This window comes from Ammodytes marinus (assembly GCF_949987685.1).
Source record: "Ammodytes marinus genome assembly, chromosome: 20".
Taxonomy (NCBI): Eukaryota; Metazoa; Chordata; class Actinopteri; order Uranoscopiformes; family Ammodytidae; genus Ammodytes; species Ammodytes marinus.
Window position 1 is genome coordinate 15,168,618 of NC_137224.1, and position 143,667 is coordinate 15,312,284.

Here is a 143,667-nt window from a genome sequence, read left to right on the forward strand (position 1 = left end):
AGAGGTTATTGGTTATTGGCACACTTGATGATTGAAGTATAGTTTACCAAATCATGTCTGTTTTGGAATACTTAATTAAATTAAATTGGCAGATTTTTGCAAATTGTAGGAAACTGACATAAAATGACAAAGTAGAAGTGGTATGCAAGGCAACAGAGGTGTGTGAACTGCTGCACTGGAGTCACACTAATAAAAAACAGTAAGAGTTGCAGACAAACGACAAATTACACAACAGCATAAGAAATATGATGATACAATATCTGTCATCACTTTCAAAACCATCATGTTTCTATATCTTTTTCGCCGCAGCTTTGGGAAGCACTCCCATGACGAGCTGTCCATTCTGGTGCCGCTGACCCAGTGCTGCAGGTAAGACTTCTTTACTGGTGGGTTTTGTAGGTGGTTTTCTTGATCCCAGGGCAAAATGTAAGCAGTATTTCCACATGTGATAAATGATCAGTATTGGCGACCATATGTTGTGCATGTGGGAATAACTTGACTGGGCTACACTGACTCTTTTCCCCCTGGCTGCTCTCTGTCTGAAGGGTGAGGAAGTTGACCCACTTGCGTCTGCAGCTGCTGGCTAAGGAGGAATACAAGCTGTCTGTGATGATGGCTGAGTCCCTGGTGAGGGACCGCCTCAGCCCCATCCTCATCCAGCCACACCTGGACGCCATGGACCGACGACTGCGCCTGGTCAGTGCTAAAAACTAATTTCCATACAGGTTTCTTCATTTGGGCCCCTGCCCTTTCTTATATATGAAGGTTCTAAGGCAGTGGTGTCAAACATACGGCCCGCGGGCCGGATGCGGCCCGCGAGATGATTTAATCCGGCCCGCGACTTGTAGAGCACACATTCATGAGCATTTCAAAAAAAAAAGTAAGTCTCTAGCCCATTCCTTTGAGGAGATATGAATTTTTAAAGAAATAACCAAAATGCTCACTCCAGCCGCTAGGGGGCAGCCTAAATAAAAAAAAAGCACATTTTAGCAACGTGGGAAATGGTAAATGGCAATCTTGCTTCACCGCTATTAATGTTTCCTCCAGTGCTTTATGGCAAAGTAAAAACCAAAAAAATAAAAAATAAATAAAACAATTTTTATTTTTAGTGCTGAACAATTAATGTACTAGCAAGCGCGATGTGTCCGCGGCTCTGCATGTGCGAAACGAGCAGGAGCATGCTAGTGTAGGCCTACAAGATTTATTTCCTAATTTTCCATGCTGCTTTATTTTTGTTTTAAATTGGGAAAAACGAATTCCAAAACAACCAATAACCTCTGTATTTAAAAATAAATCAAAACAGTAGAAGTTGCACTTTTATTAAATTTTATTTTGTACTGTCTGCATGTTTGCACAAAATGTGTCCCTGTACATATAGTAAACAAAATTGGACAACTGTAACGTCAGTGCCTGTTGTATTTGTGTATTCAAATAAACAGTTGTTTATTTCATTAGTGCGTATTGGCATCTTTGAGCAAAATACCCCCAAATTTTTGCTGCGGCGCTGCGCGCCGCACCTCCTATTCCCATGGCCAGCAGCAACCTTTACTAAGACATTTCCTGGGGGTACAGAGATCCGTTGTGATCCCTGATAATGTAGGTTACAAATGTAGACTGAGTGATAAAGCATATTACTGAAAAACAAAGCTAGAGATTTGGAGTTGATGTAGGTTATTTTGCCATTATTTTACTGGTCCGGCCCACTTGAGATCAGAGAGGCTGTATGTGGCCCTCGAACCAAAATGAGTTTGACACCCCTGTTCTAAGGAGTAGTTCAACATGATGGGATTATGTTAAATAACTGACATGCCAAGACTTTGACGAGAAGTTCAATAATCCTATGTGTGTCTGTCAAATTTTAAGTAACAGCAAGGAGATGGTTAGCTTAGCTTAGCATAAAGACTTGAAACACAGAGAGACAGCTAGGCTGTGTTCGAAAAGCCCTACTAACATCCTACTCATACGAATTTTGACATGTTGAGTATGTAGGAGGGAGGACGTTAGTTGGCCGTTTTGAATACAGCCCTAGTCTTCTGTGTGAAGGTAACAAAAGGAGTATGCCAGCCCCACTGAAAGTGATATTTTTGTTGTACAGATTAAAAAATCTAAATATAACATGAGTTTTGGATGTGCTGGTGGGCATATTTTCTTAGCCAAAATGTTTCCCTTTTTTCAAAGCTAAATGGCTGCTGGCTGTACCTTAATATTTAGCATACGAATATAAGAGCGACATCGGGCTTCTCATGAACTCTCAGAAAAAAAAAGTGAATTACTCAATGCAGTTCCTGAACTATTTTGTTTAAAAATGTGTTGTGTCTCTTTAAAAAGCTATCAACCACTTTGGCCTTATTTGACCTCCCCTACAACGACCTAACTCTTTTTTCTCGTCTTGTGGTATCTCCTTTATCAACATAGGTGCTGAACGTGCTGTCAGATTGCATTGAAAAGGAGGGCTACGGTTACGTGGTGGAGGACGACATCCAGGGTCACCATGGCACAGAGCACGGCCACAGCAGCGGCCCCAGACACAGGTAGCTGTCTGTGGGCGCTGGCAGCTGGACAGGACCGGGTCTATGGAGACAGGGGAAGGATGGACTGAGCAGATCCACATCCTCTCTCTCTTAAAAAACTGAACTGGGGTCCTGTAAACCCAGATGTGCGCCATGTGTGCTGAACCTTTTTTCTCCGAGGGGCTTGATGTAATTTTTTTGCTGAGCTCACAGGTAAAAACCCCTAACCTGCCTAAGATGTGTTGAGTCGGATGGGCCTGGATGGAAAAAAAAGTGCAATGACTTTAGCCCAGTTCTGATGCTCGTGACATGGGGTGATGTAAGGAGACTTCTGGGTGGATCTGGGGCCGGGGTTCGCCAGACTAAACTGAACCCCCTCCCACCCACCACCTCACATCCCCCAGACTGCTTTAAAACATCGACCCTGACTCAGCACTACCGAACCATGAAAGTCTCACAAAGGAGACGCCTTTCTCTCTTTTCTTGTTCAGGACCCTGTTTTTGAATTCTGAGAATTCTAAGGGACTTGTGAAAAAACCTCCTGGGACCGACCCCACCTACCCCCCCTCCCGTCTCTGGTCAAAATGCTGAATTATGTGTTTCTATGTATAGTTGGTACTGCAAGTGTCTCAGTGTGAGCGTTCACTCGCGGTGGTGGAGGGGACGGAGGCTGACTTCCTGTTGTCTTAATGATCAAAATGATGTTTTATTGATTTGCTGAAAAATAGTTTTATTGCATTGTGTCTTTTTTCTCTTTCTGCTGAGCTAGTTCAGCTTCCGTCATTGGTATTGGAGATATTTGACTGGAGTGCAGGTTTACTCCTGGATTTGTCCATGATTTTCATTTTTATTTTTGCCCATCATATACCTGTACTTGAGAGAGTATTTATTAAAGTTCATATTTATTGTTTGAAATGCAATCCTAAAAAGTAACACACAACTTGTTTATGTTCAAATGAAGTGTTGGAATTTACACCGTGGGTGGTGCACCCCCTCGTTTGTCCAGAAGAGGGCAAACTGAGCATGTGCAAAAAGCAGCTGCCAGCATCTGTGCCTCTCGGTTAAGTAAAAACCCATGTTTCACCCCCCTTCTTAGCATCAGGCTCGCTTTAAAAATCGGTTTATCTTAAGTGAGCAAGTCTCCGCCTGTGTTCACAACATTTAATCTGACTACTGTTTTCATTCGTTTCAGTGCAACAGCTATGAGGTTAGATTTTATGTTACCAAAAGCCAAATGTGACACTAATAGTTTTATATTATTGTTTTATTTGTAATATATTTGATGTCCAGATGTTACTGTTGTGGAGAGATTATTTTTCAGGATGTATATTTCATTCCTTACCAACAGCTGATAGCGTAACTGTCGGTGTCAACGATTCAGTCGCTGGCTGAAAGTTAATATATACAGTAGGAAAATCTAGTGCCTGTGCAATGATAGAAATACTTGAATGTTTGGTTTCATAGCGGGAAAGGTCTCGAGCCCTCGCGGGTACGAGCTATAGATAAGACATGGAGGTCTACGTGTGTGTGTGTGTGTGTGTGTGTGTGTGTGTGTGTGTGTGTGTGTGTGTGTGTGTGTGTGTGTGTGTGTGTGTGTGTGTGTGTGTGTGTGTGTGTGTGAGCTGACGCCGTCTGTTCTATAAGGGTTTTATTACACAGTCTTAATTTTCCATAGTCCTGTGTCAGGTCAGTTCAGTGTGTATGGACGTATGGGTGCATCCATGGGGAACTTTTTTTTTTCTTTCGATGATGTGTTCTTAAAGTGAAAATGCTTTTTTTTTCATTTTTATCTTCAACTCATTGTTTCTGTGGGATTTTTTTTCCTTTTCTTTGCATCATGGTAAAAGTGCAATAAAACAAAATAAGCAGAATATAAGAAATATCGTGTGCTTTCATTACAAGTAACAGCCTGGGAAAAGATAATAAACATAATGAAAAAACTTATAACAAATAATTCATGATTGTTTAACCTCTATGAGTCCTGAGTCGGTGCTGTCTAGTCCATTTGGAAGGAGCTAGAAAAATTATAATTTCCAAAGGATTTACATGTTTTTGCAGATATAAAAGTGTGGCTTTGAGGCACTAAAACCTAAACAGTTTCCATAACTACAAGCTTACGAGACTATAAAAAGTTCCCTTGATGTTTTCACTGGCTGAGTCGTGATTCCTGTGGCTTGTAAAATGACTTTGACGTGTGTAATGGGTGGCGTACCCCTTTAATGGACCTTTAAATTTATTTGACTGTTTGACCCTAATAGCTCCTTCACTCATTAAATATTTCCTTTGATACAGTAAACACCTTGACGACCATTTAGGCCTACAATCAAAATATTTTGCAAAGAATAATAGCACCAATAATAATAAAATTGATAACTCGATTGATTTAGATTCCTCAAAACAATCAGTCAATATGAAGTTAAACCTTAATAGTTAAAGGAGAAGTAAGTGATATGGTCCTATTAGCTAACTTCCTGTCATAGGCCTTTCACACCGCCGCAAAATCGGCGCTAGTTCTGGGCTTGTTCGGAGTTAGAGCCAGTGTTTTGGTTTCACACCGCCAGAGAGCCTGCTCCGGGCCGTAAAAACCGGGGGAACTCATACCCCAGGATTGAGCAGGGTTTGATAAGAACTGCTTGCGCGAACGGTTGGGGGAGGGATTATCCTGACCAACCAGAGCAACTCAAACCTCATGCCCGCCATATTTAAAAACACCGCTACTACGAGACGTAAACATAACATAATTACCGAACGTAGCGATCAAATTGACCGGCGAGAATACGCTGTATGGGTCCTGTTTGCTTAAGAAAGCAAAGCGAGAGCCAACAAGCTAAAAATAAGACGTATTCGCCGCTGTTGTTGTGCTTAAAGCTAGCGGTAGCTTTAGCGTTAGCCACAAGAGCAGCGGCGTCGGGTGACGTACACACACGTTTACAGTGACGTCATGACGTTGCTCTCTTGCCGGCTCCATGGCTGTCTCCGGTCGATGTGAAACCAACCGGTTCATAACTGGGATAAGGCTGTAACCAGTTTTGAACTGACCCCAACACCAGCCTGGAACTGACTCTTGGTTCATTTTGGTGTGAAAGGCCTAACAGTGACTACAGTTAGCAGTCCCTTCTCGGTCCCATCGTCACCACCACATGAACTCGCAGCTGTCTTCGTCAGAAATAGGCCTTTCACACCAAAATGAACCAAGAGTCAGTTCCAGGCTGGTGTTGGGGTCAGTTCAAAACTGGTTACAGCCTTATCCCAGTTATGAACCGGTTGGTTTCACATCGACCGGAGACAGCCATGGAGCCGGCAAGAGAGCAACGTCATGACGTCACTGTAAACGTGTGTGTACGTCACCCGACGCCGCTGCTCTTGTGGCTAACGCTAAAGCTACCGCTAGCTTTAAGCACAACAACAGCGGCGAACACGTCTTATTTTTACACTTGTTGGCTCTCGCTTTGCTTTCTTAAGCAAACAGGACCCATACAGCGTATTCTCGCCGGTCAATTTGATCGCTACATTCGGTAATTATGTTATGTTTACGTCTCGTAGTAGCGGTGTTTTTAAATATGGCGGGCATGAGGTTTGAGTTGCTCTGGTTGGTCAGGATAATCCCTCCCCCAACCGTTCGCGCAAGCAGTTCTTATCAAACCCTGCTCAATCCTGGGGTATGAGTTCCCCCGGTTTTTACGGCCCGGAGCAGGCTCTCTGGCGGTGTGAAACCAAAACACTGGCTCTAACTCCGAACAAGCCCAGAACTAGCTCCGATTTTGCGGCGGTGTGAAAGGCCTAATAGTGCCGCAATGGAGAGCAGCAAGTCATCGTTCACGGGCACAGAGACCCGCCTCTTTATAGTGCTCTGTCTCCTTATTGGATAAAAACCCGTGGGGATACTCAAAATTTTAACTGGCAATTTCTGTATGAATATAAAGTGATTTGACACGACTATTATCAAAAAAATATCGTTTACTTCTCCTTTAACAATCGTAAAAACAAAATACACAAAACAAAAGCTTACATAGATAATGCAGAATCCTGATATTCTAGCAGTGCAATAGTTTGTATTACTTTGAACTTTGAAGTGAAATAATCTCATGCCTTGTGTGTGTGTGTGTGTGTGTGTGTGTGTGTGTGTGTGTGTGTGTGTGTGTGTGTGTGTGTGTGTGTGTGTGTGTGTGTGTGCGCGCGCGTGTTAAGTACATAGCATGGGGCTCTGAATTGTGCAGCTCAGTTTGGCATAAAGGCTGGAAACAGGTGGGAACAACTATAGCCCGGCTCCGCATGCCTACTATCACTTATACTCATGGAAAAAGAAATGCCTTTCCCTAAATGTTAAACTTTTTAATGATAGAAATGTAAGTCATGGCTTGCCAAAGAGAGAATGCTGAAACTCAGATCGGTAAGTGTATCATGTTCACAAAGGTTGGGAACGGACATAAAGCTTGAACGAGTTGCGTAAAAACTTGATTGGATGCACTCGAAAGTTAGACGAGAGCAGACTTGGCCAGTTTTGAAGTTTTGAAACAACCTCTGTTGCTGCACAACTACAGCTATTAGCTCCAATCAAGATAAACACAAAATGGACCCACGTAGAAGTCAGAATGTGTTGGTGTTGCGCTACAAAACGAACACCCAGGTGAACACACGGGCATGTTCTGAAAGGTCTTATCTGTATAGCACTGGGTGTCATTTGACAGTGAATGGTGGCAGTGAGGAGGATGGCTGCATAGTACAATGCAAAGGAAGAAAAAAAAAACGTCCCTCAGCCCCGGCTCTCTGTGCATACGCATGTTTACAGTTTCCCAGTGCACTGTTGTGTTTTGATAACCTTTCCTCACAGAACAGCCCCCGGAAAAGCTACTTGGTTGGTTTACATAAATGCATGTAGGCCACACACACACACACACACACACACACACACACACACAGGCAGGCAGACGGAGCTATGAATGGAGGAAGCAGAGTCTGAGACAACCATCAGAGGGACAGAGAGTGACCAGAGGAGAACTGAGGGCTGTAATCTCTGCGGCCGGCTGCAGACAGGACGCCAGAGGAGGCTTCGTCATGGGAGTGAACCACGAGGGGCTTATCTGATCTCAGTTCAAACCAACCTGATACGGTGACCTCCTACTCTCCTCTCTCTCTCTCTCTCTCTCTCTCTCTCTCTCTCTCTCTCTCTCTCTCTTTGTCTCTCTCTCTCTCTGTCTCTCTCTCTCTCTCTCTCTCTCTCTCTCTCTCTCTCTCTGTCTGTCTGTCTGTCTGTCTGTCTCTCTCTCTCTCTCCGTTTACAGCTCTGCGTGAATCAATCTGTTCCTCTTGTCTGGAGTGTTCAGGCCCAGAGAAAAACTCCAGACAGATGAATCAGTTCGGATGGGAAAGCTACTTGTTGAGCAAAGTCATTCATGTTGCTTTGTGGTGTAGTGTATAAAGATAAGAACGGGGTACATTAACCCAGTGACATAATGGAGGTGGACTTAACTTAACTAAGAAATCCTCCAATAATAGTAAAGTCCTGTAAAATGATCAAAATGTACTAAAAGTATCAATACAATGCAAAACAATGCCCACTTTGAGTGTTACCATTATATATTATATTAGATACTAGTCTATCAATGTGTTATCGAATAGTCTGTAATTGAATAATTGTATTTACTTTGGGGTAGTTTCACTTAAAAAATACGTCATATTTCTATAGCTCAACATAGATTGTGTATGGTACTGTGAAATAAGAACACTGAAGTCAACGGAAAAGTTCCTCAAATATGTACTGTGGTACAGTACCTGAGTAATGTACTTAGTTAATCATAACTTTAGTAGGTAACACTTTACAATAAGGGTACATTAATTTACTGTTAGTTAATGCTTAGTAAATGCTTAATTAACATTAACCCATCATTAACTAACTGTTGATAAATGCTTAGGCAATGCTTGATAAACATTAAAGGTGCTGTAAGCGGAATGGTTCTTTTAGCTAACGTCCTGTCAGTTACTGCAGTTAGCAGTCCCCTCGCTCGTCCCTACGTCACCACATTAATGCATTAATGCTTGCGGTCTTCAAGCAGCGAGTTATCTAGCATCATCTCAGATCCATAAGTGTGATAAAACATGATAAAACCCATCAAAACAGACATTGGGAAGGATTTTTACCTGCTCCGCCATTGTAGGCGCATAAACATTCACCCATCTGTTGCTCTGGCGTGCACCGGCAGTGAGACCATGAGTGAGACGGGTGTCGGTTTGTAGCGTTCTCTCTTGTGATTGGATAAAAATTTCGGGATCCTCCAATAAGTTTATTTGCCTATTACATGCAGAGCAGCTGACTGAGAGATCGGCTTTATGAAACGCGCACATTATGTAAGTGATCACTGTATGAATAAAGAGCGATTTAACACTTATATTAACATAAATAAACCGCTTACTTCACCTTTAACTAAGTATTAACTAACTGTTAATGCTAAGTTAATGCTTAACCAAGGATTAGTTAACTAAGCATAGTTAATGACTAACCACACATTAACTAACCATTAATAACTAAGCACTAACAGTAAGTTCATTCTTAAATAGTATTAACTAACCGTTAATAGCATTAACTAAGGATTAATTAACAGTTCATTAATGTACCCTTATTGTTAAGTGGTAACCTTTACTAGTATTTAAACATGAGGGAACGATTGTTTGTTTCTATAGAAATGTGTCTATTAAACCCCTGTATAGCTCAGCTGATACCAAAAAGTCCATCAAGCAAAAGAAATACTGGAAAATGAGAAAAACAAACTTTCTTTTGATTTTAAGTTCTAATAGGAAGTCCCTCTCAAAGGGTCCTTTTGACCAGAAATCAAAACCATCTCTTTTCTCTTTACTTATGTATTATATATTATATGTATAATTGTTGGGAGCTTGTACTGCAAGAAAAAAAATCCATGCAAACGGACAATAAAGTATTATCTTATCTTATCCTATCTTATATATTTTATTAGGATACTTTCAAAATATATTATAATTATCTTTTTATTTTTGAAGAGATATGATGAAGATGATGCATGCTAGGAGCGATGCTACTGTACACTATGTACAGTAGCATCGCTCCTAGCACTACACTATGTACAGTAGCACCCCCCCCTCCCCCCAGCTTGTTTGTAATTGTAAAACGTTAACTCCCCTTCAGGTTTTGAAAAGCGCTGAATCACAGAAAACAATACAGAGCGCATGACCTCTTTTTGCCCTGATGGTTCCACCTGCACTTTCATGATTTATTTTACCTGTATTTCAAAACTTAAATTTTGTGTGGAAAGAGAAGACCAGAATCATTAGGACTGATAGGTAAAAGGCTACTCGTTTGCTTCAAGATGCACCACAGCCGTTTCCCTTCCAAAGTCTGGTCCTGCACCCAAAATTGAGTCCAGCAGTGACCTTTTATCCGCTTCATTAGTCCATCAGAAATAAAGAGAGAATTGCTCTAATGTCCCTGTTATATCTCCTATAGGCCTGTAGTCCAGCAGGGCCACACACAGAGGCCTGGCAGACCCCAGGCTGTTTTCCCGGCCTCTGTCGCCTCACAGGAGACCTCCAATTGCCCCTTTAAGAGCCCTTCAAAATACACATCCCCCTGTTTTATAGACACGGAAACAATTTATGGCCATTATAGAGCATTATAGATAGCATCTACAAAACTTCCCGTTGTTGACTAAAACGTCTGCCCCGAGTGGACACACACACACACACACACACACACACACACACACACACACACACACACACACCAAATAGTTAAAGGGAGAAAAAGAAAACAAAGATGCAAAGGATCTTGTTTGTTAGTTTGGGGTTAGCTGTTTTAAGTACAGTTAGAGAGATTAGGCTATAAAAAGAAGAAAAATAAAACATAAAGGCGGCCCACAGGTTTGGCGGACCACCCAGAATGCAGTGGGGGAGAGGGGCCATTTGTCCAGAGCCCTCGCTCCGGGCTCAGACCGCCTGGACTGGACTGGCTTCAGTCTAGTCCAAGTTAAAGGGAATTTTGCATAAGTACTGACGACAGCTATACTGTCTATATATATAAAAAATAATATATAAGGCTTTTCGGGGCTTACTGTAAGATGGAGCCTCAAGTGATGTCACGTCGGCATCTTTGGCTTCTCTCAAGATTACAGAACATCTTTGGGTGTGAGAATGGAAGAATGCATGGTCAAGAAAAAAGACTAAAGTCTCCGGTTCTGATGCGTTATGATTTTGATTTTTTTTTTTAAAACCGTCCTCTTTGAAAGAGTTTGTCTAATCCTTCCAGGGATTTGGAAAGTGACCAAAGATAGCCTCCTTTTTTTTGTACTCAGCAAAGGTCAGCAGACCCCACAGCCCAGGGTTGTTGTACGCTGTTGAAAACACAAATATAGAAGGCAACAAATTATCTTACCAGCTGAAGCCTGCTGCCAGGGCTCTGCACTTAAGCGTTTCCTGTTTGCAAGATTCTTTTACATTTGTACTCAACAGTTCAGGGGGAAAAACATCCTTCACTCTGTTTAATTTATCTCACAGCTGCAAACGTGATTTTAACTCTACAGCAAAAAAAAGCTTGTATAGAACAACTTGAAAATATCAGAAACGACACAGCTATAGCATCTGCAAAATTGTAAGAAATATTCTAGGCAATAATTGAACACTTTTTCTGAATTATTACTTATTTCATATACTTATTGTTTTCACAGGAGATGCAGGATTCCCAAATGTAATTTTAAATGCATTATAGAATAGTATCGTCTGCACAAAAATAGACTCATTTAAAAGAGGACATGCAGCAGGCCAATCCTCCTTTTCAATTGGCCCTGAGTCGGATCCCCTAAGATGTGTGCAGCATATACAGAATAGTATGAAATCTAGATTTGAGGTTCGAATGTGAAATTCCTGTGGACGAGATCAGGCAGAGGCCAAAACAGGAGTTCAAAGAGCTCAGAGTGAAGGTGGTCCTGAGTGAGTGTCGAAACCAGCAGCCGCTCCTGGAGAGCAGCTGGGACGAAAAGGAGGGAGGGTGTGTGTGTGTATGTGTGTGTGTGTGTGTGTGTGTGTGTGTGTGTGTGTGTGTGTGTGTGTGTGTGTGTGTGTGTGTGTGTGTGTGTGTGTGTGTGTGTGTGTGTGTGTGTGTGTGTGGTGGGGGTCCGTCATCAGCCCATGCAGCTCAGAGTGAGTGTCAGCTGGCTGAGCAGAGCATGGTGGTGGTGGGGCAGAGCAGCAGTAGTACAGACAGGCGGCAGCAGGGTGTTGCTGCTGGGCTGAGGCCAGGAGAGTCAAGAGGAACCAACAGGCAAAACGCATTGGATATATCACACGTCCTCCTCACCACTCCACCTCAAGGTGTAGAGATGTTCGATAACGCTCACTACCCCTTCAACTGCTTCAACTACGATGGAGACGGATACCCTTCCTCCAGCACGGACGAGGAGAAGAAAATGTGTAGACCCGCGTACAGGTATGGCAGATTTTTTTTTAAATAAATCTTTTTTCTTTAATCAAACCTTAAAAAAAGTTTTTTTCTACTGTATAGGCCTACGTCACTCTAGTGCGTCTTATAGGCCAGCACAATTAGGTTTTATTATATATTCTACCTTGCTAATTTTACCTTTAAAGTCTATTACTTAATTGTAGATTTAATTCACAGTATGTTACATTGTGTAAAGCAAAAAAATAAATGTCATGACATCTTGTAGTTTTTACCAGTGTACACAAAATATGCACTCAGTAAAATAGCTTTAAAAATATAAAACTCAGGAAAAGTGAACCTCGCTTTTTCGCTTTCATTAGATGAATAGTGTAGTTGACTATTTTATATAGGCAGTTGCATCATTTCCCTTCAGTATAGATCACTTTCCAATAATAATACCCAGTTGTTTTCTTCTTTTATATAGTGATAAATATGCATATTTCATGATGATTCAACAGATTTTTTTCACAGTTATAAATTAAAATAAAATGTTGATTTCTTCCCTGTGAAAACATGCCACTAAAGTTAGTTAAAAGCAATCTAAACCTTTTATCCCATCCCTTAGTTAACCATAATCTATTATTTGCTTCTTTTTAACAGCTTAAAGAAATACTAAAATTTTGTCTTTGTACTTCAATTCAATTGAATTTAATCACTTTTATCTCAACTCGAGAGACACTAGGATGCTTTCATTTACAGTGATGACAAGCAAGAGGTAACACAGAATAAACACAACGTTGATCACGTTTCCTAATTTGATCATTTCTCTGGGAATCTCAGAGACTTTGGCTGTACAACGATAGATACAATATAACAGATTTTCATATGCTCTGTATCTGTGATTGGTGGAGCTACTTGTCCATATACTGTATATTTTTTTATTATTGATGTATTTATAACAGTACGTACGATCGGACTTTCATTTAGTCATGTCTTCGTCTTTCTTGGCAAAAAAAAATAATAATAATTAATGCAACATATTCATTCTGATATGTTTACTGCTGTTATAACAATGCATCATAGTTTTTTCTTATAATTTTTCATTTAAAAAAATGTTCATCAAACTGTTACTGTGAGTCCAAATTGCTACAAATTAAAAAGTTAACACTTTTATTAATGTTGGATAAATGAATTAAGGTCGAAAGAAGAAAAAATTTAAATATTTTGAGCTCTGAACAGGAGCTCTGAAGGTCAACAAAAGACAAGGGTTAGGATTGATCGTGTAAAGTCCTTGTTTCAACTGTGTAACCTGAATAAAGTGTGTGTCTTTGTGTGTGTTTGTGTGTGTGTGTGTGTGTGTGTGTGTGTGTGTGTGTGTGTGTGTGTGTGTGCGTGCGTGCGTGTGTGAGCGTGCGTGCGTGCGTGCGTGTGTGTGTGTGTGTCTGTGTGTTGTCTCTGTATGTGTCTCAGCTACATAGCTCTGATAGCCATGGCCATCCAGCAGAGCCCCGAGCAGCGTGTCACTCTGTCGGGCATCTACGAGTTCATCATGAAGAGATTCCCTTACTACCGCTCCAACCAGAGAGCCTGGCAGAACTCCATCAGACACAACCTGTCTCTCAACAGCTGCTTCATCAAGGTATAAGCACTCAAACACTGGGCGACGTATGCAGGAGACACTGGGAAATTTAACCACATATCCAATACTTTGTCAATGTTCAATTGAATTGGAATTTGATGGTAGAATTTTTTGTTTAATGTTTCTGTCCATTTTTTAGTAGCAAAGAAGAAGAAATGTCTTTAATTCAGAGTTATTTTTTCCTTTTTGTCCTAGTATGAGTGTACATTTCTTCCTCTTGTTTTTATTGTTGAAGTAATATTTGGACTATTGCCATATTTGGGACAGTGGGAAATGTAACCACATATCAAGTACTATGTCGCTGTTAAAGGGAATTTGGTTTTACTCTTTTGATTGTTGTGTTTCTGTCAATTTTCAAGTTGCAACAGAAGAAGAAAAAGCTGTGGTTAAGAGTTATTTTTCCTTTCTTCACGAGTGTATTTCTTCCTCTTGTTTTTCTCGGTAGTGTGACAGTTGTACTCATTATCAAGTATTTCTTTTCACATCTCCCCACAGGTTCCTCGGACAGAGGGCAACGAGAAGGGAAAGGGGAACTACTGGACTTTTGCCACGGGCTGTGAGTCCATGCTGGACCTGTTTGAAAACGGCAACTTCCGGCGTCGGCGGCGCAGGAGGAACATGAAAATGGGCCTCCGTGATTCAGGAGAAGCCCACTTCCACAGCACCAACACCACTACACCTCATCACATACCCGCTACTCAACGCCCTGAACCCGACTCCACCTCCACCTCCACCTCCACCTCTACCCTCTGCCCTGTGTACCCAGACAGGCCTAGAATGGGCCCACAACAACAGCAGCAACAGAACCACCAACTCATTCCAAACCCCTCCACACAGCAGCAGGGCAAACCAGAGTCTGAGATCAAGTTTAGCATTGACTACATCCTGTCCACTCCAGACCCACCACTGCCAGGGCTAAGGTCCTCCCATCACGGCCCCAGTGTTCACCACATAGGGCCAACCACCACCACGGGGACGCCCATACATCTACTGGAGCCACAGCATCTCAACCTGCACTTCTGGACTCTGTGAGAGGAGAGGAAAGCAGATATTTAAAAAAAAAAAAACTTTATTATTTCTTGATTATTTGTCTGTGTCCAAAATCTGGGAAGTTACTGTGAGGATATCCAAAGACAGGAAAATGGGGAGAAACTCCACAAGAGGAATTTAACTGACTGAAATTGTAAATGAGGAACCAAGTAGGACGCAGCAGGTACAGTATTGTGTGATTCTAAAAGTAATGTAGAGAAAAGCATCATGATGTGTAATAATTTGTTTCAATAGATCAAATGTGAACAATACAGGACAATACTGCAAAGCATTCATATTGTCAATGTACTGTGTGAGCTGTGTCTAGTGCTGGTATTCTCTATGTATAAACATGGGAACACAAGTATGATGTTTTTAGAAGAAAAAAAAACTCTGGAAGTTGAGATGGTTTTTCTTCATAAAAGAATAATTTATGAATAATCACATGGCTTTTTTGTTCGACTGCAAATAACCAGAATAAGAATAGATGTCATTTCTCAAAATATATGTATTAACAATGGCAGGTTTGCTTTTCATTTTTTCTCATTTGAAACGAATAAAACCCTTCTATTTTTAGAGATGATCTCCAAACATATAAAAATATTAATTATATGTATATACATATACAATTTGGTCTATAGGTTTTTTTTTTCGACAAAATAAGTTAAATGATCTAGTTCAACATTCTTAAAATACTAAACTAAAACCTACTCTCTCTCTCTCCCTCAGAAACTATGAATTGGTAAAGACGTGTGTCCTTCATCTTTAAAAAGTCCATCTTCAGTGTACGTGTGCATTACAGCTGCGTCACATATTGAGACCGTGACCAGATTCCAAAACCCCTCATGATGTCACTAAATCATTCTCACACATTCAGGTGTTAAACTCAAATTTAATGGGAGCACGGAGATGCACACAGCTGCTGAAACATCTTTTTCTATTCATTTAGGCGCACAGTGAAGCAAAGTAAAGTAACAATAAGGGAAACACATCTCTGAGTGGAGGGGGACTTGCAAATGTTGCAATGGGACTGGGAAAACAATTAAGTTGTCTGACTTGTTTTCACTTGGCTTCCTTCTATATTTGAATTGATTTAAAAAATATTTGTTTCTTTTTCTCAAACCACACACACATTAGGGGCACGCTGCAATCATCAAAATGTGTTTTTGAGGTCTGCCCCTTTTACTTCTTTCTATTCCCCTGAACAACATGCAAAAAAAAAACTTTGTCAGACAAGACATCTGGACAAGTCCCAGTGAGAAAAGCACACATGTAAGTAATAACATTAATGACTGCTCCGGTTCAGTGCGTCCCGTTAGCCTTAACAACACATAGGCCTACTCATGCTATACAGTATAGACTACACCCTGATGGTCACAGCAAGGGGTTTGATATACAAACGTTCATATTTTCAAACATAAATCGTTATTTGTTTGGTTTTCTCACAATTTATTTTATTTATTTCCGGCTGAGTATCTCCTCCATTCACTTTGTGCATTGCATTGTGGGAAAACAGTGTCCATTAGAAGCCTGATCAAAAATCAGTATTAGCCTATATGAATTTGGTCATTTTTCCAACATTACCTACAAGGAAGTTCTGGGGATTTGGGACACTTGAACAAAACAGAGCCATGTTAATGTTATTGGTAACACTTGTGCTTTTCCTAATACGACAAACAGTAAGAGCCTATTCTGACTGAAGTCAGTCGTCTCAGAGCCACCCTTTGCCCGTGTTTTGCAAAAGAAATTCATTGACCTTTTGAAATCCTGATTGACTGACACTTAAATTCTAATGCTGCTGCTCCTTATTACAACACGCTGTATTCACACACTCTAAAGAGGTCTTAACCAAACACAAAATGTTTGCCCGTACGAAGGAGATCAATCATGGCCTGCTCCTGTACCGTTGAAGGGACATTTTTCAATTTTTAACCTTTATATTATGTCTTGACTACATCGGAGGACGGCTTTCCACGCACTTAACATGAGTGGCATTTAATATAGCACAACACTTGCAAGGTGAAGGCGAAATGTGACCCTATTTAAATACAGGGGCCCCTTGCCTTGCCTGAGCCTTAACACACAACACCTCCCCCAACAAACACACACACACACACACTCACACACACACACACACACACACACACACACACACACACACACACACACACACACACACACACACACACACACACACACACACACACCAACCCTGTGACGCAATTATAATTAAACACACCTTATGCCTGCTTTGCAAATGCCCCCTTCATCGATCTGCGTGTTTTTAACATTCCCATGTGAGCTGCCCCCCAGCAAACGTCTGTGGCAGGCACCAGCGTTTATGGATCAGCAAGTTTCCATTAACAAAGTTGTTGATGTTGAATAGCGGGGGCGGCCACGATGCCGTGGATATATTTGGGTAAATTAACTTAGCATAAAGTGCTCGGAGGCTACAGGGGTCTTTTGAGGCAGCTAAAGAGAAAAGCAAAGCACCAGTCAGGCCCGAAAAGTCAACGCACATATTGAAAGCTGTCAGTGGATGTGTGTGTGTGTGTGTGTGTGTGTGTGTGTGTGTGTGTGTGTGTGTGTGTGTGTGTGTGTGTGTGTGTGTGTGTGTGTGTGTGTGTGTGTGTGTGTGTGTGTGTGTGTGTGTGTGTGTGTGTGTGTGTGTGTGTGTGTGTGTGTGTGTGAGACTGTAGCTACTGGGCACAGTGTCCCCACCCCATGAATGGCCTCTATTAAAATTACTATTCTACATTCATCCCCTCTTTGTTTCACTCCTTGGTTAATCCTTCCAACAATTTTGAGCCAGTTGTTTATAATCATGGTGCGCACAATAACATTTCTCATTTGGAAGAAATATTGTTTAGGACTTCATTACCTTACACCAAGGGAAAATGAGCAGCTCAGGGGCAAGACACAGCACTACTGCAGGTAGAGGGAATTGGGAAAGCATTGATCTGCAACGTTAATATAAAGTAAATCCTAAACACAAATAGGCTAGGTCATTTAGTCTGGAGTGCTTGTTTGGCAATTGGGTTTTTACTGAGGCTGTGTTAGGATTATGAGTAGATGCAGGGGGGCGCCTTTAGCTCAGTTGGTAAGGCGTCCCCCTCCTGGGCCGGGCCCAGCAGCAGACCCGGGTTCGATTCCCGCCCGCGGTCGTACTCTGCATGTCACTCCCCTCTCTGCCCCATTTCACCTCTGTCTCTCTGCACTATCAATAAAGCATAAAAATGCCCAAAAAATAGGATTATGAGTAGATGAGTGTATTGTTTTACATTTATCTCATTAGTTCAAGGATTTGTCCTTTTTTTAAAGGTGGACTCAGCCATTCTGGAGAATGCTTCCTGTCAAAGATCAGTGAATATCTCCTCATGATCTGTTACCTGTCTGTACTGTGTGCATGCTGAAAATAAATCCCGTGTCAATACACAGCCCAGGCTCTGTAAACGGGTATGTTGCTAGCTACAGTGGGCACTTTTTTTTTTTTTTTACATACCCTTTGTTTACATACGAGTTTAGAAAGCCCAGGCTGTGTATTTAAACCAGATTTTTTTCAGCACACAGACACACACAGTAGGGAGATATTCACTGATTTTGACAAAAAGTGATTTTGACAACAAACATTCTCCACCTTTAACTGTTTCCTTGAGCTGTGATCTCAGTTGCTACATCGGTGGGAGCCACCGGTTAATGAAGATCAGTGAAACAGCCTGAGGACTTTTGACATACACACATCTCTGCCCTTTGACATTTATATGGCAAGTGTGGAGCTCCTGTCAGAATTTGCACGTTAAGGCCAGAATATTCTATTATTTTTAAATGGCTTCCAGTGTGCCTGTGTGTAAGTGTGTGTCAGTAATGAGAAACTCAAAACAGCACGTCAATCAATGGCAAGTGTATGGAGACGTGTTTACATTTGGAGCGTCCCTGCCAGGAGAACACAACAGCAGTGGTTGACTCTAGGTGACCAGAAGGCTTTTTTTTTTCATTCCCAGAAAAAGAAAATGGAAAACAGGCAATTTGAAAAAGGAAAGGGCTTGACATTCAAATGAAAATATGAGTCAGAAATATGCCAGACATCTGTCTCAATTTGTCATTCCGCTTTCGATAAACACTTCACCTGTGGTAGACTCTCTGGAAAGGTGTTAAGAATGTTCTATCACTAGCGGGTCCCTATTTGACCCCATGACCCCTCTGTTTGATATCAGCTGCAGTGGAAACCAACTGAGAGCCTTGAAGACATGAACGAGACAAACAGGCAGCAGTAATGCCTTGTTGTTGTATAATGCTATGCGATACAACAGTCTCATGCATAGACATTTTGAATTAACTACACTTTAACAAAGTCCCAACAAATGGTTTTAAGACAAAAAAAAATAGTGTTGGAAGAAGAATGCAACAGATATTTTACTCACTAAATGAGTAGTGAATACAAATAGGCAAATACTCAAGTAAAGTATGAGTCGAAACTGTACTTTTTAATTATTTATTTTTATCAGGGACAGTTAATATTTCTTTAAATATGCCAGATTTAGCCAAAAAGCTAGTTTTCATCTGCAGTCCCCGGCCAGGTGTTACAATAGGCTCTCTAAAAAGAAAATAGACAAAATAAGGAGGCTTGAAAGAAACATTGAGTAACTAACATAAAACCAGCAGTTCTGTGTAAATGTACTTTCCCACGCTGAAAAAAATGGTACTATAGTGGTAGACAGGGCTATAGGAAATAACAGAATATAATAGAGTCAAATAAAAACTTTATTTTACATTACATTATTATTTTACAGCAGATAAAATACATAAAAATATCTATCTCGACGTATCTGAAAAATCAAAACCAAAGGGTCGAAGGGGCAATTTAAACAGGTTCAGACAACAGGAGATAAGTCATCTAAAATGAGCAATAATACACGGGTAGATTTAATGCAATTAAGTTGCTTTAAATCCTGCAGTCATTATTAAAGAGCGCATTTGTTCAAGTAGTGAGCTGTTATTTGACCAAGTTCTGTGTTGCAAAGCAGATTCATTGCATTGTGTGAGCGAAACATGCAATGCAACTACAATGCACCACAGCTCTGGCCAGCATTCCCACTCCCATTCGGTATATCTGAAGGACATGCAGGAGTTATGGAGATTCTTGCTTTTTTTTTTTTTTTTTTTTTTTTTTTTTTTTTTACTGTAGCTGTATGCTGCATCACAGAGAGATAGCTGCCGTATGACTTTGATTGCTGGCTTAAGTTGATGGATGATGAGTTTCTTCTCACTCAGATCCGTTTGACCTCTGACACGTGTGCGATCAGGCTGTGTAGTCCAACCGCCAGGGTGTGTTAACTGACTGCTCCTGGAGAGAGAGAGAGAGAGAGAGAGAGAGAGAGAGAGAGAGAGAGAGAGAGAGAGAGAGAGAGAGAGAGAGAGAGAGAGAGAGAGGAAGAGAGAGAGGGAGGGAGGGATGGTTACAAACACCAGGGTGGGGTATCAGTCTTGGAAGAGGAGTTCAAGACAGCGTGGATCTTCTCTGCATTTCTGCTCTTCAGTCAACCAGTTCTGTACTCCGTGTACGCAGGCCACTGCAACATATGATGATGTCAGGGTTGAAGTAATGCATCCCAACAAAATGACCATGAACGTGTCTGATTTGCATGGGAAGGGCAGAACACACACACACACACACACACACACACACACGATATATATATATATAATAGCAGTAGTTGTGGTGGCATGTTTTCACGCAAAAACTAACCTTACATAATTTCAGACCAACAAGCAGCACATGATACCTCAACAATGACTTGATTTGTGAATTACCACCATTTTGAATACATTTTGTCCCCTAGCAATGTAAAATACATCCTTGAATTAGCCATCACTTTTGTTTGAATTAACTTTTCCGTCACTTTAAAACATCATCTATTTACCTCTAGGAGAGAAATCCTGCAGTTCTCTCTTTAAAGCGATGAGGGCCTGGTCACTCTTCTAAACGCAGCACATGTCGACTCATACAGGGATCCCTTTGCACTGGTGTGTTCCAGTCTACACTGTCTACTGTCCCCACACAGACACACCCCTCTTTCTTTTTGACCGGGAAAAAAACGCTCCAGTGACTGCAGGCATAATGCGAGGGGCCATGTTGTTGGATGAGGCGATCCCGGACGACCAATAGGGGAAGCCCCCGGTGTGGGGCCCACAGGCCTCCAGAGAGAGGAGGGGGTTTAGGTAAATGGAAAGGGTTCACTACAGGTCACTACAGAGAGAGAGACAGGCCAAGGATGGAATACCAAGGAGAGGAGCAGTGCTGTGAGTGGTGGCAGTACAAAATGAAGCAGAAAATACAGGTTATACTGTGATAGGGCTGCTTGATTATGACGAAGATCATGATAGTGGTTATTTTTTTATTTTAACACAATAACTCCCTTGACTTCGGAAACATGTTTTTATTAACTTTTTTTTAAGGGAAAGTTGTATTAACAGTTGAAAATCATTATCTTGTAAAAGTTGATTTATAGTATTTGCATAATTGTTGGAAGTCAAAATTGTAATTAATTGCAATTGAATTGCACAGCCCTACGTTATAATACGGAAGGGAGGCCCTTGATTTTGATCAATACAAGAGAAGAAAATAAGAGACAACAAAAGGCGAGGATTCAGACACACTGCTAATGTTTTATTAGAGTTCATGCATATGTCAAACAACACAAAGAGAAATATAAGCGAAGAGGCAACTCAGGATAGAAGCAGTCACTCACACAGCACTGCCTCCTGCACACAAACACAAATTGAACACAAAAATAAAATTAACATGAGGAGAAAGGAGGTGTGTCTCTCCCCCTCTTTCTTTGTTCAAAATGTGCAATGTGAATGCTTTGTTAAAAAGGAAGTTGTTTGTGTCTGTTGTTTGTCAAGTCTGTAAAATTATGAGTGTGTGAAGCTATAATCAAAATGTGTCCTCCTTCATGAGATTATTAAAACGGTAGAACTTGTGTGTGATTCTCTTACAGCTATACGCAGCGGTGACATCGTACGGACACGTTCGACTAACAAGAATATCCACATAAGCAATAAACATGACCATGACGAATAAGATGCTTTAGCCAGCAGCGTTGTATAAAAAAACAAAAACAAAAAAACTGAACTCCATTAAACAAAAGCCAGAAACACTAACACACACACACACACACACACACATACACATACACACACACTGGTATGATTATTTTTCTCATTCTGTCCCTCAACATAGTTTATTTCCCATTTTCTTCCACAATAAAATGATTAAAAAATACTGATCTAAAAAAAAAAAAAAAAAAAAAAAAATAGTGCCTGAATAAATTATCTTTCTACACTTCTGCTCTAATATTTTCCAGCTCTCAAATAAGTACATATGGTTAAGTGTTAAGTGATTTTTACAGTACACGAGGTTGAAAAGGTAAATGGGACGGTCAAAGTGCGCACTCGTTTTAAGCTTGTTGTGATTGTGTAAAATGTTCCTTTTTCTTTAATTCAATCGTCAGAAAAGGAAAAGAAAATGTCTCATTTGCAGTGTGCCACGTCTGCAGCCCGCTCATGTTTTCTGCAAATCAAATGTCACGTTGAAAGGTCGCGCCTCTTTAAGATGTCAGCACGAGGCGAATAAAAAAAAGGAGAAATGCACGATAATAATGTGCAAACAGCTTTCGTGGTGTATTATTGAATTCTCATTACGTCCCTTTTGAGTCAAAGATATTAAGGACCGGATTATTGTGTGAACGACCGAATTAATTATCCAGATTGTTTTGAGTCTACATTCAGAAACAAAAGCATGATTTTGGTCCTATGAACTCAACTTAGAGCAAAATCTAAAAAAAAAAAAAAAAAATATTTAATAAAATTTAAAAAACCTACAGTTAAATGACAGCATGCGTCTCTTTAGCTACCAGTAAGACCAACTCTAACTGGGCGTCTGTTCGAAATAACATCAACGCTCCCCTGTGGCCTTAATCCATGCATGTTAATGACACAAAGCACCTGCGCTCAGCATAAAGATCAAAACATAAACAACGAAATATGACAGTATTTCATAGTAGATGGAATTGAAGACCAAAACCACCCTCAAAATATTCAGCAGCTTCAGGCTCGTAAAAATCTCAGCAAAATAATCTCTATGCCAACATATCGCCGAGAGAAATCCACGCCATGTGGTTTGGATCAAAGTAAAAAGAACACACATGTCGGTTGTGGTGCGCATTAATGCCTGCAGCAAAAAAACTACATTCCCTTCTTCTTCTTCTTCATCTCTTTCAATTAGTGTTTGTAAATGATCATATAGTATAAGATTCCCTTTTCTGACCCTCCCCCATGTTGAGGTACATCCCTATCGTCAGAGCAGCTGGAAGATAAACCATTTTTTTCCAAAAAAATCTACATTAAATCAACATCTCTTTCATACATATGCAGCTTAAATATACACACGTCTGATAAACTCCACATTTGCCATTTACAGATTTACAGTTCAACTCAAGACTGACTTGCAAAAAGGGGACCGATACAAACACAAAAACAATATCTACGTAGGTATGCGCAGTGCTCCTGCCTAGAATGACAACCCAAATGCTTTTTTTTTTTTAACTGTCAAACTTAAAATGGTTTTAAGATTTTTTTTTTTTGGTGCTGTTAATGCATGCTTTAAGGGCCTGGGTAAGAAACTGATTTAAGGACAACAGGATGCTTCTTTTTTTTTTTTACAAAACTACGTGGTATTTTTTTTTTATATAGCTGCGACATTGAAGCTCTGCAGTCCACGACAGGCGGAAGGGAGATTGTTCACACGTACAGAGAGGAAGGAAAAAAGCAGGCTGCCTCACAGTCTCTGACACTGGTCATGGTGTGGGTGAAATCCATCGGTCTCGGTGGCGTATCAAAATAGGCCATCGGACTGGTTGATAATTCCCTTTTTTGAAATATATATGTATATATATAAGGAGAGCATGTACAAGTCTCTGTAGTGTAACCGTTTAGTGTTGTGATGAATCAGAATGATGCGTATTGAGTGTGTGGGTCAGCCTGTCCTAAGGGGTGATGCTGTTGGGGCTGGTCTGGACTAAGGCCTGGGGGATCAGAGGTTTACATGGCGAGCAGAGCGTCGTCCGGCCTCTCCGGCTTCTTGCGCTTGGGCGTCCCCTGCACCGCGCCCGGCTCACCACTGGGGGGCGACGGTAGGCTGGGGGCCATCTCAGCAGCTTTGGCTCGCTCCTCCAGGAACTTGTCGAACTCTGCAGGCAAAGGAGGCATACGGTTAAAGGGATTTGTATAGTGTGAAGTTGAGAGCAGATGAGGAAATTAAGTAGGTTGACATTTTGATTACATTTCATTTTTTGTTGTCCTATCTTACTACATAACTTTCACAATTAACAATCAATTAAGAAAAAGAAAAAATGGATAATGTGGAGACTCTTATTTTGACTGTTGTAATCAATGGGTGTTTCTCACTTCATTTGATCTTATCGCTCTAAATTTGCTTCTTTTATCAAGTTTTCATCTTGTTTTATTTTTATGGTATTTCATACCCGTTTTAATGTTCATTCTTGCATTTCTTTTATAAATGTAATTGGCTCATGTAATGCATGCCTGTCATTACTTTATTGTAAAGCACCTTCTTGAATATATATATATATATATATATATATATATATATATATATACACACACACACACATATATATATATATACCCATAGAAAATAAATTTTTTACACAGTTACATTTCATGTGCTATGGACCAAATGTGTCCTTTTGGAGTCTCCAGCTGGTATTTTAGGAAACGGCTAGACATTCCCTTGGAAAAAAACTGTGTAAAAAAATGCATTTTCTATGGGTTATTGATCAAATTTGAACTGTGATTAGGAAAAGCTTCAGGCAGTTGGACACTTGTTTAGTTTTAAAAATTTTAAAACAAATTGACACTGCTTTTGTCCAACATCTAGATTTTGGGGCAAATTAACGCATCATTAGTAAGATATTGATGATTTTTCATATTTATTCAAACTTTTTGGAAAATACTGTAATACAAAAAGTTGTTGTTTTAATGTCAGTAATCAACTTGCAAAGTTTCATAATGATATCTATAGGTTTAAAAAATTCCCTATTAGCCCATCCCCATTCACTTAAACAGTGGTTCTGATTTGCTCTATGTCGGCCCCCTGTAGCTTTCCAGCAGCTAGTTGACCAGGTTGTCCACCCAGGTTGGGATCCTGGAAGGTCCTGGATATCATTTCTGGTGAACAACCTTTTACAACGCTCCATGTCTGTTTTTCCAAAAAAAGGGGTTTTGCCCCCTAGGTATCTGGGGACCTTTGTGCATAACACATCGTTGTGTCGTGTTCGGACAGACTTCAAAGAGCACCTTTTTAGACTCCTCAATCCAGTCCGACGGGAAGTTAGTAGAGGTCAGCATAACGATTTCATCTTGGCTAAGTGTCCTCATTTTAGTGACGAGGAAGTTTAAAAATTCATCCTCCACAATCAGTTTGCCATCAATAGTTTTAAAAATCTCGGGCTTAGAACGTGAACAAACTTTACTGCTGGCAGCTCCACGCAAGGCTGCGTGTGCTGGCGGCGCCATCTTGATTAGCAAAAAGATGTGTAATAGGTGCTATACGAATAAAATGTGTTACCTTCACTTGTCACGCCTTCCTCGCCTTCATCCCCTTGCTGTTGAAAAAGGACAGACAATGTCAAACCTGGGAGTTGTCTTTGAAAAACTTAATCCACTGCAAACAAACACCACAAACCAACCTTAACCTTATCCTGTGTTTTTGTTCCCAAAACATCACTCCACAACAGCACCGTGTATATTTTGCACACACTCACTCACCACTTGGGTTTAAATTATGTTTTAAAGCAGATACTTACCTATCATTACCACTCACCCAAAAACCAAAAGAGCTGGATAATACCACTCAGTGATGTGTCACAGCAAACTCGTACATGTTTGCAAAATGAGCATGGACTCTTGTAATGCTTTGTTATCACTCATTCTGGACCACAGAGTTACACACAACTCTTCCTTTTATGCTACATTAAAAAGGTTTGTGTTCTTTCGGCCAAGTCATGCACTTTGGAATAAACCTTAACCCTGGTTGTCAGAGGGCAGATGGATATAGAGCTATTAGTAGCCTGATAAGAGACAGTACATAGTGTGGTCTTCGGTGGTGGGGAAGCATTATCTCACACAGCAACACATACAGTATCTGCTTTCAAAATCCCATGCTCATTTTACAACATGTTCTCAAAATAAATATCAGATTGTCCCCACAACACACTGTTAGTGACTGAAAGTGACCCAGGATATTAATACGCGATTGATCAAACGGTGAAGAAAGGTGGGGGAAGAGTGTTACAAAAATAGTGTTTTTATTTTCAATTAGATGAAGGGATAAAAACAGAGTGAGAGAGAGAACTGCAGGCAGAAATAAAAATCATGATGGGCTCACCACATCAGTACACAGCCACTCCTCTATGTCATCCATGACAGAGGACTGATTTCCGACCCCCTACATGGGCAGCATCAAGACAGCCATAGAAGGCCAGTGGTGGGGGTGGGTGGGCGGCAATGCCACAACAGAAAAAAAAAATCCAACCCAAAAAACAAAATAAAGAAAATATGACTGAAATGAACTGAAATATGTAGTGAGAAAACAAACAAACAAAAGATATGGAATGCGTGCGGATGGTATGGCACAACACACACGTCGATAATATTGCAACGTGCAGTGTGAAGCTGGCAGAGAGGAATACAGCAAGTGATATCTGAGAGAACAACCGGTAACCACAGGCACAAAGTTTATCCATTCATTTGACTGGTTAACACAGTCAGCGCCCCACACAGCACGTTCACATAGAGACTCTTTAACGTAAGGACATTAAACAAACTGATTGGAAACATCAGACTGCCGTTCATTCCACCTTCCTGAATGACATGTTCAGTTGTGTCAAGTATTAAAAAACAAGAGTTATGACAAGGCTGCTCATGCACTACAAGAGAGACAAGACAAAATGTGTGTCAGTCTTGTTAGTAATGCAAAAGAAAAAGCAGCCAAGAATGGATAGCACTCATTCTTAAATGTGTGCCGAAAACTTTTAAAGAGCAAAAGAAAATACTGCAAGGACATGTAGCCTGAGTATTTAGGATATGGCTGTTAACATGGCAGGCTCAGTTAGAAACAAAATCTTTCAGACAAGCTTAAAAAAAATGTTTATGTAGATCTGTCAACTTCTTGAGTGATTAGTAGCATCCAGAGGCAGAAGTTAATGCATGGGAGAAAAGATGTCCTCCTCATTGTGATACAGCTCACTGCATGGCATTCATACACACAGACACTCCAGAGGTTCTTTTAAGCGTTCATGAAAGTTAAATGAAACTTACCGCTCCTGCAGCTGGCTGTAGGACCTCCAGAGTGGGAGGAAGGCCGCCAATGGCATGGCTATCTTCAGCTGTGGAGCTGAGAAAAGAAAATGGCAATTTTTTTAAAATATTTATTTCACTTAATTTTTCTTTTCTTAATTAAAAAACATGACTAGAGCTGAAACGATTAGTCAATTAAAATTCATCTTTAACTTTTTCATATAATCATTTATGCAAATATGTTACTATATGTTTTTGCTTGTAGCTTCTCCAATTGTAAGGATTTATCGCTTTTTCTGTTTCAAGTCATTATTTACTTTATATTGGACTGTATATACAAAACAAGATTTGAACAAGTTCCAATCGACAACAATCCAAAACGACTGAGAGCTGAAAAGCCAAACTAATTTACATTCTGCATTTAAAAACAACGCGAGTTATAAATATTAATTCCCCCCCCAAAAAAACATTATGTTGAGTAGAATCAACAATGCATTTCTAATGTGTGCTTACGTCTTGTGTGGTTCGGGCAGTGATCCGGTCCTGGTTTGAGCAAACACATCGAAGTCATCGGTAGCAGGAGGCTTGCAGCTGGACAGAGAGCTGAGGGTGCTGCTCACGCTGTCTGCACCCATGTCTGGAGGGAAAACAGTTACACTGGTCAAGTAAACCTACAGCAGAAGCAGAATTCCACTGTATAAACTTCAAAGCTAATGGAATACTTTCCACAGAGCCTACTTCCAGTCCTAATGCTAAGCTAAGCTAATTGACTAAAAACTGAAAGTCATGTGAGTGTAATCAATCTTCCTCTAACTCTCAGACAAAAAGTGAAAAAGGGGTATTCCCTAAAATCACAAACTATTCCTTTAATACACTAGCACAAGGCAATGAATAAATGTGAATCCAATTAGGAGACACATCTGGCTCCTTAAGAGTCTTGTTTTTAGCCGGCAGCTCTATTCAATAACCCTTTTAACATGAGGGGCTTTATGAAGACAACGCTAACAAGCCAGGAGGCTAATTAAGCACAACATGTCGGTGTGATTCAGCAAAGTCTTCCATATGTTCAGAAACACAACCAGCTCTAGATACATAATATTTTTTTTAAGTATCATTCTAGACAACTGTAAAAGACAGTTGCCATGTGTACATTCAGTGTCATTATTGTTGTGATTAGCATTTAGCTAACGTGTGAGGCAGGGTGTGCGTACCGAGACCGGCCAGGCGGGAGGCCAGGGTGGCTGGGGACGAGGGCCTCGCCGCGGGGGCAGTGACTGCAGGGGGCAAGCTGCTCAGGGCTGTGCTGGACATGTTACTGACTACTGCTGGAGAGCCTGGGCCCAAGTCTATGAGGTTATCCATTGTAGCCTCACTCAGGACCTGGTAGAAAAAAGAAAAAGAAGATAAAAGACTTGATGAAATGCACTGTAGCTCTAGTTTCATTCACGAAGAAGCCGAGGGAGGGATTAATGCGTGTCTGTTTGATGAGTGGCTAAAACAAATCCTTTTCTTTAAGACTCAGAAATAACAGGGTTATACAGAATGTAGTTCGGTGTGTGTATGAAAAATAATGGAATGGAAATTAAATGGAAGAAAAATTATCTGTCCGGTCTAAATAAATAATAAATGATGGCATGGTTCATAATAAATATGATCTTAAGATGTGTTGGTTAGCTTCAGGAAAGCATGAAGATCTTTGTAGTTTTTTTTTTTTTTTTAAATGCTTCATCAGGGAGAAGGAAGGAAGGAATATTGCTGTATATCAGAGGGATATTAAGGTTTTCAAAGTTTTTAATATAATCCACAAACTTGCCAACAATTCTTCAGTTCATAGTGTTGTCATTAAAGGAATAGTTCAACATTTGAAATGTTTTGCTTTTCCCCCTCACTCTCCGGCACTAGAAAAGGTGACAGAAACCGTTCCTGTAACTGTATGTGCATTTTTTATATAGAAATGGGCAAAGGTGGGGGCGCCCTTAACTCAGTTGGTAGGGCGTCCCCTAGGGGTGGGAATCTCTTGGCACCTCACGATTCGATTCGATTCCGAGGTCAACGATTCGATTCAAAATCGATTCTCAATGCATCTCGATGCAATTTTATTTTACGTACATACCTATGTGTGATAGTTTGCTACTCAGAGTTTGCTAATCACTTCCTACTTTTGTGATGATCATTAATTACAATCAACAGATGACTTACCTTCTCTAATATTGTATTAGAGAAAAAGCTTTTCTTGTCAAAAATATGACTTTCTATGACCAGTGCAATAATCAATGCAGCTTGCATTTCTACACAATATGGAAGTATGTAAAAACTAAACCGATTCAGTTTAATTTTCTTTCTACTCTTGTGAATCATGTTTCTATAGGATTTCTATTCTATTATTTTCTATGTCATTTCAACACATTGTGCAAAAAGTATGGCTTGGATTTCAGCTCTCATACAAAAACGTAAACAGACACAAAGCCAGTGCAGGTCATATGGGTTTGCTGCTCTCTGCCCGGAAAATCGATTATTTTTCCCACCCCTAGCGTCCCATGGGCCTCGGCCAGCAGCGGACCCGGGTTCGATTTCAGCCCGCGGTCGTTCTCTGCATGTCACTCCCCTCTCTGCCCCATTTCAACTCTGTCTCTACACTATCAATAAAGCATAAAAAATGCCAAAAAAATAATAATAATGGGCAAAGGTCGTTTCTGTTGCCTTTCCTTGAGTCCGAGAGTGAGGCAAATAGCTAGAAATTGAAAATGTTGAACTATTCCTTTAACTATAAAATGTCCTGGTGATCCACAAGGGCAAAACAATTCCCCTTAAGAAGGTAGAAATACGGCAGGGAGGGAGGAGGGAAGATTGAATCCCTGTGATAATGCAAACACAATATGACAGTGACTCCCTTTTAGTGCTGTTCTAAAGCTCCATATACATCACATCATTGTCTGTCTAGGGGGAGGGGGTGGGCTGCATAGTCAAAACATGCCATATGGGAGATGACAGATACTAGTGGAGGCAGGGCCCATATTTTTTGAGCCATGTTTCAACGGTGGCTGTGGGGTGAACACTGCTCAGTTTAGGCAGGGGGACAATCTTTTCATACTTGCCTGCCTCAGCTAGCCACAGAAACAGAAGAACAGAAAGGAAGAGACAGTGAATACCGTTAACATGCCTGTGCAGGGGAACACAATGCCATGGCATGAGAACTATGGAAGATGTACCATGCCCTAACACAACTGGAAACCCATTAGGAGATAAGTATGTGCCAACAGCGTATTATTTGCCCTGTGCGTTACATCAAAGTCCTGGCAATGTTTTTGATAGAGAATGTGAGTCAGTTTGTAAAGAGATGAGGTGGAGATAACAGGAATCTGACAAAGGGCATGAAGCAAGTGAGAAGCTGCAGGCATGTGATGTACAGTACATGACAAGACCTTTTAGGGAGTAAACTGATATGTGGTTTAATACAATTTGGATTGTATTTCAGTATTTTTTTTTTAGAAAAATGCAATTTGTTCAGAAAACAATAAAGCTCCGGTGTATAAGATGAAAATCAAAACAGGTATAGATAGCTTCTCGCAAATTGAAATCTGCTAGAGGCGCGTCTAGATTCCCAGGGTATATAGTAGTTTAAAAGACTTCAACATGATGCTCAAACTAGGCTTTCAACAATGCTGTGAGTGGGCTGTTGATTACATTTCATTCTGGCCTGGACAGCACATGTGCATCTTTAAATACAACCAGTGCTTCCCAAAGATGCAAAGGTGTTTGCTTTGCATTTGCTACTGTATTTGTCACGGTCAATGATTCCCCCTACTGGACAGGACTTGGATGCATCAGGCCTGCACTGACCATTTGGTGTTAAAAAAAACACCTCTGCGATATGACGCAAAGTAGTTTCTGATGAATGCACATGTATTTGTTAGGTTTCCATTAAATTAGGCATGTACATTTTGGTAAATCACTGATAGGTAATTGACAGATAACAGCACTTGAAAGACACAGTAAAGCCCTGCTGGTAATGTAACATGCCAGCTGACATTTCTGACACTGAGACAAACACAAGCACAGGAGCGGTGATGCAAACATCAGGGGCCTTTCACCACCTGAATAACTGACTGCTGACTCACCCCATTGTTGACACTCTGGGCCGAGGACCTGCCAGACCTAAACCGCTCATACCTGAGGCCAAGAGAAAGGACAACATGAAGAGAACAGCAAATAACTCTAAGGTTTACCTAATCAAATCTATGCAAACTATGTACAACAATGTCAGGGTAAAGATGAGTTTGGGTGTGTGTGTGTGTGTGTGTGTGTGTGTGTGTGTGTGTGTGTGTGTGTGTGTTCCAACCTATCGTAGCGCAGGAATATGTTATTGAGGTCATCGTTGGCGTGCAGCAGCTCCTCAGTCACTGTCTCATTGGACACACAGGAGATGAGCTCCATTATTCTTTGCTGCATGGCTCTACAAGTCCTGTTCAGCTCCTAAACACACACATGTACACATATAAACAAACACATAGATAGCACACTGGTTGCAGGTTATGGTTTCCTAACGCTATGTCTATTTAAAGTAAAATTACTAATCTCATATATTCATTATTCACATCAAAAGGTACACAGACACACACACACACACACAGATACAGACACACACAGACAAACACACACACACACACACGGTTCCTTGCCTGTAGTAACTCTAAGTCTGAAGCATCTTCTTGTCCCGGGACCATCTCAGTCAACATCTCTGACATCACCTTAGTGTTTCCACGAACAATATCCAACTCACTGCGCAGCCGGCAAATCTGAATGTCAAAGGAGTTAAATCCATCCACAGTTAGTATGTTAGGTAAAATACAGCCAAACGGGATTACAAATGATATGATGCTGACTTTAAGTTAATTATAAAAAATACAACAACATGTAAGCTGCCCATTAACCGGAGTCAGTTGTAACAATATACATACATGAGTGCAACGAAAACTCGATATCATAGCAGGTCAACAAAGTGAACTAGACGTTATTGATTCAAATGGATAAAAAAATAAATATTTTGTCCACTTCTAAATACGTCGGGATTGGGAACCATTGACAAAGGACATTGTCGTACCAACAAGGTTTGTCTGCGTTTTTTTTAAAACTATTAAATCAATTTTTTCCGTTTATGTGGACAACACCATATTAATTTACATGGCATCAAAGAAAAATTGTCAAAATGTCAGGTCTGCCATCTTGGAAGGGAACTGCCAGTGGTTTCGGTTTGAGTGCATAGTACATATGTGAACCAACTATTCAGTGTCAGTGTGTTATTATGGTAGTGACATTGTACCTGTTCAGGTGTAGGATTGATGGATCCAGCGGCGAGAATGTTTGGGGCCTGAGGGGTGACGTAGGCCGGTGGTACAACCTGTGGTATGGGCTGGGGAGGGGCGCTGTACTGAGCAAGGGCAGAGTCGCCCTCTGGAGCAGATGCCACCTAGAAACAACAGAGAAAGAGATGGTATTCATAAGAGAACAGGGAATATCACTTCACCATTGAACATCTGTACACATTTAAGCTGCTTGGTGCGACGCCTCCTACCCGCTGAGGTGTGTGTATAGGCGACAGTGTCTCCAGGTCAGACATATTTGGGAACTCGATGCCTTTCCTCTTAAGCTCTTCATATATTTGGACCACGCCTGTGAGGTCCGGACTGCTCCTGAACGCATCGGCCCACGCCTATAGACGGAAGAGTGAGAGAAAATAGGAAAAGAGGGCAACAGCAAACAAAGCAAAGGATGCCATAATACAGGTAGAGGGCGGCCTGTTTATTTTGCCTAGAATACACACAGTCAGCAAACCACAAAGCTCTTGGATTCTGTCTCTCCGTAGTGGACAGGCTAATGCTAAACTGGGCCAATACAACAACTCAAACAGATAACATTGTTTCAATAAACAAGAGCTCTGCAACTTTATAGTGGAATCGGCAAGTCAGTTGGATCTAATGCTAAAATTGTCACCACGGTTCCCTTACTCTGGATGAAATGTGTCTGAAGACAACTAAAGGCCAGGACACACCAGTCCGACTACCCGAAAATGGAGACTGCCGATTCAGGGAGCTCCAGTCTTCCCGTCGCGGCCGAAAAAGTGCAAAGAACACACCAAACCGACTGTTGCCTTTCCGTACGCTCTGCGCTTGCGCGGGACGTAATGTCTCCATAACAGCAGGCAGCGCTAATCTGTATTGTGGCCCGAAAAAATACGGAAGCTGGAAATGATGGGACGGCTCTCTAGACCATAAACATAGATAGAAATACGTATTTATATTTATGGACCATAAAGAGCACCATTTTTAGCAAAGAGTGTCGAGCATGGTGTCGAGCAGTCAACAAGGGTTGATGCATGTGAGTACTCGCTGAACGAAACAAACAAACACATTAAAACGATGGCTAACTGTTGTTAGCTGTTTGTGCTACCCGCCTCACTTCCGGGCTTCACTGATTCGCTAGCCCTCCACAAATCAAATTGCTCAAACTGAAAGACTGTCCGACAAAAGAAGCCCGACGACATCAACTACGACCGATTTCACGGCACACACCAAACAGATTCGCGTCTCCGTCCCCTCGAATCTCTACGACGGCGATTATCGGGCCGGTGTGTCCTGGCCTTAACCAAGACTAGAGGATATCAACTTGGAACGACTTTCAACCTAAATGTTATGGGCCATTTACTTTGCACAAATGTTCAATCAGCTCAACAGGGTACAAGCATTAAAAAACTTGAGAAATGAGACAGGTGGTTAGGGAAGCTGCCCAACAGGGTGTTACGCAACTTGATAAAAAGCAAAGTCAACAATACTTGTGTTGTTGCGTAAAGGGAGTGGCATTTGATCAATGTTTTTCCCAACTCAACCCTGCGCGTCACAAACTTGTTTGTCAAATGACTAGACAAACGAGAAATTAGCTTCTGCCGTCTCCATCACATTGAACATGTGCCTCCATGCTCCTGAAAAACCCCATGCTGTATGCTGTAGTGTAGTCACATGGTTTCCTTGGTGGAAACAAGAGCAGCTCACATGAGCACGGCCCAGGTAACCCGAGCTGTGACGGGTAACTAGAGAATGCTCCAGACTGAAGCCTTGGAGAGACACTGGCCTTTACCTGAGGCTCTGCATGGGGATGTGACACCAACACCTAGGCTGCAAACCTCTCATTTAGAAAACAACGCTTTCATCTCACAATCGGTGTACAGCTTTAAGGAATATAACAACCGTCATAGGACTGACATATTAAGCTTTATGACATTCTCTGTGCTTGAAATTCTGTACTGTTGTTATCTTACCTGTATCAGGGCGAGGACTTTGTCTTGAACGATTGTAGGCGGGTTGTTTTTAGGCGAGATGATTTTGACCAGCACGCCGTCCACAAAGTCCCTGCTGGTGACCAAAGAGTGGAAACGATGGCCGCAGTTCTTCACACACGTCTCCAGGACCTGGTCGATTGCGGAGGAGAAATCAGAATGTCTGTCAGAATATACCAAAATGTGGCAAACTGTGAATCAATTCCTCTTAGTGGGGAGAGTTATGCAAAACCTCGACACAAGAGATGGAGAGGATATTATTGTGATTTTGCATTGCAAATTCTCTAGGGATGCAAATACTGCGATACAATCAAGTGGCTTCAAGTGATTCACTCTTCGTAATAATAAGAGAAAAATAAACACAGTTATACTTTGTTTAGCCTGTTACTTATTTGTGTGTCTGTGACATTGGGATGACTGGAGTTCATGAAGGACGTTCTTAGCAATGCAGCATGACTTCCTCTTGCCTGCTTGCAACTCACCGTTAAAGCCAACATCACTTCCCTATAGTTCCTGTTGCCATTCAGCCTCTTCTTCACTGCTCTGATGGCATCCTTTGGCCTGCACACACACACATGAACACACATGTCAGGAAAGCACACATGAAGCACACAGGAATAGGATAGTACAGTTTGGCCGCTACTTTTAAAATGGACTTGCAAGTCATTCCAATAAAAACAAAAATACAACTACCAACAACTTAACGGCTAAGGGCTTTGAGAAGCATTTTTGATGGCACTGACAGAGGATGATGGACACCACTACAAAGCTTTGGCATTGTCTTTGAATTTTCCCAAAACTCCACAAAGACAATGTGACTGTTCTACTCCACGTGGGCAATAATTAACTTGTCTAACTTAAATGTCTAACCCACTACTAACAGATCGAGTCAGCCTCAAGGCAGTGGACAGCCTTTGCATTCCTCAGAGAGAAGCAAATAAAAAGTAGAGTCAGGCCCTCTTATTATAGACTGCTGATATACAGTACAGTACATTTGGCTAGACCCACCTAAGGCAGTTTATAGCCCCACTAACCAAACAAGACCTGGACTTCAAACACCGGCTTAAACATACAGTGCAAGGTTAATGAAGGAAAGAGATAAGCAAAGAGGCCTTACATTAATCCACCTTGCACGGCCAAAGCTAGGCTTATTCTCTTAGTGTGACACAGATAAAGACCATAGACTGTATATAAAAGGAAGACAATAGGAATAGGGATATGACTCTGGTAGTGTGTCTTGCCGCAGCTATAATGCATTGGGGCAACAAGGAAGACAGAATTAAAAAAGTGCTTCCATAAGAGTTAATCAATACCAGCTATCGATATATTGATTCATTTTTCTTGGTTACTCACCCATCCTCTGTTTCATTGATGAGGTCACATATTTCCATATTGAGGGTCCAGTCTTCGCTTTGCAGAGAGCCATCGGTAGCTCTCTCTGGAAAGGGAAGAAAAAGAAGCTATAACGACGTCTGAGGTAAACAGAGAAGCTACATGACGATGACTGGTGGCTAGCTGACTGTAAGCTAACTTAGCCATTGGTCATCATTTAAGATAGATGTAAGTGTGTTTGGTGATGTTTTTTCGCAATGACAGTGACACAAAATAGACCTATAGTCTGTTTGCGATATTTCTCGCAAACTGACAGCATATGTTACCGTTACTACTAGTTAGCTAGGCGGCTAACGGTGGCTTTCCAGCTGTGGACAACTCATACAGGGACGTTAGCATGCTAAATGTAGCGAACCCGTAGAGGACTATCCCATAAAACAAGACACATTTCCAGGACAAATACATGTACATCCACGCGTTGTCGTTTCCCTAACATCTGGTTACATACCAATGCAATGCCCCACAGGGGTACTGTAAGGATTTCCCAAAAGGAACTCCATCTTGCTCGACAACAAACAAGTCAGTCCATGGGAAGATGATGATGATACATGAGGAAACGTCCACCAAGTCCCGCCCACAAAGCAACGTACTTGGCCAGAAAATCCTGACCTTTAACGTGATTGGATAGCTGGAACACACACCATCGAGAGAGCTGGGCGATTGTAAATAAAAAGCACCAAAGGTTGTACCAATAAAACTCAAATGGTCATATAACCAGGCCTGCCCACACAAATGGCTGGGCCCCTGAAAACCTCCAGTCAATGGGCCCCCCTTACCCATTACTCCTATCAACAATGAGTGTGAATGCGCTCATCCCAATAAACACATAGGCTACATGTATTTGTAGAGAGACTAACTATCTTATCAACCAGGGACTTGCAGGGACAGTTGGGGGAGCAAGGGCTCATTATTATTTTTAAATAGTAGCACATTTCTGACTTAGCCCAGCATACCTACCAATTTATTTTGATTCCCTTACACTCACGCAATTGTTTAACAGATCAACAGATCTCTACAAAATAATCAGTTCACACAGAGACATTGTTCTTTTTTAGTATTCACTAAAGCAAACAGTTTTTTCACAATTTGCACGTTTTATATGCTACTAGTTTCTGGTAAGATACATTTACACTCAGTGGCGGACTCCCCCCCCCCCCCCCTCGTGCCTCAATGGTTGAAAAAGCGCACTAAAGTTCCCTCAAGAGTGGTAGAAACAAGAGGAAATGCCTTATTGACTGCCCTTTTCACGTGCAAAACATGATTGGGTGCCCTCTAGGGTGCCCCTTCATACAATAAATTATGAGGATGTGCCCTCTAGAACAAGAAAATTCGATGGCGTGCCTTAATGAGTGTCCTTCTGGAGCCCTTCTGGTGCCTTATATTGCCCTTCTGCCTGTCTGGTGCCCCCATGGTTTAATTTTTTTTTGCTAAAGTGACCTCTATGGTGGTGAAAACGAGAGAGAGTGCCTTATTGGCGGCCCTTTACACGTCAACAAAAATGATTGAGTGCCCTAGGTTGCCCCTCCATACAATAGGCCTAAATGATGATGATGTGCCCTCTGGAGCAAGAATATGGCAAACTGAAAAAACATGTTGTGGTTAGCTAATGAGGTGCAGACGTTCCTCTCTTTGATAGCTGACGAATGCGAAAGAGGCGTTGCTTTCATATGGCGTCGCTATGACAAAGAGTTACATCGAGTGGTACTTAAATCTCCACTGGATAACGAAGCAAAAAGTGGATTAAGAGTATTTCCGTACCTATAGCGGAAAAGCGCAATTAGATGTCAAGTTAGAAAAATTTAATAATAATGCATAATCTGTTTAAAATGTATATACATTTTTTGAGCGTTCAAGATCCGGTTCTCATTCAAGTGTAGGTCATTTCATGAAAGAGAGACGAAAATAGTCAGCTATCACCTCAACATGAAGGAAAACTTCCTTAAATGTTTCCGTAGCTGGCTGTTAGCGGTCAAAGACTGTATGGTAGCGGCACATTGAATTTTCTCCAGTCTAATTTTTACTTACTGTAAATGTTAGTAAAGATGAAAGAAGCAAGGCATCCTCCCTTCTTTGGCTAAAATGTGAAAGTGCACAATGATGTGAACAACTCATTTTGGTGTTCATAAAGTCACCAGAATGCGAGAAACAGTGTCTTTGAAGCTCAATTTTTTCGGGGGGGGGGGGGGAACCCCAGACCCCCCTTTTAATTGTATGAGCCCAACCGTTTTTTTAACATCTACAAACACAGTGTTTGTTGTTTCGTTACATATTATTTCGGTACAAACTCAGAACAACACGAATCACGTAAGTACTATAGCTGCAAATAAACCAAACTACAAAGTGCCACAAGTAAGTGCTACATGGAGATGTAACAAGTGCCCCGAACGGGGTCGTCACAGCAGCGCTTGCTAAGTTTGAAAAGCCACTGTGTGCGCTGGTGGGGCCCCCTGCCCTTCAAAAAGTCTGAGTCCGCCACTGTTTACACTAATTGACTGCACCAAATATTGCACTTTTTTGTATTTCTGCACATGACATTAAATAATTTGAAATCTTTTGGTGGTATTGTTGAAATAAATAACACTTAAAAAACAACATCAACAACAAATTCTTCACACACAAATGAAAAAAGGCGGTTCTCTACATGAATAACCAAACCAACCTACCCTCAAAACTATAAAGTTGGCCTATGTTTGGTTGCAACATTTAGGCTTAGTTCATTCTGCTCTCATCACTGCAAAAGCACTGAAATCATTACAAAAAAAGTTCTTAATCTTTGAACTCAAATCTGTACCTTTAATTATTTCCAACTTCTTCGTGCCTTGTGTCTTTTTTTGCATTAACACCCATTGATGACGGCTGCTGCGCGATGCCACATTGGCTCTCCTGCCTGATGCTGCGTCGCGCAGCATTATTACTTTATCTAATTTTCATGGCATTCCCAGAATAGAATGCACTGTCATTGGTTCAAATACACATGAGGTGGGTTTTGTTGATTTTTTTAAGACCACGTGACCACCCAAAAGTTGTGTGGTTTGCCGAAAATCATGTCAATCAAAAAAAATAAAAATAAAACAAAATAATAAAAAAAATACGCCAGCTATGTCGGCGACAGAACAGTTAGTGGCGTTTGGTGTGCAGAATCAAGGTCTACTATAGACTACTGACGAAAATCACACAACACATTGCATCTATTTATTAACAATATTTAATAATTTTCTAATTCATCTAATTTTGACCATTTTTTAGAAATATTTGTTGGTTTGTAAGCGCTAAGGGAGCATGTTTAAATAAAACCTGTGAACCTTAACTTTTAAATGTATTTTATTTCATGTTTCTATGTGCTACACAGGCTTAGATATTAAGGTTTTGGTAGACTTGACAATTCGTACTATTTTTTCAGAAAACCCTCAGGCATTAAGGACATGCATCCTAGATTGCCATAGTCATCAATGTTTTAAATGACAATATTCGGGGCCTTCTTAGATCAGGGGCCTATATTGAGAGGCCCCTAATCTTCGTAGGCCCTGGGGCTTCAGCCCAGGTAAGCCCGTGCATAAAGGCGGCCCTGGTTACGGCAATAATTAAAACAGGATGATGCTGCTCGTCAGCTTCTTTGTGGTATGACCCGGCTGGTTGGTCAATTGGCCAGGGGTGTGAAAAACTGGTCAGACCTGGCTGGTCGAGTCAAAGCCTTTAGAAGTTATAGTCCCCAAAGGGAAATTCTTTTTCACAAAAATGTATGTTATGGGGAGAGAGAATTTAAACCTATTTGTAGACTCAGGAAAATTACAGAGTAACTATGGAATGTAGAAGAACTACAAAAGGTACCCAACCTGTTTTTTCATGGGGTACAAATACTTTTCACAACGACACCCAGACACAAGTAGCAGGTAGGCCTACATGTGTTTTCTGTGAGCAGGAATGACTCAGGAAATATAATCCAGCCAAAACTGTTTAATATCAAAACCCAATCTTGTCACCATTTGGCACACAAAGGGTTTATAGGATGGATTCTGTGCTCAATCTGAAACATTTTGAACATTTCTGCTTTTCTACTTCTTTTTAAATGGCCGTAAGCGGAGCCGCGGCTCTGTGTAAACAGTAAACACCCAACTTTGAATAGATATTGACATAAATATCTAAAAATAAAGTTTAGCTTAGTTAGGTTCTTGGCTTCCAAAGACCATGGGCCCCCCAAGTGGCTGGGCCCTAGAAAGCCTTCCCACTTTCTACCCCTTATGGGCGGCCCTGCATATAACTATAGCAGTCATGCGATGTGAAATTATCCAGAAATAGTATATGTACATTATGGAAATTAAAGGTGAAGTAAGCGGTTTATTTATGTTAATATAAGTGTTAAATCGCTCTTTAATCATACAGAGATCACTTTCATAATGTGCGCGTTTCATAAAGCCGGTCCGTCAGTCAGCTGCTCTGCATGTAATCGGCAAATAAACGTATTGGAGGATCCCGAAATTGTTATCCAATCACAAGAGAGAACGCTACAAAGCGACACCCGTCTCACTCATGGTCTCACTGCCGGGGCACGCCAGATCAACAGATGGGTGAATGTTTATGCACCTACAATGGCGGAGCAGGTAAAAATCCTTCCCAATGTCTGTTTTGATGGTTTTTATCATGTTTTATCACACTTATGGATCTGAGATGATGCTAGATAACTCGCTGCTTGAAGACCGCAGTGCATTAATGTGGTGAGGTAGGGACGAGCGAGGGGACTGCTAACTGCAGTAACTGACAGGAAGTTAGCTAAAAAAAACATTCCACTTACAGCACCTTTAATGACACTTATATGCAGTCAGATAACGTTGTTCTTTCAATCATACTTATCAATTTCAACTGTAATAGCAACATAAATGTAGATGAAGGTGCATTCCATTTCCCCACTATAATCCAACTTTATGTAGAAACAGAACTGTGCAAAAGAAATGATAACAATGAAATGGCTTTCTTTGTACAGCATTTATTCTTTCACCATTCTGAATATTCTAAAATACATACAACATGAATATCGGGAGAATTGTACTATAAGAAAGAAACTTGAATGCAGTGTTTCACCTACTGCAAGTGAATATTTGTACATGCATTGTACCATTACATAGACTACACACAGCAATTTAATTTCCCCCTAGGGGATTAATAAAGTATGTCTTAGTCTTAACGTAGAATGGAAAGTGTGCTGTTCGGATAGCATATGCACTTCGCAGTATTCACATCTAGTGCTGACACGGAATTAACATTCCACGACTTAACAGACATCAACTGGAGCGCACATTCTCTCGAAACCCTGTGAAGTGTCCAAAATATCACGGATGACTGAGAACTGATGGGAAACTCTGGGAAGGGTGTTACGCTTGGTATTGTAGCTGCCACATATAAACACAGCAAAAAAAAGAAGTGAGATGTCTACATAACAGATTGAAGACAGAGCAAATTAGATCAACTGAGGTTATATCCCAGTTTGAGGGCAGGTTTGCAGTTTGCTCACTGAAAGTTCCATGTTTGAGCTAATCCGTTTCAGTCCTGCAGAATTTTGCGTTTGACAGTTGAACTCTCAGACGAGAGGTGAACAAAAAGCGTTCCAGCTGCAGTCCGAGCCCTCAGTTCGTAGGTGTCGTAGTCGTGTGCATACTCTACGTTTCCCCAGTACCTAATCTGTACAGGAGGGGGAAAAAAGGACATGTTGGAGGAATAAATACAGACTGTCTGCAGGAAGAACAGTAGGACAGCCCTTGCGTTTCTCAATTCTTACACTGAAAGAAACCGAATTGAGAAACAAAATTACTCATAGCGAATAGATCTGGGCAATTTCTGTAAACAAGTCAAAACAAGGACTCAGAAGAGCAAAATCAGCCTTTACTCTGCATTGTACAGTTTGTGCTGCTAAGTTTGGTTTGATGGGACACATGCTGAAAACAGAAGAGGGTGCTGTTGTTCCAGAGTAAATGAAGCAAACAATTCTCAGTGTCTGGTAATTACAGATGGAGAGCCAAAGAGTGACAAAAAATTTAAAAAAAAAATCAAGGCAGGAAAACACATTTAATATGTTTTTCTGCTCTTCATTAAAGCCAATGAAAACTTTGGACTGAAGAAGCAAGGATTCCTTTTGCAAAAGAATGACCGGGATTTGTGGCAAATGTGGTTATAATAAAAACTAGCACTAACAATAAAAGAGTCACAAGATAGAGGCCAGAAGGTTTTATAATACTGTATGTTTATCGTTATTATAGGAAACAGAAACGCTGAACAATTCTAACGGGGTTGTTGTTGGGGAAAAAGCATTCAGTTACCTGATATTCCTCCTCCAGTCTGGAGAGTAGCACAGCCTGCTCGACAGTCAGATGTCTGTCAATTATCCCCATAGAGAGCACAACAGACTTCAGCTGGGTGATCACATACTCCAGCCCTGCAGAGGAGAAACCACAATACTGTATAAAACTCGGCCCTATTACTATAACAGCTTTTTACCATAATATTTGACAAAGCACAAACTATTACACTTATCCATTTTTCATTTTTAGACGTACAATTTACGGTTACAAGACAACCAAAATTAAAAACTTGTCCATAAATGTAATGTTCCAAATTGAGGCATGTTTTCAGAGCACATAGCTGTAAAAAAAGAAAAACAGTCTGAAGATGTTTACCTGTCAGGGACCAGAAGTTGTAAGACCTCAGGTGTTGCCGGAATGTCTCTTTAGTTGCCTCTGGGATCTCAGGACCCAAAATATTGGATGAGGAGCCGATGGTGACATTATATCTGCATAAGGAGTAGTGGGAGATAAAAGCCAATCAGCAAAGTGCTTTATTGTCAGCCAGCAAACGGTGAACGTGACATGAGCTATAGCTGCTGTTGTTACCTGTTTTCAATCCAGTGTAAAACAGGGTCCCACTCGTTCTTCTGCAGATCAACCAAACTTTCGGGCTCATCTACTCTGTAACTACACAAAACATAAACACCATGAACATGTAAAGCCAAAGCAGCAAGGAACTTTTAGATGATGGACATTTAATATCTACATTGTCCATGTGTTGGTATTTGCTGTCTATAAATGTCTATTTTTTTATTATAATTAAGGATTATTTATTATAAATGATTAAATCAATAAGTGAATAAGTAGTTTACCAGACAGTGTCAGTCTCCAGGAACTTCAGAGCAGCATTGATCATCTGCTCCTTGTCACGTTGGGTGGGATTGTCCAGAGCTGTGTTGCACAGTGTTGTCTGTGGAAAGATTGTACAGTATCAACAGTACTCTTTCATTTAGTCAAACATCCTTTATAAGTGGCATAAGGGAAAATAGCTTTGTGCCAAAAAAAATGATAGTCATGATCACTTGATGATACTGGTGTAAACCCCTCCTGTGTCAGTGGAGGATCTGGCTGTGGAGCAGCTCATAGCATAATCTATAATTATTTATGTTAGAGGCAAATAAAACATATAAGGGCTTCTCATACTTTAGGAACTTGCAAAGTTTTATGGCCCCTAATTTGACCATGTTCTGATATGTGATTGATCACAGAGGGAGCTCCAAATTCAATGTGTAGCCTATGTAATTGAAAACACATTAAAAATCAACGTAGGATGCAGTTTTAAAATTCTCCCTGGACTTCATCGACATATGTATCAAGGACATTAATTAGGTCTAACCCTGATAATAAGAAACTTATTGCAATTTAAAGGCCATACCAGATGCATAGTGTAAAACTTGAGCGTGTCCTTTTGAGCATCCCACTCAGTTGCCACAGCGATGGCCAGTTGCTCATTCGGCACCGTGAACAGTTTCCCTCCAGGAGTTTTCAGTTTCCTTCTGTCTAGGTTTACCTCATATAAACCACCTGCATGAAGATTTAAAAATGTGAAGAAGCATGAGAATAACAAGAGATGGAGAAGGAATAACTAGTAGTTAAACTTTCATAAAAAAGATCTATAGCAGCAGCCGTGATTTCCAAAACAAAAAGCTAGGAAAGACATCTTCCAATGAAGAGCACTTTTGAACACCCTCATAATTATCTTTTTTGACGCTTACCTTCACCTTGGGATATACTAACATCTTGATAGAATCTCCTTCTTACTGGAAACAACAAAAAACAACACAACAGTCAACACACAACGAGGTTACGATATTCAAATGTGTAGCTGTAGCAGAGTTTCTAACTACACAAGTCAACTTGTCTTACCTGCTGTGGCTGAGGCTGGGACGGCTGTGGAGTATTTCAAAGCAAACTGGAAGTGATGACTTCTTGGGCACACCTTACTGAGTGACTTACTTCCAAAGTGACTCTGGAGTCTAACAAGGCTCTTAAACATGGCAGCAGTAATGTAAATATGTAATATTTTAAAGAAAAAGCTAGCTAAATATAGTCAACACGCTATGCTAACAGTTTCTGACCTCAGCTCGTCAGTTCATTAAATGCAACAGTTTTTTTTACGAGTTGGCATTTTTCGTAATAGAATTCATTCTCGTTTAAGCTGTACTAGCTAACTATATAAATCGCAATGTTTCTATTGACTACCGAGCGATTCTCCCTCAGCCTTAGCAGCTCTTGCGTTAGGTTTAAAAGCATGCGTGTGACCTTCTGTGCTTGACAGTCGCAAATAGTCTAACTAGCTGGGAAATGTAGTTTTACTATGGCTTCTCTACCGTTCTCTACACAGTAACACAACAGAAACGAACTACACTCAAATATTCCCACAAAGCCTTCCGCAAGTCGGACCAATGAGCGTTGAACATCTTAGCAAGGTGAACACTGCTGGCCAATCAGAGGGGCCGATTCTGTATGCTACAGCGCCTCGTCGAGGTCCACTTACTTTTCTGGGAGCTTGGTGCCCGGTAAACTAAACAGTGGAGGATTCAGGGGGGTTTTGAATGTTGGTGGACCTTTTTAGTCCTCCTCCACCTCTTCGTAGACGCTGAGAGGGTCCGTGTCCCTGACGGCAACTGTCCGCGGTTGATGCCCGGCCAGCGAAGCTGGAGCCATGCCTGTTCCCGCTGGATACCTCAACGACTCTCCCTGCGCGGCCTGTGCATCCTCGGCCTCGCTTATCCCGCCGCCGCCGATAAACACCCAGCAGCCCGGCGTGGTCACCTCGCTGCTGTACAGCGGCTCTAAATTCAGGGGCCACCAGAAAAGCAAAGGGAACTCCTACGACGTGGAGGTTGTTTTGCAGGTGGGGTTGTGTAAAGTGTATATTTCACCGTTAAGGCGAACAGTCAAGGGGTTTTGGTGAGCTGTCAAATGGGCGGTGTGATGATTGACAGCTGGAAAATCAATGAACGCTGGCCTGTCATTTAGCAACTCGCCCAGCTGGCTGTGAATGTAAACCCCCCTTTTAAAATATAAAAACACATTTCAGTCAACGCTATTATCAAAAGTAGGCCTACTTCAGGATACATTTTTTATTTATAAATGTTTGACTGAGTAGCCCCTTACAAAACTGGACATTTGTTACTGTTTCTTTTTTATATTAGATATTAATTTCATCAAATCATATCACAGCTTTCCCACTTGAATGTATGTAGGACATAACACATATGAAGTCAATATCAACATTCTCTGTTTATTGTGCTTGCTCTTTAAGCATGTCACCATGGAGGACTCTTACTTGTGTGGCTACCTGAAGATAAAAGGGCTGACTGAGGTGAGTTTATTCCCTTTTTATTACGCAACACAAACATGCCTAATTTAAGCTGGGTCTGGCCACTACTTGTTGCATAGAAACCAGTAAGGTCCTGCTCCAGGCTATCGTCAGACATAGAGGGTGTCATCTTATGCTACTACAGATGAAAGCACTTTAAAGCTACTTCGCAAATGAACCTTTTCTGAATCACTGCCTTGTAGTCGTAAATATCGTAGTAGTCGTCATCACATTACAGAAGTATTACTATAGCAATTCTAAATATCATAATTTATAGTTTCACAGGCGTTAGAAATAAAAGACAAATATCACCATATTTACTTTTGAAGGGACTTTTCTAGATTCCTGTAATTTGTTTTGGGATGAAAACATTGAACTGAGCATTCTTTCCCTTTACAAAGAGAAGGAAAAAACAAAAGCAGCTTGTATCAGGTCAGCTGTGTGCCAGAGGCAAAACAAAACCCTTACTATGTGTCTGTGTTGCGTTCGCGCTTGCAGGAATACCCAACCCTCACCACGTTCTTTGCCGGGGAGATCATCAGCAGGAAGCGGCCTTTTCTCACCCGGAAGTGGGACGCGGACGAGGATGTGGATCGGAAGCACTGGGTAAGGCCAAAGCGTTTTCATTCACAATTTTTTCGACAAAAAGGCTCTGCAGTAGAACCTGATTTTTTTCCCTGACTATGACTATAACCTTTTTTTGCTTTTTGTATCAAGGGCAAATTCCAGGCCTTCTACCAGTACGCAAAGACCTTCAACTCGGATGAATTTGACTATGATGATCTGAAGACCTCTGACTTTATTTTCATGAGGTGGAAGGTAAGTTTAGCGCCTAAATTGAGCCATGTTGTGACCCCCCTGAACTGCAGCTGCTGCCATCTCTCACCCTGTCCATCCCCCTCAGGAGCAGTTTCTGGTCCCCGACCACACAATCAAAGACATCAGCGGAGCTTCCTTTGCTGGATTCTACTACATCTGCTTCCAGAAATCCACAGCAACCATCGAGGGCTACTACTACCACAGAAGCTCTGAATGGTAACCCAGCATACAACACTTACTTACTATGACGTGAAGCTGAGTCATTTTTACCAAATCAGCAGACTTCTGACTGAAGGTTTGCTGGATCAAATCCCAGAAAAGCTAGAACACTGTCTATAACAGACATTTCCAGCTTTCTGCAGCTTCAGTCAAGGTGCCATTAATTCATAATTTCTCAAAGGGAGCTTAGACTAGTTAACGGAGAAGTTAGCTAAATGGTTCTTTTAGCTAACTTCCTGTCAGTGACTGCAGTTAGCAGTCCCCCCTCCCTCGTCCCTCTGTCACCACATGAAGGCACAGCGGTCTAAAAGCAACAAATTATCTAGCGTCATCTCAGATCCGTAAGTGCGATAAAACATGATAAACACCATTTAAAAACAGACTCTGCGCATGCACGTGCAAAGAGACCTGCCCATTTGTAGAGTTCCCTCTTCTGATTGGATAATAGGTTGTGGGATACCAGAAAATGTTCTCGCCGATTACGTGCAGAGCGGAGTGACTGAGATACCTGTGTTATGAAGTATGCACACTATATAAGTGATCACTGTATGAAAATAGAGCGATTTAACATGTTAACATTATACTTTCTTCTTATAAGCATACTGAGCCGTGCTGGCCTTGTACGCTTGCTTGTTTTGATTTGTATTTGACATTCTTTGGCATGTTTCCCATCTCCCTCTTCATATAGAGGTTTAAACGCCCTCTGATTTCATTCCATTCCTTTTCTAAATGTTCATCCCCCTCTCTGACCAAAATACTTGGATGCGGTTTTCTTTCCATCTCCGATCGCAGAGTTGCTCTACTTTCTGCCATTTTTCCAAAGCAGAAAGATGAAGAGCAGGCATTCAACATTATTGTGAGGACAGAAAAACACTATCAACTGCGATGTAGACTAATTCGCAGCTTGGTATACGATCTAGACTCTGCCCTTTGCTACCAATCTTTTCCTTTCATTTTGTGGGTGTTTTTTGGCAATGTCTGTGGCTTCGTAACAGCATGTTTGGATTAATAAGATGGCAATCACACTTCCAGCTACAGAAATACAACATAAGGAGTAATTGGTGTATCTGTTTACTGTGCAGCCAAACAAGCTCACATATTTTTAATAAATATATCAACAAGCAGTCTGTCATTTATAATTTTGCTATTAGCAACCGCGATCGGATTTCATGCTGCGCACGTTTCAGGTAGTTTATCATTTAACAGTAGGACACAGTCAAAGTTGGTGGTAACCTTGCTGAGGAGTTGGAAGTTTGCAGCCGGTCACCTGCAGCTCTTCATCCAACAGATTGTTCCACTGTGGCTGCTAGTTCTTTATCTATTTCTCTTCTTGTTACTCTCTGCAAAAAATGTAAATCGATCAGCTCTAAACCAGTATGGCAATGTTGGAGTCTGCCACAAACACTGAAAACTTGCTACAATTATAAATAAAAGGAGGGTAATTGCTTAATATAAATACATTTAATGGCTATAGATAATTAGGATCTTTAAAACACCTTGAGGACTTTGTGTCTAATCTAAATAAGCCACTTGAAGACCCTTAAGAATATGAATACCCTTGGGTAAAAAATGGTTTATTTATTCATTTCTAACTATGCACACTGTATTTCTAACACATACATATTCTAACACATACTGTGTTGTCACTCTGCAGGTACCAGTCTCTTAACCTCACCCACGTTCCCGAGCACAGTGCAGCCATCTATGAGTTCCGGTGACATCGGCCGGCCGGTGCAGATCTTTCTTATTTTTTTGGGCATGGACAGAGACTTAAAGCAAAGCAGAGGTCTGCGGACACTACTGAGGAGGAAAAGGAGAACAAATATGAATGAGAATTTGGGCTTTGGAGAAGTGCAAACTCTTACGTGTTCCCATTAAGCGGATGGACAGCTGATTGACCAGCGGACGGGATTAAAGGACAAGTGAATGTATGTGTGGGACTGGGTGAGATGGGAAGGAAAAGAGTGCTGCTCCCGCTCCCTGGCTGGAGCTGGTAAAAGATTGAACCAGCAGCAGAGACTGGGGTGTGGCTCACATAGTGTATCCTTTTTTTTTATTCATTTGTTTAAACGTCTGGTTTTTAAGCAGCGCTTGGCACAGCATCTCCAGACACTTAATAAGCTGAGTTGGGAATCCCCCCTTCTTGTTTTAGCTACTAGTAACGTTTCCAGCTTTCATGCAGCCAACGCGGCGGAGTGAGCTACGTAAACACATTTGACTGCTGTCGGACAAGGATTCCTATGAGGAGTCTGCTCTTAGGAACACAGTCTCTAAAGGAGTCAATTGTCTGTAGTCCGTGTGTGAAAGAAAAGCAAAAAAGGAGGGGTTTGGATTTGTGATTGATGGGAGCTTTAATCAGCCCATAAGCTAGAATGACAGTATTTTTAATTTTTTTAAAGCTATAAGCTGGTTCTTTGTTTCGCTTGCCAAGAAGATATTTTGTTGTTTTCCTCTTTATGGTGGACGCAGAGTGGCACTTTTAAAGGCTGCGATGTCTGTGACACACAAAACTTTTCCCCGTGTTCATCAAACTACTAGGAAGATTATTATCACGTGATTGCTGTGGATCTTGTTCTGAGTTACATTTGCACAAAGATGGACTATATGTTACGAGGGCTTGCAGTAAGGATTTTCCACTCACGTGCCCTATCACACGAGCATCATGGTGGCAGGCCAAGCTTTTGTGTGTTTGTGTGTGTGTGTGTGTGTGTGTGTGTGTGTGGGGGGGGGGGCTGAGGGGTTTAGAGCCAAAACAATCGCATAAACAATAGTATTTTTACCCTGCATTGAACAAAGAGATTTTTACTTCCTCGTGTCATTTTAAATTAAGACCCCCCCCCCACAATCACCCTAACATCTATGTCTCCTCAACTATGCAAGTTTCAACATAGCACTCTCCAAACATAAAAAAAAAACTTCAGTTTTCAGAGACAACATTTTATTCTATCCTTATAGTATAATATGAAAAGAAAAATAATCTATCTTCATTCAAATAAATATTTTTGTTAAATCGCATATGAATACCCTCCCTAATCATGTTCCCTTTCCACGTGATGGTGCCATCTTTCTAAAGCTTATCAGAGTTGTATTATAAGATCAGAAGTGTGTTTGTTTGAGATTAAGCCTGCATTTGATTAATGGTGTGGCTGTAAAGAAAAGATTATGGATTCTTTTCTTTCGTTTTTCTATCAAATCAGAACACCCTTTCACTGTGTCTGGCTTGTTTGATCAATATACCACTTTCTTTTTTTAATATTTGCATAACACACCCCAAGATATGTGCTCATTTTGGAGACTAAAACAAACTGTGCATTGTATACAGTTTAATAAAGATTTTGTCAACACTGATAATGGATGAGGATACTGAAAATTATTGATTATTTTAGTTTTTTAGCCTACTGCCTACCTTCTGTTGTGCTTAAACTTTACATGCTGTCTTTTTGGCATGAAGAGATGACACATTTGACAGCTGCTGCAAATGGTGGATATTGCCACTGTTAAGTCATCTTGAAACCTCAGAGCAAAGATGTTGAGGAAAAGCCCACCCAACAAACAGCTATACTTGTGAGGCTATACTTGCCAGCGAAATGTGACATGATCACAATGACAAAGCTAACATGGGTATAGGTATTATGTTTACCATGTTCTTCAAACGTGACATTTTACTCGAAATCACAAATATCAACCTCTTGATGGCACTAGAGGATAAGTAAGTTTATGAAGTCGTTTTCTGCCAGTCCTTATATTAAGGTAAATGGTGAGATGAACAGTATAGGACGGTACAGAATAGTATAATATGACTCAAGAAGCTGTCATGGTGGCTAGAGGAAAAATCATGGAAATCTGGACCAAATATACAGGTGAAACTTGAAAAATTTGAATATCGTGCAAAAGTTCATTTATTTCAGTAATTCAACTTAAAAGGTGAAACTAATATATCATATAGAATCATTACATGCTAAATGAGATATGCCAAGCCTCTATTTGTTATTATTTTAATAATTATAGCTCACAGCTTATGAAAACCCCAAATTAAAAAATTCAGAAAATTTGAATATTACATGATATCTATAAAAAAGGGATTTTAAACACAGAAATGCCGGCCCTCTATAAAGTATAATCATATGTACTCAGTACTTGGTTTGGGCCCCTTTTGAATGAATTCTTGCTTCAATTCCAATTCATTTTTCATGATATTCTAATAATATGAGTTTCACCTATAATGGCAACCCATAAACTGAAGAGATAGTCAAGTGAGGAGCGCAGTAGTATGCTCAATGCTTTGTTGAAAACGTGTCAACAGGTTTACAATAATATACTGCCTTGAGTCCACCGCGCTGCTCATGTTTGTAAATTATCTCTGCTCTTTTACCTACATTTGAGTGGAAACCGTACAGTTATGAACAATAAGTGCCATGGAAAGGAGAAAAACAATAGTTGACCGAATGTCTGTTCAGAAGTGCCATGCCGAATTGAAGAAAGTGTTGATGATGTTAATCCACCAAAATAACGTTAGCCGCAGACAGTGAGTGTGGGTTAGTGTTAACAGTGTTAATCATTCCCCCGATGAAAACGCTGGTTATTTAGCTGATACACAATACCTAGGGGGCAAAACCCCTTTTTTTTGGAAAAACAGACATGGAGCGTTGTAAAAGGTTGTTCACCAGAAATGATATCCAGGACCTTCCAGGATCCCAACCTGGGTGGACAACCTGGTCAACTAGCTGCTGGAAAGCTGCAGGGGGCCGACATAGAGCAAATCAGAACCACTGTTTAAGTGAATGGGGATGGGCTAATAGGGATTTTTTTAAACTTATAGATATCATTATGAAACTTTGCAAGTTGATTACTGACATTAAAACAACAACTTTTTGTATTACAGTATTTTCCAAAAAGTTTGAATATATATGAAAAATCATCAATATCTTACTAATGATGCGTACATTTGCATATCTGCAAAGCCCCAAAATCTAGATGTTGGACAAAAGCAGAGCCAATTTGTTTTTAAATTTTTAAAACAAAACAAGTGTCCAACTGCCTGAAGCTTTTCCTAATCACAGTTCAAATTTGATCAATAACCCATTGAAAATGAATTTTTTACACTGTTTCTTCCCAGGGAATGTCTAGCCGTTTCCTAAAATACCAGCTGGAGACTCCAAAAGGACACTTTTGGTCCATAGCACATGAAATGTAACTGTGTAAAAAATTTATTTTCTATGGGTTATTGATCAAATTTGAACTGTGATTAGGAAAGGCTTCAGGCAGTTGGACACTTGTTTTGTTTTCAAAATTTAAAAACAAATTGACTTTGTTTTCTTCCAACATCTAGATTTTGGGGCTTTGCAGATATGCAAATTTACACATCATTAGTAAGATATTGATGATTTTTCATATTTATTTAAACATTTTCGAAAATACTGTAATACAAAAAGTTGTTGTTTTAATGTCAGTAATCAACTGGCAAAGTTTCATAATGATATCTATAAGTTCAAAAAATTCCCCATTAGCCCATCCCCATTCACCCCCATTCACTTAAACAGTGGTTCTGATTTGCTATGTCGGCCCGCTGTAGCTTTCCAGCAGCTTGTTGACAAGGTTGTCCACCCAGGTTGTGATCGTGGAAGGTCCTAGATGTCATTTCTGGTGAACAACCTTTTACAACGCTCCATGTCCATAAAATCACTTTGCCCCCTGGGTACAACAAGACATATGTAATTGGTCGGATCAAAGTATTAAAACGTGTTAAATGTGATTTTCACTGGTTTTACAGCTTTTTCTAATCACTGTAGTTTATTTGATTCCTGATTGTTTCTCATATTTCTCAGATATGTTTGAAAGCTCATCTTACCTTTTCATATAAAGCTTCAGTTGGACATTCAAGAGAAATAAATCAGACAAGGAGGAGACATTGGACATACAAAGATCTCTTATATTGAGGTGAGTCTGGAGGAGCCAGTTCAACGAACTCCCTAACTGCTCCGGCCCTTTTTTTTTCTTTAAGGATTCTTCTTCTTATAGGGACCATACTTCTCAGATTTGTCTCATTAAAAGCCTCAGACTCATTTCACATTCCTCTTTTAACTAAGAGAAGAATGTGATCAAGGGTGTACACGAATGAGATCTTTGTTTATTCTACTTCTGATATTGGTAAAATGATCATCTCGATTCAACTTTTTTCACTTCGAAAAGTCTACGGATCCATCTCTTTAGTGCTACAAAGAGTCTTAAAGGAGAAATTAAATTCAGACATGTGATCCGACAATGATTTTAAAATGAGAAGCTCTCCAGTGAGCAGGATGATTAACAGTAGCAGATTATTTGGTGTGAGACCAAAACTGTGTAACAGATAATGAACTCTACAAAGTTTGGTGATCCCCTGACTTTCCTCTAGGACCACCACAAGGATGACATTTTTGGGTTAGTACAAATCCATTTATTCAATGGTTTGATCTGAAATTGTGATCAGACATTCATGTTTCCCTCTGGATGACGGGAACAGCGCTTTTTCTCTCTCCAAGTGAGGAAAAATAGAAAGTTCGCATAATCTGGTTGAATTTCATACAGCCTATGGCCTGTAGGCCTACTATTGTGAGTGCTTCAAGATCCGATCATAAGGAGTCACTTGAGAACGCGGACATAGCCTAATCCGGTGCAAATGACTCTTTGCGACTCATAATAGCCTTCATCATCAGACCAGCCAATACAGCCAAACAGAGTTCTCCTCAGGTGTAGTGTCGGCATTGTGTCCGTCTTGCAATCAAGCCAATGTTAAATTAAGCAGGGAGCTTTATAACATTTTGGTAAACTATAGGAAACGTTCACTGTTTTGAAATAGTCCAATTTATACCGTCTACATAGTGTGTGTGTGTGTGTGTGTGTGTGTGTGTGTGTGTGTGTGTGTGTTGACAATTAGACCTCCGCTCTCTGTCCATGGTGTGTCAAAATGAAGTGAAGCGTTCACGTTTCTCTCCAATGTGCATTGAGAATGTTAGTTTAATAGGTTGTATTTTGGTGTTAGTGTGAGAGAGAATGTTCCAAGTAGCCTACTCCTCCATGACTCTTCTTTTGTGTGGTTTCCCATAGGCCTAAATGAATTGATATGACTTTTTTGCATGGACCGTGAGTGAGGGCTGCGAAAGTGGTTTGCGATATCTCGCATTTTTTTTCTCTCTGCTCTTTTTTTTCCAACCAATTTTTTTTTCCACCATGTCCCTTGCGGGGCTAAGGAATATCATGATTGGCGCAGTCATTATAGGCTACTCGTTGTAAAGCAGTACCCAACTTTGTACTATATGTATTAGCCTATCTGTAGGATTATATGTAGGCCTATATAAAATATGTTGTGAGAATTTGAACAACTCCCTCCAGGGAGATCCACAAATTTCCAAAAGCCATAATAGTTTAAACTTCCAGGGTAAAATGTTATGGAAAAGAGACGTGTTAAATTCACAACATGATGTTATCTAATGAAATATACAGTTTTAATCCATATGTGTTGACCTAAACTTTGTACAAAACTACTTTTTACACACCGTCTAAAATATTTTTGCTATTTAGCGTAGATCTAGGAACCATCGACCCTTGGAACCCGGGACATTAACACCGTTGGACCACGGACGTATTATAAGCGTCGGACCCATACTCTTTCAGTTGCAACATTTTTCTAACATAAATATCAAATATCAACTTTCAAGACAAAAAGGGATATTTTCAATGTATCTGTGTTGTTCTGCTTGCCTGCTGGAACACATTGTATCTGAGAGCGGCGCATAAACAAGATGGAACGGAATTGTGAGTAACGTTAATTATTCTAGTGTTTTCAAGTGCTGCCTTTGGAAACAAAATGTTCAAATTGAAATTGTTCTAGCCAACTTCACTTGTGTAAGAGAATGTCCCTGCGGATCTGAAAATATCCTTCCTCTTCCTCCAATTTACAGTAACATTGTTAGTATACATCTGTGTAAATATTCTAGAATTGCAATACAGAAACTAGAAATCCCGCAGAGATTTTGAAAGTACGGGCCGCCCGTGTAAATCGGGGAAGAAAAAAAATCACGGCTGACCCCTGTGGTCCGAGAGGCTTTACAGTAGAGCACCATGAGCTGTACATGTCTGACAAATGATAAGTCGATGAAAGTCAGGGGGAAAGGGGCGTGGCCTGGCAAACATTGCATTTTTGAATGACGTTTTTCGCATTTGTGGCGCCCCCTATGGGTTCATCTCGACAAGTTTAGAGAGCCATGCTACCACATGTCTTCTGCACGTATCCTGCAAGTGTCATGATGATCGGACCTTTGGTCAATGAGTTATGGCCAATTTGTAATTAAGCCCCGCCCCTGCGTAAACGTTTTAGTCATTGGCGGCCATGTTTTCCAAGCTATCCTACTAATATTTTTCGGAGACGTGCGTCACAGTCCCCCGGGGCTTCGTGAGACATGTGGTGTTGATAGAGTAAAACTTAAAAAAGTTGTGGATGAAACCCTGTTTTTCAGTTTATGCTAATTAGCAGGAAATATTCCCAGGCGGACTCTTATGGTCCAAGAGACTTTTTTGTAGAGCACCCTAACATACACCTGTGTGAGAAATTTCAAATCAATCGGACTTACGGTGTGCGGGGCGTGGCCTCTAAAACTTTCTTCAGTCGGGGCTTAATAACAGCGCCCCCTAGCGGAAATTTAAAAAAAATTCCTTGAGGCTATATTGTAGAGCACCATGAGCTGTACATGTGTAATCAATTTCAAGTCAATCGGAGTCGGGTGACATTTGTGGCGCCCCCTATGGGTTAATCTCGATAAGCTCTGAGGGACATGCTACCACATGACTTCTGCACACACCCAGCAAGTTTCATGATGATAGGACCTATGGTTAAGGAGTTATGGCCAATTTGTTAATAAGCCCCGCCCCTGCGTAAACGTTTTGGTCAATGGCGGCGGGAAAAAAAATCATGGCTGACCCCTATTGTCCGAGAGGCTATATTGTAGAGCACCATGAGCTGTACATGTGTAAGAAATTTCAAGTCAATCTGAGTCAGGGGGCATTTGTGGCGCCCCCTATGGGTTAATCTCGATAAGCTTCTATGGACATGCTACCACATGACTTCCGCACATACCCAGTAAGTTTCATGATGATAGGACCTATGGTTAAGGAGTTATGGCCAACGTGTTATTAAGCCCCGCCCCTGCGTAAACGTTTTAGTCAATGGCGGCCATGTTTTTCAAGTTGTCCTACTAATCTTTTACGGGTATGTTTATTGTAGTCCCCCGGGGCTTCACGAGAAATTTGGTGTTGATACAGTCAAATTGCAGAAAGTTGTGGATAACACGCTGTTTTTCACTTTATGCTAATTAGCGGGAAATATTCCCTGAAGAATTTTTATGGTCCCAGAGGCTTTTTTGTAGAGCACCCTAACATACACCTGTGTGCGAAGTTTCAAGTCAATCGGAGTTACGGTGTGCGGGGCGTGGCCTCTCAAAGTTCTTTCAGTCGGGACTTCATAACAGCGCCCCCTAGCGGAAATTCAAAAAACTGTATAATAGCACACGATTCGGGGTAGGGACGGACATTCTGTGAAATTTTGGCATGTCTAAGTGAAACGGTGTGGGAGGAGTAGCAGCTCAAACTTTTGAGGAAGAATAAAAAGTAAGAAGTAAGAAGTAAGAAGTAAGAAGTAAGTATGGTGGAGAGTAATAATTACGGGCCCTCAATACATTGAGTGCCCGTACTTAATTACAGATGCAACTTTAGATCTTTGCAGATTGGGTTGAACTTTCAACCCTGCCTCTTTCAATGACAGCGACAATTCACAACATGGTCGATCAGTGTAGCCCTTACTGTATTTCATCAGAGGTAACAGCTCTTTGTCTACTAGGTCTTCCTCCACACAATCATACTCTCCCTGCTTTTCTTCCCCCTCCACCAACCTGTCTTCCTTGTTCTTTCTTTCTGAGCTTCCCCTTTACACTCTATATATGTTCACTAACAAGTCTAAAACAAGACACTGTGTTTGTAATTCACTAGGCTGAAAGAAATCCATTCTCTTTTGAATGTGTGGTGAACAATTTGACAGCAGTGAATGTTAGCATTTGAACAAAGTGCTGGAAATCCACAGAGTTGTGCAGGTTGTGGTTAATAAGGCAATGGGATAAGTGTGTTAACAAGAGTTTTGAAAACTGTGCGAGCAATGATGAACGAGCTAGAGTTTGGTCCACATGAAATGACTGTAGTTAGAGTTTTGCACGTGTAGCTCCAGTTGTGCCCACTGTGGTTTAGCGATCGAAGAAAACTGTAACATTAAGGATATAAAAAAGCCCTCTTCTTCTTCTTCTTCTGTCCATCCAGGTGCCTCTCTCCCTCTCTCTGCCCTGCGTCTTCTGGTCTCTCCCATCAGGCTGGTGTCTGCAGCCGTCTGGCAGACTGTCCAGCTCAAAGTGGTGGCTGATTATGGGCTGTTGGAGGAGTTTGTTTCAATGGTTACTGACATGGTTCCAGGGCTGCTCACCTATGTCCAAAGAGCCCAACTTGTGCTGGGTCTCAGAGCGCGGGTATTAGCAAGAGTTAATCCACTGTTAACAATGAATTATTTACAATGTTGTTACTGCTGTGACTGCTTCCTTTTTTTGACACCTTAAATGACATACATAGTGACTGTAAATGATTTAACAACCAGTACTTTTGAGGTTTGAAATTCCTTAATATTTACATACCATGAAGACGATTCCATTTTAGAGTGGCTATGAGGAAATTTCCGTTTTTGTTGATTCTAGCGCCCCAAAACTTGGACAAAACTGGTAGGGTTTTTTCTTTTTTTTTTTAAGATATTTTTGTCGGCATTTTTATGCTTTATTGATAGTGCAGAGAGACAGAGGTGAAATGGGGCAGAGAGGGGAGTGACATGCAGAGAACGACCGTGGGTGGGAATCGAACCCGGGTCTGCTGCTGGGCCCGGCCCGGGAGGGGGACGCTGTTGCTGTTTAAGGTAATTTATGATCATCAGAGGATAAACTAGACTGTTTAATAAACATTTAAAAGTTGCTCGTAGGAGGGTCAATTGTATAGTCAACAGGACACTTGTTTAATAAAAGTTGATAAACATGTAGTTATCTTTTATTTATTTTTTCTTAAGAAAGTGAAGAGAGGGGGCGCCCTTAGCTCAGTTGGTAGGGCGTCCCCCCCATGGCTCGGCCAGCAGCGGACCCGGGTTCGATTCCAGCCCGCGGTCGTTCTCTGCATGTCACTCCCCTCTGCCCCATTTCAAAACTCTGTCTCTACACTGTCAATAGAGCATAAAAATGCCAAAAAATATCTTAAAAAAAAAAAAAAAAAAAGTGAAGAGAAAGTGTTTTCTTTCGCCACAGTTAACAAACCCTGTTGCTATGTGCTTTCAGCTGGTCCTGGACTTATGTCAGTTTGAAACAAATGTTGACCTTCGGGTTGTTCAGCCTCATCTGGACAGAGTGCAGACGCTCATCAGGGCATGGGGCGTGGAGGTGAGGATAACATGTGTCCTTACTTGGGAGACCTGTGATATATGTCTCTCATATGAAATAGCCATACATTTGACATTTTTCCTCAAATCGTTCGTGTCCTGGTTTTACAGGCTGGGGCTACACCTACAGGAGTGCCACACTCAGAGTTTGTGGATCTGGTGAAAAACTTGGTGAAAAATCCAGCGGAAAGGGAACACTTCTTCCAGGTCGGTGTTACTGTTGCAATATGTATTTGTTCCGTTCTTTAGGTCCTCGACAATGTACAGGTTGAGGACATTAAGCATATCTTGAAAAAAGTTCACTATTTCCTGTCATGTGATTTAAAAAGTGACATCTTTGTTTTGTTTTAATGTTGTTGATTACGGCTTAGGCTCATGAAAATCAAAAATCAAGCATCTCAAAATATTAGAATATGGCATAAGACCAATCAAAAAAGGATTTATAAAACAGAAATGTCTATCTTACGGAAAAACTATCACTTGAAAGTGCAGACACAGTAATGTATACCAAAAGTAACTCTGTATTTTGAATGAATATGTTTCTGATTCTTTAATGATGTTTTCAAATTGTAGTTGCCAAAAGTAAAAGCATGCTACCTCATGTCTCTCAGACAATTTTCCCTGAAGACTTTGGTCCCAAATATGACGAAGCGCTTCACACTTTAACTTGGATGTTTCTATCCCGACTGGAAAAGTTTCTCCCTCTTCACACTTTCCAACAGGTAAATCAACAATAAACTTTAAAGCTATAGTGCGTAACTTTCTCATACAAATGAATGTCGGTTACATTCGAGCCATCGCCAAATGAGTTGACACATAGATGATTAAGCATAGCAGCAAAACAATTTGTGTATGAGGTAAAGACTTACCTCATGTCGACGGGCCAACGGTGTTGTTGTAAATACTCAGAATTCCTCATGGGGGCGACAGATGTTTCGTACTATAGCTTTAAAATGAGGCATTTGTCATTGTGTTGTTGTTCCAGAGGTTTGTACCTTTTTAACTTGACCTTGTCTTCAGGTTGCCTCCATGTTTGATGAGGCGTCCCCAGTTCTAGAGGAATGTATGGACTCTGTGTCTCAATGTGACGAGCTCAAAACCCTTCTGCACTACCAAAAACACTTCAGCCAACTGGATCCCACTGGCAAGTATTTTATGCTGTGTTACTTGTTCCTCCCAATAACTCATGGTTTATCTTTCTAATTGTTTCCTCAAAAGCAGTTCTTTAAATTCTTATCTTTAGTTATATGTCCATACTGATCTGAAAAATAAATGTTATTTTCTAATATATAAAAAATTTAAGTAATTTTTCTCTAGGCTGTGTTTAGAACAGTGACTAATCAAAGCTGCGCTAATTAATTTTCTCTTGTCTATTTTACTCCAGATGGTTCCTTCGATGGTTCCCACATTATTTCAGCTCTCAAACTTCCCTCTGTGGAATGTCTCAAAACGTCGCCTCTTAAAACACAGCTAAAAACAGTGGCGGAGGATCAGACGAACGAGAAGCAGGTGGGTGAAAGTAATTGGACTCGAGCTGAAAATGGAGACAGGCGGAGGACTCGTCCCTAGGCCTGTCCTGATAATTAGTATATCGACTCATCGTGCAATATATATGAATGAACTTGATAGTTTTTCTGACCTCAATATTGCCCTTTAAATGTATGTTTATTTTACATATGGACGTGACCATTATTTCAGCCAGTGGCATTTCTACTTTCCTTCTGTGTATGCGGTTGCTTTACGTGTTTACATTCGTTAATGCCTAATAAGCATAAACTCACCTTTAAGAATGCCTTAGTTAATGCCTAATAAGCACAAGCTAAGCATTAACTAACCATTAAGAATTGCTTAGTCAATGCTTAAGAAAGCATTAGTTAACTAAGCATACCTAATGCCTAACCAAGCATTAACTAAATATTAATAACTAAGCATCTTGCAAGAACTAAACGTTAATACATTCAACTAAGCATGAACTAAAAGTCAATAAATGTACCCTTATTGTAAAGTGTTACCAATATATCGTCCTTCAAAATATGTTATGTTGACAGTGCTACGCGTCCCGCTGTCTGAAACAATGCCGCGTTCGGCTGGGGAGAGTGGACAAGCCGTGGTCTCGGCCCGTGAGGTGGAACAGAGGGCGGAGGATGGAGAAGATTCTGTTGGAAGAGAAAAGATCTCTTGGTGAAGAGTCCCTCCCCGCCTACAAAGCTAAGAGAACTACAACCCCCAGCATGGCTATCTCCAGCAAAAACTCCTACATGGCTCCCATCAAAAGCTGCAGTGGAGACAAGCGGTCTCACCACTCGGATGAGAACTCTTGCCTTAAGACAACCGATTCTTGGTCCAACTACTCAGACAATGATCCGTCGTCTAGCTGTTCCGATGAAGACCCTTCTTCCTCTGTGGGTCCTCAAAGAGTATTAGCTACCAGCAAGAAACAAGGCATGTCGGACGTCAAAGCCAGCACTCCGAAAAAGCCTCGTAAAGTCCAGTGTTTTATCTGCAGGGAGCCCGTTAAAGAAAGTTTGAGAAGTCACATGAAATCCCACTTCCCCACCGGGGATTACGCCTGTCCGCGATGCGACAGCCGCTTTAAGCTATACTCGTCTTTCCGGCAGCACTTGAGGCGAACGTGCTTCGAGTACATCCGTCAGAAAGAGGATTTCGAGAGGCCGGAAGAGGCCCAGGAGGATCTTTACAGGTGTGACCAATGCCATGAGGCGTTCAGGTACAAGGTTTCAATAGAAAGACACAAATTGACCCACAATGAGCTCTACTGCAGCGTTTGCCGGAAGGTGTTGCGTGATGCGGCCACGTTGGCGAGGCACAAGGCTTCCCACACGCCGTACCAGTGTAACCGCTGCAACCAGACTTTCGCTCTGTTCAAGCCCTTGCTCAGGCATTACCAAAACATTCATGAAATCAGCAAGCCCTTTAAATGCAACCACTGTCCGAAAGCCTTTTCCAGGTTACGCGTTTTGATCGCACACGAGTGGAAGCACACGGGTCACCTCCCCTTCCAGTGCGCCCAGTGCGGTTCGAGGTTCAAGACGGACGGCGATTTGATTTCCCACGAGCGAGTGCACACCAGAGAGAAGCCCTACCTGTGCGCGGATTGCGGGAAGACATTTTCCCAGAAGTCCAACCTGCTGCGTCACCAAAATCTCATCCACGGCGAATCGCGAGACCAGAAGAAGCACGCTTGCTCCGAGTGTGAGAAATCCTTCAAAGAGAGAGGGGCCCTGAAGAAGCACCAGAGGAGCAAGCACTTGAAGGAACTGTTCCGTCAGCAGTGCACGTACTGCGGCAAGATGGTGGCCGCGTCCACCGTAGCCAGGCACAAACTAATCCACACGGGAGAGAGGCCTTTTAAGTGCACTCTGTCCGAATGCGACAAGCACTTCAGGTCCAGTGCCGAGGTGAAGAGGCACGTCCTAATGCACCACACTACAGACAGACCGTATAAATGCCATGTTTGCGGGAAGGGCTTTATAAAAATGTGTATTCTTAATGCCCACGCTAAAGTGCACTCAGGAGAGAAACCGTTTGTTTGCCACATCTGTGGCAAAGCTTTTCCCAAGCTCTACAGTATGCAGAGACATAAGAAACTGGTGCATACGTTTGTGGCAGAGTAAAAACCCTGGAAGGAAACTGTCCCCAGTGAATACGACAATGTTACACAGCTCTGGAAAAAAAATGAAGAGACCAAGATTAGCTTGAATTGTTATCCGTTATCTGTTATCATTCTCTGTTCATGAATGTAAATGCTCTAAATGACGATATTTGTTTTTGTATCCGGGAGAAATGTCAGAAGTCAAATCAAATAAAACTAAGATGTTGTTTTTACTCAAACACATACCAATGAAAAGTAAAACCTGAGATAATTTGGAGTGGTTTCTTTCTTTTCCAGAGCTGTAGTGTAATGCTTTATGTGTACAGTGTTCCTTTAAGCTTTGGATGAGCAAAATCCGATTTTACATACATCACTACAACTGTATAACTCATTTGCTCAGTCCTTGTTTTCTTTTGTGCTCTATTCTGTTTTTCTTGACATTACAGTCACTTGAGACATTTGAAAACGGAATTTAAACATTTTGTTGACAACATTCAGTCAAATGCAAATACTGTGGTTCTGGATGTGCATAATCGTCTTAAATAAATTTCCATCGGGTCACAAGCCTCGGGTAGTTAGGATTCAGAGGACACGTTTTTTTTTTTTTTTTTTTTTACAAATATACATATTAGGCAAAAAAAATTGCAATGTTTATGGATGAGAGGAATAAATAAGAATCCTACATAATTTTTTTATTTTTATTATTAATAACAAAGTGCAAACAATTTAGAATTGGATCAAGACATAGATGTAGGCCTACACCATAAAATAAATAAGTCCAATACCCAACAAGTTTGTACATGTAAATTGGCTTATACCAGGTTTATATATTATATAGGTTCGCACTGCCAGACCATACTATATTGAATATAAAATAAAGAGATTTTTATAAAATGATGTGACGGAGAAAGAGGAGGACCAAAAACTAAGCAAAACTGCGGAACCATTCATACATACCCCGCTTCCTCCCGTCGGACTGTTGTTACAGACGGAACGTAATGCAACTGTTGACGCCGTTGACGCACAAAGATCGCCTGAGTGACTTCAGCTTGTAGCTACAACCACCATAAATAAATTATTTGGACTTTGATCAAGCGGCAGACTATATTCTCCTTCACTGTAATGTGGTTGCAGTGAACACGCATAATGGACGGAGGTATTTCAGAGTTACCCGGTGAGTACAGACCGTTACACACACATTTGTTTAGCTAGGCCGCGACGCAGCCCGCGCGCGGGAATAGCACTGCTAACTTTGTCAGGAAATAACCTTTTATTTAATACATTTTACTTCATGACCTATTTAAATTGAGTTTAAATTACCCCTGGCATCCCTTAGTTCACTTTGCCGTGGAAACAGGTGGCTAGGTTAAGGGTTTTGCGTTTATTAACTGTCAGTTTGGGTATACGTGCTAAGGCTAGGTGACAGGTTGTGCTAGCGTGGCTAACGTTAGCCAAACCAGCTGTAGTTTTTAATGATTTGTCTGCTTTAAAAAGAACCACAACAACCCTCTCTGTCACTTCAATATATTATTAAGGTGGGTGTGTTTGATCATTTATATTTACTATGCGTGTCTGGCACATTTATATATATGTATATCCCTATATCCCCGTGTCAAAATGTACTTGTCATTCTTCAACGTAAGTAGTCACATCCGCCTCAAACTGAACTTGGCGTGTAAGTTAGTTCCGAATGAAAAAAAATAAGATTATTACATTAATTTAGGCTAACGTTTTGTCATCAGTTTATAGCAAACGTTTTGCTAATGCGGTCACATTTTGAGGGGTTAAACTGTGACCTGTGTAGGGTGCATTGATCACCCGTTTATACCGTCACTGAGCCAACGTCATTTACCATCAGGTTTAATGGAGGTTTAACGTAGCGTTCATCCAAACAACATTAATGACAGTGTATTGTTTTGTTTCTTTATATGTCCTCATTAGTCATTATACAGATATACAGATAGTTGTTGGTTTTTAAGATTCCTTTCCATGGATCCTGCAGACACTTTAAGTCTTAAAAGGCATTGAATTAATTCATCTCAAAGTAAGGCCTTTACTGCTATTTAAATGTTTTGTGTTTTATCTGGGAAGTATAATTTTCACAATGTTCTTTTTTGATTTAGCAATTTCTCTGTAAAAAATGTTTTCAATTGGAAAATCACACAGATCAGCTGGGCGACATTAGGGCCTCTTGGTGACTTATGTGACACTTTAAAAAAGCAAATATTTACTTGTGATATCATTAAAAAAAATAACAACGTTATTCCAAGTGGCATTTGAACTATTTTAAATCTTGCTCGCCTTAAACCAGAAGAACCCCATGTTTCACAAACCCAGTGAAATGGCAATGAAGGGCCTTTATTTGTGGTCTTACTCCTAACATCTTTGAAAACTGATTTGAATAAACGGTCTGAGCCTCTTCCCCCCACCCCCCCAAGAATGACATGGAATTCCATGCTATATATATCATGTATACAATGGTGTGTTCTTAATCCATTAAACATTTTAATAAGCCTTTATTCACTCCTTTTATAGCCTTTTTTTAAAGCTATCTTTCTATGATTGCAGCTCCCTCTTCCCCTCTCCCCTCCCTGCGTCTCCTGGTCCCCCCGATCCGCCTGGTGTCTGCAGCCATCTGGCAGACCGTGGAGCAGAAGATAGTGTTGGACTATGGGCTGCTGGAGGAGTTTGTCTTTATGATCACAGAGATAGTTCCTCAGCTGCTCTCCACACGGCAACGCGCTGAACTCATTCTGGGGCTCAGAGCACGGGTGAGCAAGTCTCCAAGTTCTTGTTTCTCAAAACCACTGAGAATTGAAAGTACGATTGTTGTGGGGATAATGCAATCTGCAGCTGATGTCTCTGGTCTCATAGGCTGTTTTTCAACATTGTAGTGCTTTCATTCACCACTGATTATGAAGCCGTAGCTATCAGTGCTTGTGATTTTAGAGTTTCCTAGACCCAAGCTGTAGAGAGTAACTTGCAATAACACTCCAAGGCTGTTGTTACAACAAGAGTGACGTCACCTAAAGGCTGACAGTGTTAAACACTTTTAAAATGCAATTGATTTACTCAAAGGGGAAATATGGTGGACTGGATTCAAGAGTGAAAACAAGCCTTTCATTGGGCTTTGATCCCTCCAGTGTAAAGCCCTTCAGACTGTACATGCTTAATAGCAGGCCAATATTGCTTTTGCAATGTGATGTAAACATAGTGGAAGGAACAGAGAGTTTTTATTGGGAATTTGGTAAGATCATCACACTTTCTCACCATCATTTCCTTTTATCTTTTCAAAATCTTCTCCCTGTAATTTTTCAGTGCACACTGTTTTGATTTCACCCCACATTAACTAGAAGCCTCTGCTTTTTTGCAAGGCCTTATGTTTGTGACAGCAGTGTACCTCTGTCTTGTACAAATGTCAACCAGGAGGTCATCACATATCCACTGCTTTTATTTATTTCGACGAAAGAGAATGTGTGCCCGGGCTCTGTATAAGTGAAGTATTCATGGTTTTATGTTCTATGTGACAGGTTCACTTATCAGATAAATGTGTGGGCACTTGGCAGACTGTTATTTAGAGGCAGTGTGCAGCTTTGGTCTGTGTACTGTTGTTAAATTGGTGCCGTCTTGTGATTGTAGCTGATCCTGGAACTGTGTCGCTCCGAAGACACTGCTGTGCAGCATGTTATTCAGCCACATCTCGACCGAATGCAGAACCTCAGATCTCTGTGGAAAGTGGAGGTTAGTCCAAACCAATTGTCATCATGACATCTCTCAGAAGCTTTTTATGGTTGGGCTTACATTTGCTTACACCACTGCTGTTTTTTACAGTACAGATCAAAGTGTTTTGATGCGATGATGTCACCTGCTATTATTCTAAATAAATAAAAAAGGTTACAGTGCACATGATATTTTGGCATTATAATACTGCAAATTGACATCTGCCGTCATTGTAACCATGTGTTATCGCAGACAGAGAACGAAGAACCAGACGAATCTGACTCGCATTTCCTGGGCCTTGTCCAAAATCTGATGAGAGATCCCGAAGAGAGAAGAAACTTTTTCCAGGTAAGTTTTGGTTGTTTGAAAGGTGATTGCAAAAGTTTTCTAGCCTTTTTTTATTTTATTTTATTTTAGCTCTGAATTCATGTTTCATATGGACAGCTGCTGTATTTGACTTTTCTGTATTTCCTTGTGTTCCAGGAGGTCTTCCCAGGAGACTTTGGCCCCACATACGACAAAGCAATCCAGACCCTGATGTGGCTCTTTCTGTCTAGACTCGAAAAGCTTCTTCCCACCCAAACTCTCCAACAGGTCAACTTCAATATCAATTCAACCATATGTGTGTTCTATACCTCGACACACAGAAGACTGACATTTTGATTTACAGAGCAGTTTAACCAAGTAGTATTTAAAATTGGATACTGTTTAAATAGTTATAAATCCTATAACATAGATGTTCATTGCTGATGGTAGTTTGTTAGCTGTATCTTAGATGTTTATAAATCAGCTAACTTTAGAACAATGCAATATTTGTTGCCTCACATTAGTTTTGATTGTGTCTTTGTCAGATTGCATCCCAGCTTGGGGACACCTCATCTGTTTTAAGTGAATGCATGGAGACGTTTGGTCAACATCAGCTGCTCAAATCCTTACTGGACAATCAGAAAGACCTCAGCCAGCTCGACGACATAGGTGAGCTCCTTACAATGTCAATCACCTATTAACAGAACAGTAGACTGGGCTTAAAGTACCACAGTGTGATGCCGGTTTGCCTGTGTTAACCAGTTACTGTCATGTTGAAATCTTCCTGTCAGTATCTATTGTGTGTGTGCGCAAAAAAAAAAAAAATCCAGTGATAATACATAGCCTAGGCTCTGTAAACGGGCATGTTGCTAGCTACGGTGGGCCCTTAAGTTGACATGCTCTTTTATTAACAGAGCCTAGGCTGTGTATTAACACAGTACGGACAGGTAGCGAATCATGAGGAGATATTCACTGATCACAAAAAAGTGACTTGACAAAAAGTGATTTGACAAGAAGAATTCTTCAGAATCGCTGACACACCCATCATAACTGCCTTAAGTAATCTGAGTCTTGTGATCTCCTCTCTTTGCAGACTCTTACATGGTTGACAGCGGCATCCTATCGGCCCTGTGTCTGCCCGCTGTGGAAAGAGTGGTTATCGTCAACGACCAATCGGGAGCGGACGCACAGAGCGGCCTGGTCTACACGGTCTGCACAGAGATGGAGGTGGAGTCTGAGAACAAAGAGGTGTTTGTGGGCGGAGCTGAGAACTCTGCACGCGGTGTGCAGACCCAGTGGTTTGGTGTCGGCGAAGAGGGGAAAGCAGAAACTGACCGTGTGGTTGATACAGTGGAAGGAGCTGAGGCCAGTGAGAGTGAAATGGCAGAGGAACACCACGAGGGCCAATCAGAAACGCTCATTATCGGAGAGGACGGTCATGTGACGGTGCTGGACGAACCAGACAAAACGCCCAAAAGACGCGGGAGGAAGAAGAAACGACCCGCAGAGGGCGACCTTGAAGCACAAGGTAGAAGGGACAAAGAAGAAGATCCGGACTGGGAACGACCCGTGCGGAAGAACCGCGGGCTCAAGATGAACAGCTACCTATCACAGTGGAAGAAATCTGGAAAGACGCAGGGCAACAACAACAACACCACCGCCGCTAACAACACCACCGGCAACAGCAGCGCTAAAAAGGTGGCCGGAGCCCAAGTTTCACCCAAAAGCGTAGGCTTGAACGAGAGAACGTGCAAAGTTTGCAAAAAGGTGTTGAGCAGCGTCAAGTTCTTGGAGCGTCACATGACTCGGCACCCGCCTGTTTCCTGTCCCGTGTGTAAAAAGTGTTTGAAGAGCACGTATTCCTTGCAGCAACACAAATGTCCAAAAGCAAAGGCTGAGGAGCCGGCAGGAGATACGGTTGAACAATCGTCCAGCGATGCGCTTCCAGAGACCGATGACGCCCAGCCATTGGACAACGCAGACAAGGACCCACAGTCCCTCATCCCCGAAATCGATGTAGACGGCCCACCGTTCAACTGTCCTCACTGCAGTGCGGAGTTCAAGTGCAGACAAACTTTCCGGTTCCATTTGAGGAACATCTGCTACAACGAGCAGCAGGTGGATCCCGAGAAGGCAGAGGACGAGAAGCATTGTTTTCCGTGCGAGGAATGCGACAAGGCGTTCAAGTACAAATCCACCTTAGATTCCCACAAACAAACTCACAACCCGCTATACTGCCAGGTGTGCATGAAACTGGTACGCGACTCGGAGGCGTTGACGCTGCACAAAGAATCACACACTCAGTTTCAGTGTAACCAGTGCGAGGACAGCTTCCCCGTGTTCAAGAGCCTGCACAAGCACTACATCGACGTGCACAACCCTCCCGAGCCCTACACCTGTACCCACTGCCAGACCACCTTCGCCAGTCTCAAGCGCTTCATCAGGCACGAGTGGAAACACACGGGGTACCAGCCGTTTCAGTGCACCTACTGCGACAAAAGATTCCGCTCGTTCTCCGACCTGGTGGAGCACCACAAAAAACACACCAAGGCCTATCCCTTCCTCTGCTGGGAATGCGGCAAGAAGTTCAGGCACGGCGTGACGTTAACAAGGCACGTGGAGCGCGTGCATCACTCCGGAGAGCCTGTGACCGAGAAACCCACGCCCACCTTCACCTGCGCGCAGTGTGGAAAGACCTTCACCTCCAGGAGATGCCTTCTCAAACATGACAATTTCCACCACAAGGGGCTGCGCTTCCCGTGCCAACACTGTGGGAAGGGATTCTTTGGCAAAGATGCTTTGGTGAGGCACACTTTGATTCACACCGGCGAAAGGCCTTTCAAGTGTGATGACTGTGATAAGTCTTTTAGATCCTCAGCAGAGTTGAAGATACACAGGCGGTACCACACCGGGGAGAGACCGTATAAATGCAGCATCTGTGAGAAAGGTTTTGTCCAGTCCTGCTTTCTCACCTTACACATGCGGACCCATACAGGAGAGAGGCCATATGTTTGTGCAGTATGTAGCAAGGGCTTTTCAAGCTTGCATGGCTTAAAAAGGCACAGGAGACTTGTTCATGCGTAGTTTATGTTAAAATAATACTAATTCCCATAGGGCTTTTTTTGATATTCCCCTGTTGAAGGTCAGCATCAGCTGTAGAACAGAACTTGAGTAACTATTGAGAGAATGGACTTGCTCAACACTTCAGCAGTGTGTGTGGATGCGTTTTCTGTTGAAGGATAATTTCCTTAAAATGCCCAATCGCTGTCCGTCTGGCTGCTTGAATCTCTAGCAACTGTGTAATTGTATAGTGCATTATAAAAATGTAACATTGTATTTTTTACAGAATTGTTTGCTGTAGTTCTACATAAGATTTGTATGTATAAAAGATATAAACCTTGGTTCCTTTGGGAAATAATTTTTTTTCTTGAATAAATTGAACATTTCATTCTAAGTGTCATTTGAGTCACTCGAAATTGAGGATATTCACAGGTTTTTGAATATTGCTTGCATATGGTTTGCTTTTGACAGCATTTTGGGGCTGGATAAAATGCACGGAGGGAGCATTTCTTGTTTCTTTTTAGGATATGGCTACCAAATATACTGTTGAATGGGAAGTGAATGAGATGGTAGTTGAATGTTGAATCCTGTGTATTAAATGTTGATGAACCATTTTTTTTCAACAAAATTGTTATTGGAAAAGCTGCCATTGCTCCATGACTAGAAAGCAACCATGGTTGTTTAGTGTCACTGGCTTTCCATGTGTTAATACAGCCTACAGACATCCTCCCTACGTTACAGATGGCATATATGAATACACATTTAGTAAAACATGCAAACCTTGATATTCAAACAATTTTTAAACATAAGATGGTGTATATTGTATAAGCTAAACACACCTTTTAATGAATTTGTTTCTTTTTGTGCAGATTTGTAAAGAATATTTGGTCAATCCCGCAAATATATATAGATGTATAATAAAGGCGACCACAAGGGGGCATCCCAAGACTGCATTATGTATACGAATCATTCAAGTGATGATCAACCAATAACCTGGGTATATTCATACTTCTTTAAAGTTGCAACACCAAATCATTAATACTGGGTTAATTAAAAGCTACATTAACTGAATAATGCCAAAGTAAACGTTTAGAATATAAACAATCATTGTTCAAAAATAAATTCATGAGTTTTGATTTGCACAACCAACAAATTTGATATACCGAAGGTTCAGCCCAGGATGTAAGGGCAATCTGGCTGCCACGTAAATCCTCCCCATTGATTACCAGTTTGGATTCGGCTGATGTGGTTTACCAGGCGGGTGTCCCTTTGCGCCCTGCACTCGGCGGAGCGGCCAGGACTTTGTTAGGAGCTGGGTCGGTAAAGTGTTAGGAATTGGTCGGAATTGGTCGAATGTGTTAGGACTTGTTCGGACTTCGTTAGCAGTCCAGTCACCGGAGGTTGCGGCCAACCTCCCAACAACCTAAAAATGTTCACCCCAGATGGGACTCGAACCCACAATCCCTGGCTTAGGAGGCCAGTGCCTTATCCATTAGGCCACTGGGGCTACGTAAACTACCGCTGTAGCCTATTTCAATATAAAGTAAACATAGTATTATAAAAGGCGTATGTTTCCCTATATTTTGTTACTACTCAAATTAAACTGGATATATTTCTTGTATGGAGGCCTCACTGATTGTACTGCACGTGACTGACTATCTCCGGTTCAAATGAGTGATCGAATCATTGCTTGCTGATTAAAACCTCGTTTGATCAGCGCCTGTCTCATATGTGTTTACTTTGAATTTAAACCATTAGTGAATGTAATACGAATCATTTTAGACGTTAACTGTTTGCTCCAATACGTTAACGAAGTTTTTTGAGAACTCCCTCTGATCTCGAATAGGCTAGTGACAGCTCTCTCTCCAAGCAGGAACCAGCCTCAGTTGTTTTCCTTCTCTCTGCCCATCAGACTCCGAAGGAATGGTAGCTGGTTAGCTCTTCAGGCAGCAGCTTTTTGGATTAACTTGTTAACGTTATTTAGCATTTGAAATCGCCATAATAATGAATTTACTACCGTCTAATCCTCACGGGAATGGTCTCCTATATGCCGGATTTAACCAGGACAATGGTAAGGAGCTGCGCTGTCATGTTTTTTTTCTTCTTCTCCCAAATAGATATTGGCATCGTCGTGGATGCTAAGCTAATGTTGCTAAACGATTTCCTCCCAGAGTATACATTAACCAGAATACTCTCCAACAACAACAACAGCTTTACCTTCCCCATGCTTGAAATACGCGATATTACTACAGCGCCCTTTGCACTGCATGAACGTTTACTTAAAACAACGAACTTAAAAGTACTGTTAGCTTTAGCTATATATCTAACTAGCCGGCTAATGCTAACCTAAACTTAGCTATTTTTGTTGACTTCATACACGAACTTCAGCTCACCAGCTTATGTCAGGTTAGTGTGAAAATGGTAACTGAGTTAAAACTAAACATGTGGTGTCAGTTAAAGTACGAAAATAACAAACGTGTGTACGCAGTTATCTGTATTTAGATGAACTTCTAACGTTAGCTTAATTTCCATCGACTATTGTACGAGCCGCGCTAAAGCTGAAAAACCGTAAGCGATAGCTAATTTATTTTGAAGTTTTTGTGCTACTGGCTTTAATTAGGCTGCCAGGTTTCGGAAGTAAATATACATTATACATAATACGTGGTACCACTTAGCGATGCTACATATTCTTCGCTCGCCTGAGCCTCCCACACACACCTACATATGCCGTAAAGTCGAAGTATTCCTTATCCAACATTAATTAAATTACATTTCTGGTGCCAACGAGGTTTGCCAGAACTGAGGGTATTGGTAGGACGTTATGAAGTTAAAGTGGCCTCATATGACCCCTTGAAGAACGATGGCACTCAACATCACTGCCATCATGTGTGTGCCAGTTTTATAAGATTTCCTCCAGAGGTTAATCATTTGTCCCATGTTCTGTGTCAGCTATATGTGTTGTTCATGGCTGCTCTTTCATCACTGCACTAGGCCAGTTAATCCAACTAGAACGAGTTCCTTGGTGTCATGGGGTGTCACTGCTGTAAAAGACAATGTTATTAATCTGATTCCATTTGAAAGACGTTGGTGAAAAGCCCCTATATGTTGGCTTGAGTTGGTGATCGATAATGTCTTATTTCATCTTGGTTTGTCTCTGCAGGATGCTTTGCCTGTGGGATGGAGAATGGATTTCGTGTGTACAACACAGATCCTCTTAAGGAGAAGGAGAAACAAGGTAGCAAACTCTGTAGGCTACACACTAACATTTTTGAATAATAATACATATTATATAATCTACATAAAGACATACAGTCTGCCCAATTGCAACATATTGGCTAAAGGGATTATTATTGCTAAGAAGGTACATTTTTTGTGAAATGAAAATGTGTTAGCGGCTGAATTAGTCAGTTTCACTCACCACAATTTATCTTTGCTATTGGTAGCTGCTTTTGGTTTAAGCCTGTTTGAGGAAAAGCAAATACTACTACGTATTTTAATATACTACGTTATATTATTGATATTATTTTAATTTACCAAGGTGTTACTGCCAGTACAAGTTTAGCTCTCTATCATGCTTGGCTAATGGCTATTTGTAAATTAGCCATTCACACTATTCAAAAATAAATTGTGACGTTGATTAGCTAAATCTTTTTCCTGTATTCGCTGATATCCCCTTAGCGTGGTGAGACCAGCCTGGTCGTGCGCCAGCTTCACTTTAGATTTAATCGCACGGAACAGTCTGGACTTTCCCCATTCTCCGTCCGTTCGCAAGCTCTGATCCTTTCCATGAAGTTTAGAGAAAGTCCTGACTGATCTGTAGGAGAGAAACAAATGGGAAGCTAGCGATATCAGGCTGGTCTCGCCAAGTAAATACCATCTATTATTTAGATAAACATATAATATAATTTAGAAAACGTAAACGCATTTCACTCTTTGTATAACTACAAGCTTTTAATGGCACATTTATTATTGATAATTGACGATGCAGACAATTAAGACAATGTTCTGAAATGAACGATAGAGGAGAGCTCAGTGATTAAGAGCTCATTTGAAGTCCTTTGAGTCTTTTTCACTCATGCTAGTCAAACCAGCCAAATCTGCTGCGTCCAGAGACACAGTACTATGACAACTTCAACTCCTTCAATATGGAGGGATTTAAGAGGAAGTGACCCCACACAACATGGCTAGAAATGTGACTCGGCACATGACCCGCTCCACAGTTACTTGACTTAACAAAAATCCCTGTGCTAATCCTTGTGCAGTTCTTTGATGACAATATGTCAGGCACTTGGCAGTTCTCTTTCCTGCTGACAAAATGTATGTGTAATGTACATGGTGGGGGGCCAGTCTCAATGTGTTGAATGCAGAGAATGTTTTATCATTGTGGTCTGCTGTGTAGGGCCGAGCCTTTAGCGATGAGTAAGCACTGCAGTAGTGATTAGAAGCAGTGTGCAAAATGTTATTGGAAGTTCAGTTAACAGCCAGTCGTGATTATAAGAGTTGCATTCTTTTCTTCCAGTGATAAACATTATACATACATGTTACTAATGACATTCGCTGACAATGCATTTGACTTTCAGAGTTCATGGAGGGCGGGGTCGGCCACGTGGAGATGCTGTTTAGATGTAACTATTTAGCAATAGTGGGAGGAGGAAAGAAACCCAAGTACCCAACCAACAAAGGTATGTTCTGTCAAATAAAGTGAGTAAAGTCAATAGTTGTTGTTTTTCTTTCTGGTCCACTTTGGCAGTATTGTTTGTAGTACTGTAGCCTATGTTTAATGGTTGTAATTAAATTTTCATGGCATATGCAGGTGTTGTAAGGTCCTAAAGAGCAATACATGTAGTTTCCTCTTTTTTTTAAAGGCTGTAGAAGGTAATTTAGAAGTGTTTTATTTGAAACTTTTATTTTGCCTTCCGTAGTTCGTAATCTTGGTCAATAAATTTTTTTTTATATGATTATGGGCTGGCAGGTGGCACCACACACCTACAATCTAAAAGTAGTTCAAGAGGAACTTTGAAATGTTTGTGAAACAGTAAAAAATTTCTTCTGAGGATCAAAAATGACCTGTAACAGAAAACGAGAACGTCAGCAAAAACAACGGTATTTTTATATAGTTATTATTACCGTAATTTTCGGACTATAAGCCGTGACTTTTTCCCCATTTTTCGACCCTGTTATTACACAGCACAGTATATGTTCTGTAGCTACTAGGGATGGGCTTTAGTAATCGAGTACTCCTCGTTTCAAATGAACTCGATTGGTGGATGAGGAAAATCGTTTTTTTTTGTGTCTGTAGCCTTTAGGCTGATGCAGCCCCTATTTTAAAATGTTATATACGTGTACAAAAACGGATAAAATAAAGTTTAACAAAATTAAATATTTTGATGCAAGTGCCACAAACTGAGCGTTGTGTCAAACATCAACTGCAAATAACTGCCACCTCCATGCCACAGCAGCGCAGCCTGTGTTCTTCACGGCACCGCAGAGCTGAACACGGTCTCTCCTTCCTCCAGAACATTTTCAGGAATATAACTGTCCAATTATTTCAAAGCAGATGATAAAGTTACGTTTATAAAAAGGGGAGATGACACCTGTTACTCTCAGTTAGTAATCCTTTCCTCTTCACACTATACACCTCAGACTTCCAGTACAACTCTGAGGCTTGTCACTTACAGAAGTTCTCAGACGACACTGCGGTTGTGGGGTGTATCAGTGGTGGAGAGGAGACAGAATACAGGCAGCTGGTGGATAACTTTGTTGCATGGAGTGGGAAGAACAACCTGGTTTTAAATGTCACAAAGACCAAGGAAATGGTGGTGGACTTTAGGAGGGCCAGTCCTGAGCTAAGCACCATCTCTATCCTTGGGGATAAGGTGCAGGTGGTGGAGTCCTATAAATACTTGGGGGTTCACATGAACAATAAACTGGACTGGAAGCAACACACAGAGGCTGTCTACAAAAAGGGCCAGAGTAGACTCTACTTTTTGAGGAAGCTTAGGTCTTTTAATGTGTGTAACAAAATGTTGGCCATGTTTTATCAGTCTGTTGTGGCAAGTGCCATTTTCTTTGCGGCCATCTCCTGGGGCAGCGGCATCAGGGCTTGTGACTCTAAAAAGCTCAACAAGCTGATCAGGAGGGCTGGCTCTGTGCTGGGTACTGCTGTGGAGCCCCTGGAGGTGGTGATGGGGAGAAGGATGGTACAGAAGCTGCTGAACATTATGGACAATAACATGCATCCCTTACACAGTCTTGTGTGTAAACAGAGGAGTGTTTTTAGTGGGAGGCTACGGCGGCTAAGCTGCAAAAATAATAGATACAAAAACACTTTTTTACCTACTGCAATTGCACTTTATAATGACTCCCCTTTCAGTAAGGACAGAGGACATTTGAACTTTTAAACTTTAGCCTGCGCTGCATATTTTGCATTTTTTGCACATGTATAATTGCACACTTGATTGCTTTTTCTTTTAGCATAATTTTTGTTTTTTATCATATCATATGCACTGGCAGAGCTAGTATTTGTGTACTGTTATATACGAGTAACAGTTACTTATGCACTTATGCACAGAGACTATCCATACCACTTTCTCATCTTGGCTATGTATGTATGCTCATGTTTGGGTGGGGATAGGCCTATATGTGCTGTGTTGTGTTCTGTGTATGCTGGCTGCTGTAGCATCTGAATTTCCCTGCTGGGATGAATAAAGTATATCTTATCTTATCTTATCTTAATGAGTAGACTCCAGGTGAGCATGCAAGGTGCTCACCTGGAATCAATTGATCCTCGAGGAATGCAAGCGATCACACGAGTAGCGAAAACACTCGTGCCCATCCCTAGTAGCTACTATTGCACTAAATGGTAACACTTGAATACGTTATGCAAATATGCAACTTGTTTGTTGAAATGTTAATAAATGGGAGCTTCCTCAAGTAGCCATCTCTTTCCCGACAATCTCCTCTGTGCACAAACTCTTACATATGGTAATTAAACATTATAACGCCTGCGGCTTATAGTCCAGTGCGGCTTATAGTGCGGAAAATACGGTAATGCCTTTGCAAGGGTCCAATTTTTTCTGGGAACTTCGACAAAGCTATTTACTGCTGGGCAGGCAGACCAATACATCTTGTGTTTATGAACGGTACTAAAACAAAGTTTACTTTGCTTCAGCATTGTCATATTACCGTTATTAATCTTACCTAGTCACATATAAAGACTAGGGCTGTCAAGCGATTAAAAAAAATTATCTAATTAATTACAGGCTCTGTGATTAATTAATCTAAATTAATCGCATATTTTTATGACACTTTTATACCTGTTTATAAACAGCTGTATAGCCTGCTACAGTTTGTTTCTCTCTCTCTCTCTGTCTCTCGTAACTTCTGTCTCCACAACAGACAGCGCTGCACTGCCACAGATGCCTATGCCGATTCATTCACCATCGTCGTAGCCTACTCATAGGCAAAAATATTCACACACACACACACACACACACACATACACATACACACACACGGGGCGGGTGTCCGTTTACGCGGGAGGCGAGACAGCTAGCAAACAAAATTGAGACACGGAGGAAAATTGAGAGATACTTTTGAACCTACATTGTTGCACCCACTAAATCAATAATGCACAGAAACTGCGGAGAATAAAGTAAGATGTCTTCCTACCTTCATGCTTATTTGCCCGAAGCATCCCATAAACTGTCCATAGAGCCCTCGGCCCCGCCCGTTCCCCTGCTTCTCTCTTTACTTTTCTCCCTTTCACCCGTGCGGGCTGTGTATGCAAGCTACAGGTGCAGCTGCGCACCACTTTTGCACCGGGTCAAAGGGCATTATAGAAGTGCGATTAATCTGCGTTAATTTTTTTTAATCACGTTAATTTTTCTGTGATTAATTAATCGAAATTAACGCGTTAATTTGACAGCCCTAATAAAGGCATAACATAGATAAATGCCCGCGCCGCCGGTCCACACTAGCAAAGATTTTTGGGACAGCAGGCGCTGGCGTCGTAGAAACACTATCTTTTGTTGAAAGGGGGCACTAGAATCAACAAAATCTGAAAGCTCCTTGTAGCTACTTTAAATGAATAAATACTTTTTCATAAGTTCATGCCGCTCATGCAGGTCGTGTTGATTTTAATTATTTCATCAGGGATTGTTGTTATGTAACGTACTTGGAAAAATGTGATAAAATTAATAAATGAGAGTGACACAGCTATTAAATTGCGTTTTACAGTATTTGGTATTAAACGGGTCTGCAGAAATGTTTGTTTGTTTGCCTATTTCCGTCACGTGAATGTTGAATATTCCTCTTGTGTTTTGCCACTGTAGTGATGATCTGGGATGACCTGAAGAAGAAGACAGTCATTGAGATTGAGTTCTCAACAGAAGTCAAAGCAGTGAAGCTTCGGCGTGACAGGTACAACAACAAAAAGAAAACTCTTCTGATATTTTCTCAGTGGTTTCATTGACTGTGAGTGTTGTTAAATACATGTTGTGTAATGAGTGAGTAGGTGGGAGGTTCCTTTTCGGGCACCACCAGATATCTTGTTTGTCAGGTATCACTGCCAACAAAAGTGTTTCTCAATGTAACCACACAGCATTACTGTGCTAATGAGAATGTTACGTTGAGCTTGGTATGTAATAAGTCTCAAATTGATTCATTTTCAGTCAAGTGTCAGATTGTGAATGCTATTGGAGTAGATTTTGACAGTAGGTTTAAATGTTGGCTTCTGTGTTGCTTCTCCTTTTTGTTTCTCAGGATTGTGGTGGTCCTGGACTCAATGATCAAAGTCTTCACCTTTACACACAATCCCCATCAGCTGCATGTGTTTGAGACATGCTACAACCCCAAAGGTACAGTGTAGTGTGTATATCCATATATGATATTAAAGCTGGGTGTCTCGAAAAGCTTTTACAAAAATCTGATTTAAAAATAAATGTTCATAAATATTATAAAACGTTATTTATCTAGACCGTTTGACAGGACCATGTGGGCGTTGCCGTATCAGACAGTCTCCATGCCAACAGTCATTACTTTTTTATAGAATGTTCGGAGGGAGATTGGTTGAAAATATATTGTGTAATAAGAACCAGAGCATAGCCTGTCTCATCTAAACCAAATTCCCATGAAGTTGATCAAACTTAAACAACACTATCTTTCATTTGGACTGAAAAATATGCATACCCCTTTTCAGATGCTAACTGTCATGCAACTCACTCCCCAATTTTTACCTAGTTAGAAGGATTTTTTGGATTTGGGTTTACAGGGGCAAGTAGTCAATTTGTTTAATACATTTCCAAAGCGTAACATTCAATGGTGCAAACAAGTCATGGGTTGCAAAGCCATGACTTGAAACACATGAAACACAAGTTGTTCCCATATACATTATAACCTGCTTTTTTCCTTCTCTCTCTCTCCACTTGTTCTCCTCAGGTCTGTGTGTGCTGTGTCCCAACAGTAACAACTCTCTGTTGGCGTTCCCTGGGACTCACTCGGGCCATGTTCAGATAGTGGACCTGGCTAACACTGAGAAGCCTCCAGTTGATATCCCAGCCCACGAAGGGGCGCTGTGCTGCATCGCTCTCAATCTGCAGGGAACCAGAATAGCTACGGCTTCAGAGAAAGTAAGCCAGGCACAGTGAGGTCAACTGACTCACTAATGGCCATTGCAAGTTGTAAGATGTCTTCTTCAGTTCTTGTGTCGTTTCATTTTTTTCCCGTTGCTGATAATATCCCCGTTGTGTTTTTCCTCAGGGCACTCTGATTAGAATTTTCGACACATCTGCAGGTCAGCTCATCCAGGAGCTAAGACGAGGCTCCCAGACAGCTAACATTTACTGGTAAGCATGGGTTTAAGTTGAGTCAAGTTATGTTTATTAGTCAAATTACACAAGGCACATTGACATTCGTCTTTTCGCATATCCTTCTCAAGTTACACAACACTTCGGAGGGGGCCATAGTACAGCGCCACTGGAGCAGTTTGGGGTTAAGTGTCTTGCTCAAGGACACATGGTAGAGATTGTGGGCACCGTAGATTGTTTTACGACTAACATCCTTCTGTCCGGTGCTGGGATCGAACCAGCGACCTCATGGTTACTAGTTGGCCCCTCTTCCTCTGGGCATACAACCACCCTTAGAGCTACTACGAATAACTTTGTCCGTTGGCGGCCCCTTTGGAAAAAAGCGGTAGTATTTTTACGATGCAAGCTGTTTTCTAGCGCGTGCCGGTCGTGCAAGTCTCAATTGATTAGCACGCAATATAGTGTATGTCTGTATGTTGAAAGCCGTGACGGCATGGACTCTTTTCGGCTCCGTGAGAGTGGTTAGTGTCACTGCATCAACTAATACTAGTCAGTGCCACAAACACCTGATTGCAATGAGTTGATGCAGTGTCACCTAACTACTCTCACGGAGCTGAAAGATTACGTGTCCTCACAGAAAGCGAATGAACGAGAGACGGCAGTTAGTGTGGATCATGATGAGGTAATGTGTTTATGTTGTTGTAAATAATGACTATTTCAGATGAATATTGCTCATCTGATGATGGTGAAGCAAAGTAAACTTTGTGTAGTACCAACCGCTCATTCATTTAGGAGTAAACACTGCAGTCTAGTTCACTCCTGTGAAATTGTGTACACGTTGCTTGGCAACGCCCTCGCCTCCTCCCGCCCGCCTATCTCTCCCTTTTAGCTTTTCTTCATTGCATTTTCTTTTTTTTCTCTGATGGTTCAGCCCCGTTATCAGTCACTATGATGACAAATAACTGTATCAAACAAGGCTCCCGCTCCCCTTCCCTCACCTGGAGGGATAGGGGAGATTCTCAAATGACGTTGCAGCGCTACACTGAAATCTGCGACTAATACGAATATGTGACCATGCGCAAACCGAAAATCAGACTGGGTGTGCGACCAGACCAAATGCAGTAATAAAAACTATATAAAAACGTCTTTCTTTGCACTGATGGTCTCGTTTGCTGTTAAAGGCAATTTATGACTATCAGGAAACATGAGGCTGTTTTAAAGATATTTAAATGTTACTCGTAGTGGCTTTAAAGAGACAGGCTCTACATGACTGCGCTCATTAAGGCACGTATTATTTTCTTGTGGTCATTATTTCCATCTGCTCTTGTCTCTTCCAGCATAAACTTCAACCAGGATGCGTCACTCATCTGTGTGTCCAGTGACCATGGCACAGTGCACATCTTTGCTGCAGAAGACCCCAAACGGAACAAACAGTCAAGGCTAGTCTCTGCTGAAGGGTTTGAATTGTTTTTCCCCATACAACTGATGTCAAAATCTGTCTAGTGCATAATATTATAATAATCAATCCAGATCTTTAGCTAAATTAAGATATAAATACAAAAATACTTTGTTGACGTGAAGAAAGTAGTGGATTTGATGTTGTGTTCCAACCCCCTGTGTCCTTCCTCTGTGCAGTTTGGCATCAGCCAGCTTTCTCCCCAAATACTTCAGCTCCAAGTGGAGCTTCTCCAAGTTCCAGGTCCCCTCAGGGTCCCCCTGTGTGTGTGCCTTCGGAACGGAGCCCAATGCAGTCATAGGTGGGTGCTGTCTTCATGTGCTCAGTCTCAGGGTGTATATGATTTAAAATGCATTATCGCCATGTTTTTAATCAGACAATCAACAACATATGAACAAATCCTTCTGCATAACCTTCAGAATAGTGCAAAGAATGATTATGGAAAGGTAAGTCGATGAAAGTGCTTAAGAAATTGAGATGGCTGGTTTTAATCAATCTCCTTAGTGTGTATGAATGGTAGACTTAAGTTCCCATAAAATAAATTCTCCTGCCAAGTCAAGAAGACCAACTGCAATTGCATGTTTCAGCCCCTTTGTCTGGTGTGGAAAAAATGGAAGCCGATGTTGCAAATGAGAATATGTATCAATGAGTAGAAAAAACAAAAACATGATTCCACTATAGGCAAGATTGGACAGATGGATCAATGTTAATCCTTAGTCGGGCACAGCTCTACTGTGCAGAATGAGAGTCACTTCTTTCTGTGTCTGGCCTGACTTTGCTGACTCCCCTCTCACTCTCTCCTCTCAGCCATTTGTGCTGACGGCAGCTACTACAAGTTCCTGTTCAACCAGAAGGGGGAGTGTTCCCGGGACGTTTACGCCCAGTTCCTGGAGATGACCGACGACAAGATATGACCGTTGACCCTCCCCACTCTGTAGACTCAACTATATAACACACAGCCTGTTTTTAAAAAGTAGAGGATGCAAGAGAGAGCTCCCATGATGCACTTCTTCTTCCTTATCGCGACAGACTCTGTAAAAAAGAGCATCAGTTGAAGAAGACACGTGGGACAAAAGCACAGAGAAGCACAGACTCACAGCAAAAGACCAATAGGGGACGGAAGACATTTTTTTGTCCCCAGGAATCGTCTCTGGACAGAGGAGACACGGTTGCAGATTTAACTCCCAAACCAAACACCAGAGAAAAAGAGGACAAAAGAAAATTATTATTTTTCCCTTCCAATGCCGCTTTTTTTTCAAGATGTCTTCCGGGGACTTAACAGAAAGAAGAAGATGGCTATTTTTGATCACCTAGAGATAATGATTCGGATAGTTAAACGGATTGAAAACCGACTTGAGATTTTTGTCAACTAACACCACCACCTAACCTAATTATAGGGAGTGCCTCGAGACTGGAGAGAGAATCTATTTGCGTGCATATATAATTGTCGTCAAATATATATACATAATGTGTGTTTTGTGTATATATACCAATGTACCATATTGGGTGTTTGCGGGGCCGGATCAGAAGACTTATCCTACTTTGTGAAGCGTCACCTTAGTATTACTAGAACTTCTTTATATTCACTGTATAAACACACAACGCGCCAGACTGAATTTCGAACGTCTAAGAACTGTACAGAATAGTATCCGAGAAAAAAAAAATGTAACTGTTATTTTTGTTTCATTTTGTTCCTTTTCTTTTTCATACGTGCAATATATGTTTTCCCTAATTCTTTTGTTGAGTTTTTTTTTCTACCTGACTGAGAAAGCTTAAAGAAAATAGTCTGCCATTTATGAGGAAATGTGGTTATTGTGATTGATAACACTCATGTCTGTATGCTAAATATGAAGGTACCGCCGGCAGTTTCTTAGCTTAGCATTGATACTGCAGTTCGTCTGGGTTCCATACAAAGGTAACAAAACCTGCCCAGAAACACATTTTAAAGTTCACTGATTATTAACATATTGGATCACTGTCTAGTCTCTCGGAAAAAAAAGTGTAAAAAAGTCAAATTTGAAGTTCCAGAATATTATTTTGCCGTGGGACGTTCTTGTTTTGTTTTCACCTTGATTTTTAACACTGTATTGGTTTAAACTGGACAGAGCCACGCCCAACACTTTCCATCTGTTTACCGTCTTTATGCTAAGCTAACTGCTGCTAGCTCTATATTTACCCTTCAGGCATTAGAATGATATTTATCTTTTCATGAAAAAAAGCAAATCATTGTATTTCCCAAAGTGTTTAGCTATCACTGACAGTTTGTGAAAGTGTGTGCTTAAGAGCCAAACACACACAGTTTATCTTAAATCACAAATACCTAATTTACTTCGGATAGTTTTCTTTTTCTAGTCTGCAGCCCAGACCAACTGTAAGAAATATGAAGAAAATGTTGAACTTGTTAAGACTGCACTTAATCATTGTTTAATGGTAACAAACCTAAGCCCAAATCTTCTGAAAGAATTAGGTAGGACCTTTTTGTTTAAAACCTGACAACTCGTGTGTCTGTTTTGTTTATGTCATGTATCAGCTTCCTCGTGCCCCCCAACAATTCCACTAACGCAAAATCAGGGAATCCAGTGGCCATAAACAGGACAGATGTGTTTTAATGTGGATTCACCCCCTAATGGAACATGTGTATAAGCAGTAGTAGTGTGAAATTAAATATCACCATTTTTATTATTATTTGTCATGGTCCTTGACAGCACTTGTTGATTCAGTGCAAAACCACATTTCATTTGAGTTGCTTTCTGCATCAGAATGTACAGTACAGCTTCAGGTGTCACTGACCATAGTATGGACACTGCAAAAAAGTCAACTTGTTTCTGACACACTCAGAATGATTGTAACAACCTGCATTTAAACTTGTGAATAAAAATGTAACGTCTGCTTTTACAGTTAAACTTGACGGGCTGTTTCATGCCTCACACTGTGGACACCGAGTATTTCCTCTGCATTGTATTTTCTATTGAATAATTTGGTGTTATTCTCTGTTGTACTCAAAAGGCCACATGAAGATTTTAGAGTATGCAATTTGGAACGCAGCCCTTGTGTTTCAACACCACTATGAAGGACATTTGAAACCAGTATTAACACTTCCCCTCAGACGGTACACACTCTGTATGATCTACAGATGCTCTGATTTGAAATGCGAACCAGTAATGATGATCCATGACATGTTCCAGACAGTCAGTTACAGTGCAGTCACAGTGGGCTGTGGCCTCAAGTTACCTTCCATAGAAAGGATTCCTATGAAGTGAGAGTGTGTTGGATTGTTACATTACTATGTGAGAAGATTCTTTGAGGAATAGACCTTTATCCGTAGCAGGACATTTGAACTTATAGCAGGAAAGGCATATGAGGTTAAACACATTAACTGCATTTAAAAAAAAAACTATTTTGTACTACTGCAGCAATCCATCAAAAGCCCCTACTTTTCACTCTAATAATTTGTCGTCACATTGCTGGTTGTTCTCACTCGATGTCTGTGAAGAGGGACATTTGACATCATGTACTGGAAAAAAACAAAAAAAAAAATCTACTTTTCTAAATAGCATGGAAGTATGCATATTTGAACTCAGGGAATTTACTCAGACTCAAAGGCTTACCTCGTGTAGATGCGCAGACAGTGTGGTTGTTATTGCTCAGAATTGCTCATGGGGTCGTCAGAAGTTAGTTACACATTATAGCTAACAGCACTTTATAGATCAGCTGTTTCCGTGTCCGAAACCGAAAGAAATGACTCTTCACACAAGACAGGTTGGGAGTTTGCATTTTAGCCCCCCCACTAGAGAAGGCTTTTACTCAAAAGAAGTACAAACTAGGAGGTGATGTGTTTTAAATAAATTTATTAAAAAAAAAGAAGCATTTTACCCACTGAAGCAGAACAAACACTTATCACTTGTTTTTCCTCGTGTAACATAGAATACAATCTGAATAGACTGGGTTTAGTAGCCTGAACAGAATCAAATTAATCAAGCGAAAAGAGACTGCCAACTTCCAACACAAAAAGGTAACATACACAGTCCATGATGATGGGGGGGAGGGGAAAAAAATAAAACGGCAAAGGAAAAAATACAAAAAGGGAAAAACTACAAAGAGGATTAAGTGCATCTCTGGTCAGAATCATATAGAGTAGATTCAGTCTTAAGTTTTTCTTCAGTTCCATATTCAGAGATATTCTGCTCAAGTTACACTGTCTCTAGATCCGTTAACATGCAAGCTCCATGAAGCATTATGGTCAAATACGCATGGGAATATACTCTTCTTTTATCTCAGGATATTTGTAAAATATGAAAAAATCTGTAGATGTACAGCGATAAAGAATTTTCATTTTGCATGAATGAGCAGGAGAAAAGAAAAAAAAACAGCCACGCCATAGATAGTGTTTTCTTTAAAAATGAAATAAAAATAGGGGGTTGAGAGGGGGGGAGACTACATTCATTTCACTGAACAAAGAGTCCACATACAAAAACAAGTAAATAAAAGGATTCCCAAAAAGTTCATGTTGTGATGTTTTAGAATTGTTCTCAAAGAGCCCACGTATAGCTTTTTAGTTTTACTTAATTATTACTAGATAGTATCTGTGCCTTGGGGAAGAAAAAAAAGAAAAGAAAAAAAAAAGTGGAGAAAAACACTCAAAGTTTCATAGATACACTTGTACAACGGAATACTGCATATCTACTCACGACTTAGGTTAGGTAGGTCGACACAGAGGCTAGCTGCCGAAGATGGGAATGTCCACACGTACGTAACACGCTTTTTTTTCCCTTAGCGGAACACACTACTTGGTGGTGGGGGATTATTTCAATAGGTTGCTTTTTTTTTTCTCTCTTTTCTTTTCTTTCCATCGGACACAGTTTAGCGCTCGTCTGTAATGCTACTGAGGCTCCTTCCCGTCTTTGGGCAGTTTCAGGACTCCGATAAGTCTTTATTTTTTTCTTCTTTTTTTCAATATATATATATATCTGGGAATCTGGATTTTATTCATCTCCATTTATTATCTGAGTCTGTTATTTCTTCCTGTGTGCTTCTTCTCACCATCTGGGTCTCACTTCAGGGGGTAGAGGGGGATTCACAGTCAGCAGCAACTCTTTGATTCCTTTTTTTTTTTTTTCTTCTTTTTTTCAATTTTGGTCTTTAAGTTTTTGCATCGTATTCTTCGTGGTCTTAAATATATGTAAAAGGATTGTTAGGGGAGAGGGGGTTTAGGAGGAGGGTTTTGAACATTCTGTAGTCCTGCAGGTGTTTCCGCGTCTCTTCTTCTCTTTTTGGCACCTTGGAGTAGATGATAGGCCTCATTTCCACTGAGCAGCACAGTTCAGTTCGGCATGGCCTGGTTGGGCAAGGCACGGTAACCCTAGGTCTGGCTTGGGTTTCCACTGCCTACAGTACCTTGGTAGGTGGGGTTTATGCCAGTCGGCGGCAGTCAGAATATATACGGTGTAGCGTGCTTATTAATTCAATGAACAAAGATCTGCGCTCCGACATTTTTCTCTTAACACAAGACTATTGCAGAGGTGACTACTACACAATAAACGGAAGTTGAACCGTCAGACAGAAATTATTTTGTCGTCCAATCCAGCAGTGTGTAGCTCCACCCTTTTGGGACGGCTTGGTACCCTGACCAAAAGGGTGACAAAAATAGGTGTGACTAGGTAAGCGACCCAAACCGTACTGCTCAGTGGAAACGAGGCTTTAGATAAGCGTGTAGGATGGATGGGGGGGGGGGGGGGGGTGAGGCTCAATGCGTTTGGGGTCAGGACTCAGACCGGATGGGAAGGCTACTAGTCACCGTTGTGTTTACTGAGCCCTCCCTCTCCGGCTCTGTCCGTGGTACCGTTGTTGTTGTTGGCGATGCCGTTGTTGTTTGTTTGACTCTCCTCTTTGAGCCTCTTGGACTGCGGCTGGTCCTGCAGCTCTCCGTTCTGCCTTTTGGTGGGGAGGGAGGCCGAGGCCGAGGCGTGGGCTGCCAGCAGGTGGAGAGGGTTGGCTACGGCTGGATGGAGGGAGGGAGAAGAGATAAGACTTATTGAAGAGGAAAAAAGGAGTATAGAAGTACTTCCTCTACCACTGTCTTGAATTGAAAGCTTGAATTGAATTGTAAGTGCTGCTGTATGGAGTCTGAAGATGACAAACACATCCTCCCAACTTTTAATAGAAGAATACAGAATGGGGCTAAAGGTGAGCCGATTGGTCAATTATATTATCCACTTTAAGAAACTTCATCGGTAACTTTGATACGCCCGATTGTTAATCGTTAACATCAACTTGCAGGAAAAAGTGAAATGCATTCTCTGGTTCCAGGGTCTCAAACATGACTCAGTTCTTTTTGTCATACGATCGTAAAATTAATCAATAACTTTAAAAAAGGAGGAGTCAGCGATTCTGGAGGACGCTTTTTGTCAAAATCAGTGAATATAGGAAATTGAAAAAAAATCCCAAAGTTGCCTGTAAAAGGGCATATTTAAACTCCGTATTTAGTGCATCATGAAAAACAAAATAATTTGGTATACAATATATGAATTATAAGCATCTACACCACTTATGTGCTATTCCAGTTTCAACTTTGGCCCTGTATCTCATTAAATCTGTTCCTGGAGCTTATAGCTACGCGTTTGACCTCCGTTTTATGCTTTTATGTCATTATATCTAACTTCACTATCCTCTCTTTAACTCCTTTTATACTGTAAACGAGTTAAACACTATTCTTTTTATAAGATCACAGACCTACTCATATGGGTCAATCCCTTTGCAAAGTTACAAGTTAAAAAACATTATGCTTAAGCCTTCCAGTTACTGCCACCTGTATGTTCAGTACAAAGATCGCAGGATACAGTCGCTCAACAAGCTGTAGGTCCACATAGTTAGACACCATTCATACACTGCAGCTTAAGTGCAAGAGGAGAAATCCTGAGATTAAAAACAAGGTTTCATGGTGGTGTTGTAATATTAAAGACGAATGCCGCAATTTCTTGATTGGTGAGTTCCAGTATTATTTGTAACATACATGCACACAAGGACACACATGGGATCACCTGCACATGATCCAATGCTGGGGCTTTTACACACTATTGCTCTAATCTAGAATTGGTGGTGGTGACGTGAAAAGAAGCAAAGTTAAGTGGTGACAGATGCATGGGAAGATGATAAAGCAATCATGTGTGAAATGTATTGCTGCCCTGGAGGTAGCCTAAATGAATAGCATTAATGCTATAGCCTATTTACAGCAGCAGCAGGTGTGTTGTAATACATTGGATTAATTTACACTTGACAGTTCCCCAAGCATTAGCAGAGGCATTGGTCATCGCTTGACAGTTAATAATAAAAATAATTGATAGAATTTATATGGTACTTTTTTGGAGGTCATTCAAAGACACTTTACATCATAGATAATCATACATGTTGAAAAATAAAACAAAATACAGAAAAAAATAAAATAAGGTTTGAATTGGAGTCAGGTGTCATTATGCTTCCTTAAAGAGGTGAGTTTTGAGTTGACTTTTGAATAAGTTTATTGAGTGTGAGATGCTGATGTTTGGGGGGAGGGAGTTCCAGAGGGTTGGGTGCAGTTACATAAAATGCTTAATGTCTGAATTTAGACATATTTGTAAAATGCATAATGTCTGAATTTAGACATATTTGTTACACTTATTTTTTTTAGACAATGCGTATTGCAATAAAGAAAAAGTTCCTGTACATATTTTCAACAGTAAAAGGTATATATATTTGTAAGGGTTCAAAAAAGAAAATGTTCTCAATATATATTTTGGGGATTTTTTTAATTTTTAATTTTTTAATCTGACGATTTAAATCGTAAATCGTAATTTTTCTCTGAAAATAATCGGCATCGGCACTCCAAAATCAATATAGGTCGGGCCCTATTAAATATTAAAACAAAATAAGCTTCATGGGGGATAAAATAAACTGTGACACACAAGTGTATTTTTTATTTATTTTTTAAACCCTTTGTAAACTTGACTTCTGTTCGTTTACCAGAGGACTCAGCAGGGCATCTTTAAGTGCTCTGGAAAAGACAGGTGGATGCCGGGAGAAGGAGACGGCCTCAGGATAGATTTAGAATATGGCCTCCTTTTAGGGCGCACTCACACTAGGGCCGCTGTTCCGTGCCCGAGCTCATTTGCATACTAAAGTCTAGAACGTTTGGCTAGTGTGACCACGCCATCCGTATTACAGCACGGAACACCCCCTTGGCCACGGCACACTTGGGAGAGGTGTGCCAGAGAGAACGGCATAGATGCTAATGAGATGACACGCGCACACGCACGGATACGCAACCTGAGCTGGATGACGTAGTTCATGGGCGACCCATCTTCCCCACAATAATTGTTAACAATGGCAGCAAGAGGTTCACGAGTGGGTTCCTGTGTGATCGCGAAGTGGAGAGTTTGCTAGAAATTTGGGCCGGCGACAGTATTCAGTCGCAGCCATGGTCGCAGCTGGATAAGACCCACAAAAATTTGGACGTGTTTGGGGCGACTACTGTTGTTCTCCATTGTTGTTCTACTAATTCCGGCAGCGAGTACGCTTGGTGATGACGTATGTATCGTATTACGACGTGATGACGTATGTATGATGGAGCAATCGTGCCCGGGCCACGGCCTTTGGGAGCAGTGTGACCACGGGCCAGCGGGGGAGTGGGGAAGGGGAATCTTCCTGCAGCACGGAACAGGCAAACTCGCCTAGTGTGAGTGCGCCATTAATGTGCAACTGTCTGGGAAGTCTGCTCGCGCAAATCTGTGGGTGTGTGTCAGTGTGCTTGGGTGTGCGTGTCTCACCTGTGCTGGCGGCCGTGGTGATGGGGAGCAGGTGGGTGCCGTTCTGTGTGATGGCCTTTATAGGCAGCTGGTGCTGGCCCAGCGGGGGCTGCTGCAGGATGGTGACTGTGGTCAGCGGAGCAGCCTGAGAGGTCTGGATGAAGCGACCCACTCCGCCTATAGATGAGGCTGTGACGGAGGGCACCGACTCCACTTTGACTGCACACAGGGAGGGAAGGGAATATCAGACTCCGTTCCCATGGGCAGACACCATTAGAATACTTTGACTGCACAGTGGCGCTAGCTCTAATATTATGCTCATTTTCATATTGTAATTTGGATTTCTACTAGAAACTGCTATTCATGGTGTAGTGCACAAACATTTTTTTTATTTCTCCCAGTGCCATTCCTGAATCTCCTCTTTTCAGCCACTGTCTGAAATGTTTAGTGCCCGTCTCTTTAAGCCCCGCCTTCCAAAAAGCCCAGTCTGCTCTGATTGGCCTTCAATCTAATTGCTGATTTGAATCTAACTGGAAAAATCTGACTGGGGTTTTCAACACAGGTTTTTAGAAAGATGGAGAAAAAGAGAGGGTTGTTTTTTCTCATACTTTAGGAGCCTCTTTTGACATGGGTTTGTTTGCACTTTTTCACGTTTTTTTCACATTATTATGGGTCCCAGGTGAAGTCCTGTCACACCTGGGACCCATAATTAAGTTGCAAAAACATGAAAAAGTGCTTTTGCATAATAGGCAGGGCAATGCAAGTTTATTTATATAGCACAATTCAGACACAAGGCCACTCAAAGTGCTTTACAGGGGCAAGATTAGAATACATAAAACACATTATAAAAGGTGAGCATTAACCTTGCATATTTAACTGACAGCAGCATGAAGGGGCTCTCACCTTTGATCTCTCGGTGCTCTCCGTTTCCGTTCTCATGGGGTCCTGAGCTCACCGTGGCGACGGGCTGTGCGGCGACAGTTGCCATGGTGACGGCCGGTATCTGGTGGACCACGTGCACCGTCTGCATGACGGGGCTGGAGCTGACCGGCGTCCCCATGGTGAAGGTGACCGGCTTCATGGTGGTCTGCACTGCCATCAACACTGGCTGGTTGTTGAGGGGGGAGCCTATCAATGGGCCAGGGTTAGAGCTTAATGACTGGAAATGTAAACGTTCACGCCCCCTGAGGTCGGAATTCCTAATTTGAAACTGGGAGAAACCTCGCCAAACCCGAGTACACCATTCAACATGGCTGCCCAGCACATGAACAGCAGCGAACACTTTGATAGTAGAACATTTTAGCTCTTCTGTATTATTTGTGTCACATTAAATCACCTGCTCATTTCCTATCTTTAGATATGTTGCTACCATATTTGTATGGACAAAATACAACATAGAACGTTGTTATCAACTAATACTGCCAACAATGGCTAACCCAAGATAATGCAAAAGACAAATGTTCATAAGGTGATTGCTAAAAGCAAACATTCAAGCTTTCTTTTAATTTCCCACTACTGCTACAGACATCTCAGATGTCAGACTTACAGTTCCGACCACCGACATCCAATGTAAAAGGAACGCAACAAAATGTACTGTACAGTACGCACGCACTACTGTCAAAATGCACATAAACACTGGATATCATCACATAAAACAGTCAACAATTGAGGAAACATTGATTAGAAAAGTCACCTAAAGACTTTTGCGTTTTACCAGAGTTCTGTGCAAAGCGGGCCTCTCGTATGACAGCGAGTTTGGGCTGGACTGTAGTGGTTTGGGTGGGGGCTGGCGGTGGGGTTGGCTCTGGCTCCATGGGGACTGGGGAGCCCTCCCTGGACAGGCTGTCTGGGGTCTGGACCCCACTGGAGTGGGCAGACAGTGCCCCTGTGTGGCTGGGAGAAGCTGGAGCGCTCCTGGGAGAGAGGAGAAGAATCGGGGTCGATTATTGACATTTGCTAAAGCTCTATAGGCTCAGAGAACGTACGACCACTGAAAGGTCATGTCCACACATAAACAGGTGTTTTCTTAACTGTATCTTTTTTCTGTGCGGTTCGGCCTTTTTGTCAACACCAAACAGCACAACCGGACAGTAAAACCAGAGTGTTTTGAATACTAAAAGTCTGTATTAAATATTAAAACTAAATAAGCTTCACCGGGGATAAAATAAACTGTGACACACAAGTGAATTTTTTATTTATTTTTTTAAACCCTTTGTAAACTTGACTTCTGTTTGTTTACCAGAGGATCGCTGCATTTGTTAGGAGGTTTTGAGAAACTATTACTTATTAATTTCATCATAAAATTGCACCTTGATCTTACCATGCGTATACAGTATGTCCGTCTCATCGCTGGTTTTGTTCACTCGGAGGCTTCGACTACACAGTAAACACACTAAAACTTACGACCGGATGGAGTAGAAGCATCTAAGCATGCTGCATCTGATCTCATCCTACATCTTTTTCTGCCTAACTAAATAGCAGGGAAAGTAAGGGGGATTGTACCGCAGCCGAGATGTTGTTTACCTGGAGGAGAGGGGTCCCATAGGGGTCCTGAAGCAGGGCACTCCCCTGGGCCGGCGCTTCCTGAAAGCTTGCTCCATCAGCTTGCCCTCAGAGGACGGGTCAATCCTCCAGAAGGAGCCTTTCCCCGGCTCCTCCTGAGAGCGCGCCACTTTGATGAAGTATCGGTTCAGGGACAGGTTGTGGCGGATCGAGTTCTAAAGAGACAGACAGACAGAAGGAAGGTGAAGTGAGCGATATATTTATGTTAATATACAGTGCTGCTTAAAAGGTATGTGAACCCCTTGATCCGTTTTCATTTTTATCAATACCACATTTTTCTTTTCCAGAAATCAATGGTTAAAACAAATAAAGCAAATGATTTGCCAACTTTTGTATGTGCAAAAATTAGTAAACCCTGAGATGCATTGCTTAAATCGAGCAGGTAAACACAATCAGGTGGGCCAAATTGAGTGAAGAACTGGACCAATGGAATGAGAGATCCTTAGGGAAGATATTGGGCGGCACTAGATAAAACCAGGTCAGTTTACGCTCACCAACCCATACAGGCCAGACATGCCAAGAGGAAAGAACATTTCAGAGGATCTCAGGAAGAGAGTTGTGATGTTGCACATTTGTCTGGGGACAGCTATAAATAAAAAAAAATAAAGTTTGAGCTCCATCGGTCCTCCATCGATTTGAGGCAAATCATCTATAACTGTAGAGCTTTAAGAGTGAATTAACATCTGCCTTAAGTGGAAGAAGAAAATATTCACAAGCGGCAAAAGAAATGTGATTTTTCAGGTAAAAGCCAATCCAAACATTACATCTAGAGATTTGCAGACCATTTGCCACCACCATTCTTCACTTGGGAGAAGGTTATTTTGGTGGTAGGCAGAGTTGCGTTTTCGCCCAAACATGGCGGTTTTTGTTATGAGCAAACAGTCAAATTTTGGACTAATCTGTCCACAGAATAGACTTCCAGAAGACTTCAGGTATTTCCAGGTGCTCTCTGGCAAAGTTTTGACAAGCAGTTGTGTTCTTTTTTGAGAGCAGAGGCTTCTTCAGCAACCCTCCCATGAAAGCCATGTTGACTGAGTTTTCTTCTTATTGTGGAACCATGCACATCTGTCCCAGATGCTGCAAGAGAGGTCTGCAAATCTCCAGATGTAATGTTTGGGTTGGCTTTTAACTGAAAAATCACTATTCTTGTGGATATTTTTGAAAGAAGTCCACATCTAGGCAGATATTCAGTCACTCTTAAAGCTCTCCATTTGTAGATGATTTGCCTCACTGTGGACCGATGGAGCTAAAACTTTTTTTAAATGTATTTATAGCTGTCCCCAGAAAAATGTGCAACATCACAGCTCTTTTCTCTGAGATTTCCTCTTTGCATGTCTGACCTGTATGGGTTCACTTTGGTGAGCCTAAACTGACGAGGTTTTATCTCTGTTTTATCTAGTGCTGCCCAATTTCTTCCCTAAAGATCTCTCATTACATTGGTCCATTTCATTGCTGAATTTGGCCGACCTGATTGTGTTTACCTGCTCAATTTAAGCAATGAAGCTTAGGGTTCACAAACTTTTGCACATACAAAAGTTGGTAAATTATTTGTTTTATCCGTTTTAACAATTGATTTCCGGAAAAGAAAAATGTGGAATTGATAAACACACACCTGTTATTTAATATAAGAAATGCTGGTATTGATACAAATGAATTCATAATGGTTAAACTAAATACAATTCCAAAATGCTCAAGGGGTTCACATACTTTCAAGCAGCACTGTACGTGTTAAATCGCTCTACATTCACACAGTGATCACTTATACAGTATACATAACACAGGTCTCTCAGTCACCCCCTCAGCATGTAATCGGCAAATAAACATTTCTGGAATCCCAAAACCTGATATCCAATCAGAAGAGAGAGAACGCTACAAATGGGTACGTCTCTGCCAGTGCACGCGCAGAGAGCGACAGAGGGGTGAATGTTTATGCGCCTACAATGGCGGAGCAAGTAAAAATCCTTCCGAATGTCTGTTTGGATGGTTTTTATCATGTTTTATCGCACTTACGGATCTGAGATGATGCTCGATAACTCGCTGCTTGAAGACCGCAGTGCATTAATGTGGTGACATAGGGACGAGGGAGGGGACTGCTAACTGCAGTCACTGACAGGAAGTTAGCTAAAAGTACCATTTCGCTCACAGCACCCTTAAGAAGTTCTTATTAAATCATCTAATAATTTTTGGGGTATTTTTTTATGCTTTTATTAGGCAGTTCTGAGGACTGAGCCTCTATTGGGGGGCGCCCTCACCACTAATCCACAAGCTCCCCCCACGTAATCTCAGAATTTAAACTGAATAATTATTATAATATCTGCAAAGTTGGACATCAATCAGACAGCAACTTTAGAATGTCACTGCCAATTACACAGAAATGTTTTAACAAAATTACTTTTTTTTTTGTTTAGTGAGATGTTTAAGATTCTTTAACTGCCATCTACATTTTTGTTACACTTCCTCATTGTATTGCATTAAGCGACCATAGAAATTTGAACACCAGTTTTAGTGGAAGATGAGGTTTTATGGACCCATTCGTGAGACAAATTCAAATTCACCCATTGCTATTCAAAACACAGACATACTGCAAGTGTAAACACTGGTGGCAAATAGTGAAGGCTCTGACCTGCCAGCCTTTATCAGCTGTTCTGTAGTAGGGGTAGTTCTTGGTGATGTGAGTGTATATTCCATTGAGCGTAAGCTGTTTGTCCGGGGCCATGGTGATAGCTTGGACTATTAGCTGTGCGTATGAATACGGAGGTTTGGAGTCATCCTGTAGGGAAAATAAAAGAATGTTTAATGTTTGTGCTACTGGGAGGAAGAGTGGCTTAGTTAGTGACATAGAAGGCAAGCTTGAGTAGTGTTTGTTCACAAGCAGGTACCTGGCATGAACACAAACACACAAAGACATAGCAAAGTACAGACAGGTTCTATACTTCAAAGTCTATGTTGTTGTGAGCGTTGTGCAATGTTTAGACTTCAATGAGTAACCCAGGGATTTTCATAGAGTTTTTTCTGACAGAACTAGATATGCACTGATATTCTCTCCAGTCTGCCTCTTTCATCAGGCACGGTCTTGTTTCCAATATCTTCTTCTTGCATTCATTTTAAAATAGAGGCAGACACGCCAAAACGTATTTGTGCATATTTTCATTGCACAACTCTGCCACGCTCTCACCTTTGGGCTGTCTTCTCCTGAGGCTTCTTTGTCGTTTTCTGATTGGGAGTTGTCTCCTATTAGGTCTGAGGCCAGGACACGGCCAGTCCTGTAGCTAGAGTATCCTGCCCCCCGCGGACTTGAAGGACAGGAGTTTGCCGCACTAGAAAAATGAATTAGGAAAAAAATTATATATATATAATAATCTGTAATTCTGAATTCATTTCCAGAGCACTGAAAATATAACCATTTAAAAAGGTGGAGTCAACGATTCAAGAGTGGGCTTGCTGTCAAATTCACTTTGTCAAAAGCAGAGGATATCTCCTCGCAATCCGGAACCGACCCGTAAAAAATATCGGGTGTTCATATACAGGCTAAGCTCTGTAAATGGATATGTATACAAAGGGTATGTAAACAAAAGGGGCCCATCCTAGCTAGCAACATGCCAGTTCTCAGAGCCTAGGCTGTGTATCAAAAGTGGATTTTTTTTTAGTGCACACACTGTACGGGCAGGTAGCGGATCGTAAGGAGATAAGTATAACTGATTTTGACAAAAAAAGGATTTTGCCAACCAGCGTTCTCCAGAACCGCTGACACCACCTTTAAACTACATGTGCTGTTTAAAGCATCACACACACAGTTCCCTCCTCCCCCTCACCTGAGGGTGCCAGTGGGTGAAGGCAGAGGGCTCATGAGGTGGGCAATGTTGTCCGGAATGTTGATGGTCAGTGGGGAGATTTGGGGCTGGACGGGCTTGACCGGTGATTCCGGCACGTTCCTTGGCTCCTTCTTGTCAATGGACAGGGCTGTGAACGTGATCTTTATACTGGTGCTGGGGAACCGTAGGCAGCACCTGAGAACAAAAAAAGACACGCACAAACAAATGCGTTACTTTTCAAATTAAAACAGGTGCTTCCATTCTTCTACATTAGATTGCATGTTTTTTCTGCATTCAAATACCAATGAATTAAGTGGGAAACCCTATGCTTTGCTACAATACCATTGTGCAGACAGACAGACTGTCTGCCTGGCAACCAGCAAATTCCATAGAGGTCTAACTGAAGCCAAGTGAGATTCACGGTTTAAATATGGAAGTCCACCATGAGCATTATGTAACGCATCATGTCAAACGTGTCCAAATATACCCTATTATTATTAATAGGGTATATTTGGACCAGTTGCTGAGACCTTGAAACAAATTACTTCAACGACGTGTTGTTGACAATATTGACACAGCCTCCCCTAAAAATATATGAATATTAAAGGTAAAATGGAAGTAAGGATACTACAATAATAATAATTTCATGGTAGTTACCGCCTTCCCCTTCCCCGAACTGGAACCAGGAAAGAATGACAACAAGATGAAGAGCGTAAACACACCAAAGGGGAACTTGAGGACAAGCTGGCATGGAGCCATATCACATTAAGTAAAGCTCCAACCTTAGCTTGGGAGGTTGCCATGTAACGCCGTGCCACACGTACACAATGTGTTGTATCGATAATATTACAGTAATTAATCTCTACTCTTTGTGAGGAAAACATGGGTCAGAAACATTACTTATGCGAACACAACACTGACTGAACCATTAGCCGGTGTTGCTAGTATACAACATACAATAAGTTATCTGCTTCTTCTGAGGGCAACTCAAACCAAATTCTATTAACAACAATGCGGCCATTTTAATGTTTTTTACTTCGCTGAGAACACGAATTAAGAGTTAATTGGTCTACAATTCATTGTAGAAGTAGCCTACACAGCACATAAAACAAATAACTTATTTTTTTACACGTTATGAACTATGGTGAATGGTTTTGACTATGGATAAATAGTAAACAGTGCCTGCCGTCTCATGACGTCTGCTTGGTGGAACATGTATGCCGAATACAAGCAGACACCAACACGATAAACATAAAGCTGAATGACCTTTTGTATTTGTTACCGAGAACCGGCATAATTAAAATAGCACATTTTGCAGCGAGGTTTGGTGTGACGTTATCGCCATGCACGTATCAAGACTGTGTTGCTTGACACAGCACGTGCTACAACACCGCGGGACAACAAAACAATAACAACGCACGAGCACTTAAATGCGAAGATCTTCTTGCTTTTTAGCTCGACTTAAAAGTCAATATCGTTCTTACATTCGTGGGAGCTGGAGAGGTGGAGCCCCTCTCCTCTGGAACACCCCATCAACAAACACCCCGTTTTTTCCCAGGCACCGCAGATAGAATTCGCCGGTACCGGTGCCATCTTCGCCCGCGGTGAAGATTTCGAGGTGCCGCCGGGAGATGAAGCTCGAGTGTCCCATGCTGACGTCCACCGAACCCTGCGATGAGTTCCGGCCGATGGTTACCGACCTTTTCTTCATCAGATACTCGAATTCTCGGCCCTCAAGCCGGGCTACAGCCGACCCCGACATCCCGCTTACCACCGCCATCTTCAAAGGGTATCCGGTGGGAGATTTAGAGATGTGTGTTAAGCGTAAACGTAGAAGCGGGGGGGTTGCAGGGAATTGAACAGGGGATATTTTATAGTTTTTTTTTGTTTGTGAAAAAGGGGGAGATCCAATTTTACACCGTGGAGAATTTGGCTAGGAACGTGCCAGACCGGGGACACAGCGGCTCCGACCCACCGCCGCGAAGAAGAGGAAAAAAGAGGAGCCTCGGCCAATCAAAAGCGGCCAAACGGGCGGAAGTACCGTGACAGACATGCTGTTCAACCAATGGGAAAGCGCTCTGTGGAGGCAGATGTGTGGTGTTTACCAATGACAACAATAATAAAAATAGCCCGTAGAAAATAGTGCTCGGTTGCACTGCAGTGCTGACACGCAGATGGATGGAGATATGTAAAAGACGGTGCAGTGATTTCAAGGAGGGGACTTTGATTTGCAGTCTATTATGTTAATAGGCCCACTCAGTCTACTTGTGAGGCCGTAAAATGTCCACAATGAACGAACCAATTGTCTTTCTTTAATAACTTATTCTTAAAGGGATGCTATTTTAATGAAGGATACCACTCTTTTGCCTCATTTGAAATCTTTACATTTACAAGTCAAGTTATAATAAACTCCAAGCTAAATAATTTTTGGTAGGTAACGTTTTCAATTATTTAAAACTGTAGGCTAACTGATTATTGTTGCCACTTCTGTGCTGAAAAAACAAGCTGCGGACACAAATGAGACTTTATGTTTTTAGTAGTGTTGAATATTATGCAATATATGGCAGGGACGGTTGCCTGTGCATGTCGATAGATAGATAGATAGATAGATAGATAGATAGATAGATAGATAGATAGATAGATAGATAGATAGATAGATAGATAGATAGATAGATAGATAGATAGATAGATAGATAGATAGATAGATAGATAGATAGATAGATAGATAGATAGATAGATAGATAGATAGATAGATAGATAGATAATAGATAGATAGATAGATAGATATTATGTATCCACAAAGGGGACAACTCAGTGTTTCAATAGTAATCATTTGCAAACATACCAAAAAACACACTTAACACAGAAAATAACAAATACTCCAATGTCCGTGAACCAAAAATATCTAGCCTATAGGTTAATGTAATACAATGTAGTTGTGTTCACTCACATTTTATATATTGCTTCTGTTGTAGGCCTACATTGTATAGTAATATTGTTTTAAAGAGAAAAAAATTAACTTGTTTATAAAAGCATTTGCATACAGGGGCCATGGTTTGATGAATATGAGAGGGATGTGGATTGTATGCTGTAGCCTTCACCTTGTCTCCATCTCAACCCAACTGAGCACCAATGGGACATTTTGGAGGACGTGCCAAGCAACAAATCAGGGAATATCTTTTCGTAAAAATGCTGCTTATTCTTTGAGATACTGGAATCCACACACTTGTAAACTCTCTAAGACGGAGTAGAGAAGCTGTTATTACTACTATTAGGCCTACACTCTCTAAAGGTTTGATTTTGCATAGCCTACAAACATATTAAATAATAAGAAGTCCTGTGTGAATCAATAGCCTACATTATCACAATAAATATTTAATCATATACAAATGTCCTCATGTAGCTGTCGTGTAAACATGTAGGGGTGTTGGAATAGACCCATAATGACCTTTGTTACAGTATTGACTATGAATCCAGTTCCACGCATATTTCCAGTAGCCAGGGTTTCGGTGCGGCATTTTAGTTTACAATCTGTAGTACGGCAGTCACCATGCTGTACGCGCAGTGTGTGTATCGTGTGTGTCTGTGCACAGAGGTCGTGTGAATCAGTACATTTCAAATCACCGACATTTCGCTACAGAGCCAGACTCTGTAGAGACTCTCACCGGTGGTGTATCTTTCGTTATGGCGAGTGTGTTAATAAGGACACAACGAACGTTCTGCACCTAGGACGCCAAAGCGCATGCGTTTTGCCCCATGTGTTCACTGCCAATGACGTAATCATAGTGAGAAATACTGATCCACGACTGATTAAGTGCAAACGGTTTCTTATAACTGTGATCTGTGTAATATAGGGAAGAGATTATTGTGCAATATTTGGTCATTTTACTCAGGTTAAAACAATGTCATTAAGAAACTATAGGTCCCACATCAGCATTTTACAGACTTTTCAGATATTACAATTAATAGGCTTGATAAACGAAGCAATGAGTAGACATGTACTTGAGATAACTGTTAAAACACTGAATGAAAATGAATGCATAGATGTCAGATGTTTCACCTTTTGCCTGGAGGAACTCTCTAGCGTCAAAAAAGATTCGCTGCCGTAGGCCTTCTTGACTGTTTTCACACACAGCTTTTCAACCGATCTGGGTCAAAAGGAACTGTAAAAAGGCTTCAAATAGATTGGCATGCGTCTGTCTGACTGCAGCATGTCATTCCTAGAGCAGGTGTAGGTGTTCTATGAACCTTCCGCCTTTACAAGTTATATACGTCATGTAGATCTTAAAAACGTTTAGCCAAATTGCATATTTTCCACCAAACTGTTGTTGATGCAACCATTGATATAACTAACTTACTACTATTGTAGTCTTGCAAAGCCAGACCAAACTACAGCAAGTTGTATACTACTATTGTGACATAGTAACCCTAAACTGCATTGAAACATCAGTATAGTGCTGCCACCTGCTGGATTGCTATTGTCATGCAGGCATGTAAAAAATCAATCAGACAGCTTCAGCTAACGCTGCTGCTCGAGTCCTCTATAGGACCAAAAAAGTGGATCACATTCAGGCCTGCCCACACAAATGGCTGGGCCCCTGAATACCTCCAGTCAATGGGCCCCCCTTACTGCCATGCCTTGTGTCTTTCTTTGCATTAAGAACCTTTTTAGGTCTATTTTTATTTTTTATTTTTAGAAACAATACAGAAAGCAGGACCTTGGTGGTTACGGCAGTAATTAAAACAGGATGATGCTGCTCGTTAGCTTCATTGTGGTATGACCCGGCTGGTTGGTCAATTGGCCAGGGGTGTGAAAAACTGGTCAGACCTGGCTGGTCGTGTCAACCTGAAGACTTATGTCAAAGCCTTTAGAAGTTATAGTCCCCAAAGGGAAATTCTTTTTCACAGAAATGTATGTTATGGGGAGAGAGAATTTAAACCTGTTTGTAGACTCAGGAAAATTACAGAGTAACTATGGAATGTAGAAGAACTACAAAAGGTACCCAACCTGTTTTTTCATGGGGTCCAAATACTTTTCACAACGACACCCAGACACAAGTAGCAGGTAATATAATAGCAGGAAATATAATCCAGCCCAAACTGTTTACTATCAAAACCCAATCTTGTCACCATTTGGCACACAAAGGGTTTATAGGGTGGATTCTGTTTGAAACAGTTACACTCCGCTGTGCTCAATCTGAAACATTTTGAACATTTCTGCTTTTCTACTTCTTTTTAAATGGCCGTAAGCGGAGCCGCGGCTCTGTGTAAACAGTAAACACCCAACTTTGAATAGATATTGACATAAATATCTAAAAATAAAGTTTAGCTTAGTTAGGTTCTTGGCTTCCAAAGACCATGGGCCCCCCAAGTGGCTGGGCCCTAGAAAGCCTTCCCACTTTCTACCCCTTATGGGCGGCCCTGATCCCATTACCCCTGTTCTTAGGTCTTTACACTAGCTTCCTGTCACTCCAAGAATTGATTTTAAAATATTGATGTTGGTCTATAAAGCCCTAAATGGTTTAGGGCCAAAATACATCGCTGACCTGCTGATCCCTTACGAACCAGTCAGAACTCTCAGATCGTCTGGGACTGGCCTACTGACAGTCCCCAGAGTAAGGACTAGACAGGGAGAGGCAGCCTTCAGTTTTAATGCACCCAAGCTCTGGAATAAACTTCCAGGGGACTTGAGGTCCGATTCAACACTCGGCTCTTTTAAATCAGGTCTGAAAACTTTACTGTTTCCGTTTTGACCTGTAATTTTACATTTTTATTCTTTTTAAATGTTTTAATTATTTTATGTTTTAATTATATTCATATTTCTCATTCACTTTTTTTAATGTGTGCTCTATACTTGATGTATTTTGTTTTTGCATCTGTAAAGCACCTTGAATGGCCTTGTGTCCGAAAGGTGCTTTAGGAATAAACTTGCCTTGCCTTGCCTTGCCTTGCCTTGCCTTGCCTTGCCTATGAGGCTTTGATTTGGCCACAATCACTGCTTGTGCACCTGTGCATGTTTGTAAAGGTAATTAGGAATGTACACTAAATCAGAAAACGATCACACAATTAAACGTCTAAACCGCTTGATTTTTTTTAAAATTTAGCAACAAATTAAGAAAATGATGTATATTTAGAAAGGCTTGCAATGCGGTACATAACAAGAAAACCATAATTGTCAGGCAGAAATTTCATGGGTCATTTTAGGTCAACAAGGCCCTCATCTTGTTTGTATAATAAATACAATGTAGGATTGGTTTTATTCTCAGCTAATACAGAGTAGATGTTTACATAAAGGGAAGGTCCAATGAAAGCACCTGTTGGGAGTAACAGCAAACAACCACTATATGAAACAATGTTTCATGCCTCACGTAACTGAGATTCAATGCACACACTTAACACACATACACACCGTCCCACACCCACACACACACACACAAACACACACACACACACACACACACACACACACACACACACACACACACACACACACACACACACACACACACACACACACACACACACACACACACATGAACACACAAAAACCCTTCTCACATCCCACAACACAGCTTTTCACCACAGAAACCACAATAAAGCAATTCCGTGTGGGCGAGTTAGCTCCTCATCAAGGCACACCCATTAACTACTAAGACAAACTGCATAATTGATTCCTGAAACAAGGAGGGAAATTACCTGAAACACCATGCAACAGTTCTGTGAGGAATTTGTGTTGTGGGCCAAATAATATGAGTGTTGTAAAAGGGGACAGAATCAATCAGATAAAACTGGTCTAAAAAGGTTTGTCAACATGCTCGTGTTTTGCTTAAGTAGGATTTTGAGCTATACTTGTACATTACTCGACCATTTCCATTCCATCACTTTATACTGCTTTAACCTTTAACAAATAATTATACTGTATGTTATACAATTTTCTTTTAATATTTACAATGATTATGTGAAAAGTAACACCTTGTTCAACATGTATCTCTTTAATGTAGCCTAATGGAGTTGAATTACAAAGTAGCAGAACATGAAAGTTGGCTACAAATTCCTCAAAATAATACTTAAGTACATGTTTTGGTAAATGAATGTACTTTCCATCACAGTCTTTTCTTACACCTTTAAATAGTTAAATACCTCTTCCAGCCCTGGACTTAACCTGAAACTCACACATCACATCAAATACCACACCTCTGTTGCTGCTTTGGTGTGAATTTCTGGCCACGACAACCAGGAGAACTTAATCCCTGTCCACTCAAACAGTCAACAGAGTCATGTTCAGGTGACCCAGTGCAGGCACACACACACAGCGGGCTGGTGTGTAATACTAATGTAAAAGACGCTATAGGTGTGAGGTGAAACCTGAGATGTAATCTCGGGACTGCAACACTCTAGCATCACTTGTTGGGAGTAATTTTCCTGCAGGTGTTGTCGCATTAAGGGTGGGTGCAGCTATGAATTAGTAATGCACAACTGACACATTTCCAAAAGTATTTAAACAAAGGGGGCCCACCACAGCTAGCAACATGCCTGTTTACGGAGCCTAGGCTGTGTATTGACACTTCATTCTTTTTCAGCGCACAGGTAGCAGATCGTGAGGAGATATTCACTGATTTTGACAACAAGTGTTCTCCAGAATCGCTGGCTTCCCCTTTAAGCTGAAGAAAAGGGAATGTAAAGAGCAGAGTAAATATGGATTGTGCGAAGATGTTTATGAGGCAATGGGCACTTTAACTACATCCTGAAATCCATTATTGTGTTTAATAGAACATGTCATGTCATTTGAATCGTGTTAAGCCTATTAGCAGGTGAAGCAATTAAAGTGGGACTTTGTCTAGAACATTCTTAGTTTCTTTTGTGTCCTCCTTTGTCTCATTGTTTTACAAGTTGTGGGAGTCCTTGTCTCAGTGCCAGGGTTGTTAAAGCTGCAATATCAGCACATTGTAAATGGGGCGTGTCAAGCAAAACCCCAGAGAAACAAGAAATGCCAAACACTTGATGTACAGATTATGCTGCATGATTCAAACTGCACAAACGGCTTACGAAAGATTCCACCATGATATTATGTTGTCGTGATTTTACATAGACAGGAACAAAATCACATTTTTCTCCTTTCCCCCTCACAGATTTTTTTTTGTTTTTTGTAAAATGAGAGCACCCCTTCCCTGCCCCAGTAGTGCAGTAAATGGACCCAGTTTGACTGGTTTCTGTTGAATGGCTTGAGTGACCAACACACACTCAGGTTTCACCCCATGAGTTATCTTCGCAGAGACTGTTCGGGAACAAGTGCCTTAGGAGGAGGTCCGTACAACAAAACACATTGGAGTCATTTAAATAACATGGTAAATGGTGTCGTCGAGATTCAAGCGGAAAGAAAATTTGCAAAGAGAAGACAGAGATGTTTTAGGTCAGAGTGAGACATCAGTTGAAAATGACCATCAGATCTATGTACATGATCGGATAAGATAAACCACATTTGAATTATATCACCAGAATTGACAGCATTGAATTACACTGGAACCTCTGTATTTGTGAATCACAGTAGGCATAGGCTGTGTTCCAATCCCTCATATTTAGTATGCTGGAAAAGGATTTAGGATGTCCCAATTAATACATGTAGTCAGATGCAGCATGCTTAAGAAAATACCCGGATGCCGTACCGTATCTGGTTGTGATTTTTAGTAAGGAAATCAGCCTGATTTTGGGGCGATCTGACCCACAATCCACTGTGCACCGGAAGTTACGTCCCATTGAGTGATTGATTGAAATTTTATTTCGAACATGTAAAAGAAAATGGAAATTGTCAGAAAATAATGGTATTACACAAAATAGAAAGCATAACTAGATACATGAATGACAAACACTTGTTGATTAGAATTACATGTTCAAAAAGGAGAGGGAAAAAGGTAACACTTCGTTAATCCCACCCACTCCCCTTAAATCATTGTTTAGCTTCCTTAGTCATAATAATAATAATAATAATAATAATAATAATAATAATAATAATAATTATTATTATTATTATTATTATTATTATTATTATTATTATTATTATTATTATTATTATTATTATTATATAACATTTTCTAACGCATCCAAATATATAATTTTTATATATTTTTGTATTTTTACAAATACAATATATTATTCATATATTCATATCAAATATATTCTATAATTTCTTGCATATTTCTCAAACAAATATAAAAATTAACACACATTTTACTTAACACACTAAACCACAAATTATCTCTGGGCGGCCCCCCTAGAAAACATTTTTTGTAATGCACATTAGAAAATATTAAAATACAAATTGCACTTCCTAAACAACAACTGACTTTCTGTGCCATTTTTGCCAACAAATAGCTACACAAATGGCACAGAAACAAAGGTCAAATGGACCATGTAGGTCAGCTGTCCTCCGGCCCTTGAAACAGTTGAACAAAAGTTGAACAAAATGAAAGACGAGAAGGGAAGGGTCAACTGAAACCTGGAGAAACATTTTCACAAGCTATTATTGGACAGTTTGCAGCATTGCAAGTGAAATCAAATAACCATTTGGAAGTGGCTGCTTTAAGAAAGTGCTCAATATTCCAGCAGCCGTATGTGACTGCCGTTTTGTGCTGCATGTTGGCTGTTTCAACCAGTTTGGAATGAACACAAGTGACTATGTCACCACAAATGATTTGATTTACAACTTCTTTGTAAGAAAATAAGTGGGAATAGCCCACATGTACAAGTTATAAGTAGCTTATTTGCACATTATTTCAAGCTTGTCAAGTCGGCAACACTACTACAAATCTCCCCCTAAAAAGAAAAGAAAAACAACAACAACTGTTAAGGACCATCAAAAGACAAGGACCGGCACAGCTTAACTACTTCAAAAGACACCATGGCCTTAGGCTTTTATTAAATATGTTCAGTTCTTAATTTGGCACTCATGTATTGTATTACGTACTGAGTAATAAAACGAACAATGTAACTGCTATTAATATACTGGCTGTTTTTGCCAAGAAGAAGCGTTTTTTTAAAACGTGCTGTGTGACTTATTATAGGCATACTTCTTCAAAGTGGTCATCTCAAAATCCCCTTCAGATTAAAGTTCCATGTTTGTCCTTTCAAAGTAAAAGTCCAACGTTTCCTCTTGGGAGGGGGCCGATGAATATATACATCCACCAGCGAGATCCAATAAGCTGAGAGAGAAAAGGAACAGGGCTTTGTATTATGAGCAGTTTCAAGGGCTGAAAACCATCCTTGAGTGAAAGTTAAAAAGCATCTGATTTTAGCTTAGCTCGTATGAAATGTATGCTAAAAGTTGCACTAGGTGTTATCTTAAGCAATGGTGTAAGGATTATATATCCTTAACTTAGTACAAATACTAAACTGTAAAGAATTGTCTGGTTCAAGTAAAGGTCCTGCATTTAGGCTACGTTACCTAAGTAGAAGTATGTATAATCAGGAAGATTAACTTAAAGCATCAAAAGCCATGACATTGTTTGGCATTTTTGCATAAAAAAATTACTATTATCAAAACAGTCAAAGTTAATTTTTGTCAGTGTTGGGTATATAGCCAAAAATGTTTTGTAAACTCTTCATATGTTTTGTGAGTTCAAATCTTAATCGGTAAAGTAACTCATCGGATTTATCGGATAAATGTATAGTGTGAGTAAAAAGTAGAATATTTGGCACTGAACTGCAGTGGAGTAGAAGTATAAAGTAGCATGAAAAGAATAGACTCACGTAAAGCACCTTAAGTGTAGTGCCTCAGACTGTAGTACTTAAAGGTGCAGTGTGTAATATGACATCATCAAGAAAGGTCTACAAAGTTCTACAAAGTTCTAGAATGCAACGTTCCCTGGGTAACCCCAACCCTTTCGAATAATAACAGAAGCTACAGTGGCCTTCAAGGACAAGAACAATTCTAAATTTTAAACAATGCACCTGATGACATTCCAACTATGACACTTTCAAGATGGCGGCACTAGGCCTTGGTCCAAAATATGCAGAAATATGGACATATATGAGACCCTTTCTAAGGGAAAAATAATAATTCAAAAAATATTTTTCAGCTATTATGCACTAAATTAAATGTACTTATGGATATTATAATTACTTTCTACAAAATCTGCTAGGAAATAAAACCCAAAATTCTACACACTGCAGGTTTAAGAACAGCACTTGAGTAAATGGAATTAGTAACATTACACCTCTGATTTTAGGATTTCCTTCACTTCACAACATGCCTTGACATGCTTTAAATGTGTAATTAATATGTACCTGTCATGGCCTATATTTCCGCACCTGTGAACCACAAAACTGCCTTTTTCAAATCTCATTTGGGGAGCAGATCCTCCATGGAGACCTCCAGGTTGCCTAGGTACCACATGATCCAGAACACCAGGCTGAGGAAGAGGAGTAGAGGTCCAGAGAAGACAAAGAAGTCCCAGAAGCTGATGGGAGCGAAGACCCCAACGAAGAACAGTATGAGGCCCGCTGCGTCCAGGAAGACCGCGATCAAGAAAACCCCCAGACATCGGCCACAATAGGCAGTGTAATCCATGACAGGAGCCCCGCTATTACTAGACTGTGTGGCCCTGCTGCAGCTGCCTGGCAAACTGACTCACTTTAGCTTTAGCAGTTTATCTCGTTTAACTAGTAAACCCTGAGGAATTGATTCTATCCTTTCTCGTCGGCTCCACCCGCATGATTGAGGTAAGGCTGATCAGAAGGAAGAGTTTTGAACGGTTACATTCCATTCTGTGCTATCTCTGCATGACAAGTTGTTCTTTTTTCGTGACAGCATCTGTCAAAATAGAAATATGCTTCCCCGGCCTAAACGATGCCAAGAGAGATTTTGACTGATTGGTTTGCATGTGTTTTCATTACTTAAACAGGTTGACATTCCAGCATTAAAGGTGCACTATGCAGTTTCAGAGGAGGGGGATTTGTTTCTATTTGCAGAGCAAGCAGTTATTATACGAAACATGTCATTCTTCGTATTGTATAATTCTATCACAATAAGTCAATATTAAATTATTTTAGTCACCTGGAACCAAATGTAGGACTAATAAACTATTTGTTTGTAAACAGAACTGTGGGCCCTACTGCTGTAAACAACAGTAGTGAAACAGTAACTTTTCCGGTAGCTTTTGGGCTTTAAACAGTGTTCCAGGGATCCAATATTCCTGTGAGGATAGTTTGTTTATTCAGTTATGAGAATAAACCTTGGAAAATGTCTGAACAACCAAAGTTACATAGTGACCCTTTAACATACTGATCCAGGGTCTTATCTCAAGTGGATTTAGAAAAAGGCAAGAAATATGTTTTGGGTGTTTGTTGGAATCAAAGTGCTTTTTAAACCATTTAAAATGTAACATCAAAAGAAGAAAAAAAGTGAGGGCAAATAAAAGTTATGAAACATTAAAAAGGTAGAACCTGCAAAAGGAAGAGAAGACAAGAAAATTGCACAACTCAGAGCATGGGCGTTACAGTGGTGTTATCTGGCATCGGACAGTATCAGTCACCTGTTTGCATAAGAAAAACACCCTGAGATACAGCCAAGCATCTACTCAATTCAATCACGTGTAAACTTTATTGCCATGAAAAATAATTTACGTCCGTCACAACTTAAAAAAAAATTAAAAAAATGCTATGTACAGTTCATGTTTAAATATTTTTTTCTCCGTCTGTGCACAGCCCATTCTGCCAACTGTCCATGCAGGGGGCATTTTCCCTGATTAAGAAATGTCTTCACCGTTTAAAATAAAAAATAAAACTTTAGTAGTTCATGAGTTCAATGCTTTCAGTCTCGTGGGGAGTTGTAGGAGAGCAGTAAGAGTAGGAGGAGTCAGTCCTTCAGGAAAAACCAGACAACACCTGTAGAAACAAAGAGAGGGTTTTCATATATTTGTAGAGGTTGAAATCAAGAAAAGACATTCAAAATAACAATGGTAATTCATGTGAAGGGAGTGGAAGATCATTTTAAAAAAAACAGGTTAAAGTCTATGTTAGATACACTATGTAAGGCTTGAGAAAAATATATAATTGTATTGTAATTGATGTAATCTAGTACGCCCTGTATTTGAATGAAAGTGTGCCTCGATTGTGAGGTGTTTGGGAAGATCAGATTATTATCCTTTACAGTGAATCTGTTAATTAAGTTTTAATATAAAGCATGAACAGATCTGGATCATTTCCCTTTTCTATTTGGGATTACATATACTGTATAACAGCAATTCTAAGAAGTTGACTTTCCCATTATGTTACATTCACAGTATACTGCTAACTGAAGAGAAAACAGACTGTTTTTTTTAACCATTACAATTATTATAGCCAGCACCAATTTTAGTACCGGAGGAAACATGGACACCCAAATGCAGCCTTTTTGAAAATAGCACAGGTTTAATATGGATATCATTTGGGTGGAGATTTTACAGTTTACATTTTGAGTCACTGATATTTCTTGACAATCCTGTTTCTGAGAGTGAGATGAGATGTCCATCAATCTGGATACGCATTATGGACTAAAAGCAGGGGAAAACAGCAAGCATCACCAAAGCTCAATACATTGTGTTAATTGTCAAGCTAGGGGTCTTGGTACAGGTCCTATATCAACACTCCTAAAGCTTGACAACTAAAACAATGTAGGTATTTGCTTAAAGGGATAGTTCGATATTTTTGAGGTGGGGTTGTGTGAGGTAATTAGGCATAGTTAGTTTGTTACCTTATGGAGATGGTGATCAGCACATTCACTATAAGGAGTCTAGGGCAGATGTCCCTGTACCAGAAGTCAGCCTTGTACTGTTGCAGAGGGAGCCAAAAGAAAAACTTTTTTTCTCTCGACATACAGTATATGAATGCTTACCTAAAAGCCAGATATCTGTTCAATTGTACGCTAAACTGAGACTTTTTTACACCATTTTAGTATGCCGCCAGACAGCTGTTTATGTTTGCAACAAGGCTGACTTCTGATACAGCAAAGTCTCCCCCAAACTCCTGATAGTGACTGCACATACCCATACCCAGCTCAATAAGGTAACATATTATGCCTAAAAAACCTATACAACCCCACTTCAAAAGAACTGAACTATCCCTTTAATATCACATTATTCGTTGGCCCCGGTGATCTTCCCTGTCCTTAGCAGTGGCTGCTAAATATGATCGGTGACTAAGTTGGCTCCAACATCAAACACTTTAACTTAAGGTAAGGTACTGGAAGGCATATCTTTTTTAACTTTATAGACCATGCATCTGTTTCTTCACTTCTTCCTTATGTTCTGTGTTCATTGGATGGATGCCCACTGATAAAAACCTTAATCTGCCAACCATCTCCTGGCTCCATCCCCATATTTAATCAAAGGGACTGAGAGCAGTATCAATCTTGCTACAGAAGAAGGCTAACAAGCATATTTCCCAAAAGACTATGAAGAAACATTTATACATGACTCCATCATTTCCTACTTAGAGTCCGATGTGGACATTGAGGTGATCATCACTCAACACTGAACCTCATATTGCTCCATGTGACCTATTGTGCAAAACGCACTTTGTATGGCTCTTCAACATGATGATGTAATTCTGGCTAATCAGAGCAGACTGAACGTTTTGGAAGGTGGGGCATACAGAGACAGGCTCTATAACAGAGTGTTTCAGACAGAGGCTGAAAAAGAGGAGATTCAACAATGTCACTCTGAAAACAGTTTCTAGTAGAAATCCAAATTACAATTTTGAAACTGAAAATGAGCATGCATGTTGTCAAATTCTTGTTTCAAAGTGAGCCACACTGTTCCAACACATATCATGCAAGTCACTGTTGATTCTGATAGATGTACGTCTACCTTTATGACTCATAAAGTGGCGAGGCAGGTGGCTGTTACAATAGCCATGTTGTCCTTACAGGTGGAGGCCTGTGTTTATTAGAGGAATTTCCAGCGATAAAACCCTTTACAGTCAGTACTTAAAAAGGCACAGGCACACTAGGCCATCTGTGCTGTGTTCTGACGTCAATGTATGATAGACAAAACCTTGTTGCAAAAAAATTAAAAATTTGCCGAAGGGTTGGCGGTGGTCTGCTGTGGAAGTGGAATGTTTGGTACAAATCTGGACGGATGGAAATGTTTAAAAACAATCGGATAGAAAACGTGTGTGTATTAAATGTGTGTGTACAAGCCAGCGATGGAGTGGGGACAATTGTATTTAGGCATGGTAGGGGGCAACTCGGCCTAGTGCGAGTGCGCCCTAACTCTCAGTCAGGGCTGATTTTAGAACCATACAAGTCCAGTTTCCCCAGTGTGACCCCAACCAACCATGCCTACTTTGTTTGTGTTCTTTTCGACCACCCACCCAAACAATAGCTGTGCCCCCACCCCCACCCCCCAAGAAAAGGAATAACATTATGTTAAGACACCCCCAAATTTCTAACAACACATGTATTTACAGCTACATCTGCTCTCAGAGCTTCTATGTCTTACGTGTAACACAGCCAAGTTGCAGTTAAGAACACATGCAGCCTCATTGTTCATTTATGCACCATTCCTCCAAACCAACCACACCCTTTTACACAATCCATATCTCAAGATCATTAGCCCTGTTAGATGATACGGGAATCACACTGTAGGGCCCATAAAAGTTAACCACCTGGTGCTTGTGGATTGGCAAGGAGTGTGCACGTCATGGGGCACACTTTATATTATGATCTGTGCATTGGAAAGAAGGCCTCTCTCTCTCTCTCTCTTTCTCTCTCTCTCTCCACACCTATATCTCCCTTACTGCATTCCATTACACTGGATCAATAGGCACTGCTGCTAAGTTTCATTAAAAAGGCAATTGCACCTTTCGGCCCCAAAGGGTGTCTGACTCGCCACCCGCGTGACAAGCTAAAGTGATGGCTAAAATAATGCAGAGGTGTGAGAGGTGAGCAGAAACGGCCGGGCTCGTTAATTAACTGCTGCCACGGGCCACTGGAGATCTTTTTCACAGCAGCGGTGGCAAGGGGAAAAAAGGGAAGAAAAAAATGATTACAGATATTCATAAGTAGAGGGAACAGGCAGGGTCTTGGGGGGGGGGGGGGGGGGGGGGGGGGGAGTTTGTGTAAGGGTGCCCATTCCTCAGGCATCACATCACTGACGACAACGTGAAATTCAGCGATTTTGGAGAGCGCTTGTTGTCTAAATCCTTTTCTTGTCAAAATAAAATCAGTGAATATCTCCTCAAGATCAGCTACACCTGTCTGCACTGTTTGTCAGATGAAAATAAAAAATCCAGTGTTAATACACAGCCATAGGCTCTGTAAACTGGCATGTTGCTAGCTTCGGTGGGCCCCTTTGTTGACATACCAGTTTACAGAGCCTAGGCTGTGCATTAACACCCCCCCTGCACACACACAGTACGTATAGGACAGACAGTTGCCATGCCAATACACAAGGCAATGAGGATGCAAGCAGTGAATGATGAAAGAGTTACAGCTGTGGCGGTGAGCGGATAATGACAGGCACAACAACAGACAGCCGACTGACAGAAAGGTGGGTGAAAGCAAAGCAGAGCAACAGTGCTGAATATTTATGACTTTCAATTAGGTTGTCAGGTCCACGGGCCCAGGATCATACATTCTCTCAGGAGCCTTGCCTTTAGACTGCAACGGGTTACAGTGTCAGGAGGAGATTGAGTGGGTTAGGGGAAATGGCTCTTCAAAGTCAACTCAACAGCACAGGTACAATAATAGACTCTACAGGGAGAGTGTTGAGGCGGTACCGGGCTAGCTGATGAACATTGTTAAGGAGTAGAAAGCTTCATTTAAACTATTACATCGTGCAGTATAGTCTACCTTCCTGGTATTCCAACTGCATAGTGATTCAAGAAGTTACATTTTACTGAAACTACGACTGCAAACATTTGAGCCATAAAAGAAAAGGAATGAATTTACTTGAACCCCCATTGACGAGCTCCAGACGAAAGAAAATCCAGATTGTGTTTGACATTCATCTTTGTATTTTTTCCCCTTCTGAAAAGTCCAGACGGGCCTGGTTTATTTAGGACAGGTTAATATCTCAGGGCTATTCAGGGGGCTGGCTGTCAGGTCAACTATAAGATTACTTGGTTATTGTTTTTAATGTTTTGGTTTAATTTGTTATTTATTAATAAATAAGTTTAATGTCTTTGGTTTATGAAGGAACACATTGGCCCTTTTTGGTTTCTGCAATAAACTTAGTGTCATTTGTGGTTGGCATTGGACTTTTCTTGTATTATATTTTGTCACATGTAGCCTGCAAAGTAGTTTGAACTACTTTCTCTTAGTTGCTTTAGTTAACCAAACTAGATTTCTCCCTAGGGTAGGCCTATTGCTTTGCTGTAGGCCAACTTCATCCATTGATAGTTTGCAAATATTTGCATTTAATAGTAGCTTCTCTAACACTGGTGATGAAGAGAAGGAATGATGATAGGTAGGTGTTGTTGTTGTTGTTTTAAGGTGAAATATACGCACCACCTTATCCTGTCAGAGAAGCCTCTCCGCTGTCTGCATGGTCACGTCTGGCCTCTTCAACACTGACAACTCCACGTTTCTGCCCGCTGCTGCTGCTGCACACTCACGCTGCGTCCCTCCATCAAACCCTCTGTTGTCGTTACCCGAAGACCAGACTCCGCTGCTCCGGCCGTCTTCCCACGTGATCCGAGGCAGCTCCACAGCACGCACAGTCCCGTACACCTTCTCCTTCCCGCTGCCCATCACCATGCTCTCGTTCTTCCTCTGCTGATTCTTCTCCTCCCCGGCCTCTATGTGCTTGACGCCGGCTTTGGAGAGCCTCTCGGACAGCTTCCTGGCCCAGTGCGTAATGCTGAGGTCCAGGGAACTCGTCCTGTCCTCCGCGTAGTACAGAGGCACGTTCCCGGTGTACCACAGCACCCAGGGGATCGAACTGATCGATATGATGAGCGAGCCAGTGTAGATGAGGAAATCCCCGTAGAAGCGGCCGTCCAACTTCAGGTCGCCGAAAATCCCCACGAGAAGCACGACCAGTCCGGCCACGTCTAGAGCAACGGCGATGAAGACCAGGGACGCGCATTTACCCAAGCAGCTGCCGCGGGCCATAGCGGAGGAGAGAGCAGCTGAGCGACGAAAACTTCCGATGTTTAGTCAGGACGCACATTTCATTCCCCCCACTCACACACACAACTTTTACACCTGTCGGGTCTGTGTTTCACCTGCGCCCACGCCCCGCCCCCGATACCACGTCACTGTAGCTGTAGGCTTCCAGTGGGTGGGTGCAACATGATACTAACATAACGTTAGTATATTTGGCGATGTTTCTTTGATCTTTCGCGAGACTCGCTGAGTTTGGTGAGTTGATCAAGCCTGTGAAATGTCAGTCTTAGTCTTCTGTACATAATAATACCATTCTGGAGGAAATTGGTGCGGTTTTCGTGACGCTATTACAGTTACAACCCCGGAAAATAGACGAATGTCGAATATAAACCAATCTCACCCCGGTATCTTGGGCGATGGCTCTGACTTCAAGGTGAGACATTGGAAGTACTTGTCAATTTTAGGATTTTTGGTTGTTTTGCTTCCATAACACGTCTTCTTTCAAAGGTCCAAAATGTAGCCTACCTTTACATGTTTATTTCACTTACCTTGTCTGTTTGTTTCTGTATATTTCTCCTATACAACCATCTTTAAAGGCCATTATCTCAACATTAGATTTTTTCAATACTCTGAACCAAAAATTCCCAAATTCTAAAGCACATGAATCAACTAAACTTTCCATATTCATTCTTAGCACTATACTGAATACAGGGTTTTTTGTTCATTCAGGGCTCTTCTTGGGACTGCTGCAGGTGCACTGCACACAGTAATAAGTGCCCTGCAAATACATTGATTTTTTTTGGAGAAAGACCTAGGGATTGAGAGATAAAGACAAAGAGCAAATTGGGTAAGTAGCCTACTCTCTGTGAGGTACAATCTGGCTGTCACCTATTCTGTACCTATTTTTGGCCTTATTTTTGTTTTAGTGTTGTTGATATTTTATGAAAACAATCTATTGTTAATACACATCCTAGGCTCTGTAAACTCGTATGTTGCTTGCTACAATGGGCCCCCTTTTGTTTAAATACCATTTGTTTACATACCATTTACAGAGCCTAGAGTCATGATTTTTGGACACACTATAACAAGTTTGTCTGAAATCAGAAGGTATGTCAACTTTGAGGGTAACCTTCATGGCCATTCAGTGTTGGGGAGATTTTGTTCTCATCCTGCGATAATGATCAATGTCTGCCACAGTTCATATATAACATATTATATTACCACCTATTTTACATCTTCCCCCAATAGCCTGTCAACACTCACACCCCTAAAAAAGTGGGCTTGTTGGAGATGTTGTGTGTGTGTGTGTGTGTGTGTTGGTTGTATGGTTGTGAATACCAAACACACGGTAGAAACCGTTCAAGGAGAATTTTTAATTTGCTCATCTGAAGTGGCTGAAGTGTAAGTAGCTACAGAGATAATTAAGGGTAATGATGGTAAAAAGATGTGTCCAGACATGCCAGACAGTTCATCTTAAGGCGAGACACTGCACATTTGGCAAGGTCTTACTAATTATGCTTAAATTAGCATCTTAAAAAAAAAATCTAGATACTGAGTTAAAATATTTATTTCATTTTTTCAACATCTTAGCCTCCAAATTTGTTAAGATCAGATTTGGTTTACAGACTTTTTTCATTTTATATATAAAGAAAAATACTATATAGGCCTACAGGTTTTAGAATTTTGCTATGAAGAAAATGCATAATAAATCAGATAATTACCAACATATGTACGTATGTGCTTATCTTCTGTAATAACCTTCAGAATAGTGCTAAGGGTGAATATGGAAAGTTCAGTTGATGTAAGTGCCTTAGAAGTTGAGATTTCTGTTTCAGAGGATTGAAAAAAAACTAATGTTGAGATAATGGCTTTTAAAGATGGTTGGATAGGAGAAATATACAGTCGCAAACAGACAAGGTGTAGTAGAAAAAACACCTTAACGTACATTTGTGAAACCTTTTATTCATACCAGTATGCAAGAATACATGTTATGGAGGCGAAATAGCCAGAAATCTCAAAATTGACCAGCGCTCAAAGAAAACAATGTTTCTGCCTGCCGTGTTTCACCTTAACTATTGACAATATGCTCAGAACCTGAAATGGGACAACAGAAAATCCTGGCCTTCCTCTTTGGTTGCATTCACTGACCCCACTGTGAGCTGTCATTTTAAAAGGCAACCATATTCTGAATTTAAGGAGGTCTGATTGGCACAAGGAAAAAATTCCCAGTAGCCTCCGGTTCAGTGCCACCCACACACACCTTATTGAAATGGCGAAGCTAGTCACACTATGAATGATTTCATGATTTATTAAGCCCCCTGATTAACTGTAGGACGCGGCAGATTACACGGATTCCCTTCAATGGAGTCCTTCATGGCTCAAAGTGATTTCTGCGCCAAATGCAAGGCATCTGCTGCAGGGAAATGACATGGAGATAGGGGTGAAATGGGAGGAAGATGGTGGCAAAGAGAGAGAAAGAGAGAGAGAGAGAGAGAGAGAGAGAAAGAGAGAGAGGTAGAGGGAGAAAGAGAGAGAGAGAGAGAGATAATGAGAGAGAGGGATATGGCGGATTTTTAGGATTACTACAGCTACAGTCATAAACCAAATCCAAACAGTACCTGGCAAATAGGCCTTCTGTGTGTCTAAGGCGAGACACTGCAGGTGAATAGGGTAACATTTGAACATTTGATCATGAACTTTGCCCGTTGATGAATTATGTTAAAACTATTTTTTGCAAAACATTTTTTATCAGAAATGTTTGAATAAATATGCAAATGTGGCAATATCTAATTAATTATGTGTTCATTTGCATCTCTGCGAAATCATCTCTTTTTTTTTTTTTTACAACATACGTATCAGTGTCCAAAGTTTTTACATTACAGATTTTGGATACAGTCCTTTTTCATTTGATCAATCAACATGAAAAATGGCTTGCTTCTAAGAAGAAAATGCATAATAAATCATTACCAACCTATGAACATATCCTTAACAGACCAGTTTTAGTAAAAAAAAAACACCTTAAGGTGCATTTTGGACCTTTTATTTACACTATATGAAAGAAGAATGTTATGTAAGCTAAGAATCTCAAAATTGACCAGTGCTTGAAAAACTATGTTGTTGTCTCTGCTTAACTGTGTATAGTGTATAGTGACAGTGACCAATACTGACATCAGTACATGTGTAGTGAGTAAATCTCCTCATTAACGATTGGCCCACACACACTATCTGTTCACATACATTTGGCTGCTAGATGGCGCCAGTCATCTTCCAAACACATGGCAACCTGCCTGAAAGACTGCATTGGAAATGCACTGCATTGCTTAACCAAAAGTGATGAAGTAAAGTAAAGATCTGAGAGAACAACATTTTCTTTCAACCCTTGATAAAACAGAACTAATGTGTTGTGTAAATAGCTTCAATTTGAGAAAAAAATGCATGATTAGGCTGGGCACATCTGAAATCCATTATACTCCTAAACATACAAGGCATGACCATGCATGTTAGACACAAACATTGAAATGGTCATACGTAAATGTAAGACAAAAAAAAAAGAAAAAATTCCCAATTCATCCCAAAAGATGCAATATAATTTCTTATACAGATTGGTCATGCACACGTATACACAACCCCTCTTACAGTAACACACTCACACACTGTGAAAATACACCTTTTCGGTTTAATTTGTACAATAGTCTGTTATAGCTGATTTGCAGCCTGCTACTTTAAATCAGCGGTGTGTGTCCCTGAGGTTAAAGTTCCCTGCCTGCATTAATACACTGCAATGCAGTGATGCGGCCGGCTCTGCTTTAACGCCAACAGGTTCTCTTCTGATCGAGCTCCTGCAGAGAGCTCCGGTCTGACGGAACAAGCTGACGTTTTGTTCAATTAGCAGCTTGGATTGTGATAAATATGACCCACACATTTGCTGAGTAGCTAAGAGAGAGTTCTCTACTTAGTATGCGCGTCTATCAGACTTTAACTTAAAGCTGCACCAATCAATACTTTTATATTAGGCTACGTGTAATGTGATGTCGACCAGCCCACAGATAAGGAGCCCTTATTGGCTAATTGTTTTGGGTTTATGGCCAACAATCTCTGCTGTCATTTCTCAGAATTTGATCGTTTTCCAAAACACAGTTTATGCGTTTAGTGCGAATATTGCACTTAGCAGGAAAGGCCTCCAAATATAGCCTAACACAAATATTGCTAGATGTGTGATTGGGCAACACTTCTTGCATCATAAACAACATTGTAAGTAGATAATATTTCAATGTGTGTGGGCTACTGCTGCCTCAGTGGCCAGAAGAGCAATTCATGCAACTTCAAAACAACTCTTCATAGACTATTTTTTTTATGTGATTGAAACATTATTCTCAAGGCCAAAGACAAAATGTTTGACAGAAAAAAAGAAATCCCAATGAAAACAGCACTTTTATCAACATTTTCAATTAAAGCTGCCGTAATTCATTTTCTAGGCTATTTAATTTGGGGCGCCTTGGAACAACCTGAAAACACGACATAAGATCCCATTTCGAAGTTGTTATGGCAACTGGTGGCTACTTTACCCATGCACCCAAATCAAAATTAGCTTTCAACATTAACTCTCATTTTGGCTCTGTTTTGGTGTCCACTATGTTGGATAAAAAGGTCTAACTTTCTCTTTTTGCTGGGCAGAACAAAAAAAAGGAAAATGAAAACACATTAATCACACAATGTTTTGCAGACGTTCTGTTGCAGATGACATTTTTTCTTTTTTTTGGCTGGTTGAATGCTAAAATGTATCTGTGTCTGTCCTTTGGTGAACTTTTGAATAATATTTCAGCTCTCCCAAAGAAGTCGATGGCTCCATTTTCTGTTCATGTTTTTCTGAGCATGCAGATAAGGGGAACATTCGTGCGAGAAGTAGGCTATTCAAACGGCAAATGGATGTGAATCAGCTTATTTAAAATATTTATAATAAAAGGCAGGTGTCATGCCATAAGTCCGCCGGCAGATTTTTGCGACAGCTCGATAGATCGACACATTTCCACCATGGTGAAGTTAGTTTTAAGTTGGATATACATCAGCAATGGTTTTGTGTAAACTCGACAGTATTTTATTGACGGTCCCTAGATCAGTATGCAGGTTACTACAAGAGCTGGTGTAGCCTGGCACCACCCGCCTACCTACTTCCGCTCAATTTTCATTTCCCTTCAGTAGTCAGTCTGGGTCCGCTGTATATTCGCAGATTTTCTCCTGTAGATTTTTTACCTGTCCAATCAGCGAACAGAGAACAATGACGTGTTCCAGTTTCAGTTTGTTACAGTTGGTTGTAGTCAGGAGCCAGTGCATGACGTACGTCACGACCAAACGTTATGCGATTGGTTGGCAGAGTGGCACTGGGCAGATCCAATAGTTTTAAACTTCAACAGACACCCTTCTTCAAGTTAGGTAACGTTTGTCAATTGAGCGATTCCAGACCTTCTATACAAATGAAATGAAGTAGGATGGTCTGGTAGGACCAGGCCAGGGCTGGTGGTTGTGCTACTGCTCACCATCCTCCTGCTGCCTACTGCGGGTGAAACTAATTAAGAAGATTTAGCTGATGAATGTCCGTCAGATATCCAACTTAAGACTGACTTCACAGTAGTGGAACTGTGTCGGACTATTGAGCTGTAGGAATACATGGGGCTGTCGGAATTATGTGCTGTCCCCAAAGGGCAAGCACAAAAAGAAACACATTGTAAGTTGTTATATGATATAGTTCAAACCCCAGGCTGGTTGAAAGAGATGAAAACAAGCCAAATAAAAATTCTGCAAAAAATGATGCCCTAAGAGACATTTACCACTTGAAACAGCGCAAACTTCTCTGTTTTTTCCAATCTTCTTTTTATTTATGAGGAGAAACGACAGTGCTGCAGGGTCGTTGAGCGCAAAATTCAGTTAGTCTGTCTTTGGCGTGCAAAGGGATTTCAATAATGTCAACCGTGCAAATGAACCCTAGTTGATTACTGCAGTTTCATTAACTATATCCTCTTTCTACTCTTGGGGCGGCAATATACGCATCACTCCTCCTGCCCATGTTTTTCTCTTTTATTATAACCACACATCATGACCCGAGCCCTGCATGCTTTCTGTCTCGTATAGACCTGGTCAAATTGAATAATAAGACAAATTGTTCCATGGACGATTCAGTAAATTCTGCCCTTTGAAGACACACACTGGAAAGAGTAGCTGCGGCGGCATCATGAACTGCACAGACCCGGTCACCTTGGCCCCATGGGATACTTAAAGAAATGCTTGCTTTTACATAACAAAACCCTGGAGATGGTATTCTAGTTTTGAATCAATCATTAAAAAAAAATTGTATAACGAAACACTTCATCTGCACTAGAAAGAGGCAGTAGAAGGGAGATTGAAACCTTTTTCTTTTCCCTTTGAAATAACTCCGGCAAGTAGAGTAGGTGGAACTGTATTAAATAATTGAGAGTTTGAAAGTAATTGAGGACACAAATCAATAATACCTAGAGAGGCTGTTCTCGTTATCTGGGAGACACCCAAACACTTCCGACAGATGTGGCTCAATGATGATGAATTTTGAGAGAAAGGCGGTGAGAAAAAGAGAGATATAAAAATGAGATCTAAACATTTAGCAAATGAGAACCATTTCCTCATCGCTCTCTGTCTCATCAGAGGCGCGCATCGTCAAACCCTTTTGGGTTGTGGCAGGCTGGTTTTCGGCCGCCTCACATTTCAAAATGTCAGATCCCTGCGCTTTAGAAGTGGGGATATCTTTCCAGGAGGGAGCCTTGACTGCTTCCCGGGCCCCTGATTTCCCTAAGGATCGGCAGTCTCGACACGCATGGGCGTCTGTGAGCGTTTAAACAGTCAGTCCCCCCCCCCCCCCCCACTCCAACACCCACCCAGCCAGCCAGACTCCCAAACGGCACCAAGCTCTCTAATACAGCCTCTCCCATCCACTCTCTCTTCCTTCTTTCTCCTCCTCCATCAAGCACAGTTTGCCTCTGCTTCCATCACCTATTGGCGGCGATGTAAAATGTAGTGATATAAAATGCTGGACTTTTAAAAGCTATATTTCGTTATTTTTTTATATAAATGAATGCCGGGTTTAATTTCGAGACATTGCCAAATTAGTTGACACAAAGTTGATTAAGCCTATCAGCTCCAAGAAACTCTCTTTTTTTCCTAGTATGCCAGCGTTTACAAACTGGTGTCAGTTTTCTGACACTTGCCACAGGAGCTCAGAAAAATCCCAAAAAGCGCCTGAGAAATGTTTCAGTTTCAGCATGATTCTACTGCCATGAAAAAAAACCTGAATGTACAGCAGAAGGTATAAAATCCATGCTCGCTATCACGAAGGCTTACCTCATGTAGACGCGCCCACAGTGTTGTTGTAATTACTCGCCATGGGGGCAACAGAAGTTACACATGGTAGCTTTAAGGAACCTGTGGGATTAAGTGGAGTCGTTCCATTAAATGTTTACTCTGCTGCAGCCACAAGTGAGGGATGTGGAGTCGATGAAGCCGGCAGGTTTCAAATCAGAGATAGTATCTCTTCCCCACCCGGGGTAGAATTTGGAGCGCTGCGTTTAAACTGATAGAGTGTATATTTCTACCTGTTTATCCCGCAGGGGCTCAGTATGGAGAGGCAGAGCTGCTGTTCATGCTCTCTCACACACACACAAACACACACACACACACTCACACACACACACACACACACACACACACACACAAGCGCACACTCAGACACGCACACACACAAAGTAGAGTATGCATGTCAACACACACGTTTATTTAACCACACACACACACACACACACACACACACACACACACACACACACACACACACACACACACACACACACACACACACACACAGTCGAGTGCATTCCTTCACTGGTCTCAAAGCCTGACCCCTGCCATCATCTCCATGTAGCCAAAACTAAATTAAACTTTTATTAACCTGAATTTATTGAATCCAAATGATGCACATTGGATCACCACTCACATACTGTTGTATATCTGTCAGTAATCACACATACACATACTCTTGGGATAAATACTATCAGTACATTGACCCATGCATCGAAGCCTGGTTCTTATAGGAACACTTAGGGCCAGTTTCACAGACATGGATTAAGCCTACGCCTGGACTAAATGGAATTTTGAATGGAGATTGTCCATTGAAGGTACAATTTAGTCCAGAACTATAGGCTTAATCCATGTCTGCGAAACCGGCCCTTAGAGTATCCTCCCCCCATTCACATACAGATATTTGGGATGTCTTGAAAAGCTGTAGACATACATAAAAGAAGGCACACTTTAAATAGCAAAAAAAACTATTCTATCATCAAAGGGTCAACAGAACATGCATTGACATGGAAATTGGTGGCATGGCTGTGAAGCACTACTATTTCTGAATGTAATTTATGGCTTGCCTTACAGTAACTAGCCAGGACACGTAGCGACTATGCCACAAGCCTGATAGAAAAAGGTTGCAAAAACAAGACAATTTTAAGGGTAAATAAAAACAAAAACTGTTTGTGTGATTTAAAACTGCAATGACTTTTTGAATGATAAGGGCAGCTCAACAAGTTGTTAACCCAACATTGGCACATAATCGCCTTGTATGTGTGGTCTAGTTCATGAACAGTGGTCTTTTACACATCAAGCAGATACAGAGCAGCATCAGCATGGAAATAGATTTGTTGTTTGGGTCCACCTAGTGAAAATAAGTCCAAAATCCACTCTACTTTGAGCTCTGTTTAGGTCTCCACCAATTCCTGAGAAAAATGTCTGTGTCCTTAGATGATGAACCAGTGTTCACCTGTTTGGTGCTGGGTAGGTACAGAGTAACATAAACTGAAAACAGTTGCAGGAAACGAGGCTGATGGGAGCAATGAGACTGAAGCAGAGCCGTAACAAAACAGTGAGCAGAGTCACTGGGTCCATTGTTAACATCAAAGTTTGCATAGTGCAGCTTCAGGAATATGCACAGTGTCGGCATAAAAAAATTAAAATAAAGAAGAGAACAAAAAGCTCCTAATTGACTTGAATCTCCTTGACAAGACAAGGCCTGAAGGTGAGGTAACAATGATGCAAGACTCATCTTCAGCATTTCAGCTGATATTTACTTTTAACTCATGCAAAATATGTATGACAAATTGGCAATCAATTCATTTCTGACAAAACTATGAACGACTTGAACTAGGGGCACTAAGGAAGATGCCTGACCAATACTTTACATTATTTGCACCGAAATACAAACATAGACACATAAAGTAACCTATATGAACAAAATGACACCGGAACACTTTACAATAAATGTGTAGGTAGTTTCTAAGTAACAAATTACTACACAGTTATGCAGTAACTACTATATGCCAGTATAGTAACTACTACATAGTTATTGAGTTACTGAATAACTATGTAGTTGTTACTATAGTATACTAATATAGTTACTATATTGGCATATAGTAGTTACTTCATAACTATGTAGTAGTTACTATATTATACTAATATAGTATTTACTATATTGTCATATAGTAGTTACTTCATAACTAGTAGTTACTTGTTCCTTTTTTCATTTGTTACTCAGAAACGTTTGTGTGTACCTTATTGTAAATTGTAACCAATGACACACATGCATGGATCCATCCAGGGCCAAAGGTCAAAGGTCATCTCCCATCAGCCTTTGTCCAGAGAAAGATCTTGCCCTCCAAGGACAGAGGAGGGCTGTTTATAGTGGCAGCAGGCCTTGGTGTCTCTTTTTACCCACTCCCCACTTTAACACACGAGGAAAAACTGAGTGAGAAAGTGATGGTGACGCCAATGAAATCCAATGAATCTCTCTCCCCTTCAAATCCCATCCTCCAAGCCCGTGAGTGGCTATTGTCTTCGCTCCGCTCATATAAATCAGCCAGTATAGTGCAAGAGGAGGAGGAGGATTAAAGTAGGAAGAGGGTGTGTGTGCGTATGTGTGTGTGTGTGTGTGCGTATGTGTGTGTGCGTGTGTGGTGGAAGACAGAATGGACGAGAAAAAAAGAGAAACGGTTCTTATGGCCAAACTGTCCTCTCCAAGGTCGTCACGGTGATTGGGTTTCTAGTGTGGAGGATGGGACTTGAGTAAAATTAGAAAGCACAATGTCCAGTTTGCACATTGTGTCCTTTGCATTATGTCTGGGGCCCATGGATTTTCTCCCACCCATGTTGTGTGTCTGTATGTGTGTGCTTGTGTTTGTGTTTTCACATCACGTCGTGCCGTGTTGATGTGTCCATATGTGTTCTAATGTAGCGAGTGTGACAGCAAGCAGATGGCTGTCACTCCTGCTATTGGTTATTTCTCACCACTGTGAGAGTTGGTTTGATCTATACTAACATACACGTTGACGGATGCACCAACTCATCCATCCAAGAAGGTCGGCAAGGCCATTGTGCTTAAAGGACAATTGTGTTAAAGATCTGAGGCCTGTACTGAGAAGCAGGATTTGGCGTTAGCGAGGTAACTTCAGGTTAAATTCTAGGTTTTTAGTGTCCCGATCCCCGTCACCTGTTAAGGGGGGGGGGGGGGGGATCGTGAGGGGGCGGGGGGGGGGGGGGGGGGGGAGATCACCATGGTAATGTATGCTTACCATGATTGTGTTGGAGACAACAGATAATTATAATTTATTGTCATTGTTCAAAACATACAACAAACTTCATGTGCACTCAAGGCCCGGGCTCAATAAATAAAAAAATAAATACAAAATGCATTAATTCCATTCACTCATACCCACATACTGTATCATACACTCATACACCCATTGCCAGCGTATGCAGTTAAAATAGGACACAATTGCTCATTGATAATATTACACATAAAATGTCATTGCATGTTAAAGCTGTAATGTATTTGGGAGGTTTTCTTTAAATTCAGAGTTCAGTATGGCGATAGCTTTGTTGTAGAAACTGGTCAAAAATCTCATGGTGTGTCATAAACATGACACTGCCTACCATCAAATATCTTGGAAAATGACATCGCAGTTGAAACATCATGTGGACCTTGGTGCGTGAATATTGAGACAATCCTTTAAGGAATTTATGGAAGCCAATGCAAACACTTTGAAGTGTGCCTATGTATAGTCCTGCTAACTGTATGTTCCAGCTTGCGTTTTTTTTTTTTGTTGCTACGGGCACTAATCACCAGCCACAGATTACATGCCAGTTTATAACACAGTTTGCTTTCACTGTGTAAGTGGGTGGTGGCAGCAACAGCAACGACTTCTCTTCAACCATAGAAAAAAAAGAAAATACATTTTACAATAAATATAATATTACCCTGTACCTCCCAGCCCTTCCAGACTGAAGCACTAAAGCCTTGTACTTGTTGACCTTATGAAATTTGCAAGTAAACCCACTTACCAGTTTGAATTATGTTTTTATATCTGTTCTTCGTTGCAACACTGCTGGGGCTTCAGCTATAGAGGAAAAGGGCTAAAATTGTCACGCACCATAATACATAATAAAACCTCAAAGGAGCACATTCATTTAATGGAATACAGAAGTGTAATTATAGTAAGATCTAGGCTAGTCCAGCTTTCCTTCCTCCCGTGTTGCCTTTAGCATGGATTATAATTTGACATTCTTCATATTTGCTTAATATTCTAGTTGGCCCATCCATGCTTGTGTCCCTTGCTCCTTTTTGTGAATGTGCACAGAGATAGATTGGGCAAACTCTGGTTGACCAAACGAGTTGATAACCTCAGACCTGGGCCCGGCAAAGTTCATGCTAGCAAGTTAGAAGCTTGGTCATGTAGTGGCCAATCACAGGGCTAGTTCGCAAACAAGGCCACTTTAGCCTGCAAGCTAATCGCTAACACGCTAGCCTTGCAGGAAAATGCAGTTTAGTACAGATAACATCTCCTGAATAAACTGATACTTTGGTCTCATGACTGTCAACGGACCATGCCTATTTTGTGAAGCAGTTTATCCTTGGTCAGATCAGGGATATGTTAATGTTAAGTATAATGTGCAACACAGCCAATGAGCTACAAGCTTCTTCTTGTTCTGTCTCTCTGTTGCATTAAAGGACAAATCTATTGGTCCATAGCGAATTCTCGTGGCAATAAAAAAAAAATCAAACCTTTTGACTGTACTGTGCCCCACTCTCAATCCGCTGATGATCTGCCAATACCACTGTTTTCAACCCCAAATGTCGTTTTAAATGCTGTGCCTGAAAAATCTGATGTTATACTTCTTTTAAGCTATAATGCGTAACTTTTTCATGTTAATAAATGTCTGTTAAATCTAAGACATTACCAAAGGAGTTGACACAAAGTTGATTAAGCCTATCAGCTCCACACAACTCACACAACTGTATTTCTCAGTATGGCAGCATTTACAAACTGGTGTCGCCCCCCGACACTGGCGCAAAATGAATCAAGTTGTTGTTTCAGTTGTTGATTCTACTGCTAAGAAGAAACCTGGCCTTACAGCGGAAGGTATAAAATCCATGTGCACTTACCGAAGGCTTACCTCATGTAGGTGACCTTGTAATTATTCAGAATGACTTACGGGGGCGTCAAGAAGAAGTTATGCACTATAGCTTTAATATCGTAAACAACAGCAACAACAACAACAACAACACAACACTCCATTGCATCAACCCATGTGAATACAATCCATGTTAGTTTTTCTGTAAGTGAAGAGGTCAAAGGTCAGGGTCAGGTGTTTTCCTCAAGGACCACTCTATATAACAAACACTGTTCTAGTATAGAAAAATATGTTTTGGGTGTAAGAGTTTGACACATGTTTTTAAGGATTGTGATGCAGTGTAGGCTACAGAAATAAAATGGGAAGAGCCTGAAGGGAAGAGAGAGAGAGAGAGGCAGAGATGGAGAGAGAGAGAGAGAGAGAGAGAGAGAGAGAGAGAGAGGCAGAGATGGAGAGATGGAGAGAAAAATGTGGGAAGGGAAGATGGGGGGAGGAGATGAGATTGCACCTTATCTTTGGCAGCAGTTACACTTTGTGGATCTTTATCTGGGCTGGCAGAGAGGCGGTTACTTCATCTAGCCTCCGACTGATTATCTATTTGTCAACACGTCTCCCCATTTCCGCTTTTTTAAATGGCCCAGGGGCTATGTCGGAATATCGACGTCCAATCCGTCAGAATGTAGAAAGTCAGATCTGTAATTGAGCTCAGGGTGTTTTCTCCTCTTTTCCAGGCTTGATTCTCTATCCTAAAGTGTACACACTGGGGGGCTAAATCAGCCGAATACTTAAAGGTGGAGTTGGCGATTCTGGAGAATGCTTGTTGGCAAAATCACCTTATCAAAATAATGAATATGAGCTTATTTTGATTAAGGTGAGCAAGAACTGCTGTTTACATGTCTTATTATGAATATGACCTTCACCGGGTTAATATCGGAGTATTGCTGTGCATGTAAACGTAGTCACTGACTCCATCTTTAAAGATTGATTTCCTATGTAACCTGCGGGGGAAAAGCCTGCTATTGAGGGGGGAGGGGGATTGATGCTGGCACCAGTTGCCAGGAAGGCGGACGTTGATTTTCCCCATTCATGGGTTATTAGCTGGTGTCATTCCTCTGTCCTCCGAGGGAGACCACGTTTCGGGCCCATTTGAAACAAACAATTGAACGCCGTTGACAGGCCCTAATATGATTAAAAAACGCTCAGCTAGCGTCGGTGGCAGGAGCCAGCGTGCGTAAATTGGATTACTAAATGGAGATCACAAATGAATAGTGGTGGGAAAGGAGAACAGAGCTCAGGACAGACCTGGGTGAAGTGTGCGTGAGATTTCCTTTTCTGATGCATAATGTGGTGAGAAGATAAACACTATAAATCATGTCACTGTCCCAGATGCAGAGCAGGCATTACATTTCTCAAATGAGTGCATTTCAGATTACCTCAGTGCGTGTGTCCCTTTTGGAAAATGAATTCCAGCACAATAAGGCCATGTCTCATTAATTTGACAAAAATGAATTACTTTCCAGCGGAGTCTGTCTGTTGCTGTGACTACGGCATAGAATTCTAAATGGTCAGTTCAGCCAATTACACAAAGCACATGTTCTTACTTATACCTGTGGTGGCATTAAGCCAAGTATAGCTTGGGGGTTTATTTGCCCGGATTTTTAGATATGTCTCTACTTCAATACAGTGGAAGCGAATGGAAATCCGTTTGTGGCGCTCACAGCACTGCTTAAAGAATTCCGTAGCAGTGTCTTTTCAGAAACCCAGTGTCCCAGTTTCTCTGGAATCGGTGCTTGAATTGGAATGAAAAAGGTGCCTGGACTCCAAGTGAGAATGATTCATTTGACAGTTCAAATGACATTCATTATGCAGAACACGTACAGCACATTTTGTGCAGGAGACAACAGATCTGGAACCTGCTTCATGAAAGCTTGAAACCGTTGCATTCTATCATCATTATTTGTTTGTATTGTGTCTATTGGGAAGTGTGTTTTAATGTATTGTTTAGTCTCCGTCATACATTCAACATTCTTGGGCCCCCTCTGAAAAGCTTTTAGCAGCTTATTTGGGGTTCCCCATTTCACATGTCCTGCATTGCCATAAAGAGTATCAAGCAATTATTTCTCAATGATATGACAATGAAGTGTGAATAAAACCAACAAAATAAAATTAATGAATGTATCCACCAGCTTTCTTACTGAACTGCACCACATATCGTGCCTCAAACAGTTGCCTCCTTTCACAGACTTGTTTACAGAAGAAAGAGGGCCAGTTTGCCTGACACTTAAAAAGAGCTGAAGCCCGCCAGCTAGTTCAGGCGGTCAACTTGAGTCTGCCTTTGGCCTTCACGTCATACCCTTCTCTTCGCAACATACATCAAAAGCAGTGCACCCTTTTCATATTTAAGCTGTCAACACTGCATGCTCCTCTGCTACTACCACTGCTGCTCTTCATGGAGGGGAAGTTATTATTGCCGAGAGTCTATTATAGTGACAAGGTGAGAGTCTAGACACGACATAAACATTGTACAACTTCTACACTCACGTAACCAATTTCAAGTAAGTTTTCTAGCTAAACTACACAAGGACTACCTACATTTATAGACAAGTGTTGGTGCTACTGAGTAATTTGTATTAGTATCAAGATCAAGGACGCCATTGACATCCAACGCCAAAGACCATCTTTGAACAGAAACTGCTACCTGCTCTGGCTACCTGTTTTCTTATTTCTGAAGAAATTGTTGAAATTGCTGGAAAAACTTGTAAGTGGACATCAAGTGAAGAATAATGATCTAGAACCATCCCAGTCAAAATATACAGGTGTGTGTAGAGTCACACAAAAATAATCCCTCTTGATGATCACTTCTGCGCCAACCAAGTAGTAGTGCGAAGTAGCGCCACCACTGGGCAATTTAAATCAACTAAGTCCCAGTCACCAGTCACCACCTAAATCCCAGTCAGATCCCACTCAAAGGCCACAGTGTGGAACCCACTTGGGACCCAATATTGCAGCACATGGTAACCCATCTGGGGACCACATGGACATGTTTGCTGGGATGCACCATTGTGTGCAATACACATAGGGCCACTTACACTAAGAATGGATTGCACACGCTAATAGCTCCACGAATTGCGGCAAAATAGCGCCTGCAATCTACCCCGTTTTAGCCCCGTATCACTATCCACAAAGGAATTTTCACAAAGTATGTACCGGCGCTAACACGCCCACACAGTTTGCCAGCTGGGTGCAGATTGCCCTTGTTTAGCGTTTACATGAGTAAGCGGGCAGGCCCCCTTACCCATGTAAACGCAAAGATGTAAATGAGAAGATGCTGCATTGCTTACTATAACTAAAGAAACAACCTCAACTAGGACATTCTCATTCCACTTCTGTGCTGGAGCATGTGATGTAACATTTTGAGTATTTTATCCACGCGGAGCTGAAGGAGAAGGGGTCGCGGACCACGTCAATAACTTGATGTGGTATGATGCGGGCACGGTAAAGACACGCAGCAGGCATTAATGGGTCTCTTCCCAGGCCAGAATGTTTCAGGCACAAAGACGATCGGCTAGGATTATCTGATGATGAATGTTCTATAATCTACTTCACATCGTCACAGGTCGGCTGTTACACACAGAAGAGAGAGAGGGATACAGAGAAAAGAAGAATATAAAAAGATTGCGCGACTTTAGTACACAAGTTTCATATGTGGTAATTGCTCCACTAAAACCGCCTGTTGCAATTAGCGCTGGCCTTTGAGTATAAGGTGCTATTTGCGACAAGGCTTATATGCAAAGGAATGGGTAAATTTTTGTGATAGATTTTGAACATTTTCTAATTTAAATGCATTGAAATGGGCAGGGCGCACCCAGGGCGATGTATGCTCAGCAGGGCAGTTTCTGGCAGTCGGCACGCATTTCACCCTTTGCGCGTGCTCTGTGGATAGGGCGCTATTTTTTCTCTCATTTGCACCTGTTTAGCGGTCGCAAAAGCGGCGCAATCCTTTAGTGGATGTGGCCCATAATCCATAGACCCAATGCATTTATCGGGACTACTTGATAGCTATTAAATAGTACCTACGAAAATATTTAATTGTAATCACTGCAATGGGTACACAAATTTCAAAGCGAGCACCAAAATCAAAATTCCATTCACACCTGCTTTGTTGGAGTTGTGGCACAACTCTTGGATCATAGAGTTCACGCCTCCAAATATCAACACATGAGCCCCTTTTACACAGAGATTGCGGCATATTGATGGAACGACAGTGCGCCAATATGCCGGCGCATCAGTGTGCCAATTCATACAGCGTTACACATTCCGGAATGAAAGATGGGTGCCTGAAAGTAGCGTCAGGTGTGACGTGTATATTTAGCGCCGCACCGGTCAGCTGCACGTAAACAACACTGACCGGTGTATAGAGAGCAGAAGCGCCGGTGCTTGCAGTCTTTTACTGTCCCCGTGATGTGCCGGTTGATCTCGCCCTCGTGCTCACACACACACAGTGTGTGCAGTCACGTTACTGTAGACTGAAATAATGTGTGGAGATCAACTCAGGCTGCGATCCAGACACAGCCTAGCTTAGCTTAGCCTAGCTTTGCCACTTCACATACGTTCCCCCGGGCAGAAATACAATCATAAACTCTGAAAAATGAAGCGTGGGGGTTTGGATTGAGCAGCGGACTTTATAATCAGACAGATTAACTGCTGTTCGTTTTCTTTGGTGATTTTTACAGGACATCGTGCTGCCGTGATTCATGTTAAACATTTACATTACTGGGCACTCCGGTGGCGTAGTACCATATTGGCTCCGGCCTTCGTTGCAGTGGTCGCGTGTTCGAATCCGACCCGTGGACCTTTACTGCAGGTCATCCCCCCTCTCTCTGTCTCCCCATTTCAACTCTGTACTATCTAATAAAGCTTAAAAAATGCCAAAAAAATAATCTTACAAAAAACATTTACATTACTCCTTATGTGATAGGCTATTGCTAAACTATCTATCGTCCTTCAACTGCTTACATGGTCGCATTTTTAGAACGTAGGCTATGGAACTTCACACTGTTCCGCATCAACAAGCAGCCGCATTTATACAGAGCGGCGGAACAGATTGTGTCGGCAATTTTACTACCCCCCGAGGTAGTAAAATTCCCGGAATAATCTTTTGCGCCTTTCTTCCCCCGTTCCGCAACCGTAGCATTTATACAGCAGGGCCAACGGCCGAAATGCTGGCATTTTCCCAGCTTTCACTGGCTGTGTAAAAGGGGCTATGGATTTCGAAATGACGGATCTATAAAACACCCTGTTGAATGCCAAAGTGCAATATAATAGGCTCCACCTTTCGTTCCCAATGGCAACCCTTGTCCTTCTATCCTGGATTTTGCAGAGAATCCTGCAGAGGACAACACTATATACAGCTTTATTAGACGGTGCAGGGCTTATGTGTTTTGGGGGCTGGAAAAAGATGCTATCCTCTCTTCAAAATGTCGCCTCATGTCAACTGGACTATTTCTGCTGTGTTTTCCTCTTTTTTTTGGCCAGAAATGCTGAGATGTGTCTCCGGTGCCTCTGATTTCGCTGTGCCCCTCAGGCGGCAATAAACTGCAGACATGTTTCTTGGTCTCAAACTCCACCTCCGCTGGCCCCTTCTCTGCGACACAGGCCATATCATTATCCCCACAAGCAGCAGCAACAAAAACAACAACAGATAAAATGCCTCCGCAATCTTGGTGTTGGGAGGAATTTCTCCTGCTTTTTCTGTCGTCCGCCTGGCTCTTTGATACCGAGGTTGAGATTTTTACTCAATGTACAAAATCACAAAGAAAATCTGGTGATGAATGGGCAAGTGTTTCTTTAAAAAGTGTTCCTTAGTGAAGAGAAGAACAGAGGATGAGAACATGTAAGGGATTTTTACAGGGATGAGACTGACACCGTAAATAAGGGGTTGAAAGAGTTTGTGTTGTGTTGTGTGAGATCCTGCTTTCGTCTAATGAGAAAATACAGCAGCCCCAACGTAGCAATGGCACTCCTCGGAGTGAAAGTGATTCAGATAGGGAGCGCAGCAGACTTATACAGTGAGCATTACAAGTGTTGTTTGGATGCGTTCCCAGAAAGCTATTGATCCTAGTAGATGTTCTGTTCTATGAGTCTGCTGGATTTGTGCCGTGCCTATGTATGCGTGCATCTGCTTGTCTGGCCGTGGACCAGATAAGGAGATGGAGAATGCGGATCATGAGACGAGGTGTGTGAAGATGTGAGTGTAGTAGTGAGTGGAATGAACGTGGCTCTGAAGGCGTTTTTTTAAATCTCTGGCTCTTTCATCCCTCTGCAACAGCATGCTAAACTGCAGCCATCAGCCACAAACAACACTAGATGGCGTTGTTTATTTCCAGTTGGGAGCTTCCCCTACACCCAGCGCACATTAATACAGAGAAAGAAAAAAGGTGGACTCTTAAACTCAGTTGATGTTGATATTCCTGTGCAGTAAAGCAATCACACTAAATATTAAAGGTTGAGCCAGTGATTCTGGAGAACGTTTGTTGTCTAAATTACTTTTCGTCAAAATCAGTGAATAGCTCCTCATAATACCTGTCCGTTCTGTGTGTGCACTGAAAGGATATCTGGTGTTAATACACAGCGTAGGCTCTGTAAACTTGTATGTAAACATAGTACATTTACACATTGTAGGCTGTGCATTAACATTGGATTTTTTTCAGTACACACAAGCACTGTGGACAGGAAGCATATCGTGGGGAGATATTCAATGATTTTGACAACAAGGGGCTCTCCAGGATAGATGACCCAACCTTGAACACTCACACACTTAATGCTCACGTTTGATATGTTGGTTAGTTCTAGCGGCACTGGTTTTTCACATATACATTTTTGAATCGGAATGTATTGGGTTAATCTTGCCACCTGCTTTTCACTTCTTACTCATTCAAGGGACATTTTCCAGTTTCCTTTATGTGACAATACGAACAAACTGAACCTTTAGGGATGGTGTGACCGAGCACCTTCTGCTGCCCTCAGTCACACCGACAGAGGAATGCAGGCGAGGCTCGTGGTGCCAAGATAAGCGAGCCATCGATATACCATTGCCTGGCAACAATGATTCGACTCGCCTTTAATGTGAAAATTGGATCGCAGGGCTCGTGATGAGAGTCGCTCTCTGTTCCTGCTATCGCCAAGGTGTTAAAGGAGCGTGTTTATGCTCTCAGCATCGCCAAACTATCAGAACACTCACAGCCATGCACACTCTGCCCAAGTATCATCACGCTAATTTATGGACCAAAATGGGGGTGGTGGTGGTGGTGGTGGTGGCAAGAGGAGGTTTTGCTTTCCAGGCATGTGTGTCTATGTGTCTATTTCCTCATAGGAGAAGCCGTTATATGAAAGGGTCAAAGAGACGTGAGTGGGTTTTTAAATATTGGCCAGGGAGAGACAGAGTCCTGCTCTCAACCGATAAGCACCGCAGCAGATCAAAATGTAAATGCATGGCCCTCTATTGACAGCCACTCTAGACCCCTTGTTTGTCAGTAGAAAAGGCATTGGACTGGTCTCGGATCACTTTCCATGTATCGATCAAACGCAAATGGAATGACTTGAGTAGAGAACAGTGGCCAGATTTAATGCGATTCTGATATGTGTATGTATGTGTGTGTGTGTGTGTGTGTGTGTGTGTGTGTTTGAGCACGTGTGTGTGCGGGTGTGTGTGACAGGCAGGTTGACGTGGTACCTGGGGAGACCTGATTACACCAGACTTTCTGTCCCGGTGTGAGACAGGGGCCCTCGCCTCGTAGCCATGTCCTTGACTATGCTGTCAAATCAAGTACAGACACACACACGCACGCGCACACACACACACACACGCACACACACATACACACACACACACACACACACACACACACACACACACACACACATGCACACACACACACACACACACGCATACGTTGCTTTGAGAGACTGTTCACATTTGAAAGATTGGAGAATAGACTCATCAATACAGAACCACTGTTATCTGTCATCCTGTCCACCTCTAAATGGCTCGGAAATTGGCACACAGCACCTTGTGACAAAAGAGGGGATTTGTCTCTGTCCTATCCACACCTATCCTAAAGGGAAGTTACACTTCATTACAACTTTCTTGTAGTCTTGTCCATCATTTGTTATTGGTTAAAACACTGGAATTGGAAACACTAAAGAAAGACAAGTGTTAAGTGTGTGCTAATGTTGTCTGCTGCCTACAGATGGGTGACAAATTAAGATAAAAAACAACATAAAGTGTCTAAGTGATGTGTAGTAGGGGCACCTTGTGCAAAAGCAATTATTCCCCTAAGTCTCTGGAACTCTACTGGAGGGAGGAACACCATTACTCCTTAAGATATTCTCTCATTTGGTGTTACGATGATGATGGTGGATAAAATCTCCCTTGGGTGATCAATTAGGTTGACATCTGGTAACTGTGAAGGCCATAGCATAAGATTTACATAATTTTGACACTCATCAAACCATGCAGTGCAATTGTGGCATCAATTTTGCGATATCGCAATAGCAAAAATGTCTCAGTATTGTTATACTGTGAGTATGACTTGTCGCCAGGCTGGTGCAATTATTTTATTAAAAGGTCCTTTGACACACATCTCAACACAAGTACTCTTTTCTTGATCCTCTAATAATCACACTTGTTGCTTTTCTATGAATGTTCAAGTCATTGCTAAATCACTTTTAATCTTCAAGCCCAATTTCTTTTTTGTTCTTTTCTTTTTTCTTTTAAATATTTTAATTAATACCCTACCATGGATTTACCGAGGTATTATTGTATCATTAGCGTATCGTTAGATAGTAAGCCCCCGTGCCTTATGGAGACTGCATTGTCACCCTGGAAGAGAGCACTCCCATCAGAGCAGAAGTGTTTCATCAAAGGATAAAGGTGATCACTCAGAACGACTTTGTATTGATTTACAGTTACCCTTCCCTCTAAGGGGTACAAGTGGATCCAAACCATGCCAGCAAAATTCCCACCACAACATAACAGAGCATCTCAGTGTAGGGGTAAAAGAGTCAGGCCTAGCTTCAGAATCATCAAATCTGTGTTATTGACCACGATTCCCAGCCCTGTTTTTTTACGGCTTTCCCATTGTTCTGTATGCAGAGGTAATTATATACAATTTCCCTATTTAAACACTAGCAGTCTTTCTGTCTGAAGATGCTGTTTGTGCTCCAACAGCAAACCCTCAAAGTCATGTAGATGTTCCCCTCTTACCATCTAGATACAAAATCAGAATTAACTGGGTCTACTCAACATTTTTATTAATAATGCCATAGAGCAAGATGGGATGTTAATTGACTAATTGTTCCATGCAGTGCACTTGTGTGGAGGCATCTGCATTTGTTTTGTTTCTCCACTCATTTATTCAGGCTTATCCTTTGATTAGTCACCATCTGTAGTTCACCGTATCTGCCTAAAAGGAGAAGATAGATTAATATTATCTTCAAGACTTGTGTCAGCCCCTACGTGGCCAAAATAAATCCTGTTACTGTTTCAAGTGAATGAACACTGCAACAACACTGCAGATAGCATTAGCTTCATGTCAGTACTGAATAAATGTGTCACACGCTCCCATGTAGCCACTTTAAATGTAACACAGATGTAAATGCCGGAAAATGATAATCAAGTGATTCTGTATGGCTAGGATTCTGGACTATTAACACATACTCTTACAAAGATAACAGCATAAAATCTCCAGGTTGGTTTTTCAAAAACAAACTTCATCTGAGAAAATAAAAGGAGATCATTTTAAAACCATGGGAAATCCTTCCACCTTTCACCATCAGGGATACTAGCTATACCAAAAGAAGACCCTGTTGTACTAAATTGGAATTATCTTTGACAGGATGTCAAAGACGGGTACGCCGTTGGAAACACACAGCTCATAATGTGCTCCAACACACACACAGGCCCACTCACACAGCCCCACAGGGAGGGAGGGGGGCGGTTATTATTAAGACAGTGATGTGGCCACACATTTCACCTCTGCCATGCGTTTAAGGCGAGACAGACGTGGGGAACGGTATCTCAATTTACCGCATCTGACCTGATGTCGGCTGCCTCCAAGGTGGGTGTCACCTCATTCAGAAATGAGGCGTCGATCTGTTCGCCCCCTTTTGCTCACCAACAACCCCGAGAGCTTACCAGGGGCTGAGCTATGAGAGTGATAAATCTAAAGATGCAGTGTAGAGGGGATAGGGGAGGAGAAAACATAAGCCATGGGTGGAAGAAATGGACAAGGAGTGAGAGGCAGAGGTATGGTGAGGTAGAGGTGAAGGAGTGCATCAACCCACTCTCTGTTTGGTCTCGGCATGACTGCAGCCTTATAGCTCAACCTCAGCCGGCAGAAAAATAAGCTGAAGCATTTATCTGTGAACAGAAACCACCGAGGCCAAATGAGCAAACCTGTAAAAAAACCCTGATCCAAGGTCGGTTTTTCCTCTCTGAATGAGTGAGTTCAGAGGTCGGAGATTGGATAAGCTGGTTCCACCATCCACGCTTTGACACGGTGCCACCACTTTGACAAAAGATCAGGACAATTTTGTTAAGGTTTGAGTTTTCTGAATCATGAACCCAGCGAACCGTAGAAGCGATGCCCTTTGATGGAGAATGGACTGGACAATTAAAGGTCACTTATGCACATTTTTCAGGTTTTCAAAATTGGAATTTTCATAAAATTCAGTTAGATTCAGGGGTATCGACTGGTGTTTTAATCACATCCTGCCTTCCAAATCACAATACTCTTTCTTTTTTCTATTCTACATACTACATCTGATGATAAAAAGAATCTAGTCAGGATGTAGTAGGCATATACTTGGGAAATACTTTTACTTATTCATCATAACATTGCGCCTTGATCTTGCCTCTTGCTTTCATATCCGTTGCATCCCTGTTTGTTTTCATATGGAGGCTCCGTCAATGTGACGTCACTTCTGGTGCGCACTGAATTGTGGGTCAGAATCGCCCAAATATGCTTTTTTCAACACTAAAAATCTCAGCGTATTTCTAATCATACTAAATCTGGCCACAAGAATCGGGACATCCTAAATCTTGTTTCTACCATACTAAATAGTAGATAGTATGGTATTGGAATGCAGGGATCGGAGGTAGTGCTGAGTTTGGTTGATAATCAGGGAAGTGGCTTCTCCCCTTGAGATATCGTAAGGGAAGAGAAAATTCACTGGGGGGAAGTATTTGTGAAATGAGCACAAAGAAATCCTCCCATCCCACCGCAAACTAGATGTAAATCTTAACATACAACAAGGGACAAACCAAAAACTGTTAAATATTCAATGAGCATACAAGGTGTCAAGTTGGCTTTTAGCTCTTCAGCATTTTAAAGGCAGTCTACCTTCAGCTTTTAGAAGGAGGACATATTCACTCTCATGAGAGAAAGTTGAATATTTTTACCCCCGCTTTTGCTTTCCATATATTTAGCTCAAGGCTTTGCTAATCACAAATGTGCTGTGTTTGCTAATGTAACATTCACCTCATGTGGGATCATCCCAGTCCTAATTATCACCGGGGAAACTAATAATACATTAGTGCCTGAAAAAAAAACACATTGAAGCTCGGAGTCAAGAAAAACTGTGCAGTGATGCAACTGTAGAAGCCATAGCTTGCAAATACTTTGTAATGTAATAAGCATTATTATAACAAACTTGATGAGTTAAATTTAACATTTGAGTAATATGTAACAAGTGAAATGCAGAAGCAAAAAGACCAGCGGCTGCCATCTTGGCTTGCCAGATGCAGTCAATGCTTATAAATCATAAATATGGGAATCTTTTCCATTGCTATTCCTTTCATTACAGAAATGCCACGTTTAACGACTGTTGTTGAGTGATATGATGAAGGGTTATCTTGCAATCCGATTAACACCATTCATAAAACCAACACTAGATTGATTTATATTCCCTGGTTTGCACATAAAGAAAGCCTTTACTATCTATATGTCGGCCTGCACTCGTGTTATAGCAATCGGATGAATGATGGATGTGCTTACTAGGTGTCAGACCTGTGGATTTGCATCCTCTTTTTTGTAGTCTCGCACAGCCAGACCAAACTACAGTTAGTAGTATGATCTGGAACCAATATTGTTTTGAGTATTGGAGGGAAAACTGGGCTGGCCTGTTTTCATTTCTCAAACCAATCACAACCGTCTTGGGTGGCGCTAACTAAGTCCAGGAAGTTACAGCAAGTAATAATACTTGCTGTAACTTGGTGCTGTATTTCTGGACTGTACCTCTGATGTGATTTTGTTGTTGCTGCAGCGTGAACTATGGATGTGTATAGGCCCTAGGCTTAATGCATTTGTCAGCCCCCCCACCCAATATCACCACCAGCCACTCCTGCTTCTGCTGTATGTCCAGTTTTTCTTAGCAGTATAATCAACAACTGAAACATTTTGTAGGCGCTTCTTGAGCTCCTGCACTAGTGTCGGTGGGCGACACCAGTTTGTAAATGCTGCCATACTAAACAATACAGAGAGAGTTTTGTGTAGCTCATCGCTTTAATCAACTTTGTGTCAACTCATTTAGCAATGGCTTGAATGTTACCAACATTCAGGGTTCGAGTTACGTGGGAGATTTTTTTTTTTTTGTTATTTTGGTACGAGGTATTAATATTTGTCTGGAGTGGCTTTGAATGAGGCTTTGAATTTAAACATACATGTTTAAGATACATTACATTAAAAAGATAAAATTATGGAGATTCAACAGGACCAGCAAAGAGATGTAGTGAATTTAAAGCACTTTGCAGTCTGAATATTTCCAATCCAAGCAACTGGCTGTATTTCTAACCACAAGTAAATAGAACTATAGCTTTCCCTGACAGCATCTTTGGCCAGAAATTGAACAAAAAAATACACAACGGAGTAAGAACATGAGCTGCTTACAGCACATTCAAGCTCTCCTAAATCTCTTTGTCTCCCTCCCTGTCTCAACGCACTTGTCCTTTTCATGAACACCAATAAAGACAACAAATTGGAGACTGTGTCAACTACGCTCAAGAGAAGTTAGCGAGGGAGCGGGGGACCACGGGAGAGGGGAGGGGAGCAGAGGAGAGGGGGAAACAAACCAATTACAGGCATTGATTTATATCTGGGGGCGGCCTTATGGGCGGCTTAGCTTGCCAGTCAGGTTCCCAGGTAATTCGGGGGATTGCATCCACCATCGCCCATGTACTTCAGTTGTCGCTGCAATCCCATTTCCAGAGCACGCGAGCTGAGTCAAGAATATTAATAAGCGACTGTGGCGTTCAAAAGCCCAGGCCCATAGGATCTCACATGATCCACAGTGACACCTCTTCCCCCACCATCTCATGTTTTCGTATTCTCCTAGTGTGGGTCATGTTGAATACAAAGAATGTAGCGTGTTTCTTTTATACCCGGGGATGAAAAGGCATTCAAAGACATGCCACAGCGCCTATACACAATGTGGCATGCTCTAAATCGTTCTTGTGAAGGGCCTTTTTTCTCTTATTGTCAAGGGGCCCAAATGAAGACCTAATACCCCCCCCCCCCTCTCTCTGTTTGACGGTCTACCCCCCCCCCCCCCCCCCCCGTACAGGAAAAGCACTAGTATGCAGTTATTCAGTGTCTTGTTCTTCACAGGCATGAAGGACAGGATCTGAAGGGACAAGAGACAATAAGAGACAAGGCTTGGACATCCATTGTGACCCTCTCCCCCGCTCTCCTTACTCCAACATCTGAGTCAAACACATTCAAACGCGCTTGTCTTCCCATTTATCCATCCACTTCTTCTACTAAAGTTCTGCAGCTAGAGACTCGACCTCTCACCTCTTGAATTTCTCCTTTTTCTTTCATATCCCTCACTCCCCCCTCCCCCTCCCTCCTCCTTCCCCTGACTCTTCAATCACAGGCGTTTTGGCTGCCAGTGGGATCAAGCCACGGCGAGATGTACGAGCGCGGAGAGAGAGAGAGAAAAAAAATGGATGGCTAATTCAATCAAGTCTATTATTCCTGAGGCGGCGCCGCATTATCAGCAGCGGCACTGCAAAGGCATTTTGATGCATTGCCTTTCGTGCTCAGACCCACAGAAATCAAAGTTGTTTTGTCGTCCAGGAGGGAGGGGGTGCTGTGTGTGTGTGTGTGTGTCAATGTGTTTGTGTGTGTGTGTGTGTGGAGTCATCAGAGACCAGAGAGGGGCTTGTTACGGCGGGGCGACACACAGCAGTGAAGTCGAGTGTCAGGTGTCAATATTGTGTGCAAACAAGGAGTGAATGGTGTCAGTCTGTGTGTGTGTGGATGCCAGAACCATCAGTTCAGTATACTGTTGTAGCATCACACTGATGTTGCACCTATGAACATCTTAACATCTTAATAGCCCAAATATAAATAGATATAACAATTAATATTTGTTTTTTCCTCCCCTTTTATTATTATAATTTTTTTTTAAGATATTTTTTTGGAATTGTTATGCTTTATTGATAGTGTACAGACAGAGTTGAAATGGGGCAGAGAGGGGAGTGACATGCAGAGAACGGCCGCGGGCTGGAATTGAACCCGGGTCCGCTGCTGGCCGAGGCCCATGGGGGGGACGCCCTACCAACTGAGCTAAGGGTGCGCCCCTCCCCTTTTATTCTTAAACAATTTTTTATATAATAATGGATGGGGCTTAATGATTAACTCACCTTCCAAGCAATATCTAAAAGATGTATTTCAGTCACAAATTTCAACTGTGGCTCAGGTGGTTAAGCGGGTTGGCCAAAGATCCTAGGGTTGGCGGTTCGATCCCTGCCCGGCCACCTGTGTCATGGTTGTTGTGTCCCTGGGCAAGACACCTCACCCACCTTGCCTCGTGTGAATGTGTATGATTGCTGTATGTTTGAGGTGGTGGTCGCAGGAGCCGATGGCGCGGAATGGCAGCCTCGCTTCTGTCAGTCTGCCCCAGGGCAGCTGTGGCTACTATGGTAGTTTACCACCACCGGTATGACTGTGTGTGAACGAGTGGAATCTGGAACCCTGTAAAGCGCTTTGGGTGCCTTGAAAAGCGCTATATAAATCCAATCAATTATTATTATTATTATTTAAAGCTGCACCACTAAATATGTACAATGGATCAAATGTGACGGACACAGTTAGCAACCAGCAGGTATAACACTGGACTTATATTAGTAATTTTTTTTATATCTTTTTATATAAATGACTCCAAATAAAATCTGTTGCTGTGTCTGCTACAGCAAAAGGAATATTTTACGTAACCAGATAATATTTCAAAATTGGGTTTACACAATGCACGAAAGATGGACGTAAAGCAGCTTTAAAACTGATAGGAATATCCTTTTCATATAGTACAGTATCACAGAAGCAGCTCACAGAATTCATGTGATGTTGATACTGAGTTTATTACTGTTTATTCCCCACCAGCTTGTGTTTACAGGAGCACCATATCAAATTGCCAAAAAAAAAGAAGCAATAATTTCTCTTTTTACACTCTGCAATCGTTACTAGAAGTGACAGTTGTTCCCCCACTGTTTATGAGCACTGCTGCCGACAGAGAGAGCAAATTCTCCCTCTGTGCCGTCTGCTCACAACACTCTTGATCTTTCACCTAATGTAGAGAAATGTGTCTGTGCTGTGGTTGGCTGTGTCTCATGCAGGGTGAGAGAAAAAACCTGCAAAGGTACAAATGATCCCTCATGAAGCTATGTCCCTCTCAGTATGTAAAGGCACTTTACAGTCTGGTCACCTGCTTTACTGTGGGCATCAAAGATGGATGCAGAGAGCAGGGGTGTGTGAATGCAATGGTAGAAACGGTATTTTTGGTCTGGCTGCTATTCAGTGTATTACAGTTATGAAAATACTTATATAGCCGCATGTAAATGATAGGCAAAATATAGTATTTTTTTGTGGTCATTTTGTTTTCTAGTTTTGTTTCAGTGAGGTGAAAACCTAGCCTGGAGGAAATCCAGACCCTGATATCTTGAACGATAGAGGGTCTGGCCACGATCAATAGTAATTTCCAACTCAAAAGGCGGCTGCTACTCGTGCATTTCAAATGCCACTGCACGCAATTGGATAGCACTACAACCAATCTGAGCAATGAGCAAGGTGACGTATTAAGCCCCGTTCGTTTAGCGAACAGCGGGATTAACTGTTAAATTAAACTTTTGCTGTGGTCGGTCGGCAAACAGAACATTCCTCTTACTTACAGTAATGAAAGAGTGCTGTCTTCCAAAACGTTAAGTGTCGAGGCCAAAGCTGTCTCAAACTCAAACAACATATCCGCAGCCATCTTTCATGTTTACTTTCACGGTTTCGACGGCGCATGCCCAGCACTTCGTCATCCGGTTACGTCCGCCCGCCCATATTAGATAGAACCAATTGAAATGTGAGTCAGGATTTCTTGACTTTTTGTTTAAAGCTTCAATGGAGAGTGTCCAGATCAACAGGCGCAGCAAATTTTATTTGCCAGGGCCTAGTGGCAGGTCTGGAAATGCCAGGCTATTGAAAACCAGCTGTGAACCTATGATCTCATGAGGCGCTGCAGTAGATTTTACTTTTTGTTTTCTTGAGCAAATACTTTTTTGATTCAGCATTTTCTTTGTAGATGCCATTTTGGATGATTTTTAGGAACATGCATTTTATGTGATTTGAAACCTGCAACACAGTTTGGATTGCTTGTGTCCAAAATTGTAAAAAGTAGTAGTTCAATACTGCATGTGGAATATGTGTGGATTGGAACTACCTACTGCTGGGTCCTGCAGGGCTGAAAGAGTGTTTTAATAAGACATGTGTTGTGTGAGGCTCAGAGTGTTGACGGATACAAATCCTTTTACAAAGTCTGCAAGGCCTCTCCTGCATACAAACAAGGCCATTAGCTCCCTATAGCAGGTCAGTTGTTCCGCACAAACGGTAAAGCCTTGCACTATATGTGTGCAGGCATTTCCTTAAAACTCCAGACTAAAGTTTGACTCAGAAAACAGTCTAAAAACCTGAAATGTCTATTTTCTGTGTATGGAAAATTACAACATTTACAATCCAATTTTTTTTTTAACCCAGTGGCCAATTCTTGTGCTCCTTAGCGCACAACAATGAACAATTTTATGAACAATCTGGAGACAAAAAAACAAGTTGAAGTACTGGGTGAATATAAACTGCTGTTATTGTAATCATATAATTTACATTGTTATTCATTATTTCATTCTCATTTAAATTACATTGCGAATTAATAAGTATTTCATTATTATTTCATCTATGCGTTCAGGTAACTTTAGTTCCTACCCACCTATTGTTTAGGGGGGGGGGACATAACCCTTATTTTTATGTGGTAGCGTCCTCCGGTCTCCTCGGAATGGTGGGAACACTCGGGTTACAAATAAACAACAGATACAATTGCTCTTGGCGTTGATTTCTTCTTTAATGATAGCCAAAACGGCAACACAATACTCTCGCATGTGCTCGACAATCATAAACTGAATCCCACACGTTAATGTCCCCCCCCCCCCTAAACAATAGGTGGGTAGGAACTAAAGTTACCTGAACGCATAAATGAAATAATAAAATACTTATTAATTCGCAATGTAATTTAAATGAGAATGAAATAATGAATAACAATGTAAATTATATGATTACAGTATGATGCACAGCTAGCCTCTTAGACCACAATAGGTCATTTTAAATGAAAATATACAGTGTATAAATGAATAAGATCTGTGTTCATAGGTGTGATATTTCACTTTACACAGAGCCAGACTGCAATCTGCTAAACTAGGCTAACCTCATCCTGACTCTGTACTTATTGCACACAGCGATATTGATTTTCTCACTTTATTTGTAGAGGGGAAAAGCAATTCATTTGAAATTCTTCCTTTCCTTTTGATGAAATGATCAAACCAACACAGAAATGTATTGTAATCAATTATTAGTACGTGCCGTGCCGGATAAAACCCCAGGGGCTCGACTGAACAATCCCCAGACAACAACAAATGGAATTGACAAGCTTAAACACATTGGTATGTAAATACCAGCAGTATCCCTAGACGGTTGGGAATTACATTGACAGGGGTGAGCAATGTGAATGAGTTGACAGCATAAGTGAGGGCAAAATGGTTAGGACATA

The 143,667-nt window shown here is 41.3% G+C and overlaps 10 protein-coding genes across 12 annotated transcripts in view; 6 read left to right on the forward strand and 4 right to left on the reverse strand.

Annotated features, from left to right (window-relative positions):
- The window catches only part of fam20cb (FAM20C golgi associated secretory pathway kinase b), a 52,098-nt gene extending 47,724 nt beyond the window's left edge, over positions 1-4,374 (forward strand). The window contains exons 9-11 of the mRNA XM_080048842.1: positions 310-369; positions 546-696; positions 2,416-4,374. Of these exons, the coding sequence (XP_079904968.1) occupies positions 310-369; positions 546-696; positions 2,416-2,535 (331 nt within the window). The 3' untranslated portion in view covers positions 2,536-4,374. The remainder of the gene's footprint in view (positions 1-309; positions 370-545; positions 697-2,415) is intronic.
- A 7,477-nt stretch (positions 4,375-11,851) lies between these two features.
- On the forward strand, positions 11,852-14,581 carry foxl3 (forkhead box L3; the record flags this gene model as incomplete). The annotated part of the gene is made up of 3 exons (XM_080048535.1): positions 11,852-11,958; positions 13,381-13,549; positions 14,045-14,581. The coding sequence occupies 3 exons, from the start codon at positions 11,852-11,854 to the stop codon at positions 14,579-14,581; spliced, it is 813 nt and encodes a 270-aa protein (XP_079904661.1).
- A 6,651-nt stretch (positions 14,582-21,232) lies between these two features.
- tom1l2b (target of myb1 like 2 membrane trafficking protein b) lies at positions 21,233-36,203 on the reverse strand. Of its 2 annotated transcripts, XM_080049515.1 has the most exons (15): positions 36,130-36,203; positions 35,643-35,727; positions 34,772-34,850; positions 34,272-34,421; positions 32,532-32,669; positions 32,280-32,426; positions 31,639-31,755; positions 31,299-31,432; positions 31,078-31,129; positions 28,171-28,339; positions 27,473-27,596; positions 26,981-27,056; positions 26,049-26,108; positions 25,230-25,266; positions 21,233-23,829 (listed from the first exon to the last, which is right to left on the reverse strand). In XM_080049515.1, the coding sequence occupies exons 1-15, from the start codon at positions 36,179-36,181 to the stop codon at positions 23,681-23,683; spliced, it is 1,569 nt and encodes a 522-aa protein (XP_079905641.1). In that variant the 5' UTR covers positions 36,182-36,203; the 3' UTR covers positions 21,233-23,680. The 2 variants fall into 2 exon arrangements, with proteins under 2 accessions (XP_079905641.1, XP_079905642.1); XM_080049516.1 differs by lacking the exon at positions 26,049-26,108.
- Positions 36,204-40,652: 4,449 nt separating this feature from the next.
- On the reverse strand, positions 40,653-44,275 carry atpaf2 (ATP synthase mitochondrial F1 complex assembly factor 2). Its single transcript, XM_080049498.1, has 8 exons — positions 43,880-44,275; positions 43,729-43,773; positions 43,389-43,537; positions 42,826-42,923; positions 42,560-42,640; positions 42,347-42,459; positions 41,990-42,105; positions 40,653-41,354 (listed from the first exon to the last, which is right to left on the reverse strand). The coding sequence occupies exons 1-8, from the start codon at positions 44,007-44,009 to the stop codon at positions 41,217-41,219; spliced, it is 870 nt and encodes a 289-aa protein (XP_079905624.1). The 5' UTR covers positions 44,010-44,275; the 3' UTR covers positions 40,653-41,216.
- A 252-nt stretch (positions 44,276-44,527) lies between these two features.
- On the forward strand, positions 44,528-49,712 carry LOC307266714 (glucose-induced degradation protein 4 homolog). The gene is made up of 6 exons (XM_080048806.1): positions 44,528-44,870; positions 45,282-45,341; positions 45,837-45,944; positions 46,056-46,157; positions 46,243-46,373; positions 48,031-49,712. Exons 1-6 carry the CDS (start codon positions 44,679-44,681, stop codon positions 48,092-48,094), a joined length of 657 nt encoding a protein of 218 aa, XP_079904932.1. The 5' UTR covers positions 44,528-44,678; the 3' UTR covers positions 48,095-49,712.
- A 4,305-nt stretch (positions 49,713-54,017) lies between these two features.
- On the forward strand, positions 54,018-61,679 carry LOC307266521 (uncharacterized protein). The gene is made up of 8 exons (XM_080048560.1): positions 54,018-54,167; positions 56,715-56,917; positions 57,761-57,862; positions 57,973-58,068; positions 58,473-58,583; positions 58,882-59,005; positions 59,246-59,370; positions 59,910-61,679. The coding sequence occupies exons 1-8, from the start codon at positions 54,155-54,157 to the stop codon at positions 61,494-61,496; spliced, it is 2,361 nt and encodes a 786-aa protein (XP_079904686.1). The 5' UTR covers positions 54,018-54,154; the 3' UTR covers positions 61,497-61,679.
- Positions 61,680-62,491: 812 nt separating this feature from the next.
- LOC307266681 (uncharacterized protein) lies at positions 62,492-68,896 on the forward strand. The gene is made up of 7 exons (XM_080048758.1): positions 62,492-62,648; positions 64,043-64,245; positions 65,114-65,215; positions 65,447-65,542; positions 65,678-65,788; positions 66,046-66,169; positions 66,594-68,896. The coding sequence occupies exons 1-7, from the start codon at positions 62,621-62,623 to the stop codon at positions 68,582-68,584; spliced, it is 2,655 nt and encodes an 884-aa protein (XP_079904884.1). The 5' UTR covers positions 62,492-62,620; the 3' UTR covers positions 68,585-68,896.
- Positions 68,897-70,475: 1,579 nt separating this feature from the next.
- Positions 70,476-82,695, forward strand: wdr45b (WD repeat domain 45B). Of its 2 annotated transcripts, none has more exons than XM_080049701.1 (10): positions 70,476-70,631; positions 71,721-71,795; positions 73,141-73,242; positions 76,894-76,981; positions 77,324-77,418; positions 77,999-78,189; positions 78,320-78,405; positions 79,704-79,823; positions 80,002-80,123; positions 80,630-82,695. In XM_080049701.1, the coding sequence occupies exons 1-10, from the start codon at positions 70,565-70,567 to the stop codon at positions 80,734-80,736; spliced, it is 1,053 nt and encodes a 350-aa protein (XP_079905827.1). In that variant the 5' UTR covers positions 70,476-70,564; the 3' UTR covers positions 80,737-82,695. The 2 variants fall into 2 exon arrangements, with proteins under 2 accessions (XP_079905827.1, XP_079905828.1); XM_080049702.1 differs by having other exon boundaries at positions 79,704-79,805.
- A 991-nt stretch (positions 82,696-83,686) lies between these two features.
- On the reverse strand, positions 83,687-96,941 carry foxk2a (forkhead box K2a). Its single transcript, XM_080049369.1, has 9 exons — positions 96,458-96,941; positions 94,974-95,168; positions 94,337-94,478; positions 93,785-93,931; positions 91,123-91,316; positions 90,314-90,513; positions 89,503-89,727; positions 88,621-88,818; positions 83,687-85,820 (listed from the first exon to the last, which is right to left on the reverse strand). Exons 1-9 carry the CDS (start codon positions 96,751-96,753, stop codon positions 85,609-85,611), a joined length of 1,809 nt encoding a protein of 602 aa, XP_079905495.1. The 5' UTR covers positions 96,754-96,941; the 3' UTR covers positions 83,687-85,608.
- A 10,680-nt stretch (positions 96,942-107,621) lies between these two features.
- On the reverse strand, positions 107,622-113,061 carry LOC307266522 (uncharacterized protein; the record flags this gene model as incomplete). Its single annotated transcript, XM_080048561.1, has 2 exons — positions 107,622-107,852; positions 112,456-113,061. One exon carries the CDS (start codon positions 113,059-113,061, stop codon positions 112,468-112,470), a length of 594 nt encoding a protein of 197 aa, XP_079904687.1. The 3' UTR covers positions 107,622-107,852; positions 112,456-112,467.
- Positions 113,062-143,667: the final 30,606 nt, after the last annotated feature.

Excerpts from the sequence above, each read along its gene's own strand:
- atpaf2 (XM_080049498.1), bottom strand. The coding sequence starts at position 44,009 with ATGTTTAAGAGCCTTGTTAGACTCCAGAGTCACTTTGGAAGTAAGTCA. Across the intron at positions 42,641-42,825 it reads CTGGAGACTGACACTGTCTG|TTACAGAGTAGATGAGCCCG; the intron begins GTAAACTACTTA and ends TGTTTTGTGTAG. Across the intron at positions 42,106-42,346 it reads CAACTTCTGGTCCCTGACAG|GGCTGGAGTATGTGATCACC; the intron begins GTAAACATCTTC and ends TCTCCTCTGCAG.
- LOC307266521 (XM_080048560.1), top strand. Across the intron at positions 58,584-58,881 it reads CTCTTCACACTTTCCAACAG|GTTGCCTCCATGTTTGATGA; the intron begins GTAAATCAACAA and ends CCTTGTCTTCAG. Across the intron at positions 59,371-59,909 it reads ATCAGACGAACGAGAAGCAG|TGCTACGCGTCCCGCTGTCT; the intron begins GTGGGTGAAAGT and ends TTATGTTGACAG.
- LOC307266681 (XM_080048758.1), top strand. The coding sequence starts at position 62,621 with ATGGACGGAGGTATTTCAGAGTTACCCG. Across the intron at positions 65,543-65,677 it reads AGAGAAGAAACTTTTTCCAG|GAGGTCTTCCCAGGAGACTT; the intron begins GTAAGTTTTGGT and ends CTTGTGTTCCAG. Across the intron at positions 66,170-66,593 it reads CAGCCAGCTCGACGACATAG|ACTCTTACATGGTTGACAGC; the intron begins GTGAGCTCCTTA and ends CTCTCTTTGCAG.
- foxk2a (XM_080049369.1), bottom strand. The coding sequence starts at position 96,753 with ATGGCGGTGGTAAGCGGGATGTCGGGGTCGGCTGTAGCCCGGCTTGAG. Across the intron at positions 88,819-89,502 it reads AGAGCACCGAGAGATCAAAG|TCAAAGTGGAGTCGGTGCCC; the intron begins GTGAGAGCCCCT and ends CCCTGTGTGCAG. Across the intron at positions 85,821-88,620 it reads CACCACGGCCGCCAGCACAG|CCGTAGCCAACCCTCTCCAC; the intron begins GTGAGACACGCA and ends CCCTCCATCCAG.
- wdr45b (XM_080049701.1), top strand. The coding sequence starts at position 70,565 with ATGAATTTACTACCGTCTAATCCTCACGGGAATGGTCTCCTATATGCC. Across the intron at positions 70,632-71,720 it reads CGGATTTAACCAGGACAATG|GATGCTTTGCCTGTGGGATG; the intron begins GTAAGGAGCTGC and ends TTGTCTCTGCAG. Across the intron at positions 78,406-79,703 it reads CAGACAGCTAACATTTACTG|CATAAACTTCAACCAGGATG; the intron begins GTAAGCATGGGT and ends TGTCTCTTCCAG.
- LOC307266714 (XM_080048806.1), top strand. The coding sequence starts at position 44,679 with ATGCCTGTTCCCGCTGGATACCTCAACGACTCTCCCTGCGCGGCCTGT. Across the intron at positions 45,945-46,055 it reads ATGTGGATCGGAAGCACTGG|GGCAAATTCCAGGCCTTCTA; the intron begins GTAAGGCCAAAG and ends TTTTGTATCAAG. Across the intron at positions 46,158-46,242 it reads TTATTTTCATGAGGTGGAAG|GAGCAGTTTCTGGTCCCCGA; the intron begins GTAAGTTTAGCG and ends CATCCCCCTCAG.
- tom1l2b (XM_080049515.1), bottom strand. The coding sequence starts at position 36,181 with ATGGAGTTCCTTTTGGGAAATCCTTACAGTACCCCTGTGGGGCATTGC. Across the intron at positions 35,728-36,129 it reads CCCTGTGGGGCATTGCATTG|AGAGAGCTACCGATGGCTCT; the intron begins GTATGTAACCAG and ends TTCCCTTTCCAG. Across the intron at positions 31,756-32,279 it reads TCAATCCTACACCTGAACAG|ATTTGCCGGCTGCGCAGTGA; the intron begins GTACAATGTCAC and ends TTTGACATTCAG.